General features: G+C 42.7%; 3 protein-coding genes and 2 pseudogenes across 6 annotated transcripts; 4 read left to right on the top strand and 1 right to left on the bottom strand.

The window, feature by feature from the left end:
• The first annotated feature begins 1,458 nt into the window (after positions 1 to 1,458).
• LOC125923457 (cytochrome P450 4V2) lies at positions 1,459 to 28,722 on the top strand. Its single transcript, XM_049631780.1, has 12 exons — positions 1,459 to 1,754; positions 6,023 to 6,135; positions 8,079 to 8,164; positions 8,951 to 9,141; positions 9,536 to 9,605; positions 11,410 to 11,536; positions 12,939 to 13,124; positions 15,280 to 15,382; positions 19,775 to 19,909; positions 20,005 to 20,184; positions 21,613 to 24,055; positions 28,635 to 28,722. Exons 1-11 carry the CDS (start codon positions 1,541 to 1,543, stop codon positions 21,783 to 21,785), a joined length of 1,578 nt encoding a protein of 525 aa, XP_049487737.1. The 5' UTR covers positions 1,459 to 1,540; the 3' UTR covers positions 21,786 to 24,055; positions 28,635 to 28,722.
• On the bottom strand, positions 16,968 to 19,367 carry LOC125923543 (protein SET-like; annotated as a pseudogene).
• On the top strand, positions 17,423 to 17,596 carry LOC125924194 (uncharacterized; annotated as a pseudogene).
• Positions 28,723 to 30,160: 1,438 nt separating the features above from the next.
• Positions 30,161 to 56,653, top strand: KLKB1 (kallikrein B1). 3 transcript variants are annotated; one of them, XM_049631778.1, is made up of 15 exons: positions 30,161 to 30,952; positions 35,272 to 35,434; positions 36,797 to 36,903; positions 40,026 to 40,185; positions 40,602 to 40,711; positions 45,594 to 45,753; positions 46,990 to 47,099; positions 47,238 to 47,400; positions 47,500 to 47,612; positions 47,776 to 47,944; positions 51,909 to 52,084; positions 53,032 to 53,127; positions 55,198 to 55,337; positions 55,936 to 56,088; positions 56,191 to 56,653. In XM_049631778.1, the coding sequence occupies exons 1-15, from the start codon at positions 30,838 to 30,840 to the stop codon at positions 56,206 to 56,208; spliced, it is 1,953 nt and encodes a 650-aa protein (XP_049487735.1). In that variant the 5' UTR covers positions 30,161 to 30,837; the 3' UTR covers positions 56,209 to 56,653. The 3 variants fall into 3 exon arrangements, with proteins under 3 accessions (XP_049487735.1, XP_049487736.1, XP_049487734.1); XM_049631779.1 differs by lacking the exon at positions 55,936 to 56,088; XM_049631777.1 differs by having other exon boundaries at positions 55,936 to 56,653.
• Positions 56,654 to 61,422: 4,769 nt separating this feature from the next.
• Positions 61,423 to 82,841, top strand: F11 (coagulation factor XI). Of its 2 annotated transcripts, none has more exons than XM_049631775.1 (15): positions 61,423 to 61,908; positions 62,735 to 62,790; positions 65,004 to 65,166; positions 66,844 to 66,950; positions 67,828 to 67,987; positions 69,172 to 69,281; positions 69,990 to 70,149; positions 72,250 to 72,359; positions 72,460 to 72,622; positions 72,712 to 72,818; positions 76,431 to 76,599; positions 77,806 to 77,981; positions 78,555 to 78,650; positions 79,178 to 79,317; positions 79,809 to 82,841. In XM_049631775.1, exons 2-15 carry the CDS (start codon positions 62,736 to 62,738, stop codon positions 79,968 to 79,970), a joined length of 1,878 nt encoding a protein of 625 aa, XP_049487732.1. In that variant the 5' UTR covers positions 61,423 to 61,908; position 62,735; the 3' UTR covers positions 79,971 to 82,841. The 2 variants fall into 2 exon arrangements, with proteins under 2 accessions (XP_049487732.1, XP_049487733.1); XM_049631776.1 differs by having other exon boundaries at positions 61,511 to 61,908; positions 65,018 to 65,166.
• The last annotated feature ends 39,055 nt before the right edge of the window (positions 82,842 to 121,896 follow it).

The raw sequence follows: 121,896 nt of genomic DNA, 5'->3' as shown, positions 1-121,896 counted from the left end.
GCCACTCCCAATCCCCTCTCTCCTGTATAAAACAACGTTCTGGGGATCCCTGGGTGGCTCAGGCCCTTGGGTATCCCACTTCGGCTCAGGCCACAGTCTCAAGGTTTGTGAGTTGGAGCCCCACAGTGGGCTCCCTTCTGTCCACACAGAACCCACTTCGGATCCTCTGCCCTGTCCTCTCTCTCTGCCCCTGCAGCACTCACACTCTCTCAAAAATAAATAGACTTTTTTTTTTAAGTGTTTTTTCTTCTTTGTTCTCCACACCTGTCTATGGTTTTGCTGTCTGCTGTGTCTCAAAATTGCAACTCTCTGCTGTTTCCAAATATACCCATTTTGCTGCTAAGATAAGTGAGTTTTATTTTTAAGGTTAAGGCAGGACCGAGGCTGCCTGAAGAAAAGAGGGGAACTGGTAGTTAGGGAGCTTAGTCCTTGGGCAGAATTCCAGCCTCCCACTTTGCTTTTCCTTCTGCAGGCTCAGTGCTTTGCCTTCATTCCCTCTTGAAGAGCTCACTACAACTACCATCCCCTTACAACCGCCCCACTCCCCCCTACCTTTCCCAGCTTCTCTTACTCCGCCTCTTTCCAAGGCCTTGACCTTCCCCTCTCACTTGTTTTTCTGGCTGCTGACTTTTCACGGTCCCGAGGATATTGTGGAAAATATTTGCATCACAGCAACCTTACTCAGCTTTCCCTCGTCTCAGTGGGCCACCGGATGCAAACTGGAAACCGCTGCTCCCAAGAATGTTGCCCCTAAAGCTGCCACCAAGATCAAAGCGGAAGGCCGCTCTGCGTGATGGAGAAGCCGGGGTGCAGCCCCGCAGGCAGGCAGGCAGGCAGCCAGGCCCCAAAGGGTAGAACCCTGCCCGTTGCGCGAGGAAGCATGAGGTCAGGGACCCAGCCAGGAAAAAAATAAGCCCCAAAGGCTGAGTTTCAAACCAAATGCCTCTTTATTTCAATGTTCAAATAGCCGGTTCTCTGTAGCTGCGGTTCTCCCGTGCGTGACCAGCAGCGGGGACCTAAAGCCCAAAGCCCTGCCCCGCCCTGGCCACACGCAGCTGCCTCAAATTCCACCCCCATTCTTCTCCTCCCCACTCCAGTGCCTTCACTTACATTCAGCAACACCCCATAGAAGCCAGGAGCTGTGTTCCCGTCTGTCAGTTTCCCCTGGACCAAACACAGGCCCGAGTGCATGGCTGTAGGTTTGTGCCCAGCGCAGTAACAACCCGGCTGCTGCTGTTTGGGGAGCCTGGGAGGCTCCAGCCTAGTCCCGAGGCCCAGGGCGGCCGCCGCAGGGAGAAGCCCCGGTCTCCGGGTCCCCGCCGTAGGGAGGCCTGCCGGAGGAGGAAGAAGTGAGCGGCCCGGGCGCCACCTCTGTCCTCTTGGGGGAGGGCGCTGGCATCCTCGCGGCCGCGGCTCGGGGGCTCCCGGAGTCCCGGAACTCCTCCCAGGACCGGCGCACTTGAACTCCGGGAGTTGGCCCAGCACCTCGCCCTGCCGTCCTGCCAGGCTCCGTCCCAGTGCGGAGCGGCCCGCCGGCGCGATGCTGGCGCTGTGGCTGGTGGGCCTGGGGCAGAAGCTGCTGATCTGGGGCGCGCTGGGCGCCGTCTCCGTGGCGGGAGCCACTCTTCTCCTGAGCCTCCTGCAGATGGTGGCGAGGTGCGCGGGGCAATGGCAGCAGTTGAGGGGCCTCCCCACGTTGCCCGGCTGCTACCCCTTGGTGGGACACGCGCTGATGATGAAGCCAGAAGGGAAAGGTAAGAGACGCGGGGGCCGGTGGGCTTCCTAGCCTGCGCGGACCCGCCAGCAGGAAGGCCCAGGGTGCAGGAGCTTCCCCCCCCCCCCCAACCTCCCCCCTACCCGCCCCGGGCTCAGCCGGTCCGCACCTGCTCCCCGCCAGCCCCCCTTCTCATCAGCCTAGAGCACCACGACTTGAGGGCCGCTTTGGAGAAACAAGAATCTGTCCCCTGCTGGAGAGTGGGTTCCCAGTTCTATCCGGTTTGCCCTTACGACCCCTGATAAAATTGCTCCTGCCTCTGTTTCACAACAATTTTTTTTTTATGCATAGGCTGGAACGCAGTATGTATAAGCTGTCCTTCTTCCTCTTCTCTTCTTTTCCCACTTGGTAGCTGTTCCTATCTCTAAACACCGCCTGTGTTCTCTCTTGGCTGTTAAAGCCTAAGAGCAGAAACTTCCCTGGAGCAGGGAATGCACCTGAAAACAGTCCCATCATCCTCCACCCACCCACTGCCCTCCGAAAATCAGGGACTAGAGATTTCATCTGAGGCTTCCCTCCCTCCCTGCATCACAAGATTTGACCACAACTTTCTATCCTTCTTGACCTTCTTATTTTAGTTCTTTTAAGGAGGTTAGGTAATAACAGTAAACTACGATACGAGGGCAAGGCCATCTGGCAAACTTAACACACCGGGTTTTAAAAGCCTTATTTATGAAACAGTGCATTGTTTTTGTTTTTTTGTTTTTGTTTCTTGTTTTTGTTAGGTTTCACGGATGAGGGGAAAAAAATCACCGTGAGTGAGAAAGTTCTCAGAAGCACCTGGTTTTACAGTCTCCCATCAGAGACAGTGAATTCGATCTTAGCACTCCGTTTTCATGGGTGTGCAAATGGGGATACCCAGGGTTCAAAAGATTTGCCCCAAATGACAGGTTCTAAAATGAGCCGAGGACCACAGTCCAGTTTCGCCTCAGATTAATTTGTAAATAGCAGTTTTACAAGTTGAACATTAACTCCAAAACTTGAAGTATTATTTCTTTTCTAGCTCTCCCCTCCCCCCACCCCTGACCCTCATGCTGTCATTGCATCCCCACAGAAATAGATAAGGCCTCATGGGGCGGGAGTGACCTGGGGGAGGGGGGGGTGTTTATCAAAATATCGAAAATGTTCCCTGGCAGAAGAAATCCAAGTTAACCTTTCACCAATTAAACATCAGTGTGACTAATGGTACAAGTTATCCAATACCGCATCTAGAGGTCTGAGAACCGTGTTGGTAGAACTCCTCTGGGTTGATACTAAAAGCAGAGCTAACCTCTCCTTCTACCCTGAGACTTTATAGCATTACAGAGTAACTGTGGCGATATATAGGGCTCCCATTTCCCCGCAAGAAATAACATGCTTGAGAAATCTCATCGGATTCTTTTGGGAATTTATTCTGAAAATTGAAATCTCTAGTGAATGAGACCTGTTTCAAAATAAACTTGTGAGTTGATTGGAATAGTTAAAGCAATTCTCCCTGGAGTTACTTTCTAAGTGAAAAGGGTGACAATATCCTCGCTTCGACGAAGGGACTTTTTAATCCATCCACAAGTAACTGGATTTTGGCATCAGGCAAAGCTTTGCTCTGTGTCCGGCTTTGCGACCAAGCTGTTTTCATTTGAGGAGTCGTTTAAAACTCTCTAAAGGGAAAAGAGCAGGAGGAGAACTACAGCAACAGCCAGAAGACACTGAACAAAATGGCAGTATTGATAATTTCTTGAAATGTAAATAGACCGCATCCTCCAATAAGAACACACAGTGTGGCTGCATGGATAGGAAAACAAGACCCATTTTTATGCTGCTTACAAGAGACTCGCTTCAGACATAAGGACACACACAGACTGAAAGCGAAGGGATGGAAAATGATGTTTCATGCAAATGGAAACCGAAAGAAAACTGGGAAGCTACCCTTACACCAGACAAAATAGAGTTTAAAACGATGACTGAAATAAAAGACCAACAGGGTATTCATGATAATAGAGGGGTCAATCCAATAAGAAGATATGGCATTTATAAATGTAAATGTACCCGGGGCGCCTGGGTGGCGCAGTCGGTTAAGCGTCCGACTTCAGCCAGGCCACGATCTCGCGGTCCGTGAGTTCGAGCCCCGCGTCAGGCTCTGGGCTGATGGCTCGGAGCCTGGAGCCTGTTTCCGATTCTGTGTCTCCCTCTCTCTCTGCCCCTCCCCCGTTCATGCTCTGTCTCTCTCTGTCCCAAAAATAAATTAAAAACGTTGAAAAAAAAAATTTTTTTTTAAATAAATGTAAATGTACCCAACACAGAAGTACCAAGATGTGTAAAGCCAATATTAAAATTTTCTAAGTTAGAGTTTTTACCCTTAACTTGTAAGTTAATTGTATGACAGTTATTTTAAGGATTGAAGACCAGGCGACACTTGAAGGCAATATGGTGTAATGGTCAAGACAGAGCACTGTAGTGTCTTACCGCCTTAAGTACAAAGCCAGGTTCCATCATTTACTCCCTGTGATAGTGGGCAAGTTTCGTCAATTGCGACAGTAATCGTACCTTTCATGTAACGATGGTGAGGCATAAAAGGCAGTGCATCAAAAACGCTAACTCTAGCTCAGACATAGAATAACTTGCTGCTGTAAATGAATAGGACATAATGGATGTTAGCTCTTTGAGGATAATTATTACTAGGTTTCGATGTGCTGAAACCTGCAAACACTTAACAAAGTCATTACTATGTATTTAGTATTATATGGAGTGGACATCCGTGAGCTCCTGTCCTGCTGCACTGTGCACAACCTGACCTGGGATTGGGTGAAGCCTGGGATTGGGTGAAGCTTAATGATGGATGAAGAGCAGGGATGGGCCGAGCCTGCGCACATTATTGACACTGAAAAAGTGCTGAAAAGTTGAATAGTTTTTTATGCCATATCAATTTGTCCCTGGTGCCCAAATTCCCATGTCGAAACAACTCTGTCAAAGTACCTTAAGTACCGTATTAGTAGCCTCACAGTGAGGTTGAAATTAGCCTTGCTGTTGTCAATCAGGCATTCCCTCTGCCCAGGAGAAGCCCTGCATCCACATCTGCCTACCCGCTAGCCCGCCTCTCCTCACCCCTCCCTAGCTGGATTTTCCCAGCAGTGGAAGGAGGCTTCTGGTCCATTTCCTAACATGTAATCACTTGGCCAGCTGGGACTCAAATCCTCCCTTAACCTCATCTTGTTTGACTTGTGTTCTGAAAACATGCCTCACCTTTGCCAGGTTTTTCTCTGAGGCCTGGACCCTGTGTCTCAATTCTTCGGTCACTGGCTGCTGTCGTTTGTTTCTACCCAGATGGCACTCATCGACACGGCATTTCTTCACTGAGAATTTTGTAATGGCTTGATCTCTCCTGAGGCCACGCTGCATTCCCCAGACAGGGCTTCGTGGATTTCAACATGGAAAGTGTTGACTCCCGAGTTTTCCACACTACTTTGATGCTGGAGTTGGGATTGATGGTCACCATTTCCCCAAACCTGATGCAAACGCCAGCCAGAAAGCGCAGCCAATGCCCCTAACCCTGGCTGCACTGAACTCCAGCCTTTTCCCCACGCCCAGCGGCTTCCTGTGGCCCCAATATACCCAGGTGATTCACAGATCTCACACACACTGGTGTTACTGTCCTAAAATACGATTCCAGTCTTGCCAATCCTCATCAGAAACCGCCAATGAGTGTGTAAAAGCAAATCAAACCCTCCAGTACTCCAATCTCCCCTCCCAATGCTATCACCCCATCTAATGTTGTGGCTGCACCTACAGGGAATTTTCAGAGTTTCATGCTTCTGCTCTGCTGTTTCTGCTGCTTGGTTTACATTCTCTCTCGACTCCTACTTCCCCTTTTCTGCCTATAAAAATACAACTCATGTTTTAATGCTCGAATACCATCTCCTTGATGAATTTTTTTTTTTTCAGACCTGTCCATGAGGACCAGTAACTCCTCAGACCTAAACTTCTATCTTAGCAACCATTTTGTTTTGTCTGGTATTACAGAAGTGACCATCTCCCATAGTTAGCAGCTCCGTGAGAGTAGGGATTGGGTCCTTTGGAGGTACACGTTTCTTGTACATTATCTTACTCATAATTAAATTACCCTCACAATTCAGTCATTATAGCCTTTAACAGGAACAGTGTGGTGGACCTCGAAGATGTGAGAGACTTGGCAAATATTAAATGACTTGCCCAAAGTAAACAACCCAAAAGGCACAATAAGAAACTCACTTAAAATTAAATCTCTCCTCCCAGAATTTTTTCAGCAGCTGATTTGTTACACAGAAGAATATCGGCATTTTCCACTGCTGAAACTCTGGCTTGGACCAGTACCACTCTTGGCCATTTATAATGCAGAAAACGTGGAGGTGAGTGTGTGGGAAATAGGATCACTTTTCCACTGTATATTCGATGGTGTGCGGGTCTCATCCAAATAAAGATAGCAAAAATGTTATTACATTAAAAAAACTTTTTTTGAACATTTATTTATTTTTGAGAGACAGAGCACAAGTGGGGGAGGAGCAGAGAAAGAAGGAGACACAGAATCCGAAGCAGGCTCCAGGCTCTGAGCCATCAGCACAGAGCCCGACGCGGGGCTTGAACTCACGAACCATGTGCTCATGACCTGAACCGAAGTCGGATGCTCAGCCTACTGAGCGCAACCTACTGAGTGAGCTCAACCTACTGAGCCACTGAATTTAGTATATTGAGCATTTCACTAAATATTTTTGGCTATGTGGGTGCCATTTAATGCTTTCCAGATATAGTGTAAATATGGGGGGTGGGCAGTAGCCTCTAGATGTCTGTGCCCATCTGATATCAGGTCTAACACATTCTCCTTTTTTGAAAAGTCTACACAAGGATGCAGTTTTATAGAGCCACAAATAGGTTATTCCACAAGGTGAGCACATGTTACCTGCCAGACATTGTTTTCTCAGTCTCAAAATATAAGACTAATAAAGTATGAGTGTTTCTCTCAAGATGCTCTGAGTCTCCTATCCATTACAAATGTATTACTCCAAGTTAATTTTCTTAAAAAAGAATGCTCATCTGATATTGATAGGGCAGATACCATTAATCCATGCTATTGAAATTGGGAGTGTACTCCCAAAGAATACGTTTTACTTATCATTATGACTCTGGGGAGACTATCTTGTGGTTTGATGAGCAAAGGATTTGGGTCAGGGAGTAAAAATGGGGTAAGCAGGGTTTCTTTGCATGGAACAAAATTAAAAACAGAATTTCCTAGGCGATGGCACTGGGATATGTCTTTCTTAGATATTGCCGTGAAAATGTGTGCTTCCTCTTGTACCGCACTGTAGCAGCCTGGTTCCGAGTAGATAATGAGGAGACAGGCATAGGATTTCGGCCATGGCTGACTTGGTGTGAGCAGGCTTGGTATGTGTGGGTGGAGATCTATCCAGAATGCAGGACTGGAACAAGGAGCCCGGGCAGCACTTTGTGCTCAGACCTAAATGCTCATCCTTTCTACCTCACTTGGATTCCGGGGGGTCTAATCATACTCAAGGCCTTCAGTGTTGCCTACATGCTGGGGACACTCAAATATGCACTTCTAGTTCAAGTCCTATCCTGAGCATCTCACCTACCTGCTTTCAGACCATAGCAACTTGAATGTCTCCAAGTCAACGTGCCCACAAATGAACTTGTGACTTTTATCTTCCTAGACATGGTCGTCCTTGGATTCACCTAGCTCCTCTCCCCCGTCCCCCTACCCACAGTCAATGACTCCTCTTGGTTCCTAGTTCATGGTAGGAGCCAGGGTATCCTCTTGGACATTTTCCTTTCTCTCAACTCCATTTGGTCCCCAAGACCAAATGACACTTGTATGTTCAACACTCTATTTGACTTTTTTAGAGGCACAGGAATAAAAATGAATCGCAGAGAAATAGTTACGAGACGTTACTTTAAAAAGTAGTGTTCTGGGCACCTGGATGGCTCGGTGAAGGATTTGGCTTCGGCTCGGTTCATGATCTCATGCTTCATGGGTTCGAGTCCCGAATCAGGCTCTCTGCTGTCAGCACAGAGCCCACTTCAGGTCCTCTGTCTCCCTCTCTTTCTGCCTCTCCCCTGCTTTTCTCTGTGTGTGTGTGTGTGTGTGTGTGTGTGTGTGTGTGTGTGTGTGAGAGAGAGAGAGAAAGTATTCACGCTTTCTCTCTTTCTCAAAAATAAATACACATCAAGAAAAAAAAAGATAAGATGCTAAATTTTTTTAAAAGGTGGTCCTGTACTCTTATCATTGAAACTATTTTGATATCTATATATCTCTCATTTTTTTTCCCCTCTTTCCAAGGTAATTTTAAGTAGTTCGAGTCAAATTGACAAATCCTGTGTGTACAAGTTCCTAGAACCATGGCTTGGCCTGGGACTCCTTACCAGGTATGTCGTTGTCACTTTGTAAAGCCGTCTCATAGAATCAGTTACTTCTATTGGTAACTTGTGATGTCGGGAATTGGCACAAAGTAATCTTCCCATCCCGAGACCGTGCTACCAGGAAGCTGGGGAGAAGCCGGAAGGAAAGGACTGGAGGACACTGGGCTCTGACGGACAGGAGTCCAGCGTGTATGGTAACCTGTAGCCATGGTACTCAGCAATGGTGATGACCAGTGTCCTGAGAAGAATCAGGTCCTGGTGTGTGAATGGAGTAAAGGAAAGGAGCATTTGGAACAGGCAAATCTTGAAAATCCAGTGAAAAGGGCAGTCAACCCCAGCCAAGTATAGGGAGCACAAAAACCTCAGTCCTGGAGCTGGTGTCCAAAAATAGGACTCCATCCTCTGGGAGAGGACCCACCAAGAGAGAGGCGGGACCCTTGTGGGTCTGTGAAGAATCTAAAGAGAATAGAGATCAAAGGAGAAGCACAGACCATCAGGATCATCTGAGGACTAAGGTAGTAATCGAGGGGAGACAAAATATTCTAACTTGGAAACTCAGAAATTGAGACAAATTCTTCCATTTGTCAAGTTTTATGAGGGCTCCTTTAAATACGACCCAATTTAGAAAAAGATCTAAAATGCCCACATTCTGTGACTATATATGAGTCTTTGTCATTCTGACCAAAGCACGTGAGAACCTATAGATTAAGCTGTTTCGGGAGAATTTTGTTGAACTGGCTAAATTTACACTCTGTTTCTCTTTTATTTGTAACCATGTATTGTTATTTCTAGTACTGGAAACAAGTGGCGATCTAGGAGAAAATTGTTAACACCCACTTTCCATTTTACAATTCTGGAAGATTTCTTAGATGTCATGAATGAACAAGCAAATGTATTGGTTAATAAGCTTGAAAAACATGTTAACCAAGAAGCCTTTAACTGCTTTTTTTACATCACTCTTTGTGCCTTAGATATAATTTGTGGTAAGTCTCAGTGATTTGTTTCTAAAGGTACGGTGTAGTGTAGACTGGCCCACACAGAAACTAACATTCCATTGGGAAGGCCAAGGAGGGGATTGGAAAGGCTCCTGGATTGTTCAGGATGGTCCCGTTGCTCAGCCGCCTGAGAAGCAGCAGCCCCTGCTAAGGCTTTGGGCAGGATTGTCACAAAGCCAACATGCCAGGAAGGTCAGAGGGAAGGAAGCAGCAGCAGCAGGAACAGGGAATAGAAGGTACAAGAGAAAAGGGGGAGAGAACAATTTCAAAACCTATAAGAGCTGAGCAGGACCTACGTCTTCTTTTTAAGGGGTGGTCCCTGGAAAATGAACGCAGGATAGGTGATGGAATTGAATGGTTGCTTCGTGCCTCTATTTTACAGAAACAGCCATGGGGAAGAACGTTGGTGCTCAAAGTAATGATGATTCCGAGTACGTCCGTGCAATTTATAGGTAAATGAAGTCCTTTGGATTGTCTTTAAAATGGTTCTTGATTAGGGCTTTGAAAAGGATTGCTGATAATTTGTGAGTGTCTTTTTCATTGTTTCAAAATGAAACTTTATACTGAAATTAACCCAGTCGTTTAAGCATGTATTTGAGCAGTAGAGGAACGGTTTTGTAAATGATAACACACCCAGATGATGCCATAAGTTAAAACGATTATTTTATAATATGTTGAGGGATTACATTATGACACTAAGTGATATAGGCAAAACCAGATTTTTGGTATAATAACCACCAGGTATAAAGAATTATTTATAGGGGCGCCTGGGTGGCTTGGTCAGTTAAGTGTCCGACTTCGGCTCAGGTCATGATCTCGCGGTCCGTGAGTTCGAGCCCCGCGTCGGGCTCTGTGCTGACAGCTCGGAGCCTGGAGCCTGCTTCCGATTCTGTGTCTCCCTCTCTCTCTGACCCTCCCCCATTCATGCTCTGTCTCTCTCTGTCTCAAAAATAAATAAACGTTAAAAAAAAATTAAAAAAAAAAGAATTATTTATAGAAGGAGGGGCACCTGGGTGGCTCAGTCAGTTAAGCGTCTGACTCTTGATTTCCGCTCAGGTCATGATCTCACGGTTTGTGAGTTCGAGCCCTGCATCAGGCTCTGCACTGACAGAGCAGAGCCTGCTCGGGATTCTCTCTCTCTCCCTCTCTCTCTGCCCCTCCCCCATTTGCTCTCTCCCTCTCTCAAAATAAATGAGTAAACATTTGAAAAACATGATTTATAGGAAGAAAACACTGGAAGGCACTATACCAAAATATCAGTTACGGTTATTACTGTTTGCGTGCGTGCGTCTCTTTTTCTGTGTTTTGTTTTTGTGGCTGTTCATTCTCCTTTCCCGTGTTTTCTGCTGAGTATGTATTATTTTTTCATGGAAATCATCAATTTTTACCTTGAAACTGGCTGGCAGTTATTCAGCTATTAAGAGTCAGGGCCAGGATTTGATCTGACACATCCTATCTTGAAGTTCACTGCTCATTTCACCTTATTTTAATGAATGCGTACTGAGCGTCTATAACCTGCCATCCACAGCACTAGTCCTGACTAGTTGTATCGCCTCACACAAATAGGAAGAAAGCAGGGACACACACAGTGAAACAGATGAATGTAAACATAAACTCTAATAATTGCTTAGAAAGAAACGATCAAGTTGACATTAGAGAGGGAAAGAGGGCTACGTCCTACGGGTGAGTGGTCGGCAAGAGCCTCTCTAAAGAATCGGTGTCTAAGCCCGTCTCGAAGGAGGAGATCACGCAGAGGTCTGGCTGCTATCTTGCTGGACATGACAAGGGAGGCACTCGGGACAGCTGTGTGACACATGGGTATTCGGCGAGCACTTCTCTGCAGAAGGGGACGACCAGTTGCTTTTCTGTCACTCCGGAGGCGTGATTAAGCGAATAAGTGCATATTAAAAACTGGCAGATTTCATCCCAGTGGGTGATCCCAGAGCCACAGCGGCCTTGGGAGGTCAGGAACTCTTTCTGGAGAAGGAGAAGCAGGCCTCAGGTGCCCATCTAGTCCAGATGTGTTATAACAAATTCTTCCTTCTGCTAATGAAACCATTAAAATGTTAAGCTTCACTGGACGTGTAAAAGCCCGTGCATCCATTGTTGAGCATGAAGCACAGGGCTGTTAGTAGCCTTTCGGATAAGTCCTCCTCATTCCCGTATATTTCCCTCGTTAAGAGCAGGCATTGAATAGGTGCCGAGGAAAGAGACACTTCCGGTGTATCGGCTACTGTATTTTTATCCCATTTACAGGATGAGTGATTTGATATCTCGAAGAATGAGGATGCCGTGGCTCTGGCTTGACTTTTTGTTTCTTATGTATAAAGAAGGATGGGAACACAAAAGGAACCTGAAGATCCTACATAATTTTACCAATAAGGTAAGTCCTCAGTTCATTTTTTTTAGTGTGATATAATATAAAAATTTGCCCTTATAGCCGTTTTCAATGTCCAATTTGGGGGGCTTTAAGTACATTGAAATTGCTATGCAACCATTGCTACTATCCATTTCTAGGACTTAAAAAAATTTTGTTTTAATGTTTATTTAGTTTTGAGAGAGATACAAACAGAGCACGAGAGAGAGGGAGTCACAGAATCTGAAGCAGGCTCCAGGCTCTGAGCACTCAGCACAGAGCCTGATGCGGGGCTCGAACCCATGAGCCGTGAGACCATGACCTGAGGCAAAGTCAGATCCGTAACCGAATGAGCCACCCAGGCGCCCCATAGGACTTTTTTAAGTCCAAGATTTTTGTGCTTTTGTTAATATCCTCAGTGTAGGACCATGAAGCCTGAGTCTCATAAAATTTGAATTGAATAATGGAAAAAAGTAGGCAACCTGATTACATTTCAATGTATTTAGTAATTTTTTAATGTTTTTATTTATTTTTGAGACAGAGAGAGACAGAACATGAACAGGGGAGGGGCAGAGAGAGAGAGGGAGACACAGAATCCGAAGCCGGCTCCAGGTTCCGAGCTGTCAGCACGGAGCCCGACGCGGGGCTCGAACTCACAGAGTGTGAGATCGTGACCTGAGCTGAAGTCGGATGCTTAACTGACTGAGCTACCCAGGCACGCTTTAGTAAATATTAATTAAGCAGTTGCTAAGTGCTAAAACTTTGCCAAGTGTTAGAGATATAATAATAAGACACGTATGTTCCCTACTCTAAAGTAGGTTAGTTTAGTAAGGGAGTTTATTAAAATGGCAAAATGAGGTATGAGCTATGAATATTTATTAACAAACAAGGTGCTATGTTAAAAGAACATAGAGACAAGTATTATGAGGGTCTTCTGGAAGATGTTCGTATTAGACAGTAGTTTTCAAAGGCAAAGGGCCTTTCTAGTATCATTTTAACTTAGAAAAGATTAAAATTAACTGGATGTTCCTATTTCCAATTCAAAAATTACAAAGCGATCATGATGTTGTTTTGGATATAGGTTGCCAGTCTGTGTTAACGATGCATATAGGGCAATCAACCAGGCTGTAGGAGAACTCTAGGGTACCATCTAGTAGACCGTTACACCCCACTGGAAAGTCTGTAAAAACGGCACTTGAAAGTTCTGAAGCTGTCCGACAATGAAATTCATGTTTACAAGTCTTATCAAAGAATGCCATAAAATGTTAACAGGCAGCTTGACTATATTTTTACAAGAGCCTAAGTGGTGATTGAGGATAGGAAAGGTTTAGAAAAAATAAGTTAAAGAAGCTAGGATATTTGCACAGGAGAGTGTATTGTTAGATTATAACGAATTCCAAATCAAAGCATATGATGGTTTAAATCACAGGTCATCTCTGAACGGGCCAAGGAACTGAAGAGAGACGAAGAACATAGAAGTGGTGACAAGGACTCTTCCCCCTCCAAGAATAAACGCAGGGCTTTTCTTGACTTGCTTTTAAATGTGACTGATGATGAAGGGAACAAGCTAAGTCACGAAGAGGTTCGAGAAGAAGTGGACACTTTCATGTTTGAGGTATTGTATATCATCATGTTATTTTCAGGTATCATTAAATAAATTCCAGCTATTTTTTTAGAATCTACAACATTATTTTTTTAAAGTGTAGTGAAATTTTTAAATAGCTTCATAGAGCTAAGGAAGGGTCATCAGATTAGCATTAAAATTTACACAATTTAAGAACCTGATTAAGTATCAGGTCAACTTCTGTGTTCAGAAAAATCTTTGAGTCATGGTGGGTACGGCATAGACACATTTCTTTTTCCCCTCAAGAAAATCTAAGGTCTGTCAGACTTTTCCAAGAAGAAGAGCGGCCAACAATTGCTATGTTCTTTTTAGTCTGTGAAACCCACTAGTCTGTTTCTTCACTACATCCTTTGAAAGAAGCCCGTTTGCTTCCTGCCTCTACCAATGAGTCCTTAGCTACTGCCCTGAGCTGCCCTACCTTAGAAAGAGAACAAGAGCCGCCCCATGGACAATTTAACCAGTTTGAGATTCTAAAAAAAAAAAAGATCTCCGGTCTTCCAGTAATAATAGTAATAATAAAAGATGCAGTTTTTGACAAAGAGAATTGTAACTGTATTAAATATCACAAGGGGTGAGTCTCTCAACATATGTGGATTGCCAGATAGAGATAAAGAAATGGTTTTTTTTAAGCACCGCGTGGTAATATGTTGGAAGCCGAGGTGAGCAAAAGGCATCCACCATTTCCGATGGCTCAGCACATGCTCACGGGTGTGTTAGCTGCACCCCCCGGGCCCGTCTAGATGCAATGCTAGAGCACATCTGTCCTTTCGTCCCGAGGGAGGTCGGTCTGTGTCCTGTAGCTGAAAGCGGGTCGCGTTAAGCATCTGTAGGCTTGAGCTCTCCGCCCGGCTCTGTGCTCACTGGCCCTGTGAGATGCTTCCAATCTTCCCCGATCTCTGCCATCGCTTTCCTATGTGTACAACAGAGAGATGGGCTAGGACAGTGATATTTAAACTTCTTTTTTTAAGCAGAGCGCTTTACCGGAAAGAAATTTTATGTGGAAAATGGACACCCACGGAGCTAAAAAGTGGAGAGGTGTTAAGCACGTAGGTTCTGGGGCCAGATCCCCCGCCATAAGCTGTCCTAGAGGTGTAACCTTGGGCACCTCATCGAGACTTTCTGGGCCTCAGTGTCCTCATTGTTCAAGCACGAGCCTCACGGATTAGATGAATGATGTTTTCAAGTGTACCAACAATTGTGCCCAGGAAGCATACCGTAGATCTTGGCTATTATTATTTGATGTTGAGGTGGAGAGACCTTCTCACATCTCCACCCTGTATGCACACACGTGCGCACACACACGTACATGCATACAAGTGCACACACATGCATACAAGTGCACACACATGCATTGTCATGCATGCACCTACACGTACACATACATACGTGTGTAGGGCATGCAAACATCCCTCTCACCTTCGTGAAGACAACCAGCCTGATGATCTCTTTCTTCCAGTTTTAACAGTCTGAAATTCTACATTTTTTTTTCTCCTTTGCATCAAATAGTTTCGCTCTGGGTAGCAGATAAAACAAAATGGGAAGCTCTGTCTCGGTATTTGATCTCTAAAATGTGAATTATAGTAGCAAGTATTTCATGAAGCTCTGGGGAAGAACAATCACATTAGTTTCTGCACCTAGTTAGTGCTTAGTGTTTTGCCTAGAACTTGGCAAAATTAAATGAAGCTGTTAATCAACTTCTTGCCCTGGAGAATTACTCAGAACTGCATATGTACTCCCTGGGTACATACCCATACTCAATGGGTAGAGCCTACCTTGCAAATAGGGGAAATGGAGAAGTACAGTTCTGGCAAGTTGGCTCAGAAAAACCAGACTTCCTCCCCCCCACCCCCCACTTCAAAACTGTCTGGCCTACCCCGTTCCTTGGAACGCCCGCCCCCTTATCAGCACAGCTGAGCCACTTCTTACCAAGTAGACAGCTCCATGTCATGGTCAAGCGTCCGTCTACGCAGGAAGGGATTGTTTTATATGTTTGTTTGTCACCAAGGTGAGATGCTGTATGGGATTAATTTGTTATGTTCTGGAGTCAGATTGCAACTGTCAGATCCAATTCAAAATGGAGTCATCCTGTCCGATCTTCTCGATATAGCTCTGCTCTTTAAGCCATTGTTTCTTCTCACCTTTGTAGGGCCATGACACGACTGCAGCAGCAATAAACTGGTCCTTATATCTATTGGGTTCTTACCCAGAAGTCCAGAAACACGTGGACAGTGAACTGGAGGAAGTGTTTGGTATGTTTGGCCCCAACATTAGCTGCTCTGTGGGTCCCACGTCCGCCGAAACAGACGCCATTCATGCTCATTCAGGATGTGCTGTAGGACCTGTTGTAAAGACAGTGTAATAAGCAGGAAGCCTCCCTTATGGGATCCCTTCCAGTACTGTCTCCTTTGCAAGGCCTCCCCTGTTCACTTACAGGCATTGGCCAACCACCTGGCGTGTGACTGCCCTAGGCTAGACACTGGGGGTGCATAGATACATGCTACTGTCTCCAAGGACCTCACTGCTTACTAGATGAACCAGCTATTGTCCATAAAGTATGGAGTCCTGGCTGTGCACTTGAGTGATAAGAAGAAGGTGATATTTGGGAGCAGTGGGGAGCAGGTGATGTTAGTGAGAGGGAATCCGGGAGAGCTGTTTCCCATAGGATTGCGTCTGGCCACAAATGAGAGGGAAGTTGGGTGAAGCGGAGAGGCCATCCTTTTTTTTTTTTTTTTAATTTATTATTATTATTTTTTTAAATATGAAATTTATTGTCAAATTGGTTTCCATACAACACCCAGTGCTCGTCCCAAAAGGAGCCCTCCTCAATACCCATCCCCCTCCCCCCCACCCCCCATCAACCCTCAGTTTGTTCTCAGTTTATAAGAGTCTCTTATGCTTTGCTCCCTCCCTCTCTAACCTTTTTTTTTTTCTTCCCCTCCCCATGGACTTCTGTTAAGTTTCTCAGGATCCACATAAGAGTGAAAACATACGGTATCTGTCTTTCTCTGTAGGACTTATTTCACTTAGCATCACACTCTCCAGTTCTGAGGCCATTATTTCTATTACACAACCAGCAATCAACAGGTGAGGAGTCCTAGGCTGAGGTCAATAGGGATGTCACAGAGTCTCAGTCTTGCTCTTTTTTTCTCTCTGTTCTTCACCATCTTGGCTTTTGTGCCCTTGATTGTTGTTCGAGGTCTCGTGTGTATCTTCAAGATGAAGAGGAAGGGGAGGAGGGGATGAAGGATGTATTAGTTTCCTGTGCCTTCTGTAATACACTCTACAAGCTGGGTGGCTTAAAACAACAGAAATTTATTTTTTTCACATTTCTGAACACCAGAAATCCAAGATCAGTATTGCTGAGCCGAAGTCAATGTGTCGGTGGGGTTGTACTCCTCCTGGAAGCTCTAGGAGAGAATCTGTTCCTTCCCACTTCTGGTGGCCACCAGCCTCTCCCTTGGTTTATGGCCACATCACTCAAATCTCAGCTTCTATTTTCACACCCCCTTCTCTTCACTCTGTGTGTGTGTGTGTGTGTGTGTGTGTGTGTGTGTCTGTGTGTGTCTGTCTGTGTCTGTGTGTCTTTGTATCTCTCTCATCCTCTCCTATAAAGACATTTGTGATGGCATTCGGAGCCCAGGTGAATAATCCAGAATAATCTCCCCGTTTTTATATCATTAACTGAATCAAATCTGTAAAGGTACCTTTTCCCCAAATAAGGTAATATTTACAGGTTCCAGGGATTAGCACCTGACATATATAGGAGCCATTACCAGCCGACCACACAGAGGCTATGCATTGTGCCATCAACTTTATCCTTTGTTGAATCACACATCACGTGGCTCCCATAGCTGGAAGGAGAAAATGAAAGATTGGGTCAACCGGCCAACAAAATGGTGTCTCTTCAGAGAGAAGAGAAGTGGGGAAGGAAAAAGCAGGAGAGGGAAGACATTCTAGAAAGAGGAGAACCAGATGGACAATGGCACAGAAATGGAAAAGTTTGGAGGACAGTAGTGAATCCTGAGGGGCAGCTAGAATTTAACACATGTGGTACAATGTATTGAGAGATGAGGTTGGACAAGTAGTTTTGAGTTCGGATTGTGTGAGGCCTAGACATCTCAAGAAGGAAGACTTTATTTTGTAGAATGGAGGCAATCTTAACTTTTTGGCTCTGTTTCTATCGTCATTTTATTTATTTTTTTCTGGATTGATTTCGATTCTCTCATATTGCCTGTGGTGAGTAAACTTGGCCTTTCAGAAGCTCACAAGTGTTTTTAGAACATGTTCACATCGCTTCTCGGCCTTTTGGCTAAGATCAAGTGTAGAACATGTTCACATTTCGTAACCTCTACGATGTCCAGCTCGTTGCTGTTGTACTTTTTGCTGTTGATCTCATGTGATTAAAGCATCATTATTAGTAGATGCCTTATTTTGCCGCTTCTCATGTTTTCTACTGATTGTCCCTCACTTTTTCTTTTATCCCCAGTATTAGTTCTAAAATTTCATGAGCAACTCATCTTTGGGTATTGAGTTGCAGGTATAAATTCCTCTTGTTACACATAAAATTAACCATTTATCTGTGTGTATTTAGTTTTATTGTAACAAAGCCACTTGTGCCCTGTTCATGTTTAAAGTCAAGCATCATCTTTTCCCTCCAGTGAAACAAAAAGAAAATTTAAAAATAAACAGGAACAAAATTACAATAGAGAATGTCAATCCCAAATACGGTCTTACAGGCTCGCCGAGTCTCCCATGGAGCGGTAGGGCTCAAGGCACTAGGAGAGAATTTTATTTCTAAAGTGTCATGTTAAACTATAAAGATTTCCATTAAACATCACAATTAAACATGGCTGAAGGAGAAGCCATGTTGTCAAGATGCCCACTTCCCCGACCCAAACATCTGAAACCCACCCTTCCCTGATCTAGAAATGCATTTTTTTTTTAAATAAAAACCAAGAGAAAGTAACCAGATACATTTTGGTAAATGCTAACTGTGTCCATAATCACGTAGAGACACAAAGTAATCTCTGAGCCCAGTACTGAGGAAAAGGAGGAAAAGAGCTAGAATTCTAGGCACTCCCACGTGGGGACCGGGCACCCACCAGCTTCCAGCAGAGCTAAGATAGCTGAAGGTTTTTCTTTTTTCCCCATGTGTTGTTTATATGAAGTTTTGGTTGAGACAGAAAAGGTAAGAATGAATTAAGAACAGAAAATGGTAGAGTTTCTCTTCCCACTGTATTATGCTCAAGGTATTGCCCCCCGCCCCCCATCCCAATAAGTTGAGAATCGTTGTGTAAAGGAGGAGAAAGAGACTTCAAGAACAGCATGGCTGAGGACAAGGGGGCTGGAGAAAATTAAGACAGGAGATTGAAATCCATCATCCTCATTCTATTCTTCATTAGTGTGTTCTCCTCGTCCTCCACCACCACCACCCCCACCCCCACCCCCACCACCCCCACCCCCTTCTCCATCATCCATGGCAGGAACCAAGTAGTATCATGATGGGTTTTACCAAACATCATCTTAGATGTCCCTTCCTAACTCATCTGTACCTCCATCAAGATGGCCAGTAAGCCAGAGAAAGAAGCTCCCTGGTTCCTCATGCTCCCTCTTCCTATGGCTTTATTTTGCATTTGACTTGAATGTTTTATCAAATCCTTTCTGATTCCCATTTGATTTCAGTAGATTTTGAAGATGGATCACGCTGTCATCTAGATGAAATTCTTTGGAAAGAACTTTGTTTTTGAAAGAAGGGTTTTTATCAAAGTGAACATCTGTTCCATAACCTGATTTAATATCTTCCAAATCTGTCACTTCAACTCTGGTCAGATAATGCAATGCCTCTTTGTCTTCCTCTCCAAGGAATACAGATCTGTGGATGGCTGTTACCCCAACTGTTGTTACCCCAGAATTTGGGATCTTGGCAATCATTTCCAACTTCCTTTGAAAACATGCTCAGTGGCGTTTGTTATATTTCTGTTCTACTTTCAAAATCTCTCCACTGGCTTGTTCCTTAAGTCCATCTGTACTGATTTCATTACAGCTGCTCCTTGCTATTCTCATTCTTCCTTTGGTAAGTCCAGGGGGGTTGATGTCTCTTCTGGCCGGAAGGCAAGACCATCTTAGTTTCTTTGTTTGACACAGGAACAAAAGGCGATTAGGGGCCATGTTGTGGGGAAAGTCCAAGAATCTGGCTCAAGAGAAGATGCACATCTGGAAGCTCTGAGAACTCAAAATTAACCATTTTAAAGTATATGAGTTCGTACATTCACAGTGTTGCACCACTTTTACTCTAATTCCAAAGCATGTTCAGCACCCCAAAAGGAAACCCTGTACCATTAATCGGCCACATCCCATTCCCTCTTCCTCCAGCCCCTGTCTCTGTCAGCCTCTCTGTCTCTGTAGATATACCTGTTCTGAGCCCTTCCTATAAATTCAATCATGCGGTACGTGGCCTTTTGTGTCTTGTTTCTTTCACTTAACACATTGTCTAATTTTATTTTGATTATGTATAATATGAGAAATCCTACTTTGGCTGTAGGTATTTAACATCCGGTGCTTGGATTAATTCCTTGTTGATGTCCCGTTCCCCAAGCCCATATGGTTCTTTCATGGTCATCTCGTGTATTTACTTTGATCAGGGAAGTCTGATCGTCCTGCTACCGTAGAAGACCTGAAGAAACTTAGATACCTGGAATGTGTCATTAAGGAGAGCCTCCGCCTTTTTCCTTCTGTCCCCTTATTTGCCCGCAATCTTACTGAAGATTGTGAAGTTGGTAAGAACTCTATGATTAGAATAATAGGGAAGATGGATTTTTTTTTAACATCTGTCTTGCTCCATTCTTATGGCATATTGCCTACTTCTTGACAGCGGGTTACAAAATTGTGAAAGGCGCTCAAGCAATCATAGTTCCCTATGCACTGCATAGAGATCCAAGATACTTCCCAAATCCTGAGGAATTCCAGCCGGAACGGTTCTTTCCCGAGAATTTGCAAGGACGCCACCCATTCGCATATGTGCCTTTCTCTGCTGGACCCAGAAACTGTATAGGTTTGTATCCATCAGAATTGGTTTGATCTTTCCAGCCCACGTGGTAGTGGGTTTCTCACAATACTTTCTTTTTCTTTTTTAAAATTTTTAACGTTTATTTATTTTTGAGAGAGAGAACACACACGCAAGTGGGGGAGGGGCAGAGAGGGAGACCCAGAACCCGAAGCAGGCTCCAGGCTCTGAGGTGTCAGCACAGAGTCCAACATGGGGCTCGAACCCACAAACTGCGAGATCGTGACCCGAGCTGAAGTCGGACGCTCAACCGACTGAGCCACCCAGGCGCCCCCTCACAATAATTTCTTTGAGATGTCATGTCTCCTAGGCTACGGTCTCTTAAAAATTGGTTTCTTTTTTCTTCCACTTCACTCTACATTATTGTCTCGAAAAAGATTGTCGTAAAGTAGAGTAGTTTGCTAGGGCCACCATAACAAAGTACTCCCATCTGGGTGGCTTCAACAACAGATACTCATTTTCTCATATTCTGGAGGCTGCAAGTCTGAAATTGAGATATCAACAAGGTTGGTTTCTTCAGAGATCATTCTAAACCTTGGCTTATAGATGGTCGTCTTCTCCCGTATCTTCCCGGTCTTTCCTGTGTGTGTTGTATCCTGATCTCTTCTTTGTATGAAAACAGTCAGATTGGAGTAGGGTCCATCCATATGACCTCATTTTAAGTTAATTAGGCTCTGTAAATACTCTATCTGCAAACACAGTCACATTCTGAGGTACAGGGTGGGGTAGGGCTTCAACATATAAATTTACCGGGACAGAATTCAGTTCATAACATACAGCACAATCAGTTTCATGGTAGAGTTTTAAAATACTATAGATTTGGGGTCCATGTTGAATGTATTTTATATGGTAGAAAATGTACTTGTAGCAGTTTTATTTAACCTAATATCTATGTCTGTTGCTTTTGAGAATCGCATTTGGCAAAACAGAAGCAAAGAATGTTTACCATATGGCCAGCTGAAGTACTTAAACAGGATGGATGCACATCACCATGCATCATACACACTTTGGCTTTAGGATCTCTAGCATTTTATGAGGATGTAAATGCAGGTGTTAGTAAAATGAGGTCAGATTTAAATGGATGAATCTGAAGCCTATTTGGTGACTCTGTAGTAAATTAAATTAAAGGCCCAATAAGCCATCTACAGTAGTGGTTCTCATGCTTCAATGACCCTAGAATTCATCTGGGATTGCTGCTAAAATACAGATACCTGCCCCACCCCAGCTATTGGGCTGCACTGGGTAGGGGCGGGGAAGGGGGCTTAAGAATCTTCATTTTTAACCAGCACCTCAAGTAACTCTGCTTCTCCTTATTGTGAAAATATAAAATTGCTTGCTTCCTCTAATAGGACCGGTGATTTCTCACCTTTGAGATCTATGCATATTTAAAGTAATGCCATTTTCATTAACTTGAAGGTCAAAAATTTGCCACAATGGAAGAAAAGGTCGTTCTCTCCTGCATCCTGAGACACTTTTGGGTAGAATCCAACCAGAAAAGAGAAGAACTTGGTCTGGCGGGAGAGCTGATTCTTCGTCCAACGAATGGCATCTGGATCAAGCTGACGAGGAGAAACGGAGATGCGTCCTAACCATAGTCCTGGGCTGTGCCCTTGTCACGTGAACGGTCTTTCTTGAAAGGAACTGGATTTACGATTTCTAGATCTGGGTTCAATACTCTGAGTCCCTAGACCTATTTTTTTTTTTTCTTGTCCCCACTTCTGTTGGGATCAAGCTCCCCAAAGAGTTTTTATATTTGTATCACGACCATAGGTCTTAGCCCTGGTCTCGATCCCCAAAGTAGAGTTAACCAGTGACGACACCCAAGTAAACATATGATAGGTTTCTCAGCAGAGGGATCCACAGGCCAATTCAATTCAATTGGCACACCGAAAGAATATAATTTAATTGAGATTCCAGAATTTTTTAAAGGTATTCTTACTGACTGGGGAACACGTATATGCATGTACACATATGTATTTAATTTGAAAAGCGTGGGTAATTAAGTACTTAGACCTAAGAAGCTCAAGTTTTAAAATTATATGAGTGACATCAAATATGAGAAGAAGAATTATTATGGCACTTTTCAGATATATTGCCTGGACTTGATAATTTTTTAAGTTGACTCATAAGTTCTGTTCCTGTTTCCCTTTCGACCAGGTGCCGATAGCCGTGACTTCATTATCCATAGCATCACAACTAGCCTTATATATCATACACAGTTGGGAAAGATGCCTCTCGGTAATTTCCAATCCCCCACAGTGCCTCAGAGGTTTGAGTAATGGCTTTTGGGGCTGGGAGCACCTTAGAACTTAACTAGTTATACTCCCTTTTATTCGAAGCGTCTGAAATCAATGAGAAGGTAAGTTTCTGCCCAGAGTCACGCCGCTGGTGGGTGACAGGGCTGGAAATGGAGGTCTGTGCATCTCTCCATTCCCACCGTGATAGACTGCACTGTGTTATGCCCTTATTTGATGGAACTCAGGTCTGTCGCTAGATGTGTCCCTAGAACACAGCTTTTTCTGCCTCCGATTTTGGGATATTTCTTCTAGAGCTCTTCCATCATTAAAGGAAAAGAGAAGCCACCCATCTGTATTTAGTAACTCAGGAATATCTCACTTAGTTTAGGGTTAGACTTCCAGTAAATTCAGTCCTCCGGAACATACCTACCAAGCTGATAACTGACATTCTCTGAGTTCTAATTCCATAGGCAATACCTGTATCCCCTCAGTCAGTGCCTTTACAAAGTGACTTTTAATGAACATAGTATCATTGTTGCTTCAGTTTTCCCAAGGCAATAGCAGATAGAAGCAACAGAGTAAGAGGATGGAATTTCTCTTCTTCGATGGCTGTCCCAGGGAGAGATTACAAACCAAAGCCATTTGCAAGCGCTTCAGGCTGAGTCATTTAGGCCAGGGTCAGCAGCTCTACCCACTTTACTATCCCAGGGCACCCCAGTGCGGACAACCCAGTGGCTTAGTTGATGAGAAAAAGTCAAGGAAGTATATGATACAGTTGAAAAAGGTTCATAGCATATGCTTAACTTTGTTAGCTAGAAAGTGGATATATGTAGAAAATCTTATTTCCAGATGACTATGGATAATCAAAGTTTTATTCATGGAAATTAGTATTATTTCTCAATTTTATGCATTTAGATTGAAAACTTGCTTCTTTCTCTTTTTCTCTTCCTTTCCTTACTCTTCTCTTCTCTTCTCTTCTCTCTCTCTCTCTCTCTCTCTCTTTCAGTGGCCCTGCCCTGGATGTGAAATTAAAGTAAAACATTGCTTAATGTTACCTTTTGGCCTGAGATCTTCATGTAGCTCCAGAATAATTTGTTATTTGTGTTTTAGTTGGAAACTCTCGTAACCGTGTTAGAGGGAGAATGGTCTATGGTATCAAAATGCAGATGCTGATTTTTTTTTTTAATAAGAGAATAATCAAGTATCTATGACCCTATTACTTGTCTAACTGCTGCTTGAAAGAGGTATCTCAAGAAAAATAAATTACATTTTAATCATGGGTGCTATATTTTATTCTGAGAATTGATGTCATCTTGGAATATAGATAGCTTTAAAGGACACATTAGCGGGTGACTGATTCGTAATGAGTAATAAAGGAAATAGCACTTTTGAACTGGTATCATCACTGCTACGCAGACGTTCCAACAAAATGTTCCTTGTGCCCCGTCAGAGACTGATGCTGAGTCTTCCTGAGTCTGAAGAATTAACTGGACACGAAGTAGAGATCCCAGCACAGTTTGCTCGGCTGATAGCAGCAAGTGAAATCTCCTAGAGGGGCCTGGGAATCAGCAAAACCACAAGCATCATTGGAACCCAGCATTGCAGGCTGGAAACCTCTCCAGGTGACGGGCTAGTGAACTGATTGATGCTGTGTTCATTGTCACAGACAACAAAAGAATGTCAGTTTCTGGACCAAACGACCTATCTTACAACGAAAGAGGTGCTGCCTGTGCGGCACGCGCGCGCACACACACACACGCACACGCACACACACACACACGCACACACACACTGTATCTAGAAGATCAAAACGTTTTGCTTTCCAGCATCTAAAGAGGTGCTGGTAGGAACATGACAAATTTTTGAGTCTGCCTAGAAACCTCCCTCCTTTTTTTAGGAACAGTACCCCCTTATCTTTGAAACTGTCCCATGATCAATACCTCCCCCAATTTTCTTCTGTTTCTCGCCTTTTTGCTTCCCCAACATATATACACGCTGTAAATACACAGTTCTCGTTGATGACGCCATGTTCTCAGGCAATCTCACCGTCTTAAGTGGACTGACCCAAGCAGGGTCCGCTCAGATTCTCCCCTTGGGAATCGATGGAAGTTTCAGGTTGTGAGCCTGGGGATCAGTTGGCAGTTGAAGCTCTGGGAAGAAGGTGCAGGGGAGAGAAGATGCACAGAAAAGAAACGGAGAGAATCCTGGAGGCTCTGAGTCCAACATTCCCGGGGATGGGCAAGTTCAGCTACACGCCCGCCCTGTGCACTGTTCAATTGTACACCTGCACGCTGGAGCCCAGGCGCCAGGGTATTGCCATTTTGTTTAGGTTGATCCTCTTTCATTTCTAACCCAAAGCCAGTTAGTGTTTGTGAGCTCAGCTGCAGGAAGGAGAAAGGTGCTCTATTCTTCGGACGTGATCTTCTGTCCTCATCCTCTTTCCTTTGTGCTGTTCACTACTTCTCCTCCAGGCTGGATAACCTCAGCCGATAACATATGTCTGCTAGTCATTGAAATGTGATAGGATTTTTAAAAATTAAGATTTAATCGACATTATATTAGTTGCAGGTGCATAACAGTGATTTGATATTTGTATGTGTACGAAGTGAAAAATGCAATAGCGTTTGAGGAAATGCAGAGTTCCCATCGTTTCTAGATGGTAGGAAAATTAAAAGGCCCCTGCTTTATCTTAGAACAAATTGGGATTAGCCTAACACAAGGGTCTAGTTTCTTAGCCCCATCCTGATGTATTGCCCAGGCTAATTTGTCTTTTTTTTTTCTTGCTTTCATTAAACCAGATTCACTCCCATTTTCCTTCTGGCTAGCTGTATTCCAAATTCCAGGGATAAATCTCTCACCCGTGATTACTACGAAAGGACTGTGTATTCTCTCCTGTGCTTCTTGTCCAGAAATTCGCCAAATGGGTTATTTCTTTGGGCCTTTTGCACTGAATTCAGTCTCTCAATTAACTCCCAGCCTGTAGCTGTCCCTACTCCTGCTCTCGTGCTCCTAGGAGATAACTCCTTGGCACTTTCTTTTTCCTTCCCGTCACTTACTGTCTCCTCTTACCCAGCATTTTCTTGTTGTTGTAGTGGACAGTGGGCGTGAACTCCTTCCTATCTTTCCTGGTATTAGTCAATGTAGGTCTCTTGGAAATCGAGGAGATGCTCAAACTCCTATACAAAAAACATAGGACAGCCTTTTCCTCAAAAGAAAAATCATTACTGTATTTAGACATTATTTATCTTATTTCTAGAATGTTTTATTTTTAAATACTGTATATCATTTAAATCTCTATGTTTGAGTTGAATAGTAAAGGGTGTGCTGGCACAGGAATCTTCTCCCAGCATGCAGGCCTAACTCTTTGATCCTATTTGTACTCTCGGTCTCTTTTTTTGCTCAGGTCTGAAGTTTTATTCTTATGGACATGGAGTGAATTAAAACTTTTCGGGGCGCCTGGGTGGCTCAGTCGGTTGGGCGTCTGACTTCGGCTCAGGTCATGATCTCACAGCTCGTGAGTTCGAGCCCCGTGTCGGGCTCTGTGCTGACAGCTCGGAGTCTGGAGCCCACTCAGATTCTGTGTCTCCCTCTCTCTCTCTCTATCCTCCTCCGCTCATGCTCTGTCTCTCTCTGTCTCAAAACTAAATAAACATAAAAAAAAATTAAAACTTTGAATCCGCTCAGGCACAACTAATTGTTTTCATGTGGCCACAGCTCCGCAAGCCTGTGACCGTGCTTCTGGGTTCACGGCCTCCTGTGCCTTCATAATTAATTGTTACTCCGTTGGTGACGCTCGACGTTGTATCTACTGTTGATCCGTTACCACCAGAAACAAAGTTGTTGATGAAAGCCGAGGGTGGCAGTGTCTCCTCCTGAGCAATTGGATGGAGCCTCAAGAGGACACCTGGTCCCCACAGGGGCCGTTCACAGAGTTAGAGCCAGTCTGCCTCTTAGTCCAATAATTGTCAGTGTTATCAGTGACCAGCAGCTCAACTTTGCTTACAAGAGTGACAGTGACTCTCGTACGTGACTTAGATGGTCCACAACTGTGGGTAAAAAGGACCACCCTGTCCTCAATTGTTTTTTTCTTTCTCTCTTTTCTTTCTTTTTTCTTTTTCTTTCTTTTTTCTTTCCTTCTCTTCCCTTCCTGCCCCCTCTCTTTCTTTTCCCTCCTTCCTTCCTCTCTCTCTTTCTCTTTCTCCCTTCCTCCCTTCCTTCCTCCCTCCCCTCCCCTCCCGTCGCCTCCCCTCCCCACCTTTCGCCTCCTTTCCCCTTCCTTACCCTTCCTCCCTCCCCCCTTCTTTCTTTCCCTCCCTTCTTTCCTCTCTCTCCCACCTTCCCTCCCTCCCTTCCTTCTTTCCTTCCTTCTTTTAAAAACATTTAATTTCTTATTTATTCACCACTTCACTCTCTGAATTGAGACAATTCAATAATTGTCTGCCAAGAACTCCTCAGGGCTCCGGAGCTAGAGACCCAAGCCTAACAGCAAGGTGGGAGCTGGTGTGCCGCAGAAACACAACATAAAAATGAGCAAATGGGTAGCATGATGTCACCTAGTGGTAGGTGCTATGGAGAAAAAGAAGCATAGTAAAGACCCAGGACGGATAGAAGATCTCTTTTTAAATGAGATGCTGAAGGATGGCCTCTCCTGTTTGCTACTGCCCCCTTTCCTCTTCCGGATCCCTTACAAAGAGCAGATTACTCTCCCCTTCCAGCTGAAGCCTCACCACAAGGGCAGTCACGGCAGTTCTGTTAAATTATTTATTTTGTAATTTATTCTGTTCCTATATCTTTTACTTACGTATGTGTTTATAATAATGGTATTACATGTGTAAAACACTATCTCACAGAAGTGCACCGGGAAGGACAGAGCCTAAAGTCAGGCCCTTCTCAGGGACACTTAATGCCACAGCGATGCGGACCGCAGAAATCTCTCAGGCGTCCAAGGTGCACCTCCCAAGACCTTTCTCAGCTCTCAGTGAACTGAGATTCTTACTGAGCTGCACAATGTAGCTTTTGTTCATCTGCCTCTTTCCTGGTCGGCCCTTCTCCTGGCCCCACAACAGCTTCATGAGAAATTCAAGGCTTTTCTCTTAAAAAAAAAAAAAAAAAAGTGTGGAGGGGGGTACTTCTGGGTGGCTCAGTTAAGCATCTGACTTTGGCTGGGTTTATGATCTCGGGTTCCGCGAATTCCAGCCCTGCGTCGGGGCTCTGTGCTGACAGCTCAGAGCCTGGAGCCTGCTTCAGATTCTGTCTCTGTCTCTCTTGCTCTCCCCCTGCTTGTCCTCTGTCTCTCTCTCTCTCTCTCTCTCTTAAAAATAAGCAAACACTAAAAAAAATTAAAAAAACAAAACAAAACCCAGGTTCTCTGAAAGCTCCCAGGGCAGATCACCACCCTGTCTCCAGCCCAGCCTCCCATCCAGCACCCTGTGCTCCACTAGGGACTCTCCTCCATTCCCCTCTCCCCAGAGTGTCCCGCTGCAAACCCCCCTCTCTCCAAGCCACTTTCACTTCAGATAAATAGACCTATATTAGCGTCCTTTTGCCATGTGACAAATGACTGCGATCTTAGCAGTTTAAAACAACCCTAATTTATCCTTCTGTGTTCTGTGGGTCAGTAGGTGGGCTTAGCTGGGTTCCCTTTTTCGTGTCTCACAAGACCCAAACCAAGGTGTGGGCTCCATCAAGGTCATTACACATTTGTTGGAAGTAGTAGAGGCCACTCTGGGGTCCTTGCCGCAGGCCCCATCGGTGTCAAAGCCAACGAAGTCCCTCTCGCCCTTGGTGTCTGCCTTCTCCTTAGGCTAACCACAGAAGCAAGCTCTGCTTTTAAAGAGCCTACGTGATGGGATTAGGCCCCCGCATCATCTCTGTTTTGATTAGCCCCAAATCAACTTTTTAGCGATCCTAATTACACCTGCAAAATCGTTTCTGTCACGTAAGGCAACGTCATCGAGGACAGACAGGGCGTCTCCTCCTACATTCGGTCCCCGGGATTAGACTGGGAAATCTTGGGGGACATTTTAGAATTCGGCCTACCCCTACCCCTCTTCGAATTATTTCTCATTTGGTTCTTCCAAGAAGAAATTTTTGAGTTTTATTGCCTTGCTAGAGCATGACTTGCGTTTTGCTGTAAGAGATATTAAAATGGAACACTGAAGTCGACGCGAGTAGGTTAAAACCTATAATCGCACCTTTTAGGGAGACAACCTCTGAGGGTTTCTGCTGTGCTTTGGAGGCAAAGGTGGATGTGTTCCACTCGTCATTTTTCTGCTGAGGCTGGTAACAGGTGAGATCCCCTATTTAAATTCTTTTATACTGCACGGGGTAGAACATTCCTTTCTGTTGACGGCTGGTGTGCTAGTTAATGCCCCGAATCTACAAGGCAGCACAGCATGCATATTTGAAATATGCCACTTCGTTACAGCCAGAAAATATTTTACCGGCAACATTATGCTACATTTTTAATAAACACGGCTCTGCACTGCAGTAATATGCATAAAATATTTACATAAGGCTCAACTCCCTAAAAATCTAATTTACTAGCCAGAATGATGTACTGTAACTTGGAGGGTTAGAAGACAAAGGAGATTTAGTGGGCAAGTGATTATGGTCTTTAGGCAGTTTAAAAAGCACACAAAAAAGAATAAATTATTTTATGTAGATCGAGTAGGTAAATCTAGGACTGAAGGATAGAGGTTGCAAAGAAGGTATATCTCCATATACAAGGAGAATTTTTATTAAATACAAGAATAAAATAGAACTCCCTGAGCAGGAGCAGACGTCTGGGAAAAGCAGTATGGTTTTTTTTATTTTTTTTTTTTCCCAGATGAGGCATCCTGACAGGGAAGTCTAAACTCTGCCACGAGTGCTTTATAGCAGGTTTCAGATTACTTTATCTGAAAAGGACCAGATAGTAAATCTTTTTCTGCCTGCAGACCATGCTGTTTAACTCTGTAGTTGTAGGGTAAAAGCAAGCATAGACAATACATGAATGAATGGGTGTGGCTGTGTTCCAATAAAACTTTATTTATAAAAACAGGCACTGGGGGGCGCCTGGGGGACGCCTGGAGGGCTCAGTCAGTTAAACGTCGGTCTCATGATTCGTGAGTTGGAGCCCCACGTGGGGCTCTGTGCTGACAGCTCAGAGCCTGGAGCCTGCTTGGGATTTTGTGTCTTCCTCTCCTTCTGCCCCTCCCCCGCTCACGCTCTGTCTCTCTCCCAAAAATAAATAAACATTAAAAAAAACACACAAAATGCAAAACACAGGCACTGGGCCAGATTTGGTCTGTGAACCGTGGTTTGTCAGCTCCCGCTATATCTCGTTTCCTGAATCGGGTAGGAGAAGGACCTGATCATCTACCAATTCCCTTCCATACTCAAAACTTCCTTGTTACTACTTTGCACGCTTCTTTGACTAGAGTTTGGAAAAGCATAGATAGCATTGGTCAAAAGATCCTTCCAGAAGGAGCTATGCATCCCTTAGTCAGCTGTCATCCAGGTAACTGTGATGGAAAAAGTTCAGTTAGATGAGATTTAGGCTGCATGACTCCATATACCTGGCGTTGTTATGAACATTTCTGAAAATGGAAATCTGTGCGTGCATAGGGTGGCCCTAACATGAAATAGTTAACATATTAGATAGCTGAACACAGGAAATGGACGTTCATAGAATATGTTGACAGGACAAAAAGTTGGAACTGTTGGCCAAAAACCAAAGTCAATATTGGAGCCAAGCAAATACTGCCTGCAGTGCTCTGTTAGGAGGCCTTGAACCATCCATTTTTAAGTGGCGAGAGACATCCTCACCTCCAGAACCACGGAAGCAATTTCGCTTTCAGGTAGAGAATTTCTATTATTCTGATTGCTTCCAAATAATTTGTGTGTGTGTGTGTGTGTGTGTGTGTGTGTATTTTTTTAATTAAACGTATAAGCATATTTCTTCTTTGAGAAGAAGCTCTCAGTATACGTTGTAATTTCCAGCCTATTTAGTGAGTGTAGAAGAAACTCGATGTTCTTATACATGAAACCTTTTAGTCTCAGGACATTTTAAAAGCAAAGAGAATATTGACAGCTTTAAAATTTAAATGAGTTTGATCATGTTGAGTGCTTTTCTTTACGTAGGGACTCTGGGCCGACATTATTGCCATTATTTACAATAATTTTCCTCTTGCTCCAATCAAGAGGTTTCCGTCTACCAACTCCCTTTCGGTAATTATCAGCCACATAGGTGGCAAGTGAGGGACAAACACAGCGGTAGTCTAGAGGTCTCAGTGGGAATCTTGTGCGAAGTCCCCGGCATTAAATATACAGAAAGCTCCTGTTCCCTGTACTGGTCATTATGTGCTTAGATTTGCGAGGCAGACATTGATAAGAAAATCTCTATCACCGTAAATTAGGCTTCATGTCAACTATGATCTGTAACCAGCAGGATTGTGCCTGTGTTGCTTTCTTTTTTAGGATGATTTCATTCAGGCAAGCTGCTTACTTCACTTGCTTGTTTGCTACAGTTTCCTGTGGTGAGTGGATTATCTCTAAGACCTAAGGTTGTGTGTGGGAAAGGAGTAGTTAACAAGAATGCCAGCCCCAGAGAAACCACTGAACATACAGCTTCGGGAAGGAGGCAGACCCCAAAAGTCAGGACACAAATCCTTTTCATATTCAGAGGCAACTGCTACTTTTCAGATGCAATGCCTTAGACACATGAGCGCCGGGGAGCCCAGAAGTGAGAATGTCTTTGGGCCTGTGTTAACAGAAACTTCTATTTGTAAATGGCTCTCTACAAAGCAGGTCTTAAACACTCAGCCCTCAATTTTTATTATTACCATATTCTACAAATCAGCTTTATCTAAATATTCAGGGTAGGCATTTTGTAGGGTCTGGGTCCGACCCAAGTCGTGTCATAAGTACCTGGTGCATATTTGTACTCTCAGGCCACTGGGGAACTACTTCAGAAATGAAAGTATTTGGTTTAAATTTAAATTAGTAAATCATCCATTTGAGTAGTTCTGGTTTCAGTATCGGGTTTTGAACTTATTTCCCTTTCTATCCATTCCATTAAATGTTCAGGGAATACAGATGGTTCTGGACACTGTTTATCATTCATGGTTATAGAATGTCGTTTTCTCTGAGCCACCATTATGGGTAGATTTTGAGTCTATGTTCACTTAAAAAGACCACACCTCACTGATTATTTACTTACCCCCCAGATGTATGGCTAAGATATAAATACCTCTTGGGTAAGGGTTACATTTGTAAAGGAATATAATTTCTTCAGGAAGAAGCTGACCCCCCCTTCTAAATGGAAATCTGCCCCCATGTCTAACTGCTTTTACCATGATCATTACCATATACAAATCCACTGAATACTGAGGAGTAAGAAGCCAGAGATGCTATGGACTGAGGCCACTTCAATTTTATCTTTTTGGCAAAAAAATTATTCTAGTAAAATTAGAGGTGCAGGTAAGCAGCAAACGAGAAAGTGCACATTGTCTGAAGTCCTACGTTACAGAAATGGCCACTGTTAAAAATCTTTTTTAGTCCTTGAGATATTTTTCTACACACGTCTATTTACACCTTTAACGAAGATGTTATTAATTATAGATACTTTCTTATAGCTCACCTTTCCATTTATAGCTATTTTTTTATATACATGACATTTTTTGCAGCCTAGTAATCTTCCTTACTCGTGGTATTTTTGTATGCACATGCTTATACACATTTAGTTATTTCTGTAGAATAACATTTTGGAAATAAGCAATGTTAGGTACGAGGGTGTGTGAATATTTTAGAAGGTTTTGTGATATACGTAATGGAATTATCTTTCACAAGGGTGACTCTCCACCAACAGATAAGAGTAATCACATACCCCAATTAGGTCAACTCCAGTAGTGAACCATTGTTTTGTGACTGGACATGTAGTCACCTTTCTGGAAACAGTATCCTAATTTGTTTCTGGGAAACTTCTGCCTCCAAGTTTGGGTCTATGAACTTGTGACCCAGGCAGGCCTGGACCAGTAAGTAGGTCTACACATCCTGCTAGCTACAGTGACCTGACGAGAGCCAAAGCCCTAGAGCAAGACCTTTGCTTACACTTCTAGAAATAAGAGTTTTCTTCTTACCATTATTTCCAATTGGACTTGAACCACTGGGGACTACAAAGGCCTGGGATTCTGGCACCACCTTGTCACTATGTGGAGCTTGAGAGCGACAGCAAAGCCATGGAACAGAGCACATGTATGAAGGGGAATTGCACCTTGATGGGATCAGCCAAGTACGCTGTTCAGTTACTCCGGAAGCCAAATCCACCATGGACTCGGCTTCTGAACCCATACATTTAATTTATACTGAGTCCCATTGAACTAGGTTTTCCATCATTTGGAGCCAAAATCAGCACATCAACACTGGGAACTTAGACAATTAAATTTTTTGGCTAAGCTGGTGAGTAAAATGGCATCTGTTGTTTTAACTTGCCTAATCTTTATGATCCTTACCATTTTTCATATGCTATTTATGTTTATTTTGTAAATTACCTTCTCATTTCCTTTGCCCAATTTTTAAAAAATAGGGTATTTTTCTTCTCATTGATGATGCGTTTTTTTTTTTTTTTTTTTTTTAACAAGACCAAATAACCCGCCGGAAATCCACGGACACAGAGGACAGCGTGACATAGTTTATGTTACGGGATAACTTGCGTAACTGCCTTAAAACTCTAAAACACGATACAAACAAGCCTATCACTGTTATCATCATCATCATTACCAATTTTTGAGGATAAGCAAGAACACCTATTAGAACTTTCCTCCCAGTCTGCTCCAATGTTGGTCTGTTTCCAGTTGCACCTTCCCATCAGCCGAGTCACGTGGCCGAATGGGAACTCCCAGGCTGGCACAGGCCCTTGTTCGCATGCACGTTTGTGCGCTGCGAAGGGGGAGGATGGCCGCTTGATAACTGTGCATCAGCCACATGCACCAGTTTTCTGAAACACAGGTCACTTTGCAGGTAACACTGTCACCGGACTGGCCGCTCAGTGTTTTGGGTGTCTCTGAAATCTGGGCCTGTACACTTGGCAACTTGCATTCCCATAAGCTTCCACCTGAAGAGATGTCTGCTTTTTCTAAATATAAAACTTGCCCAAGGGATAGTCATCTTAGCCATACCACCGAGAGGAAGAGAAGCGAGACGGGATCTTGCCGGGTTAGGTTATCGTAATAGAGCTCAGGGCCACAATCCCCAGAGGGGTGGGATAGTGTAAGAGGGCATTTTAATCTTCAGTGCGTAATGAAACACATGTGTCTAAGCTGCCCATTCCCTGGAGGGCAGTACGAAAATAGATGTCCTGGAGGATGAACAAAGTTATCATTGGCATATCTTGTGGTTAACGGACGATTGACTGGCAAGCAAGTGTGCTATCTAGCTGGAAAAGTTTATTAAGCTGACTTTAAAGTGAGCCTTTCATCAAAAATAAATAAACATTAAAAAAAGGCAGGGGGGGTGCGGGTGCGCCTGGGTGGCTCAGTCAGTTAAGCTTCCAACTTCAGCTCAGGTCACGGTCTCCCCGTCCATGGGTTCGAGCCCCGCGTCGGGCTCTGTGTGGCAGCTCAGAGCCTGGAGCCTGCTTCGGATTCTGTGTCTCCCTCTCTCTCTCTACCCCTCCCCCCACTCTTGCTCTGCCTCTGTTCTCTCTCTCTTTCTCAAAAATAAACATTAAAAAAAAGAAAGTGGGTCTTTCAAGGTAAACCCAGATTCATGCATTAAAGGTTTACTTTTAATATATGAAACAGTAGAGCAGTAAAGGTATCCCTTGATATTCTCATAACACGTGAGATGCGGGGTCCTTTAGAACGGCGACCAATTGCAGACAGCAAATAGTTCAGAATGGATTTTCAGGGTAGCATAGGCCTGCCTTTGCATTTGCTCATAGAAACCAAGCGAATAAGTGTCTCCTCTGTACGAGCCGACTAAATACCCAATAACTCGTAGTTTGCTGACATTAAACTGAGATGGGGAACAACACTGAACATTGCAAGCTGGGAAAAGGAACAGGGCTTGTGGTGAGAAGAATTCGGTTTCTCTTCCTGGACGTTCGTTAGCTACGTGGATCTTGGGCAAATGTGTACTGCTCTGAGACTCAGTTAAAGTCAGAGGCATATAATGAGGTCTGTCCCTAACTTCCCTTACAGAGCTGTTGTGAGAATCTAGCAGGAACGGTTGTTATGAAAGGGTTTTGAAAAAGAGATCATACGTTGATGTGGGGTTTTTTTTCCCCTTAAGTTTCATATTTGATTGTAGTTGACACATAATGTTACCTTAGTTTCAGGCGTCCCACATAGTGCTTCAGCCTCTCTCTAGTTAGGCTGGGCTCAACCACAAGTCTACCTACCGTCTGTCACCATATGTACAACACTATTACAATACCATTGACTGTATTAACTATACTGTGTCTTTTACGCCCGTGAATTATTCATTCCGTAACTGGAAGCCTGTCATTTTCAAGGCATGGTATTTCCATAGCATGTTAGGCAACAGGGAGAAACCAAGCTAGAATTGTATTTTCTTGGGAGCAATTTATGGGAAAATTATTGTTTGATTTGATAAAAATCAACCAAGCTTTTTTATATGGAAGTACCCATCGAGTGACTCTTCAATAACACGACACCTTGTTCAAATAGTCACCTCAATATGTGTGATTCCACCTCTCTAATGAAAGTCCTGTTGTGAAGCTCTTTGGATAGTTAGTGGAGGAAGTAAGAAGGTTCACAGCACAGATGTATTTCTATCAAGATAGTTATTTGCATTCCTCCCAAGTTAATGTCTCTTTTTGATGATTATACCACAGGCTGCCTGACTCAACTATATAAAAATACCTTCTTCAAAGGTGGGGACCTAACTGCCATGTATACCCCGAATGCCGAGCACTGTCAGATGATGTGCACATTTCATCCGAGGTGCTTGCTCTTCAGCTTTCTTCCCGAAAGTTCCACTAATGACACAGACAAAAGGTAAAAGCTGATATTTCATTATTGGAGAAGCCATCCATTTTTCAAACTAGAGCCAGTGACGTGCAAAAAAGGTGTAGCTATGTCAGGGTTATGTTTCCCAAATGGGGTCCGAGGGCCAGCTTCCTTGGAGTCACCTAGAGTGGTTGGTTCTTATATTAGCAGAGTCTTAGGCCACAGCCTTAGACCCCAAACCGTCTGGCCTACTGAACCAGAGTGGCTTGGGCCTGGAAATACACATGCTAGAACAACTGCTGCCTTCAACTAAAGTAGTAGAAATGAGGCATTGCCTACCCAAGGCCTTGAGGAAAATGCTTGAAAACCATTGGGTTAAGCGATTGTCTCAAGGAAGGGTCTAAAAACAGGTGAATATTTCACCTGAACAAGGAAACATACTTATGGCCTGACTCGTGATCGTGTTGGTGGAAAACACGGTCTTAAGAAAATATAACAGAAGGCAAACATGTTGTTGACAATAAAGTTGAGGCAGTTCCAGAGCTTGTGACCTCAGGAAAGTTCTGGACTGAAGGGGCCTGTAGGGAATGACTTTGGGCACCTGTGGTACATACATTATGTGTGTGTGGAGGGGGGCATGCACATACATGAAAATACATATTACTGGCATTTTGGAAAAGTAAGAACACTGGAAAAAATAGTCACTAAAAATCTTCTTAGGTCATGCAGCCATGGTTTCATAATCATTTGTTTTCATTTTGTTCAAAATACAGAATGAACATTTCTGTGTTGCTCCATTTCCATAAGCCTTTTATCTTAACACCATTTGAATTTAGAAACTAGAAACTAGATAAACATCCCCTGATTCAACATGTTAAGCGTGTACAGAAAACCCAGACTGTATGTGACAGGCATCAACTTGTCAAATAAAAAGTTGAGTTAGGTTCCAGAATCCTTGTGAAAGATTACCAAGAAGATTGACATCAAAGACAGAAGTGTTCCATTCCTGTGAACTAGAAGGAGTTAATGAGCAGGATGAACACCTTATAGAGATCCAACTCTCATGACCGATTTAATTTCTTACATGAAAACAGTCACCAGGTGAGAACATAATCCTCCAAAAGTTCAGAAACATGGGAAAAAAATCATTACCTCTTTAATATGATTGACTTTCCGTACTTAAAAATGTTGTTTTTTTTTTTAAAGAGAAATAATGCTGAGGTTAGGTATTACAAAGCCTGTTAGATTTTATGCAATTGCCTCTAAGAATGTTCTTTCTAGCAAGCGTCGGGGAAGCTCTATTATTTTCCTTATTCCTGGCCCCATTTATTAGTGTATAGAAAATGTTAGACATCTCACCAGTGTGTGTTTATTATTCTACTCTCTAACTGACAGTACTTTTAAAAACAGATTTGGTTGCTTCTTGAAAGACAGTGTTACGGGAACCCTGCCAAAAATGTCATGGGCAAGTACGATTTCTGGACATTCCTTAAAGCAATGCGGCCATCAAATAAGTGGTAAGCTGTTGATTTCTTGATTTCTTATTTGAATGAGTAAGGGGTTCACCTTAAAATAGCTTCTGTTCAATCTCTGTACTGCCTTGGACTTTTGGAAGGGAGTACTCAGAAGGATAACAGAGATGGGGCACTGTTCTGGATGTGTCCTCCCTCTTGCCTTTACCAGTTACGTGCTTAAGGAGCCTCTATTCTTCATGAGGTTAGCCCTACAGTATAAGATTTGCAGAAAGTGAACCACATTCAAATAATTGCCTCCTTTCCCCCACCTCCAATCGCAGATAAGGCTCTTTAAGAGAACACGAAGAGTGTCTCTATTCCCGTTTTACTTGAGATAATTTGTGCCCCGGTGGTTCTCAATAGTTGTCAACCAGGGGTGACTTTGTCCTTCCTCCAAGGGACGTTTGTCACAACGTGGGGGGATGCTACTGGCATCTAGTGGATGGAGGTCAGAGATGCTGCTAAAGATTCCACATAGGGAAACCCCCTATGACAAAGATTTTCTGGTCCCAAACGTCAATAATGCAGAGGTTACAAAACCCCATTACACCCCCAACCTGAAGGCCTGGGCTCTGTAAACCTTGCTAATAAGAATAATACCTCCAGGGTACCTGGGTGGCTCAGTCGGTTAAGCGTCTGATTCTTGATTTCTGCTCAGGTCACGATTTCTGCTCAGGTCGTGATCTTGTGGTTTGTGGGTTCAAGCCCCACATCAGGCTCTATACTGATGGTGTGGCTGCTTGGGATTCTCTCTCTCTCTCTCTCTCTCTCTCTCTCTCTCTCTCCCCCTCCCTCCCTCCCTCCCTCTCTACCTCTCTCTCTCCTCCCACTTGCTCATGTATGTGTGCTCTCTCTCTCTTTCTCAAAATAAATAAAGAAACTTAAAAAAAAAAAAGAATAAGACTTCTTAAAAAAAAAATGTGAGGACTAAGAGACCAGGAAATTTAAATTCTAACACTTATTCCTACTAATGTCTTGTGAAACATTTCCAACCCTATCCTAATTTAAGGCACATGAACCATTTGCCTGACATCACTGATCTGAAAGTGAAAGGTACAGAAAAGAATCTCTCAGTTGATGGGCTGGCAGAACCTTCAGATAACCATGTTGTGACTATGTATCACTGCTGTTTTGCCTTTACTGCTTACAGTTAATTTTGTACTTTCATATTTCAGGTGCTTTAAAGTTTTAAAAAATTTTTTTAAATGTTTATTTACTTTTGAGAGAGACAGAGAGACAGAGCATGAGCAGGGGAGGGGCAGAGAGAGAGGGAGACACGGACTCCCAAGCAGGCTCCAGGGTCTGAGCTATTAGTACAGAGCCCGAAGCGGGGCTGGAACGCATGAACGGTGAGATCATGACCTGAGCCGAAGTTGGAGGCTTAACTGACTGAGCCACCCAGGGGCCCCTAAAATTTTTTTTTTTTTTTTATCCTTCCTTCCCCAGTTATCACCAACCACTCCCTCAATACTCATGCATATGCATCTGCAGTTTGTATAGTATCCAGTCCTTCGTTATAAACATGGGGATCTGACTTAGCCAATATGTGGCTTACCTGAGGACGAGTACTTGTCCCATTTTATAAGATCAAATTTATGTCCTCCTACAACTTAATGTAAATTGTTCAATGAAGCATTATTTTTCATTATGTTATCATAATCAAATTTAAAGAACAATATTTTGCTTTTCTCAATAACTAGTAGTCATTGTTAATTTTTTCCCAAACTTAGTCTTATAGAACTTGATTTAATGTTCCCTTCTAACTCTCCCCGAGTATCTCAAATTAAAGTGAATAATTGCTCCCAAGGACATAAAGTCCCTAAGCTCAGGACCAATTTTCATGTAAAACGGTTATTGGTAGATTTATAGCTTTCAATTGATCATAAAGAAAAGTTTTAGTTTGCAATTATCCCATTCCAACTCAGTGAGTTTCTTTTCTCATGCGCACCAGAACTGGAAAGGGACTTCATTTCTAGAATCTACAGACTCTTGTGTGCGTGAATCACTGTGAATTATCCACTGCTCCACCCCCCTCAATATATTGTTTTCCTACTAGTTTGTACATTTTCTGTCTTTCCCACCATTAAATGTAGTTTTATGCCTTTTTTAACCACACCCCTGAGGAGTGGAACATTACATCCAATACATTATGGTTTATACTGCTGGTTTCTTTATCCAAGGTTCTAAAGTATTTGAGCGCTTTAAAAAAAAAAAAAAAAAAGGCCTAGGGGTGCCTGGGTGGCTCAGTCAATTGAGTGGCCGACTTCAGCTCGGGTCATGATCTCACAGGTTTGTGGGTTTGAGCCCTGTGTCAGGCTCTGTGCTGACAGCTCAGAGCCTAGCGCCTGCTTCGGATTGTGTATCTCCCTCCCTCTCTGCCCCTCTCCTGCTTGCACTCTGTCTCTCTCTCTCCCTCTCAAAAATAAGTAATCATTAAAAAAAGTTTTATAAAAAAATAAAAAAAAAGCCTAAATCATAAATTTGGTTCATTGTCTGTTAAAATAATTATCTATATTTTTTGTATATAAGATACAGTCCAACTGAAAGGATGCTTAAGTGGAATTTAACAAAATTTTAAAGCAAGAATAAAATTGGATTCCTCATGAATATACAAGAACTGTTCACCTTTTATGATAACGATTTGACACATGGATGTCAGTGGCAGGGCTTATGGGTGAAATTCGCCATCAGGCAGGAGTGGTTGAAAGCCAAGAAGTAAGCAAAGTGAGAAGCTTCTTCATTCAGTGCAGGAAGTCAAAGACACATCAGTTAGTATAACAATGCAAATTCCTAGAACAATCACCAGGGCCCCCATTATTTGCCTGGTTTGTCTTCCTCTGCTTATTGTTAATTTCAGGGTGGACTATTACCCGTATTGTCTTGCACGTACTTTACAATTTGGGAAGCAAAGTTACCCCTTCTTCATGGTAGTGCTCTAAAACATATTGGAATGTGTTTATCTCAAGCAGAGTTTGATCATCTAGTGATGTAACAAAAACTCCAAATCCCCTAACGAATGGGGCAGTTGTGAAAAACAGAGTATCATCCTTCAAAACTACCCTAACTGATGATCTACTTCTAGAAGGAAACGGACTGAATTTGCTCTGTGCATCTTGTGTGTACAGCTTGCCATCGAGACATTCATAAAGGAATTGATATGAGAGGAGTCAATTTTAACGTCTCTAAGGTTGAAAGTGTTGAAGAATGCCAAAAAAAGTGCACCAACAGCATTCACTGCCAATTTTTCACATACGCCACTCACACGTTTTACAATGCAGAGTACCGGTGAGTAAAATTCATAGCGTCTGTCCTTTCTGATGGTGCTTTGGAGATTTAATTGTACGCTTCATAACTTTTTTCCCCCCAGTGGAAAACCAAACAGGGCTTTTAGACCTAACCACTCCACTTATTTATTTGCTCAGTTTTGTTGCCAGTTTTTCTAAGAAGAATAACTTCCATCTCTTGGGGAATGAGGGTTGGTTGAATAATGTCTCCCACCCCATTCTCACCCGAAGCTTCCTTGGGTAGAGCGGAAAGATGTCTCTCTGATTAGTAATACAAACCCCGAACCCACTCATTTTCCAAGTCATTGTTCTGATTGCTTCATTTCCCACCGACCATAGATCCTTTCAACGCAAAATGGGCTTCTGCGTGCATCTTGCAGTTTGGGGAGAGAAGTAACCTCTTTTCTTCACATTCAGGAACACCTGCCTTTTAAAGCACAGTGCAGGAGGAACACCCACCAGTATAAAGCTCCTGGCTAATGTGGCATCTGGATTCTCCCTGAAGCCCTGTGCAGTCTCAGAAATTGGTAATTGTATGCCTACTATTTCTTTTTCTTTTCTAAAAAATTTTTTAACGTTTATTTATTTTTAAGAGACAGAGAGACAGAGTGTGAGTGGAAGAGGGGCAGAGAGAGAGGGAGACACAGAATCCGAAGCAGGTTCCAGGCTCTGAGCCATCAGCACAGAGCCCGATGCGGGGCTCGAACTCACGAGTGTGTGGCTACTAGTTCACTGTGTGATTGTAGTAGGCAGACTTAGAGTCTCCCAAAGATGTCCACACTTATTTCCTGCAACACGTGAATATGTCCCCTTACGTGTCAAAAGAGGTTTGTAGATGTGATTTTGAGATGGGAGATTGTTCTACATTATGTGCGTGGGCTCAATGTAGTCACAGGAGTCCCTATAAGAGAAAAAGGAAGACAGAAGCATCGGAGAGAGGGAGAGAGATTTGAAGATGTTGTACCACTGGCTTTCAAGATAGAGAAAGGATCCACAAGCCAAGGAATGATGGTAACCTTTAGAAGCTGGAAAAGGCAAGGAAACAACTCCTCCTAGAGAGCTTCCCGAAGGAACAAAATCCTGCCGACATCTTGATTTTATCCCAGTGAGGCCCATTTTGGCCTTCTGATTTCCAGAACTGTGAGCTAATATATTTGGGTTGTTTGAAGCCACTGGGCTTGTGATAAGTGGTCACAGCAGCAATAGAAAACTAGTACAGTTACATTGCGGGGAAAACAAGAAGGTCATTTCCGGGCAGTGTCCACTGTCTAGTGAACCCACTCTACCATAATGAATCAGCAAAGTGCTATAGTTTCAGACATTCAGGTAATTTCGATGGAATTATCCAGAAAATCGTCATGACCTTCCACCAGATTTAGTGTATCAGAGTGTTAACGATAAGATGTTGCTGAAACCAAATCACCAATGGCCGGTGCCACACGGCATCTAGTGCCAACTCTGTGACAGGATCGGCGTCAGGTGCTGGGCTAGGTCCCCTCTGCAGGAGGTTAAGAACTTGTCAACAGCGCATCTCTTTTCCTGTTTCCTTTTCCTGTTTCCCCTTTTCCTTTTCCTGTTTCCTTCTCTGTTTCCTTTTCCCTCGGGCACACCCCCCTCCATGGTGTGTACCAGATTTCCAGTTCAAATTTACTGAATATTTCATTTTTAACATTCATATTCGGTCCTTTTTTTTAAAAAAAGTATAATTTCTATCTCTTTATTGATATCCTTTCTTTGGCAAGACAATGTTTTCATACTTTCTTCAGTTTTTTAAACACGGCTTCCTTTAGTTTTTCGAACATATTTAAAATAGCTGGCTTGAAGTCTTTATACAGTACAAGAGGAAGTTTGTACTTCCTCAGCAAGGGTTTATATTAACTGCCTTTTTTTTTTTTCCTGCATATGGGCCATTCTTTCTTGTTTCTTTGCATGGCTTGTAATTTTTTGAAAAAAATTGAGACCTTTTTTTTGCAACTTTTTTTAAATGTTTATTTATTTTTAAGAGAGAGAGACCCAGAGTGCAAGTGGGGAAGGGGAGAGAGAGAGAGGGAGACACAGAATCCGAAGCAGGCTCCAGGCCCTGAGTTGTCAGCACAGAGCCCGACCTGGGGCTCGAGATCATGACCTGAGCTGAAGTCGGAAGCTTGACCGACTGAGCCACCCAGGTGCCCCGAGACCTTTTAAGTAATAGCATATGGTCACCCTGGAAATCAGGTTCCCTCCTTCCCCAGAGTCTGCTGTTGTTACTGCTTTTTGTTGTTACTATTTGTTTGGTGACTTTTCTGAACTAACTCTGTAAAGTATTTATTCTTTGGAGTCTATGACCACTGACTGATGTTTCCACTTAGTTTTCTTAATAGTTATCTAATGATTGGACGAGGATTTCCTTAGATGCCTGCAATCAATAAGTTTCTCAGTCTTTGAGGAGGGGCTTTTTGCGAATTTTGGAGCATGCTTTCAACGTTCAGACAGGCGTTTCACAACTTTACCAGGGCCTTTTCTTTCTGCTGACGCAGGGCGAAACATCAGCCAGCCTGAGAGCCTAGGACTTTCTCAAATCTTTGGGGGGCACAAGTACAGCCCTGGTTATGCCGCACAGCCTTGTACTTGCACATGGCCTTCCAGATTCCCGGGAATATGTCCAAGATTTTCACCACCACCTTCTTTCCCCTGGTTTCCCTTTTAAGATCTTTTATGAGCCTGTTGTTTGTTCCAGCTGTGATTGCTGCCCTAGGAAGCTGCAATGTTACATAATCGCCCCTGTTTGTTTGTTCTAGACAAACACTTGCAAGGAAAAGGCTGTTAGTTAACACTGAAGAAGCTCTGAGCCATGGAAAATAAACTCAGTCCTTGCGAGTGGGATTTTCCCAAGAATTTCCAGACAAGTCAAATAATGGCATTTGACTGGGGATGCAGATGGGACATTGGAGCAGCCCCAGCCCCATTCTGCCCGCTCCAGGGCTGCGGGACTGCTGGTCTCTTTTCCGCATGATTGTGAGGCTGTTTTCAAGGCTTTCATGGAGCTGGGGAGGGGAGAACTGGAACAGGGCAAACTAAAACCCCACAAAACCCATCCTTCTTTCTTTAAAATTCTTTTTAACCTTCATTTATTTTTGAGAGAGAGAGAGAGAGAGGAAGAGGAACCAAGAGAGAGGGAAACACAGAATCTGAAGCAGGCCCCAAGCTCTGAGCTGTCAGCATAAGACCCCCACTGCGGGTCTTGAACTCATGAACTGCAAGATCAAGACCTGAGCCGAAGCTGGACGCTTCACTGACTTGAACCACCCAGGCGCCCCATTTAAAAATTTATTTTTTATTTTTTATTTATTTTTGAGAGGGAGAGAGACAGAATGCTAGTGGGGGAGGGGAGGAACACAGAGAGAGGGAGACACAGAATCCGAAGCAGGCTCCAGGCTCTGAGCTGTCAGCCCAAAGCCTTATGCAACTATTCTTTTTTCTTAATGTTTATTTAATTTATTTTAGGGGAGGGGCAGAGAGAGAGAGAGGGAAAGAGAATCCCAAGCAGTCTCTGGACTGTCAGCACAGAGCCTGACTTGAGGCTCGATCTCTCGGAACTGTGAGATCGTGACGTGAGCCGAAATCAAGGGTCAGATGCTGAACCGACTGAGCCCCCCCCCCCCCCCCGGGGGCCCCCAAACTTACTGTTCTTATAGAGAGTCAGCTGTTCTTGAACAAACGCTCCCTGGACGGTTATAATTTGATCAATTTCTAGAGTTCTGAAAACACTGATTTTGACAAATAGGCCGGTGTGCCCATCACTTTTATGGAAGAGAGGATCTTCAGAGGCCCTTCGTCTGCCATTTCCACTACCATCCTGTAGGGCTTTTGATAAAACAAATGAAACACACAGGAAAAGTAGCTCTGAAAAAGAAACCGGTCTTTCAAACAAGATAGCCCCTGGCTTGTTAGCATCTGGATGGGTCAGATAGGGACTGAAATTGTATTCAGTTCTGTGTTGCCTACGTCCTCTGCAGCCACGGATGCCCGGGGCACTTCAAAAGGGGGTACCAGGACCATAAGAAATCTAGAAGCAATGGAAAACAAAAAGTGGCTAAAGGGACAGGTTAAAGGTATTTAACCTGAAAAAGCGTCAGGATGACTATCTGAATTCTTCGTTTATAAAGGGCTGTCTTTGGAGAAAGGATTAGACTAATGTGTGTGGCTCCATTAGGCAGATGTAGGTAGATGCTACCATGAAGGAAATAAGGAAAGAAAAAACAATCGTAACACCTAGAATGGTCCAGAAAAGAATTAGGCCTTGTCAGGGGTGCCTGGGTGGCTCAGTCAGTTAAGCGCCCCAGCTTCGACTCAGGTCATGATCTCACGGTTGATGAATTCGAGCCCTTTGTCGGGTTCTGTGCCGACAGCTCAGAGCCTGGAACCTGATTTCAATTCTGTCTCTCTCTCTCTCTCTGCCTATCCCCCACTCACGCTCTGTCTCTCTCTCTCTCTCTCTCTCTCTCTCAAAAATAAATAAATATTAAAAAAATTTTTAAAGAAAAAGAATTGGACCTTGTCATGAGGAAGTGAGCTCTTATCACTATAAATATCTAAGAAAAGTTGAACAACTTGTCACGTACATCCTTCAGGGGATATACTTGTAGGTTGGCACAAGTTTTCTTTCAGCTTCCAGAATCTGTGTTTTGGGTTTTTTTTTTTTTTGTTTTTTTTTTTTGTTTTTTTTTTTTAAAGATTTAATTAGTTGAAGCCTCATTTCCTAGACTGCCCACATGTAGGTATTATGTCACGGGAGGTACTTTCTCTTAATACAACTATGTTCATTTAAATTGGGACTCCTTTTGTCCTTCCTGCAAATGCTATATTCTTCAGGCTCCCATCATTTTAATAAAATTTATGTTATCAAATTGAGTAAACTTAGTAAATAATATGAACACAAATAAAAACGTAATTTAGAATTAAGATTATATTGGGGCACTTGGGTGGCTCAGTCGGTTAATCGCCGGACTTCAGCTCAGGTCATGATCTCGCAGCTTGTGGGTTCAAGCCCCACATCGGGCTCTGTGCTGACAGTTCAGAACCGGGAGCCTGCTTCAGATTCTGCGTCTCCCTCTCTCTCTGCCCTCCCCTGCTTGCGCTCTGTCTCTCTCTCAAAAATAAATAAACATTAAAAAAAAACAAAGATTACATAAGGATAATGAAGGCGGGTTTTTATTTTTTTGGTCACCTGATATTTTTGTTAAACGCTTTTTATTAAGCTCTTTTTCATAATATTCGGGAAAATACCACACAAAACCTGCTGCTCCTAAGGGCTGGAATTCAGGGTCGAGGTACCACAAGGAGTCATCATGTCCTTTCGTTACGATGACAAAGTACAGTCACCTGAGCATCGTGCGGTTTGAGGACTGTCTTCCCTCTGTGCGTTCCCAGGTTGCCACAGGAACCTTTTCCAGCATCTCGCGTTCTCGGATGTGGACGTTGCCCGAGTCGTTACCCCGGATGCTTTTGTATGCCAAACCATTTGCACCTACCATTCTAACTGCCTCTTCTTTACGTTCCACACAAAGGCATGGCATCTGGAACCGCAAAGGTAAGAATGTGCGACGTTTGCTACCGTCCGGTCATCGCCGTCATTTTCTAGTTTGAGTGGTTGAAAACTTCTGGGAATTTCGCGCAGAGCGCTCGAAGCCGCAGCAAGCCCTTTTCCGCCAGGTGCAGGTTAGTTAGGAACTTCATTGACTTTTCCGCCTATGTTCTTTTCTTTCTTTTTCTTTTTTTTTTTTTAATGTTTGTTTATTTTTGAGAGAGACGGAGAGAGAGAGAGCGTGTGCAAGTGGGGGAGGGGCAGAGAGGAGATTGGGAGATAGAGAATCCCAAGCAGGCTCCCCAGAGCCCGATGTGGGGCTCAAATTCACGAACAGTAGAGCATGATGTGAGCTGAAACCAACTCAAAACCAAAAGTCAGACACTTGGGGGCGCCTGGGTCACTCAGTTGGTTAAGTGTCCAGCTTCGGCTCAGGTTATGATCTCGCGGTTCAGGGGTTTGAGTCCCATGTCGGGCTGTTGACAATTAAGGCCTTTGTGTTCCCTCATTTTAAAAATCATAGAAAAAGGGCACCTGGGTGGCTCAGTCGGTTAAGCATCCGACTTCAGCTCAGGTGATGATCTCACACTCCGTGAGTTCCAGCCCCGCGTCGGGCTCCGGGCTGATGGCTCAGAGCCTGGAGCTTGCTTTGAGTTCTGTGTCTCCCTCTCTCTCTGTCCCTCCCCCGTTCATGCTCTGTCTCTCTCTGTCTCAAAAATAAATAAAAACATTAAAAAAATTACTAAATACATTGAAATATAATCATGTTGCCTACTTTTTTCCATTATTCAATTCAAATTTTATGAGACTCAGGCTTCATGGTTCTACACTGAGGATATTAACAAAAGCACAAAAATCTTGGACTTAAAAAAGTCCTATGGGGCGCCTGCGTGGCTCATTCGGTTAAGCATCTGACTTCGCCTCAGATCATGGTCTCACGGCTCATGGGTTCGAGCCCTGAGTCCGGCTCTGTGCTGACAGCTCAGAACCTGGACCCCGCTTTGGATTCTGTGTCTCCCTCTCTCTCTGTCCCTCCCCCACTTGATCTCGCTCTCTCCCTCACTCTCTCTCTCAAAAATAAATAAAACATAAAGTTGTTGTCTTGTTTTTTTTTAAACAGAAGAGTTTCTCAGAAGAATAAATTTTGCAGAGGTGCTTTTCAAAACGCGAAGTGCTTTGTTTGGTGTTTGCCTCTGACGCAGTTTTGTTTCTCTGTCTTTTGCTTTTTGTTTTTGTTAATAGAAATGTTTGCTTTCTTAAGACTTCCAAAAGTGGGACACCAAGTTCCCCTACTCCTCAGGAAAACACCATATCTGGATACAGCCTGTTAACCTGCAAGCAAACTTTGCCTGGTAATGTGATTCAATAATGATAGTGATCTTTTAACAAGTAATAGCAACGAAACAATCCTCAGTGTACCAACGACTTGTGTAAATGTGGCTTAACTGCTGCTTTCATTTAATGTCTTTTTATGTCTCTAATTCACACAGAGCCCTGTCATTCCAAAATTTACTCAGGAGTTGCTTTTGAAGGGGAAGAGTTGAATGTCACCTTTGTTGAAGGAGTGAATGTTTGCCAAGAGACTTGTACTAAGACGATCCGCTGTCAGTTTTTTACTTATTCTTTACTCCCAGAAGACTGTAGAAGAAAGAAGTTAGTGAACATTCATTTTTCACAGACAGTCGGCAAGCCAGTTTCATGAATGATCCTCCTCTGTGAAGGTTTAATCTTTATACCGATCCTTTTATCTAGGTGTCAGTGTTCCTTACGATTATCTTTGGATGGGTCCCCAACTAGGATTACGTACGGGACGCGAGCGAGCTCTGGTTATTCTTTGAGGCTGTGTAAAAGTGGGCACGGTTCTGGTGAGTAAGCCTCACTTTTTCATGGAACTGTAAAGGCTTGTCTGTGTTATTTTGATAGCTTGCTTCGTCTTAAGCAATAGAACTGTGTACTTTGTTTCCCTTGGCTCAGAGAACTCTGATTCACCTCTAATTCTAACCATTAACTTTAACACTCTCTTTTCAGTCTGCTCAACAAAAACAGACACACGCATTGTTGGAGGAACCAACTCTTCCTGGGGAGAGTGGCCTTGGCAAGTTAGCCTGCAAGTGAAGCTGACAGCCCGGAGCCACCTGTGTGGCGGGTCAATCATTGGACACCAGTGGGTCCTAACTGCCGCCCATTGCTTTGATGGGTAAGTTTTGGGTGCGTCCTATCCAGGGTCTTATCTTGCCTTTTTGTTTCGAAAACTCTAAGTTCAGGGTCTAGATCATCATGTCCGTTTATCGATCGAAGTTTATTCTTCTTGAATAAAAGACATTTTCAGCGAGGGCTTGTATCCAAAATGGTGAACAACGAGGTAGGGCCTGTCTGAGCACTGAAAGATCTGAGCCATCGGCACACAGTGTGGCCTCTTTGCAGGAATGCCTGACATTCCTGGGGGGTGTCACTCCTGCTTTAAAACAAAACGAAAAATGCCCTGTCTGCTGCTACCTCCATCTACCGCTCCCTAAATGTATTCTTCAAAGACTTTGTTTTCAGGCCTGTAGAGAGTTTACTTTCCGCTCTCTGATTCACAAATACACTAAATAACATTAATAGTGAAAACAAAAATGCGATAGTTTGTAACCTCTCTATTTCAGAGAATAAAACCTGATGCAACATTTCTACTTTATTGGGCAAATTGTACATGTGGCAGGGTTTTAAAGTTTTAAAACACTTAGACTTTGCAGTTAGAACAGGGCAGCTCTCACAATTACCAGAAGTAGGAATGACCCTGGACGATTTGTAAATCTCTCTTAGCTTTATTTTCCTATCTGTGAAATATGAATAATAATAGTATCTAATTCACAAGGTTGTTAGATGAAGTGACATACTTAAAATGCTAAGTACTATACTTGGAACATAAATATTTTTTTAAAAATAAGCTATAATTAAATAAGAAATGTAAAAATGGACAAAGCATAGGAATAAGCAAGAAATACTAACAGCTCTAAAATAAAAGATAGTTGATCTCTCTCAAAAAGTGTTTTGTTTTTGTAAAATTCTCCCTCTTCCCCTGTGGGGGAAGGGTTGCATGTATCAGAATTGAAGATACAGTTGCTGAAATAAGGGTCAGTGGCAGGGATGGGCAGAGCAAGGCTCCTTCATGGTTGCCAATTAGCAGCATGGGCCCCCGGTTAGCAGAGCATGGGCGTTGCTAAGGGGAAAGCTACTGACCTGAAAGGAAAGACCCTGAGAAGGGAAATGGTAGGTCCCCTTTTTACTAAATGCATGCAATTGGGGGTTAGGAATTTTCGTCTTTTTTTTTCCCAACTTTGTTGAGATATAATTGATACATAACCTTGTATAAATGTAAGGTGTACAATGTAATGATTTCACATATGCGTGTATTGCAAAAGGATTAGCATATTAAGGTTAGGTAACACATCCATCCATCCATCACCACGCAGAAATACTTGTGTGTGTGTGTGTGTGTGTGTGTGGTGAGAACTTTTACGATTCACACTCTCAGCAGGTTTCAAATATTTCAAGTATTGTTGACTCTAATCACCATGCTGTACATTAGGTCCCTAGACTTCATTCGTGTTATAACTGGAAGATTGCACCCTTTGGCCACTTTCACTCATTCCTGCCATGACACTGTCCTGAAAACCACCAATCTGTTCTCTGCATCTGTGAGTTCAGTTTTTTAGGTTCCACATACAAGTGAAAACATGTAACATTTGTCTTTCTCGGACTTATTTCATTTAACATAATACCCTCAAGTCTCATCTATGTTGTTACAAATTGCAAGATTTCCTTCTTTTTATGGCTGAATAATATTCCATCATATATCTATATATAAGTATATGTATACATACAGACACAAACACATGCCTAAATATGTATATGCACTTATATGCATATGTATAATACATTTATGTATATGTATGTGTATACGGAGACATAATACATATATTATGCCACATTTTCTTTATGCATTCACCCATTGAGGGACACTTAGGTTGTTTCCATGTTTTGGCTACTGTAAATAATGCTGTTATGAAGGGAGTGCAGATATCTCTCAAAGTACTATTTTCATTTTCTTTGAATATATAACCAGAAGCAGAATTGTTGGATCTTAAGGTAGTTCTAGTTTTTCATCTTTGAGGAACCCCCATACTGTCTTCCACAGTGACTGTAGCACTTTACATTAAGAACTTTCATTCTTGGGACACCTGGGTAGCTCAGCTGGTTAAGTGTCCAACTTCCTCTCAGGTCATGATTTCGTGGTTCGTGAGTTCAAGCCCCGCATGGGGCTCTGTGCTGACAGCTTGGAGCCTGGAGCCTGCTTTGAATTCTGTGTCTCCCTCTTTCTTTGGGCGCTAGCCTCTCACATTCTGTCTCTCTCTCTCAAAAATAAATAAACATTAAAAACAATAATAAAAAAAAAAGAACCTTCCTTCTTGAAGACTCAGTGTTGTTAAGTTTATAAGAGATAATATCCACGGAAACACAGATTTAATTGAAAGAAAACCACTTTGCCCCTATCTGCATGGTTTCCTCTAGAGTTTTATGCAAATATATCTTGTATCTCTCACTTAATGGTGATAAGAATGTCCCAATCTTTACACAAGTAAGACTTAGCTTTTGATCACAGTTTTAGACTTCCTTTGTATATACTCATATTTTATTTATTATTATTTTCTTAGGTTTATTTTATGTTTGAGAGAGAGAGAGCGCAAGTGGGAGAGGGCAGAGAGAGAGGGAGACACAGAATCTGAAGCAGGCTGTAGGCTCTGGGCTGTCAGCACAGAGCCCATCGCGGGGCTTGAACTCACGGACCGCGAGATCATGACCTGAGCCGACGTCAGTGCTCAACCAACTGAGCCGCCCAGGCGCCCCTGTAGATACTTATATTTTAAAGAGTTAATTTAAATGTTCATACTTCTCAAAATCTATTTTAATTTACTATTTTATATTTTATATTTATTTTTATGTTTTGTTATATTTTTGTGGGGTTTTTCTTTGGCCCTGCCCCCAAGGTGTGCTTTGTTTTCATTAATCTTACAAATAATTTTCTCTGACAGCCCAGGGCAAGCTGGAGGATTGGCTGTAGGAGCGGGGGTCCCCTGAGAGCCCCGCAGGCTGGTTGCCTCAGCTCCGGGTGTGGGTTCACAACGCAGCTTGTCGCTCATGTTCCCCTGGTAGGAGGCTCTCCTCCAAGTCAGGACTGAGGTGTCTCCAAGATGACAGGGGTGGGGAATCCTCCAGGTTCTTAGGAAATTTCACTGTGCTTCTCCTGCTCTGTGGTCTTGGGTGAGCAGGTGTTCTCCTGAGTCCCTCTGTTCTCCAGCTTGGCCTTGGGGAAGCCCACCGGCTTGTCTGCCGTTTTCTTAAGCCACCTTGGAGGTCCACTCTGAGCCCCATGCCTGGGGCTCCCACTCGCCTTACTGCAGCCAGAGACATAGACAGATAATTATTTTTCAAGTGCATTTATTTTGAGAGAGAGACAGAGAGAGGGCACAAGCAGGGGAGGGGCAGAGAGAGAGGGAGAGCGAATCCCAAGCAGGCTCTGCACTGGCAGCACGGAGCCGGATGCAGGGCTCCATCCCACGAATCATGAGATCATGACCTGAACCAACATCCAGAGTCATTCACTTAGCGGACAGAGCCACCCAGGCGCCCCTAGATAGATACATTTTAAATAACACTGAAGCCTCCCTAATTGCCCAAAGGCGGGGGCGGCCGGGGTAGGGGGGCTTGTGTAACACGGGTCCGACCTCTTGAGGATTCTGGATTTCATGGAAGCAACTGCTTTCAGGTTTGGTGAACTGAGCAGGATTTTCCCACAATCACCTGTGAGTCTCTCCCAACCAGTTTCTCTCAGAACTGGGACAGCAACATTCTTCTATCTTGACTTACAGTAAGCATGGAATAACTACAGAAATGTCCATTCTCAGTGTTTTTAACTAAAATCTTCAGAGTTTCCGTACCGCTGCTGGTGGGGATGACAAATTGCTGGGAAGCGAAATTAGGTGAGTAAAGATAACCCGTAGGTAGTATTTTCTTCCCAGTTTTTTTTTTTTTTTTGAAAGGTGAAGCGACAGGAAAAAGGACCAGTATCAAAGGCCAGTCTTTCTGGGGTCAAATAGGTATTTCCTTTTTTCTCCCAGGCTTCCCCTGCAGGACGTTTGGCGTGTTTATAGTGGCATTTTTAATCTGTCCGAGATAACAACAGAAACACCTTTCTCACGAATAAAGGAGATGATTATTCACCCAAATTACAAAATGTCAGACAGTGGTGATGATCTTGCCTTGATAAGACTTGAGCCTCCTTTGAATTACACAGGTACGCGGCGTATTCGATTGAGGAGAAGCTAGACATCTGAGTTCAGCGGTTTCAATTTTCACACCCGTTTGAATGAGAGGGCAGAATGTGGACAGATTGTCTTTATTTCCTGGTGGGTGGGGCTGGAGGAAAGGTGAGAATTGCCAAGGAAGGGAACATCTGTGATCTGGATAAATAGCTTCTACTTAAGGGTCAAGAAATATCAATTGGCTTCTTCAGGGAGGAATACAACCACTGATCCGTTATTGAAATAATGCAACATCGGAAATGGCCATTTGGGAAGCCTGGCTCACTTTGACAAAAGTAGCGGGATTACCACTGCCTGGGGCATATTAGGAATACAGGAAGGCAGACGGGGCCAGATCCTAATTCCCAGGTTGAATGTGCGCAGAAGGAGGTTCTGGGAAGCCGGTAGTGTGACGGTTGGAGGTGTGGCCTTTGGAGGAATAGTGTCCACGGTTGGTGAATGCCCACTGCACCCAGTAACGATCCCGTGACCTCGGGCAAGTTGCTCTCGCCTCTTTGCACCTCAAATCTGCTCATCTGTAAAATGAGCGTGATAATGACCCATTGGTTTGTCATAAAAATTGTCAGTTAATACCTTAAGGCGCTTAAAATCGTGCCTGGAGATTCTCCATTATCACTCTGCAAAGTATCACACACAGGATAAAACGCGAGAACTTCTAATGCTTCTGGCAGAAACTTGTGTTCTGAGGTTTAGGATTGAATCCAGAAGATGTGATACCAAACACGTCATGGGAAAATGACTCGGGAGATGAGAAAGTTTCTTGAATCGTTGCCCTTAGCAACTGAGCAGAAAGCAAAAGGGTCATTTTCCTTGGTGCTGCCCTACAGAAAGAGCATCCAGGAAAAGGAAGGTGTGTATTTTTAAAGTCAATATCCATACCTTTATTTAACCAAACTCTAATTTAAAAATTACCTTTCAGAATTCCAAAAACCAATATGCCTGCCTTCCAAAGATGATACAAACACAATGTATACTAATTGTTGGGTAACTGGATGGGGCTTCACAAAAGAAAAAGGTACGGCAAGACATTTTAAATGTTGTTCTTACGAGAAGTCTTCTCTCGCCTCAAATATTTACTCAGTGATTTTTTGAAAATTTTGTTTAATGTTTTTATTTATTTTTGAAGGAGAGAGAGAGAGACAGAGCATGAGCAGGGGAGGGGCAGAGAGAGAGGGAGACACAGAATCCAAAGCAGGCTCCAGGCTCCGAGCTGTCAGCAGAGAGCCCTGTGTGGGGCTTGAATCCATGAACCATTAGTTCATGACCTGAGCCGAAGTCGGATGCTTAACCGACTGAGCCACCCAGGTGCCCCACTCGGTGATTTTTGAGCTGTATTTTTGTTTGGGTCTGGGGAAATGTATCAGGCAACCTTTTAAGCGTCTTACTTTATAATAAAGATCACTTGTGGGACTTCATAAAAGGACTGGTCCCATACAGGGCTAACAAGACCACTCAAGCCCATCCTGTCCTCATTATTAATAGTGTTCCCATCTCTCTTTGCCTTGATGTTAAGGACCTGGAGCACAGGCAGGCAAACCATCTCTCTTTCTGACAGGCGGTCAATCTTGTTGGGTTTTTTTTTGTTTGTTTTGTTTTTTTAAAAATACATCCTTCTTGCAATCTGATGTAGCCCATGAACCACTTTTAAATACTTAAAACAGGGGCGCCTGGGTGGCGCAGTCGGTTAAGCGTCCGACTTCAGCCAGGTCACGATCTCGCGGTCCGTGAGTTCGAGCCCCGCGTCAGGCTCTGGGCTGATGGCTCGGAGCCTGGAGCCTGTTTCCGATTCTGTGTCTCCCTCTCTCTCTGCCCCTCCCCCGTTCATGCTCTGTCTCTCTCTGTCCCAAAAATAAATAAAAAACGTTGAAAAAATTAAATACTTAAAACACACAGAAACACGAAGGACAGCAGTGAAATTGCAAATGAGCTCTCAAAATACTTCTCAAAGGATGTGCTATAGTAATGCATGAGTTTCTTTGTTAATATATGAAATAGCAAGTTGTTCAGGTAACTGCCGTAATTTAGAAATTGTAATGAGCACAAGTGATATTTACCGTTATCTGCCACAACGGTAATGTGCAAATATTGCAACCATGACATGCAAATATCTGGGCTCTCTATTGATGGCAAGGTCGTAGATTCTGCTAACACTCCCTTGCTTGGGGCTTGCCTTCATAATTGAAAGGAGTTAGACTGCAGTTGGATATCGGTGAAAGTAAAGATGTATTTTCCAATGCAAGTTAATAGAACAAGTGACTCCTTTCGGTGCAGCCCCGTTTAAGAGCCCCTGTTCATGGGTTGTTGGTGTATTTCAACTGGCCTTGAATTTTCCAGGAAACAGACTATTCTCCCTTTCCAAAACTATGTTCCTGATAGACACTATAGGGAGTAATATTTGCAGCATTCTTTACCTATTTAAGCTTGTCATGCTCTTTCCTTCTTTCCTGACTTACTCCTTTACTCGATGAATTCAAATTTTTCCAATTTTTGATAAGTGCTTTAAGACAGGAAGAAATTGTAAAAGTAACCTTAACTAAACAAGGAAGGCTCCCACTGTACACTCAAGGGGAACCTGGAGAGTGGTGGAAATTTAATTATTTTTCAATAAATTGTTCTTCGTGGAAAATACTTGGACTACTCAAAGAGCAAAATACTCCTCTGCTGTCAGAGGTCTGGTGGTCCCCTCCCCCCGAAACGATATATTTTAGAATGATCATGTTGAATATATAAAACAAAAACCGAGAGGTAAGAACTTCCAGCTTTTGGGTTGGAGGAGATAAGAGGGAATTTCTGAGAGACATCGACTGAGATGAGATGACAGAGGATACGGAAGGGTTGTCCTAATATTGCATGTCAGAGGCCAAAACATGGCGTGCGCTCGCTCTCTCTCTCTCTCTGTTTCTCAATTTTCCTTCGCTGTTACTCGCTGTTTGTGTGATTAACGCTACTTTCTCACCCTACTGTTTTTAATCTAAAGAAATGACCTGAATGAAAAGCTCATTATTCTGATCTGCTTTAAGACGTTAGTATGTTTCCTATTTATCTTATTTCTTCCTTCTGAAGTTACATATTGGTGACTTTCTAGGGAAAATCCAAAATACCCTACAAAAGGCAAATATTCCTTTGGTATCAAGTGAAGAATGCCAGAAAAAATACAGAGATTATGAAGTAACCAAACAGATGATCTGTGCTGGCTATAAAGAAGGAGGCAAAGATGCCTGTAAGGTAATACATTTGATTGTGCAAAGAACACACAGTAACTTGCTTGAGAAAATTAGCTCCAAAATACATTTTTCACAGTATGTTTCATTATATTTTTCTTAAAAAATTCTGAGCCACATAATCTGGCAATTTCATAAATAACCTTTAATGAACGTATATCATTTTTATTATGTTTATTTATATTTATATTTATTTATATATATATATTTTTATTTATATATATTTATATTTTTATTATATAAATATATAATATATATAATATATAATATATATAATATAAATATAATATAGTGTGTATATATATATATATACTATGTTTAAGGAGCACAATTGTACATATAACAACTGTACTAACATATAGAGCATTAGATGTATTTGACATTGAGATTATGATGTCAACATTTCCTTGTTGGAAAAAACGGAAAATGCACCCATACGCTACTGAATTAAATTATTTTCATCCCATCAGCAGCCAATGAGGAACATACGACAAAAGTATAAGAAACTGTATGTGTGGGGTGCGTGCAGTGTGACCAGAGAATTTTAAAGGCACGTCTGTCATACTTTCTGTGATTTTATTTTTCCACCCGCTGTGCCACAGGGCGATTCAGGCGGTCCCTTAGTTTGTAAACACAATGGAATATGGCATTTGGTCGGTATCACCAGTTGGGGTGAAGGCTGTGGCCGCAGAGAACAACCGGGTGTCTACACGAAAGTCGCTGAGTATGTGGACTGGATTTTAGAGAAAACACAGGTCGGTGATGGGCTCACCAGTCTCTGAGGAAGTCACCGGCGTGATGAAGCTTTCTGGAGGTGGGAGAGAGCCCAGTTTGTAGCCTACGCTTTTACATCCTAGGTTCACTTCAAGTCCTGAGCCGTGGGGTCCTCATGTGCAAAATCATGGAGACTGGTATCTACCTTGTGTCCTTGTCCTGAGGGTAAAAAGGGACAATGTATACGCAGCTGCTGAGGACAAGGTCTTGCACCAGTAGGCGTTCGGCATTCAGTCATAATGCGAGTACCAGGAGATAACAAATGAACATTTCCGTGATTATTTGTTGTGCCATAAAATGGCAAAAGAATGTGATTTTCAAGTGCTTTCTTCTGGGGCGCCTGGGTGGCTCAGTCGGTTGAGCGTCCGACTTCGGCTCAGGTCATGATCTCACAGCTCGTGGGTTCGAGCCCCGCGTCGGGCTCTGTGCTGACGGCTCAGAGCCTGGAGCCCGCTTCGGATTCTGGGTCTCCCTCTCTCTCTGCCCCTAACCCACTCGCATTCTGTCTCTGTCTCTCTCAAAAATAAATAAACATTAAAATAAATAAATAAATGCAGTGTTTTCTTCTGACTGTGAAACAGAAGGGAAGGGACTCCAGATTCTAGCACAGTGCTTATGCTGGCATCACTCTTGTCTTACTGCCTCCTCTAGATCACAGTATATCTTAGAGACAGAAATTTCTGCTCTCTTCCCCATCTGCATGGTCATTGAAACCTACCACTGGTCGCCTCGCTTGGGGTGAAGTTCCAGCAAGCTTGCATTTTGTTCTGCCAAGTGGAAGGGAAGGAACCTGTATAAGACTCACTTTTCTAAGAAAGAGTGTTCTGAACCTGGGAGAATAACAGTGTGTCTCTTCTTTTTCTTTTTCTTTTTTTTAATGTTTACTTATTTTGAGAGAGACCTGGAGAGAGTGAGCAGGGGAGGGGCAGAGAGCGAGAGAATCGCAAGCAGACTCGGCACATCAGCGTGGAGCCTGACGCGGGGCTCGAACTCGCGAACCATGAGATCACGAATAGTGCACCTTTTCATCTGGGCCTCCTACCTTGTTACCTGGCACTGGCACACGGCCCCGGGCTGGGTGTGCAGGAGAGGCTCGCAGGCCTGCAGCTCCTATAACAAGCGTATCACACAGCCTTCCAGCAGGGCAAGGAATCTGCTGTTCGGGGCTGGGTGGGGGGGTGTCCGTGGCTATGGGGCTCTGCAGTGGTAATTCAAGACGCATGAGGTGTGCAGCGTTTCGTAAATCCAGTCTCGTAAATTCACGGTAGCAGGGAGTCACCCTGGGAAAAATGTGACCTAAGTCCGTATGAGACCCAAATTCCAGCCGTGCCGGCGATGACCACAGCCGGCACCAGGTAGCTGGGATCCAAGTCAGTTACACTGACTTCACACTTACAGAGAGCTGCCCATTTACAAACTATTGTGCAAAACAAGTAGAAAGACGGAAAAGTGACGTTTCTAAAAATATTTTTCCCTCCCCACCGAAAGACACGTAAAGTAGTAGAAAGGGCTAAAGGCGAAGGGCTGGAGGAAAACCATGAGGTGCGCCTTCCTCACAACCGCCTCCGATAGGGAAGTGTTTACTCCGGAAGTAAATGTTCTAGATGTTGTCAAGGCTGGCTGGGTTCCACGAAACAATTAAAAATAAAGACAGCTTCAACGTTTACTTTGGCGTGCAATAAACACAGTGGTCCTCGCTCTGTGTGGGTGTCATTTTATCTTTAAAAGGAAAAATAAGCGGCTCGCTACCAGAATCTTTCATCTCTGGCTTTTAGGATTAATTCTAACGGGTGTTTGAATAGGACTTTGGAATGCTTGCTGGGCAACCGCTGGTCAGGGAATGACCTCATTTCGGCAAAACCGGGAAGAGGGTTTTGAAATGTGGACTGCCCTGGGGTGTGATGATTGTGTTAAAAGTTGCTGATCGGAGCCAGAGGTGCTGGAATGGTCCCTGTTACTCGAGCATTTGCACGCGTGGAACACACAGCACAGGCACACGCCTCATCCGGGGTCAGCCCACGCCTCCGGCATCTGTCTCGTTCTCCCCAAGGTGTGCAAAACCTCTAACTTAAGTTTGCAACTTTTAGTTATTGTTGACTACTATTTCCTCACCAAATTATGAACGAATTTGAAGGAGGCTGTCTTTCATTCATATAGCATATAAATGGGCTTTCAGTAAATGTCTAATGAATATATGCATCTTTATTCTAAAGAGGAGGCAGCGGAGGCTTGAGGAGGTGAACAGATGAACTCAAGGCCACTGGCGAGGACAGGGCCAGACTGCACGTGGCATTCATAGATCCAAGATTGGGTCTCCAGCCCCTATCAGGATGCCTCATAAAGGGTCACGGGAGCAATTATAACCACCATTCATTATTTTCATTATCCTCTAAAGCAGTGTCTCACCTGGAGACAACCCCCGCTCAGGGGACATGTGGCAACGTTTAGAGACATTTTTGGTTGTCACACCTGGGCAAGGGGGTGCTACAGACATCCAGTGGATAGAAGCCAGGGCACAGGACAGCCCCTCGCGACAAAGAATTATCTGGCCCAGATATCGATAATGGCAGGGTCGAGAAACTCCCATCGAAGGTCAGCATTGATACGTTATAATGAAAAGGGGATATTTCAGGGACAGCAAGAATGGGGCTGTTGGACGTGGGAAACTATGCCCTCTTTCAAAGCAAATCTTGATGAGAGAGGAGCTCCGAGAGAAAGCTGACTGTGGCCGTGACTGAGAAGAGGGGTCTCCACTGCAGTGCGCCTGTGTGGTTTTCTTTCTCCCAGACAGGGGATTGTAGGTCATCAATGCTGCTAAGTTCTGACTTGCACTTGGGTCTCTGCAGACTAAGTTCTGGATTCCTCCTAAGATTTTGTCTAGTAATTCCCCATTTCCATTAGCCTTCAAAAGCATTTTATTTGACTGGGTTATGGGGGGGGGGACCTTTGCCTTTAAGACAAAAGTAGTTGACATTAAAATTCTAGACGGCAACGGCATTAGTTGAAAGAAGTCTTTAGAATACTTTCTGTTAGTTTGAAAGGAAGGTCTGTTTAATCTCAAAGAATTTCTATGCAAGTAAGACCCTTATTCCACTTTTACCTGGATGGACAGAGATAGTTTGGAATTTTTATATCATTTCAAAAGCTTTAGAGATTTCACTAACTAGCTAAACCCAACTTGGGATGCTGTTATTTGGTTTCCCAATGAAGTATTGCTCTCATTAGAGTCTTTCTGTTTCTCTGAATAGGGTTGGAAGGTTATCATTATGGTCTTTTCATTGAAGCTTTAGGATAGAGATGGGGTTTCATGGAGTAAACAATACAGGGATGTAAGGACCTTATATAACTCCACATATCTGTTTTCCATGAAAACCTGCCTTGGCATAAAATTGCCTTTCTGTGTTGGAGCTTCAGAGAAAGCAGTGTGTCATAAATATGCACTTTCTGTGTAACTGGAATGTAATTCATTTTAAGTGGGAAACTCAAGAAAGCAGCTAAGGACTCGTTCTGCCAAGACAGGTCACCCAATCTTGGCAACAGATGAAATAAAAATGGCTGAAGAACCGCCTTCCTGATAGAATGCCACAGTAGTCCTTAGCACTCTGCGTAAACACCTCTTCTGAGTCCAAATCCCCCTTAATTTTCTGCCCCACGGGACACAACGCTGTCTTCTCTCTTCTTTTCAAAAAGTGTCCAATTAGTTTATATGGAGCTAAACTTCAAAGCTACATTACTTCACTAATTATTCTCTCACTGTCTCCTTCAGTAAGTTCTCTTTTTCCATAGTTCCATTTCCATAAGAATTTGGAAAACGGTGTCCAGCGTTCCTAATCCTGGGTCACCTCTCCTCACAGGCACTTGGCCACTGGGGATTAGGTCTTCCACACTTTCAGAAACGGTTCAGATAATGGCAACCTACGTGTAACAGACATGAAATGAGAGGGTCTCTGTCTCCAAATATTAAAAGGCTCAAAGGAAGCTGGTGGCGTTTTCTAAGCTCAGAAGATCCCACTCCTATCACCGCATTGTCACTGAACGAAGTCTAGTATCCCCTCTGATACCAATAACTTCAGAAGGATCTCGAATGGAGGCAAACCTGTCTCCAGGTTTATTTCTCCTTTCATCTTCACAATGTTCCTTTTTCATTTCTTGTTAATGTTTATTTAGTTTTGAAGGAGAAAGAGAGCACAAGGGATGGAGAGGCAGAGAGAGGGAGACACAGAATCCAAAGCAGGCTTAGGCTCTGAGCTGTCAGCACAGAGACTGACATGGGGCTCACACTCACTAGCTGTGAAATCACGACCTGAGGGGCGCCTGGGTGGCTCAGTCGGTTGAGCGTCCGACTTCGGCTCAGGTCATGATCTCGCGGTCCGTGAGTTCGAGCCCCGCGTCGGGCTCTGTGCTGACAGTTCAGAGCCTGGAGCCTGTTTCGGATTCTGTGTCTCCCTCTCTCTCTGACCCTCCCCCCGTTCATGCTGTCTCTCCCTGTCTCAAAAATAAATAAACGTTAAAAAAAAAAAAATTAAAAAAAAATCACGACCTGAGCCAAAGTTGGACACCCAACCGACTGAGCCACCCAGGTACCCCAAGAATGTTTTTTTTAATTTATGACTGCATTTGTAAACCTAAAATCGTACTTTGCTTTCCTATGAAGAATTAGAAGTCTTCTCTGAACCATAAAATTATCTCTCTAAAATTGATGTATTTTTTTGGTTTTAGTTTTGCAAGGGAACTAAAATTTATGTAAATCGGACTTTTAAAACAGATGATTGGGGGGGGGGCTGGGTGGCTCGGTAGGTTAAGCATCCCCCTTCACCTCAGGTCATGAGCTCACGGATTGTGAGTTCGAGCCCCGCGTCAGGCTCTGGGCTGACAGCTCAGAGCCTGGAGCCTGCGTCAGATTCCGTGTCTCCCTCTCTCTCTCTGTTCCTCCTCTGCTCATGCTCTCTCTCTCCCTCTCAAAAATAAAGATTAAGACATTAAAAAAAAAAAAGGCAAAGAGAATTGACGGGTTAATTTTTGATTGCTTGCAAAAGCTAGACACGTGACTTCCTAGCTCCCCTTTTGTCTCCGATTGCGGACTCTAAGGAAAGACAGGAAAGCCCCATGTTTCTCCGTTTTTTTTTTTTTTTAATTAAGTTAGACTTTCAGTGTTTGCAAGATGAATAAAAAAGGGGTTGGCGTCTTGGAACTGACCATATCAACATAACCCCGGAGGAGGCGACTTGATACAAAGGGAAACTGAGTATAGGAGCGCTGGGCACCTACAGTCCGCGCCTTCCTTTGTCCCCACCCCCAACAGGTGACGTTCCCCGGGGCCACACCGCGCATCAAGAAGCCACCAGACCTTCCCCGTTTTCTTTGTAGACTGTGAGCCTCGAGTTAGGCGAGAATTAATGATTAACAGCCGATGTTTGTCAGTGTGGTTAAGAGCAGCTGTGGTTACCAGGCATCCCAGTGTGAGGGGCCAGTTGCTAAGCCACACAAATTCAAGTTCTCTCTCAGTCTCTCTGGGGGGGGAAGTTTTGAAAAATACACGGTGAAATAAGACAAAAAGATGTATTGTCTTGAAAGAGCGAGCAACTGGACCACTTTAGATACACCGAGCTTTTGAGAGCTCTCGCAGACACTGCTGTAAGAAAAGACGCCGTTACACAACATCGGGAATCGGGAAAAGTAAACATTAAAGTTGAGTGAACGTGTCCTGCCCAAGCTCATTTAGAGGAGGATGAAGACCATTTTGGAAGAAGAGAAACCGTCTTGTTGAGAAGGTGGCAAACAGGCCAACAAAATATTTTCAGGTACGATTTCAAAAATTCTTTGATTTCTCTCCAGCAAATTTTCCTTGAAGTGCCTTTCCCTACCATGGGCGGGGAGGGGGGGGGGGTCTTAAAAATCTTTTACAATAATGATTGATTTATTAAAATTTATCTGACTCGACATTTTGGAAGCTTTTATCCCCAACCAATTTGAGAGGAGATACAGAATGAAAGAATAATTTGTCATCACTAACAAGTATTTGACAAATTAGAAGGATTTTCAAGATCGAGGTTAAAACAATAGCAAGTCTTGATGCGTCTCACTGATAGTGAGTTTTTCACAGAGCAGTTAGTTCGATGCTTTGTGAGAATAAGTACATTTATAGGTAATGAAGACGGTCTATGAATATACTTGCAGCAGACTTTTCTAAATGGTAACGTCGTAAGTAGAAAGTCATTTAGAGCTTCCGAGAGGTACGGAGAGAGACTTCAAAGATGGAAAGAAAGGAAACAAATTGGAAAAGAACACAAAAATGGAAAAACGAGTTGGGGAGGGCTCGGATGACAACAATGAAAAATATCTGGTTAACGGTGAGCTGGAGGCACTGGGGAAGCAGAGATGGGGGGACTCCCCCCGTCCGCTCTGGGTTCTTCAGAACTAGGAAAGTCTTGAACTCTACGTGCTATCATCCTGGGGAGTGTCCTAGGATTTGGGGAAGGTAAAATTCAGCATTAACGTAACAACCTGCAAATACCGTAGAATTCACCACTCCTCTCCCTCCCTGTTTCTTGTGAACCCTGATGTCAGTGAACTGCTTATAAATTCACTTTGCATGCTCTAAATACATACACATTTTTCTTTTTGTAGGATGATTTTATTATATCGAGTGGTACATTTCATTTTATTTGCCTCAGTTTCCAGTGGTAAGTAGAGCTTAAGCTCAGATAAGAATTGGAAACAGCTTAATTTCCTGCTTTGAAGACTGGAAAACAGAAGGGCTTATCTACAGGCCCACACCATCTACTCCACGGAAGGACATTAAATCATTTTATTTTTCACTTAAGGGCTCCAGGGGTTTTCAAAACAGGGAGGGCAATTAAAGAACAGGAATTGGTCATAATAGTAGTAATCTGGGTCCATATGTATAAGTCATATCCAAATCTGTACCTCTGTTTATATCCAAATCTGCATCAGTCATGACAATTTGGTGGTAATTATTACTTTCTTTGCATCGCATGGTGGGATTTCCGTGGACCATGAGAACACTTCTAGGTGCAAACAGACTCTTAACTAATGAGGGGCCGCCTTGCAACTCCAAGGAAGCCGCCCGGAGCTTGGGGAGAGGGGGCAGGTTTCTGTTCACCTCCGGGTCACTCTTGGGTAGCTGCAAATCTTGGAGAAAATTATCCTATATGCAGAGGTTATAGTTGGGTAAGTTAGAAGGCGTATGTGGTGGGTTTTGAGCACAGGCTGTGGCAGGGATCCTTGACTCTCTTTTTCCCCAGAGATCTCTTTGGATTGCGTTCTCAGAGTCATGTTTTCGAAGGCGTAAAATAAAAATACAAAGGATTGCCAAGAAAATCAATTGTATTGCAATATCGTTAGTGAAAATGTAAAAACAAAACGAAACAAAACAAAACCTGTTACAAAAATAGATGTGCTTCTTATTGACACATGATGTAACAAGATTTAGCGGTGGGTCTAAAACTGCAAAGTAATTATCACCACCGAGCTGGTGATATTATTTGAGGATATTGGCAGCTGTCATGTTTTCTTTTTAAATCTGTAATCTTAGTATGACAAAGCAGATACTATGAACATTGTGGTTTGTTACATTAATGATGGAAGGCTGTATCACGTTTTGGGTAGAGGTTAGTGAAAATAAAGTTGGAATTTTCCCCATCCAAGACCCTGGCTAAATCTAGTGATAGTTTTAGTGATAGTTTTCACTGCTCTGTACCTACGTACTTTCCCACATACTCATTGGTATGTTTGTTACTACGATAAATATTTGAGTTATATTTTATCCTTCCCAAAGTATTTCATTTTTACTATAAGTGTATGTATACATTTATATACATATAGCATGCATATGCTACGTATATGAAAGATATTAAGAAGCCTTCTTAATGGCAGTGTACTAAGATTAAAAACTACAACCTTTTATTCAGTGACTGAGTAATAATGACCCAAAGAGCCATAAGCTGGAATATTAAATATCTCTTTCTAGAAACGGAAAAAAAAATCGTTTCTTGTCCTTTTGGCTAAGATCAAGTGTAGAAACAGAAAAAAAAAAAAGGGGCTTTATCCAACTTAGCTTTTAAAAAAATACCTGTGTGTGGTTTCAGCTGGAATGGGAATTCAGATATTTTTCTGAGAATCTAGAGTTCCTGTTCCTAAACTGGCCCATTTTATTTTATTTTATTTTATTTTATTTTTATTTTTTTTTCAACATTTTTTATTTATTTTTGGGACAGAGAGAGACAGAGCATGAACGGGGGAGGGGCAGAGAGAGAGGGAGACACAGAATCGGAAACAGGCTCCAGGCTCCGAGCCATCAGCCCAGAGCCTGACGCGGGGCTCGAACTCACGGACCGCGAGATCGTGACCTGGCTGAAGTCGGACGCTTAACCGACTGCGCCACCCAGGCGCCCCTAAACTGGCCCATTTTAAATAGTGAGGTGATACAGTGTATCACAGCCAGGGCCATCAAACACTATTGAAAAACCATCACTCTGGATCTTTTGTTTCATATAAACAAGGAGTTTTGACAAACAAGCAACAGGGAAAGGGAAAAGCAGGCGGCCCCTTCCAGACTTGGATGTGACCCTAAGGAACATCTTTGGCCAGGAAACCTCTGAGAAACTATTCAGTTACCCTCAAAGCACCCTCATCTCCAAGATAATCCCTCAGAAGCACAGTTCCATCGAGGCAAATGTGCCATTTTGCGATTTCTTTTTCTGTCTGAGGCTGCTCATCCAATCAACCAACTTCAAAGTGTTGATTGCTCTGATTTCCAAGTTCAGGCGCATTTCCTGGGAAGTAGACCTACTTCGCTTGCCTTTGTGAGATTATTATCTAATTCGATACGTGCAACTAAAGCCCCCAATAATTCATGCCACGTATTACATCACAGAATGTGTGACTAAGCTGTTCACAGATACCGGCTTTCAAGGAGGAGACGTGACTACCATTTTCACACCAAGCGCCAAGCACTGTCAGCTTATTTGCACCCACCATCCGAGATGTCTGCTTTTCACCTTCATGGCTGAATCGTCGTCGGAAGATCCTACCAGATGGTAAATGTTCGCGTTTCTGCACAGAGGAAGTAGCTTTCCGGGATGATTACTTACCAATAAGTATTCATCTACCATTTTAGAAAATGGAAGGTTAATGATGGGAAAACACGTGGTCCTTCAATTGAAATATTAAGTATTGCAGGAAAAAAAAATCGTGCCCAGGCAGATCAGGGAGGAGCAGACATGCCTCTCAGTGTGGACTTTCTGCTCCTCTGTGGTCTAGATTTTAGCGGTACTGTTATTTCTCTCCGCTGTTATTACGCCTCTTAATCGTTTTGTTCCTTGCTTTTTGATTCATTATTGATATTTGATATTATTCAAACCGGTGCTTTTCCTTCAATTATTTTATTAGGAAATAAATATTTATGGGGCGCCTGGGTGGCTCAGTCGGTTAAGCAGCCGACTTCGGCTCAGGTCAGGATCTCGCGGTCCGTGAGTTCGAGCCCCACGTCGGGCTCTGTGCCGACAGCTCAGAGCCTGGAGCCTGTTTCAGATTCTGTGTCTCCCTCTCTCTGACCCTCTCCTGTTCATGCTCTGTCTCTCTCTGTCTCAAAAATAAATAAATGTTAAAAAAAAATTTTTTTTTTAATATTTATAAATGTAGTTTGAAAGAACAGCACAGTGATCCCCTGTCACCACCAAGTTTTTTGTTCGCCATTTGTGCCTTATCTATATCTATCTATCATCTGTCTGTCTATCTTTCTATTTAACCATTTGAAATAATTTGAAAACATTATAACATTTTACTCCTAAATATTTCAACATACCTTTTCCTACATAAAGGAAACGATTGTAACAAGAACCCTTTTATAACATCTCAGGTGTCCCCCAAATATAATTTATAGCTATTAACCAGTGTTAATAGCTATATCTGTATAGGACACTTGGGGACACCTGGCTGGCTCGGTCGGTTAAGTGTCCGACTCTTGATTTTGGCTCACGTCATGATCTCATGCTTTCATGAGACTGAGCCCCACATTGGGCTCTATGCTGACAGTATGGAGCCTGCTTGGGTTTCTCTCCCTCTCTCTCTCTCTCTCTCTCTCTCTGTGCCTCCTCTGCTTCCGCTTTCTCTCTCTCTCTCTCAAAACAAATAGATAAAAACATTAAAAAGACTTTTAGGACATTCCATCCACCACTTTTGTTTCCATGTTGAACTTGAACATTCAATGATGAAGCTTTACTACAGAGGTAAGTAATCAACATGTTTGTGTATTATTGCTGCATTCATAGATATTTACATAGTATCCTGAACTTAAAAAATTACTACTCTGGAGTCTACAACAAGGGTTGGCAAACTTTTTCTTGACAAAGCCGGGGTTGAATATTTTAGCAATGATGGATCCAGAAAGTCAAAGATATTATAGAAGTGCTTCTATAACTATTTAAAATGTAACCATTTAGCAATAAGACTCCATTCTCAGCTGATGGGCTGCAAAAAACAGGCAGAGGGCTGCTTGACCAACGGGCCATAGTTCACTCCTGTTTCCAGTTAGTAGGGAAAACTGTAGGTGAGCTCTTAAGTGAAGGGATGTTAGAATGGAAAAAAACAAACAAACAGCTTTGCTAAGAAAATATTTGTTTTGGCATCAGATAGAGCAGTTTGTTTCTTTGTCTCTGATTTTCTGTGTGCTGACTTTTAAGATCCACTATTTTAAAACGTAAGTTCTCACGCAGGTTTACTTGTATCCTGAAAGACAGTGTAACAGAAACACTGCCAAGGGTGAATATGACAGGAGCAATTTCTGGATATTCTTTCAAGCAATGCCCACATCAAATAAGTGGTAAGATGTCCTATTAGAATTCGTAAACACTTAGTTACTATGATATATATATATATATATATATAGTTATATCACATATACTTTTATGGCTATAAAACAAAACCCTGCGGTGTGGACTTAGAGTCTCCTAATGAAGTTCTTTCAGGGAAGAGTCAAAGCTAGCACGCGCACTCTGTCCCCCCTTCATTAAAATTTACCCAACTAGAAGGACACGTCTTACTGTATCAGTTCTCATCATTCATCTTTCTCTTCCCAGCTTAAAGTTTTATATAGAAGTCCATATTCTTGTAATGTTTATTTATTTGTGAGACAGAGAGAGAGAGCCTGGAGCCTGAGCAGGGGAAGGGCAGGGAGAGAGGGAGACACAGACTCCGAAGCTGGCTGCAGGCTCTGAGCCGTCAGCACAGAGCCCGACGCGGGGCTCGAGCTCACGTGCTGTGAGATCATGACCTGAGCCAAAGTCAGACGCTTAACCAGCTGAGCCACCCAGGTGCCCCTGTAAGTCCATACTAAACGTATTATTTCGAATCAAAGGAGCAACTAGGAAGGTTGAGACGACACTTAACCGTCAAAAGATCCTCCAATAGGTTAGCGGATCAATCAGTCAGTGGAGTTAAGGAGACAAGGGGGCCAGGGCAGAAAGTTAACACAGCAATTTACAAGTCTAATACTATTGCGCCATAAGAAGGGCATTTTCATTCTTTTTCTGCTTCCATGTGAGCGTAGAAGTTAAGCAGATGAAGATGAAAACAAAGGACTTCTGAGAGTGACTGGAAGAGTTGAAAGAGTAAGTCAGGAAGGGCAGTTGCTAACGTAGCACCGTTCAGGTTGGCTCTGGAGTCTGGAAGACCGCCACGTTGTCTGCTTTTGTCTCCAGCTTGCCACAGGAATATGTACGTGGACCTGGACATGAAGGGCATGAACTATAATAGCTTGATGACCAGGGATGCCCAGGAATGCCAAGAGAGATGCACAAATGATGTGCACTGTCACTTTTTCACATATGCAACGAAGCAGTTTCCAAGCACGGAGCATCGGTGAGTGAGCCGTAGGCTGAGCCCGCGGACAGTGAGTAGATCATCGCATTGTCTGATGGAAAACAAAATTTCTCCTCGACTTGATGCCAGAATTTTTGTTTTCAGCCCCCAAACGACATTTCTAGAATAAGTACAGTGCTAATAGTTTTCTTCACAGAAAGCAGCAGAAATGCATTTCCTTTATGTTAAGGACTCTGTCTTTTTACTGACATTGTTGTATCTGCTTCACCCATCGCCTGGCTAATTTAAAAAGTGATACGTTTCTTAATTGGAAGTTTTGAGACAGTTACAGTTGATCTGACTGCGTCATTCCCAGCCTAAGGATTATAGAACCGAAGGGAAAACCTACTCAGACCTCTCTAAGTAAGAGTTCCTTATCTAAGACAGAATAACTGAAGCCCATGTGAAGTGTTTTAAAATCCACCCCAAACTGGATTTTGAAATATGCTGGAGATAAATGTGTGAGAATGTAGAAATGACCTGATCTCTAATGATGAATCAGTGTTCTCGTTAAAAAAAAATTTTTTTAGGGAAAAAAAAATATCACTAACTTTTATATTTAGAAATTTCTGAGATGTTCTAGGGTTGTATAGGAAACCACACTGATCTAGAACCCAACAAAAAAAAGGAGAACTAAGTTTAAATGACCATTATTTGGATTCCCCTTTGGGTTTTTCCATTCCACTCTCCACATTCACAAGGAGGTGAATAATATAAATAATAATAAAGCATCCGTCACTCCTTTCAAAAACGACGACGATAAAACCGAATGCTCAGATTTAGAAGTAAGTTTTCACGTTTTGTGTTTGGCTCAGCTCAAGCTACATCTTCTTAACATATTTCATGTCTGAGACTTGACACGACAGGGACAGCACGCCAGGAAATGGGGAGTAGAGAAGGGCTTGAGAATTCATTACTTCCTACCTCCGATTCTTCAGGCCGTCATCTCTCCAAAGCTGTCATTTAAGTGATGAAAACTAGAATTGACAAAATTCAGGGGCCCTCCAGGTCCTGGCAGAGGAAGGACTCAAGTCCTGCTGTCCAGCATCAGCTTGATGCTTTTCAGAGCAGATCCTCAGCTGTCAGCCCAGGAACTCTCTAGACTGGAATTTCGTATCGTCTCATGTTGTTTCCTACATGTATTTCGACGAGTAAAACATTTTCCCATTTTTGTTTTCATTCAGAAACATTTGTCTGCTGAAGTACACCCACATGGGGACACCAACCAGAATAATGAAGCTCACTAAAGTGGTCTCTGGATTTTCACTAAAATCCTGTGCGCTTTCTAAGCTGGGTAACTGTTACTTTCTCGGCGAGGTGGTTTAACCATTACATAGTAGGTGCGGGTGGTAGGAATGAGGGGCCTGACTTAGGACACCCATGTGCGCCCCCTGGTGAAATGGACCAAATGATCTTTTACCTTCTTCGTGTGAAAAATGTCATCATGTCCCATGTAATTAGAGCGATATTTGAATTTAAAGTGTAAAATAATCACTCCAGTTTTCCGAATGAAAAAAATTTAAAGAGCTTGGGATAAACAAACTGTGAAAAGAATTGTTGTTAAGATTTTAGGTTCAACTTTAGGCTCACTGCAAAATGGAGGGGAAAGTATGGGTGTCCCATAGACCCCTGCCCCGGGGCACATGCACAGGTTCCCTTATTATCAACACCCCCCGCCCCCACCAGAGTGGTACATTTGTTACAATCGATTGACATACATTGACACATCATAATCGCCCCAGAGCCTGCAGCTTACATTCCAGTTCACTCTTGGTGTTGTATATTCCATGGGTTTGGATAAGTGTATAATGATATCTATCTATCATCACGGTATCGTACAGAGAATTTCTACTGCCCTAAAAACCTCCTCCGTGCTTGGCCCACTCATCCCTCTTCACCCCGCAACAAACTTTTTATATGGAATTTACAAATACTCTAGCTGGGATTTTACTGATTGTATTGGGGAGTTGATTTCTTAAACATGGTTTCTTCTGTCGTACAGCTTGTATCAGGGACATTTTCCCTAGTACGGCATTTGCAGACAGTAACATCGGCAGTGTCATGGCTCCGGATGTCTTTGTCTGTCGCCGCATTTGTACTCACCACCCCAGTTGTTTGTTTTTTACCTTCCTTTCTCAAGAATGGCCAAAAGAATCTGAAAGGTAAGGAATTAAGATGAAGATTCATGCCTTAAGATGGCCGATTAAGGTCCATCCTTTAAAAACTTCTGAGCAGCTACACATTTAATCTAAATGTCTGCAGAGGACAGGCCAAAGTTGCCGGGAAGAATGCCTAGCCCCTCTCTCTTTGCATTCGCCACCTGATGACCGCAAACCTGAGGTTACCGAGGACTCTTGTTTTCTTGAGCTGAGGGAGGTCTCTGCCTGCAGCAAAGGGAGGGTTGCCTCGTTCTGAACGGAGTAAAGAACATAAGGATGACCCTCAAGGGGCAACTTAGTCCAGTGCCCAGTTGGAGATCAGTGAACCTAGAGTAGAAAGGGCTGGGAGTATCGGGGAAATGTCAAATCTGAAGTGAAGAGAGGTGGAAAGGAAGGCCTGTATTAATGGAATTGGGGGTAATTGTGGAGGGGTACTTGAGAATTGAGATGCTGTTTTCCTACCGATGGGTATCAATCCAGGAAACCATGCTGAAACGTGGGAAAGGTCTTTGATCATTACAAGGATGTCTGCTGGGGTTGTCGTTCCTCATTAATAAGATTCACTAAAACAAACAAACAAACAAAAACAAGAAACCAAAAACCCCACTTAAGAGTGCTTCAGAATCTCGATGCTCTATATTATCTGAATGGGAATTCTCAGAGCCCCCGGTATTTGCCTGACTTGGCTGTTTGCGTGAGGAATGGGTCCCCCAGAATCCAGCTGGGTTAGGCCCTTGAGGTCCTTGTCCGTCAAGCAAGCCTGGTTTTCCATTGAGTGACTTTTGGAAGCACTAGTTTGGTCCCATGAAAATATATCTGTTACTTTCATTTACTCAACGATATAATTTATTTGGTGCCTACTGCATACGAGGCACTGTTCTAAACACCAGGGATACCACTAGTGAACGAAAGAGACGAAAACCCTGCCCTACTTGGACAAGAGTGGAAGTGATAGAGAAGTCATCAGGTTGGGATGTATTGTCCAATGGGGAGGCAATAACATCTGTTGACTGGTTGTCTGCTCTGAAGGAAAGAGTCAGTGAGAGCTCTTAGACTTTTGGCCCAAGGAATCGAAAGGATAAAAATACCCATGACTGGGATGCAGATTTCATGAGGCGCAGATTTCAAGAGGGAAGAGATGCCCAGGGGACCTCCAGAGAGAAATGTTGATCTGGAAGTTGTAAAGGGAAATCTTGAACTAAGAGGAGAGGTTTGTGTTCTGGATCTGTGTCTGGGTGTCACTAGCATAACCGCTGGTAATTGAAGGGACTGAATGCAGTCAGAGAAGAAAGGGGGTTCAAAGACTGCATTATAAATGGCATAAATTAGAAAGATGCCTAATCACTGCTCATTTTCTTTTTTTACTCCTTTTATAACATTCCCGGTCAATACCTGTAAGAGGGGTAAAACACTGGATCCTCAATACAGGGTGAGAGGGGAACATGAGTGCTAGAAGCCAAGACTTGGCTTTTTAAATTGAAATTAATTAAAATTAAATAGAACTAAATGTTCATCTCCTCAGCTGTATCAGCCACATTTCAAGTGCTCAGTAGCCACATGTGATTAGGGGCTATCGAATTGGGTGGCACGGCATGGACCGTGTCCATCATTGCAGAAAACTCTATTGGACAGCACTGCTCTAGACTGTGATTTGGGGCTAATCAGGAAAAGTTGTTTTGTTCCAAGAAGAGGCTGCTTGTACGGAGCCTGTGATGAATGTCATTTATCCGTGTCTGAGCCTGAAGCAACTCTGGATAACAGATTTCTCCAGAGCATGAAAGTTACGGAATCTTTGAAATGGGCGAGGAGTGTTGAAAAAGAGGAGAGAAAGAAGGAAAATGGTAGGAACACTGGCGATAGAAACAGCTCAGAAAACTTTTGTGGAGGCAAGTGGTATCCTGTTGAAGACCTGTCTACAACCTATGGATCATGGGGTCTGACTCAGTGATGTATGAAGAGTACTTACAAAATGAGAAATTGTTCACTCTTAAACACACCAACATGAATTGACTTTTGTACGTGTTATAAAAATGGTTCTTTTCTTTGATATGTGTTACATGATCCATTTATATTCCCTCCCCCCCCCCTTTTTTTTTCTGTTAGAAATCTTTGTCTCCTAAAAACATCTGAAAGTGGATTGCCAAGTACACGCATTAAGAAGGACAAAGCTCTTTCTGGTTTCAGTCTGCAAACCTGCAGGCACAGTGTCCCAGGTAAACAATGGAGCCACTCTCTCCTGATCAAGATCAACAAACCTAGGTCGACTCGTGGTAAGTTTGGTGTCTTGTACCTGATGTGTGATTTCCTGCCTAGTGTTCTGTCATTCCTCATTTTACCACGACACTGATTTCTTGGGAGAAGAACTGGACATTGTTGACGTGAAAGGGCACGAAGCCTGCCAGAAAATGTGTACCGACTCCATCCGCTGCCAGTTTTTTACCTATTCGCCATCTCCAGAATCTTGCAACGGAGGGAAGTAAGACGTACAAAGAGTTGCACAGATACTCCCGTCCCATCTCCTCGAGGGGGGTGTTATGTTTATACTCTTCTGTTTCCCACCTGCAGGGGTAAATGTTACTTAAAACTCTCTTCAAATGGATCTCCAACGAAAATACTTCATGGGAGAGGAGGCATCTCTGGATATACGTTAAGGTTATGTAAAATGGATAATGGTGAGTTTAATGGCACGCGAGAAAATACATCTGAAGAAGTTATTTTATAACAAATGTATCATGACTGTCAGCGTCAATAGTAACCGCAAAGGGGAGAAAATTAGTACAATAACCAACTTAGATACAATTTTCTGTTAGTTTTACTCCTGTCATCCAGGCTGACCATGTTTTAGTGGTAAATATTGGGCCTCAACTAAACTCTGCATTACCTAATATTAAGTGAGTATGGGTTTTAATTGGACACATGTATACAGTTTATGGTGAGACTCAGGCTCAGTCAACACTTTTATGTTCAATTCCTACTATGAAGGCTAACTATCTTTCTTATTATCCTTGAAGATTGAGTATCGGTCAGGAATTTGGTTAATCAGATTATTTATTTTCTGTCCATTGGCCATTACTTGGTATTTAGTTGAAACATAAATAACTACCATATGTTTGAAAAAATTTGTATGTATTCTAGAAATAAAGTAGCTCCCCTTCAGGGGTCTTCATTGTTTCAGATCCCCTGCAAGTATTCTGCATACTTATGAATACTGGCAAAAATTTACAGTAAAACTCTATTTATTTCGAACAATGATTGTCACAGGGTGGAAAGAAAATAAAAAGATTCTCTAGATTAAACAAGACCTACAATATGTGTAAAATGTGATACAAATTACACTGAAAATAAGATCAGCTGTGGCCAATTCTAGGGGCTAATTTCTGAGCATAGTACTGAGGGATGGTTTGTGGGCAAACAGAATGATCTCCAGACAGAATCTCCAACAGAAAACAACATTATCGCACTTTTCTCTAAATTACCATAATAACCTATGATGGCTTTAGTGCTTACTAATTCACATAAAACTACATATTTTAGACTTTTTTCTTGCTTAATGTCCGATATTATAATGTACTATCAATTTAAGATTCAACTGAGATTTAATGAGTAAAATAGAAGTGATGATTATAATTTGTAACAGTTTTCAGAGTATAAAAATCTTCTGTGTCAGAATTATTTCTCTACTGAGAGGAGAGTAAATCCTTAACTTCTGAGAACTTGTTTTGTAACATGTACAATATTGTGTTCAATCTAACATCCTAACAAGGAAACCATGTCTTCCTGGAGTACAGAGGGATCTGATGGCCCAAACTCCTTTAAAATGCCAGAATTATTTCTCTACTGAGAGGAGAGTAAATCCTTAACTTCTGAGAACTTGTTTTGTAACATGTACAATATTGTGTCCAATCTAACGTCCTAACGAGGAAACCATGCCTTCCTGGAGTACAGAGGGATCTGATGGCCCAAACTCCTTTAAAAAGCCAGTCAATTAAGGTGTATCTCCTATATTCTGTTTTCCTTACAATATATTTATCTAAGAAGGTGCATTTATGATAATTCTGTTGTCTTCGTTCTGCTAAGCACGAGAAGGGACACTTGGCAGATGTTGTTGTCAGTGATGTTGACGTAGTTTCTAAAATGGGAACCAACACTCAACACTTGAACCCATCCCCCACTTTCCTTTCATTATGTTCTTCTCTGATGAATGTATGGATTCTGGCGTATGAAGGCTACAGAATATATCAGGTGGAGATTGATAGCTGAGGCAGAGAATACAAGATAAAGGAAAAGAAAATCTTAAGACTTTTTAGTGCACCTTCTGAAACTAGATAATTAGGTTTTCCTGCACTACATCCGATGAAATAATACCCTAATGGGAGGGGATATATAACTGAGGTGACTCTCATATCTTACACTATCATTGGCCTTCAACGTAACTTTCTGAAGATACAGAGGAATTGCTATCAAAAGAAATGTTTCCTAACACAAAATCTAATGCTAAACACAGATATTTGCAGCATTTTGTTTGAACTGAGAGACAAAATAGAATGAACATCAAGACCTATCATTTGTCCCTAAGAAAGGCACTATTGAATTGTTTATAACATATTTTAGTTACTGTATACCCATTCATTTTCCTAAACTTTGCCTTTCCTCGTAAATCACAAGGGCTTCCCTGTAATTCCAGAATCTAGTCAAAATCTTCAAAATGTTTCTCTGAAACGAATCTCACCCTATCCACCCTCAGGTGAGAACACTTTTCTCAGTGTGCCAGCCTGTTTAAGCTTTCACAAACACACCCAGCTTGTTTCTGCCTCTTCTTGCTACCAACTGGAGTTTTCTTCAAGACTCCTCTCTTCCTATCTGAAGTTTGCCCCAGGATTATATGTCTATTTATATTGTTCAGAAAAGAAAGTCCTAGAGAGATTGTTCTACACCCACACAAAACCAGGGAACAGACCATCAAGGACTTGGCTTTTTTTTTAAATTTTTTTTTAAGTTTATTTATTTTTGAGACAGAGAGAGACAGAGCATGAGCAGGGGAGAGGCAGAGAGAGAGGGAGGCACAGAAGCTGAAGCAGGCTCCAGGCTCTGAGCTGTCAGCACAGAGCCCGACACGGGGCTCAAACTCACGAACTGTGAGATCATGACCTGAGCCGAAGTCGGACGCTTAACCGACTGAGCCACCCAGGCGCCCCAAGGACTTGGCTTTTGACTGCTGACCCTTTTGCTAACTTCACACTCCTCCTCCTCTAGCTAAGGACATGAAGCCTCCCTGGTCCTCTGAGCCATGCTAGTCTAAGTGTGGTCTGGGTGTAGCATGTTGACATCAGCAGTGAGCCTGCTAGAAAGAATTGCAGCAACCTCCCGCCCCCACGCTGGATCAGAATCAGCATTTTAAAAGATAATCAGGTGATCCATATGCATATTAAAGTATGAGAAGCATTGCTCTAGAATACTATCGTCCCAGAACACCTCATTCCAATTCCATCTAGGTTACTGGGGCAGATCTGGCCAGGGCTCCCATTGGCAGGGTGGGTTCTCATTTGGCGTGCCAGGAAGTAGGAGCAAAAAGGACCATCCTGCCCAGGGCAGCTAAGACAGGAGGAAACAGAGGGGGTAAAGGTGAATCAAAGTGCTTGGAAAGTATCAAGGGTTGAACCGGGAGAACCCCAAACTGTCAACAAAGCCAAAAGGAGAAGCAGTTCACAGACAGAAGAGCAGCCCATGCTTGGATGGTGCCCAGCTGGAGCAGGAGACTCTGGGACCAAAGGTCAGCCTGAGCAGAAGATAAGAATTGGACAAAAGCTGTAAACTGAGAGGAGGGTGCTCACTTTTCTTTATGACAGTATTTCTTCAACTTCAGCAAGGCGGGTTGACATTCAGATTTCTAGGCTCCATTGTCCAAGTTTCTGATCTACTGGGTCTGAGGGGAGCTCAAGAAGTTGCATCTCTAAGAAATTCCCGAGTGCTGCGATGGGTCCAAGGGCCACACTTGACAACTGCTTTAAGAGAACCATCAGGGTTAGCAGATGAGGGAGGAGAAGACTGCCACGCAGGACCGGATGAGACATTCTTTGGGAGCATGTCATTAGGAGGTGACTTAGTCATGCAATTTTCCTGTGCAAGCTTTGCTTGCTGAGTTGATTATAAAATTTCTTCAAGTCAAGGTCGTGATAAGATACTGAATCGAGGGCAGGTTTTCTTCTCTTTCTGCCTGAAGGGACATAACTGCTGATGGAAAAGGAAGACTTAGGAAGCCACTCATTGCAACCCTTCTGTTGTAGTGTGTACGACCAAAATCAAGCCCAGAATTGTTGGAGGAGAGGCATCTGTTCATGGTGAGTGGCCATGGCAGATAACTCTGCATATCACATCACCTGCCCAGAGACACCTGTGTGGAGGCTCCATCATTGGAAACCAGTGGATACTAACAGCTGCCCACTGTTTGATTGGGTCAGTACCATTACCGATTTTATTAGTTCCCCAGGGATCGCCCGTATACTGAAATCTGTCATTAGCATTTTAGTAAATATTTTAAAAATGTAAATTACCCTATTTGCTACATTAAATCCCTGTAGTTAAAAAAAAAGGCAAAAAGAAAGAACAGTTATGGTCTACCAGCATCAGATTAGGTGTAGGAATATGATGGCATATTATTCTGCTTTCCCATTTAAATGCATCCACATGCCCAGGGGTGTTCTTGTTATTTCCCATCAGAACATATCATCTGTGCTTGTCTTGGCATCAGGTCCAGAGCCAAACACAATGAAAATTTCCCCTTCTCTAAATTTGTCGTTCTCTCTCTCCATCTTTCCACTCCTCTCCTCTCCCCTCTCCCTCTGCTCCCTTCCCCTCCCCTCCTTCTCCTTCTTGCCCTCCCCCTCCTCCTCTCTCCTCTCTCCTCTCTCCTCTCTCCTCTCTCCTCTCTCTCTCTCCACCCCCCAACCCCACTGCCACGTTTCCAAATACAGAAGGAAGAGTTCATTACGTATCCTCAGATTGGATTCCCTACTTAGGTCAATTTTAATATTGGCCAAACCTAAAAGCTCCATCAGGAGAGTATATGTATTCCAGGGAATTTTAGTTGGCCAAACTTCCTCTTTGCACTTTGGTATTCTCTGAGTTTCCAGACATGGTTTTGTGTGTTTGTTTTTGTTTATACTTATGTTATAACTCAAAGATATGTTTGAAGTCAATAGCCTCCTTTACCTTTTACCTTTTCCATATGGGAAAATGGAGTACAAGAAAATCCAAGTGAATTTCTCAGGTTGATAGGTAATCAATGGTAGGGTTGAAACTAACACCCGGAACTCTTCATGGTGGGGGACGGGGGGAGTCAGGGGGCGGAAGGGAGGAGGAGAGAGAAAGAGAGCGTGAGTGTGTTTGTGTGTGTGTGTGTGTGTGTGTGTGTGTGTGTGTTGGAGGGTGAAAAGAGCATTCATTCATTTTTATGTGTTTAATATAGTAAATGCTCACCCAGGACCTTCTACAGGAGGAATATGTGAGTGAAAAATTTTAGCATGAAATCACTTCTTTCCGACAAAAAGTCTGCCGCCGGAAGAAAATATTAGTAATAGCTAGGTAAATAACAGTATAGCTCAAATGTTTGGGAATCATTTGGTAATGAAAATTTCTTTTCCTCTATTGTTTATTCCTTAGGTTAGAGTCACCTAAAATCTTGCGTGTCTATAGTGGCATTTTAAATCAATCAGAAGTTAAAAAGGACACAGCTTTCTTTGGGGTTCAAGAAATAATAATTCATGATCAATATGAAATGGCAGAAAGTGGGTATGATATTGCCTTGTTGAAACTGGAAACGGCAATGAATTATACAGGTGTGTCGAATTTTAAATGGAAAGTTCTCTACAATGATGGCCTAGATGTATTGTTTAACACTGCCAGGTTCATGGCCTGAGCCCCACAATCTCCAGGTGGTATGATCATGAGAGAGGGGCTACTAAGCTACTCTTTTAGTCTGCTAAGACCGGTGCTGTTCCCTGATCGTTAAATCTTACTATGGGGTGTGGGTGAAGCGCTGAGTTTTCTCCAGGATTCTTCAGGTTCACAGAATGACCCAACTCTATAATATATTGGAATATTAAAATGACCTATATCTCCCTTTTAGGGGCAAGGGTCAGAATGAGTAGGCAATTTCTACAGGGTCAACAGACCTGGTTAAAGAGATGAGGTTAGGAGGGAGGGCTGTGCCTTTTCTCTTCCTTGTTCCCTCCTCCCAGGATACGTGATGTAGAACGCTGAATACAAGGAGAGAAAGTGAATGACGATGAGGCACAGCCCGAATACAATAGAGAACACACTGAATAGTAGAAAGTGAAAGAAGGGAGTCTCTCCTGGGAGAGAAGATGTATTTTGTTTCTGATGACTAAACCATGACTTTTAAAATTTAGATGCTCAGAGACCCATATGTCTACCTTCCAAAGGAGATCGAAGTATAATATACGCTGAGTGCTGGGTGACTGGATGGGGGTACAGAAAACTAGGAGGTAAGAAACCATGTTTCTGTGTGTGCTCCACCCTAAAGATAAAGAACATGGTCTCATCTTAACCTTTTCTGCTCTGTCAAGTCCCACAGCTAAAATGTGAGTAAAATAATCACATTCTTCAGCCACAGAAAGCATGCTAATGAAGAATGAAGAGACAAAATTACCCAAGTGAGGAGGATCCCCTGTCTGTTTGATTGGAAATTTTAAATATGACAATCTCTTTAATGACTAATTTTTTTTGTAATGAAGTTTAGTGTGAAACCTAGCACTTTTTATTAAATGTCATAGCCTGTTATCCAATTATTTTCTCTGGGAGGTAATTCCAGTCAGAGCCATGCTTAGTTTTAAACTGAATGTTAAGAAACAATATATTCTCTATAACTCTGTAGTTATAAAAGGTCTAGGAGGTAAACCTAGTATTTTTTTTTTCTTTCTAGATTTTTGTATCGGTACGCTTTTGATTTTAAACATACGTGTTTATATTATATATGTGATTATTCCAGTCACAAACCAAAAATTTTTTTCAGACAAAATACAAAATACTCTCCAGAAAGCTAACGTACCCTTGGTGACAACCGAAGAGTGCCAGACAAGATACAGAGGGCACAAAATAACCAATAAGATGCTCTGTGCAGGCTACCGAGAAGGAGGGAAGGATGCTTGTAAGGTAAGAGTGTTTTCGGCCATTTAATATATTCACATGAGAATGTTTTTTTGTTTTTTTTTTTTTTTTAATTTTTTTTTCAACGTTTTTTATTTATTTTTGGGACAGAGAGAGACAGAGCATGAACGGGGGAGGGGCAGAGAGAGAGGGAGACACAGAATCGGAAACAGGCTCCAGGCTCCGAGCCATCAGCCCAGAGCCTGACGCGGGGCTCGAACTCACGGACCGCGAGATCGTGACCTGGCTGAAGTCGGACGCTTAACCGACTGCGCCACCCAGGCGCCCCTCACATGAGAATGTTTAATGCATTTAAGAAGGAGTCTTCTGCCCCGGAGCAGGGAACCACGGTCAATTTGTTTTGCTTACAGTGAAGTTTATCAAAGGGCCAAGAACAGAATTTTAAATGAAATCACTCTGAGACCCATGCATTTAAGACGAGAAGCATCTGAACCGATCCGTGCACCTTTTTTTTTTCTGCCCCCCCCCCATCACAGGGAGACTCGGGGGGCCCCCTGTCCTGTAAACACAACGACGTCTGGCACTTGGTGGGCATCACCAGCTGGGGAGAAGGCTGCGGTCAGAGGGAACGGCCCGGGGTTTACACCAATGTGGTTGAGTACGTGGACTGGATTTTGGAGAAAACTCAAGAGGTGTGAAAGAGTCCCCAGATGTCATTTGACCCCTGAAAGGCAAACCAGAGTCTTCCCGGGAGGAGGGTTTTGATTTGACTGAAGAAGACAGACACCGAGCCACCATGTTCCTCCGCGGGATCCAGGGTCAAGACAGTAAGGCGTTGAGGGGCCTTGGTATTTGTGAGCCACACGTCAAAAGACACAAGCTGTCATTTCCACAATTCCCATTGTATGCTAATCATAGTTTGTTTTCAGCATCCAGTCTCTTGCCTTTTGATCACACCTTACTGAGCCAAAGAAATCCGAGACGGTGGTATTTTTTAAGATTAAAGGATTGCCAGATATACCAGGAAAGAAGCGAGTTGTGTCACCGGAGGCTCGGGTAGAGCGGCCAAAGCAACCACCATAAAGAGATTTGTTAGGTGAGAAATGGGGGCTGGAGAGAATGGGGACAAGGACCGTCACCATCAACTTGCAAGAATCCGTACTCTGCCTACGTGAGTATCCTCCTTCTGTAAAGGAGGAACTTGATGAGATTCAATGGCATGTTTTCAGAATGATCAGGAATCTTTGTCATTTCAACTTTTAATATGTTTCTGAATTAGTTTGGGTAGACATAAGCCATCAGCGAGCATGAATGTGGACTCCAGAATTTCTGTATGGGAAAGGATTAAAGATAGTAGTTTACCTGGAAGGGGTAGCTTAGGGGAAGGATCTTTTTTTAAATTTCTTAAAACATTTATTCATTTTTGAGAGACAGAGCATGAGTGGGGGAGGGGTAGAGAGAGAGGGAGACACAGAATCCGAAGCAGGCTCCAGGATCTGAACTGTCAGCCCAGAGCCCGACGAGGGGCTCAGACTCACGAACCGTGAGGTCATGACCCCAGCCGAAGTTGGTCATTCAACCAACTGAGTAACCCAGCCACCCCGTCTTAGGGGGCGGATCTTAAAAGTTGTACTTGCCTAGAAAATTATAGGTGTGTAGATTGTATACTTAGTCAGTGTGATTCTGGGTCAGGGAGGCTGATAGAGATGAAGGGAGTAAGCTAGAACCTTCCTAAGAGAAGCTGCCACTGTGGGTGTAAGTTTACGAATTGACCTTTACAGATAACAAAGGGATTGGACAGAATTCAATACAAAATACATCCATACTACAGGGAAAAACCACTTTGGGAACAAGTGGATGGTTATCACAGAGCCCTCATTACCTTCAAAACAGCTCCCTGTATACTAAGTACTGGGGTTTTCCCTTTAGTGTGAGTATTTGCCCGGTTATGGTTTCTGATGAGGTGCATTGACTAGAATCTGCACTGTCTCCACTGCAACTTTCACCCTGTGTCAACAACTATACGTCTCGTCCAAGATGAAAAATATCTATTGAGCACACTGAACGATGAGGACGCCGTGGTTAGCATATGTAACTATGTCCCTACTTTCACGGAGCCCCAGTCTAGTTAGCATGAACAATGCGAATAAGCCAATTACACAAGTATAAAATGATTTTACACTTGAACGAGAGGGATGCACAGGGCTCTATGACGAGAGAGAAAGAGCATTTGGGGGTAGGTTCAAAGATTGGGACAAGAAGGAGTTTGTGCTGAGGAAGACAAAACACAACCAAGGGCAAACAAAACCCCACATCAAAAAGGCTGGGGTGGTATAAGGGGGCCAGATCTGAAACACTTGCAGATTCAAACAGGACTGGAACGGAAACTCGAATGCCATTGAGATTACCAAACAGCACTAATAATCGTCTCAGTATCTGTTTATTTACCTTAGTAGTCTTGATGTAACACTTCACAGTAAAGAAAAAAAAAAAAAACGTTAGGATATAATTCCTCGGAAGAAGACATCTTTCCTTTATATTCCCCATTTGTGTCTTTTTGTTGTTCCAAAGGAGAGGAAGAAGCCTTCAAGTTGGAGGGGAACACGTGTCACTGATCCATTTCTGAATAAACGTTTGGTGTTCTTTAAAAGAGAGACAGAGAGGAAAGAGCTTTCTGCAAAGTCTTTCCTGAAAAGTATTTGAGAAAAGCACACACATTAGTTTTGTCAGACTTAACGTTGCAAAAGACCTCAGTTTTTGAACAGTGAGTATATGCCCACGGTTCACAAATGAAATCATGGAAAGAAGGTATAAAAAATACAGTGAGAAGGTCCCCTGGTCCGCACCAAAAGATGACACGCTCTGTATACTGTTCAGCACTGCTCTTTTTTCCATGTAATGTTTTGCCTTGGAAATAGTTCTGATCGGGAGGGACAGGGCTTCCTCAGTCTGTGATTTTACAAAAATATGGTATCCCAGGGCGGGGATTCCACACATCAGCCCCTCCAGATGGACACTTGGGTGGTTTCCAGTTTTTTTTCACTCATCCACATGCATGCAGGTAAATTTACAGCATGTATCCCAGAAGTAGAATTTCTGAAAACAAAACAAAAAGCATGACTGCATTTGTAATTTTGATACCTATTATCCAATTTTTCTCCAAAAACTTGCGGCAATTGTCTCCGCCATTAGCAATGTAAGAGAGGGTCACGCTTTGGCTAACGTTATGACATTACACTTGGGAATTTGCTTTTTAATTTTTTGATTTTGTTATTCTTGAGAGAGAGAGAGAGAGAGAGAGAGAATTCCACAAGGAGCAGAGAAAGAGGGAGAGAGAGAAAATCCCGAGTGGGGCTTGAGCTCACCCAATGTGGGGCTCAAACTCACGAACTGTGAGGCCATTACCTGACTCAAAGTTGGATGCTCAAACTTGGGAGCCCAACAGGTGGAAAAAGGTGTCTCATTGTAGTTTTATTTTTGCAATTTTCTTGATATGAAAGTCACTAAACATCACATGTATAAGGCTGTCAACTTACTAACAGCTTAATTTCTTATTTAACTGTTAAAATTAGTCGTTACCATGTTGACAAAAATAGAGCATGATCCTTGCGGTTTTATAAACATGTTAAGAATTCTTGCAAGAAAATAAAAGTTCCAGAGCTTCTCTGGTTCAAACCGGACAGTGACTTCGTGCTGTGAAAACATTGGTTGCCTATCCTCCCTGCATTTTACAGACATTAATTTGGGGGTAGAATTAACTCAGTTCCAGGTATGGATCCTGATTTCGGTGCCTCTGGTGAGGTATCCTTGCCTTGGGAATTAGTCTACTAGTGAGCAGGTTCCAGACAGCTGGCATGTGACATCCCCCCCGCTACTGTGATTGGCTCAGAGATGTCACTCTGAGCAACATTTAAGACTTTGACTGTCCAGGGGCACCTGGGAGGCTCAGTTGGTGAAGCGTCCGACTCTTGATTTCGGCTTAGGTCACGATCTCGTGGTTTCGTGGGTTCGAGCCCCACGTCGGGCTCCGAGCTGACTCTGCAGAGCCTGCCTGAGATTCTCTCTTTCTCTCTGCCTCTTACCAGCTCACACTCTTTCTCTCTCAAAGTAAATAAACTTAAAAAAATTAAAAAAAAAAAAAAAAAAGACTTTGTCCAGAGGATGCCTTTTTCCTCCCCCTCCACGTGAATGAGGAGGCACTGATCTCGGTTGTGGTCAAGCACTCTTGAAAAGCCAGCCTGGGGCCCACGGAGACGCGGAGAAAGAAGGCCTGAGGCCTGACCGAGCTCTGGGCTTTCCTGTTTTATAGCAATAAATCCCCTTGCATGTTTAAGCCGGTTCAAATTGGGTTTTCTATTACTTGCAGTGGAAACGCTGGAATGCACTGGCCCTTAATGACCTAAAGTAGCAGTGTTACCCTGACTCAGTTCGGTTTAGCCCACAGATATTAAGCATGTGGAGCTGTACTCTTCTGTGGAAAACAGTTCGGTGTATTCCTTCTAATTTTAAAAGTTCTGTTTTCTTGAATAATTTTGATTGTCAACATTCAAAGAAAGGTTGGTTGCGACTCTTGTTAGAGCTGTCTGGCTTTCTCAGATGAGTGGCTCTCCTGCACAGCCAATAATGAGGCCACACCCGGCCAGGCCTACTGTGGCTCTCACAGGCGGCCATAGGCTGCCATTGTCACAGACTCTGGGACGTGAACCCCTACTTTGGAATGAGGATCATGTATAATATTAAGGTCTTGATTTACGAAAGATTTTACAAAAACTACATTATTATATATGACCCACTTATGGCCTATACCTGTTGTTCAGCCGCATTAAAGCATCGGGGAAATTGATCCATTTTGATAAGGAGGCATTTCTCCCTCTGGTCCTGTTCAGTCCCTTTTCTCTGTTCATTCTCTGGGCTCTCTGTTGTGCTGACATCCCTTGCCTGTGTGCTTTTCCACACCCTCTACCAGCCTGGGTTAGAACGGGCCTTCCCCTTTCCTTCTGTGAGAGGATTTTCCACAATTTTTTAAACATTTAATAAATTAATTTATATCTGCAAGTTTATTCACTTATTTTGAGAGAGAGACAGCGTGAGTGAGGGAGGGGCCGAGAGGGAGGGAGAGAGAGAATCCCAGGCAGGCTCCCCACCGGCGGCACCGAGCCTGATGCGGGGCTCGACCCCACGAACCATGAGATCGTGACCTGAGCCGAAACCAAGAGTCAGACCCCTGACGGATGGAGCCACCCAGCCGCCCCGAGGATTTTCCACATCCTGGTTAACAGTGACTCGAAGGTCACCTTCAGAGAGTTCACCAGCCACACTGACGTTCCAGCCGCGCTTAATGGTGACCGTGTGTCATCACAGTAGGTTCCTCTGTCAGTGGGCCTTCCTACGTGACGTCTGTGGGCCTGCCTGTTGCCCTCGGGAGGGCTTCTCTCTGTGTCAGGAACAGGCGGTCCGCGGGCTCTTCCCGACTCTGACTCGGGTGTGCGTGCAATGCCCGTTAACCAGAGCAGTCCCAGCTTCTTTCTCTTCCCTCCTGGGAGAACATTTCTGCCATTTCCAAAGCCATCCCATAGGGATGTACCTCTGTGTGTGTGTGTGTGTGTGTGTGTGTGTGTGTCTGAGAGAGAGAGAGAGAGAGAGAGAGAGAGAGAATGTAATGAATATTTAACACTCCCTTCAGCTTCACTGCCTCTCTGCGTCTCCAAGCTTCCCCTTCTTCACATGTGGCTTTTGTTTCCCAGGGCTTCTGTAACAAATTGCCACAAACTGTTGTAAAACAGCAGAAATGTCTTCCCTCATGGTTCTGAAGACTGGAAGCCTACAATGAAGGTGTCGGCAGGGCCTCACTCCCTCTGAGGCCATCAGGGGCGGCTCCTTCCTTGCCTCTTCCAGCTGCTGGTGGCCCCAGGTGGCCCCCGGCCTCTGGCTGCACCCCTCCAATCTCTGCCTCCGTCCTCACGTGGCCTCCTCCCCCCGTGTCTCTTCCCCTCTTCTCATAAGGACATCAGTCCTGTCGCATTAGGAGCCCGCCTCCCGGGTTGAGTATATACCGCGAATAGTGTATAGTTTACTGTCAGTATCCATTTCATCCAAACGTTCAGAGGAGAGACTGTATTCAAATGAGTCCTACAGTAACTGGCACCAAACAGATACTCAGTGAACAGATACTCACCCCAATCATTACTCAGTAGTTCCCTCCCCTTTTCCCTTGTACCGGGCAATTTTGTCACGAATGTATTACTATATGGTGGGCTTTCCAGATGGAGATGATAATTGTCCAAGTGTGTGTGTGTGTGTTTTACCTAACACGGTGTTGTCTTTTATTCCCCGAGGCCGATTTCCCACCTCTCCCGACACGCCCTTCCCCAGCGACCGTGCACACGCTTTGTAACCACACTGAAACTCTCAAAGCACGCTGTGCTCTGCCCAGGCAGGAATTTGTAACGTTTGTGAGGATTTGTAGGTAAGGTCAATGCTTGGAGGTTGTCCGAACAGCCAGGGTGGCGCTCACGATCACGATCTTGCTTAGCAAGATACCTTAACAAAGTATACAAAATACGAAACCTTCGTCATTACGTGGAAAACAGCATCAACCACCATGTAGGAGGGGTTTCCTGACAGGTCTCTGCTGCCACTACTTAAAATAATTTTCCCCATGATAAGAAGGGTCAAACAGTGAAGAGAAATCAAGACAAAGAATTCCTTCCTCAGTAATATCTGTATGACCAAACTATTGATTTGCACTTGGCTTAGTGGACTTGGATGTATTTTTCAAGTCATTACTTCACTTAGTTGAAGGAAGGATTAATGAAGCTATTTTATTTTTTTTTTTAATGTTTATTTATTTTTGAGAGAGAGAGAGAGAGAGAGACAGCATGAGTGGGGAAGGGGCAGAAAGAGAGAGGGAGACACAGAATCCGAAGCAGGCTCCAGGCTCCGACCGGTCAGCACGGAGTCCGACGCGGGGCTTGAACTCACAAACTGTGAGATCATGACCCGAGCCGAAGTCGGACGCTTAACCGACTGAGCCACCCAGGCGCCCCTAATGAAGCTATTTTAAAATGATATTTCTGGGGGCGCCTGAGTGGTTCCGTCGGTTAAGCGTCCGACTTCGGCTCAGGTCACGATCTTGTGGTCTGTGAGTTCGAGCCCAGTGTCGGGCTCTGTGCTGGCCGCTCGGAGCCTGGAGCCTGCTTCGGATTCTGTGTTTCCCTCCCTGTCTCTGACCCTCCCCCACTTGTGCACTCTCTCTCTCTCAAAAAAAAAAAAAAATTAAAGAACGATATTACTGCGTTATATATATTTCAATGTGTCTATAAAGTGGCAGTAATCTGGGTAGGTCTATTTTTCAGACTTGAAAGTTAATTTTTATTTATTCTGATTCTACCTCATAGATGAGAAACGAAATGAAAAATCAGAGGTATGACCGGCCGCTTTCACCTCCTGCCACCAGCACGTGAGTTGAGCAGCATATTGACGGCCGTGCTGGAGGTTATAAAAACGGTGTCCAGCTCCATTCCAGGCTCAGGCGCTCAGTTTGCTCATTCTTCCAATTTATCCGAATTCCGAGCATTTTTACACTGATATCTATGTTTCCAGTCCCGCCTCACCCCCTCCCCAAGCTGCTCAGCCTACTAAACCTCATGTGAAGAGCACGATCTCTGCTGCCTTGCGGGATCAGAAGATCAAGTTCAAAGTCGCTCTAGGGTCTGTATGCTTGAGCCCAGTGGAAGGTCACATCTGGCACACGAACTCTTGGGGGCCCACAATAGTGAGGGCGGAGGGTTGGTGATCATACGCACAGAAGTGAAGCCCAGAGTGTCAAGAGATCTCCCTTGGCTGACACCGCGAGTTACAGCAAGAGCGGAGCCTGGAAAACCCAGATCTTCTAACTTCAAGGCCTGGTTCTCCCGGTGCCATTTCAGACGCGAAAGGAAGTCAGATAACAGATGGGAAGGCGGTCCCTTGGTCACAGCATGTCCTTCTGCTGCTACATACATATTAGAAACACTTCTGAGGTGTTACACGTTACCCACAGGCATTTTACACCCAGGCGCTAATGAGCCCGTACCCACACCATCGGCCTCGAGGGTAGGCTGCCTTTCTCAGGAGGTGTATGTTCTTCTCCCTCTTTCCTCCAAAGTCCACCTCCTAGTTCAGTGTTGGGGAAAAGTGTGTGTTGAAATAAATTCGGAGCTTCTTGAGCAGACTTTTAAACAATCCCATGGAAGGCTATCACATCATTATCATTTCAGCCTATCCCCAGAGTAAAAACTGACGTTCTAGAGTTAAGCGAACGGCTTATTGTCAATGGATATCATGAACACGAAATTCAGTAGGCCAACATTCAGTGATCTGTCATATTAGTCATAGTAATATCATTTTGATCAACAAAAACAAGAATACAAATAAGAAATTACAAGATCTACCTGTTGTAGGGGGTCCTGTCTGCTCTACCCCTGGTATCACCTCATTGGCCTTATCACCACCATGTATGATAAGGTATTATTATCTCCATTACAACAGAATATCGTGTTATTTGTGTATTCACGCGGGGGGGCAGGGGGAGAGAAACATCAACTTGTAAATTTTTTCAAGTTAATTCTCCATTGCCCCACTAGATGGCCCTTTTTACCTCTTTTTGTTCACATTTTAAACCATAGCATCCAGACCGAATGCACTTAATTTATCTAAACAAATTCTATGTATATACAATATCTGGAAACATTAGATCAATTCAACTGCTTCCATTCAAATATTCTTGAATCGCTGGTCTATAGACAGTAGTTGTCCCTAAAGCAATATGTCCCAGGCTCCTCAGCTATGGGGACCTCGCTTCCTTTTAGTGGCTATTGTGAGTCCCCAACAGTGGGGTCCAAGCGTACCAGGTGTCCTCCTCGGGCACCTCTACGACTGCAGGGTGGGGTCCTCTCTGGGTCCCACCAACCCATCCTTGCTGTCGTTTAGCAGGGTCACTCCCTGCTGAGTCACATGGCTCAGCACCGCTTGTTGCCATTTCTTTGTGGATTCCTCCAAGCCCCTCCTGCCTCCCCACCTTTCCACCACTCACCAACCCTCCGGTCACCCCCTGCCTCTCCCTCACCCCTGCGCTGCCGAACACCTGAACGGAATCTCCTCCCTTGATTGCTCGGGCTGTTACCATCAAGTGGCAATATTTAAAACAAAGTCTTTGAATACTAGAGGCTTGATGATAACAGGAGAAAACAGAATGCCACCTCCACAAACACACACAAGCACACATACAGGCACCCCCCCCCCCCCCCCATTCCCAAGTAGACAAGGACGCTATCATTTTCTCCACTGGTCAAGTTCCTTCATGGAGGCTTCCCTACTGGCTGTGTGTTGCAAGGCCCGGCTTAAGGACACCCCAACCACAGAGCCCCCGGGGGCAGAACCAGCTTTTGTGGGGCAGAAGCGTATACTGCTCCGGGACCGCAGTAGTCCCATTACCCGCGGTTACCCTTGGCCTGGAAGCAGGTGCCCCTCGTTTGACTCTGCGTCACGACGCTGCGTTCGGCCAGGAAGCCTCAGGTATTTATTCACCTCACGTCCTCCGCTCTGGTCTGCATTTTAGCCTCTCGCAGCATCCCAGGCAGAAGGGTGAGTACCCGCGGGCGATATGTCTAGAGAGAGGGAGGCCACTGTCACGTAACGTTTATTTCAGTATGTTGTTATCGTCGTCGTAGCTTATTGGTTACTGTTGGTCTCTTCCTGTGCCTCGTCTGTAAAGCAAACTTGATCGCAGGTAGGCACGTACAGGAAAAAACATAGTATACAGAGGGTTTGGTACCAGCTGCGGTTTCAGGCGTCCCCTGGAGGTGTGGCAATGACCCCCGCGGTTGGGGATACGACTGTGTGCCCCAGAAAGCCTCCTGGGGCCAGAACGTTCATCTGTATTGGGTTGGTCCCCTTCGTGGGAACGGAGCAAAGGCCCGAGGTGTGGCTCTTCCCTGCCTCGGGCACAATGTCTAAGGTACTGGCTAGCCGGCTTGGGAGCTTGAAAAAAATAAAAGTAAAAAAGAAAAAGTGAAAAACCAGTGGAAAGAGTGCGGGCAAGGGGGATTAAGGATGCAGCTCTTGAGGGGCGCCTGGGGGGTTCGGTTGGTTGGGCCACAGTCTCTGGATACCTGCTCGGGTCGTGTCCCACCTTGGAGCCCGCTTGGGAGTCTCCCTCTCTCTTTGTCCCCTCCCCACCCCAACTCGTGCATGCAAACTCGCAGAATAAACAAGAACCGCAAAAAAGGATGCAGTTCTTGAAGGGGCTCAGTGTGAAATCTTCATAGCTTCCAAAGGGGCCCAGCAGAGGGTGCAGTTACCCCGTGAACTGCAGACCAACGCTGGGCTCTAGAGCTTCCAGAGCGTGAGAAATTGCTGGTAGCCTCAAAATCACATCCCCCCTCAGTCCCACCTGACCAGGTCTTCAGTCTGTGGCCCTCATGCTTTCACCAAAAGGGCTCGCCTTGGACTCCCAACAACAAGATGATAATTCAGCGCTACCCCCAGAGATATCTAGGTGTTGCGGGAGGTCACGTGCAGAGCCCCTGAAAATTTGCAGATCCCATGCGTTTTCATCTGGCCCCCGTGAAGCCTGGTGAGAGAATCCTGCCACGCCTGGCCATTGCTGGAATGTGCTTGAAACGCCTCCCCAGTTCAACCATTAAGCCATTAAGTTAAAATCACCTGTGGAACCTTTTTTTTTTTTTTTAAGGCCCCTTCGGAAAGTGAGTTCAGGTGATGCCCCTCTGGTAAAAGGTGCCTGATGGGCAGAGAGTTGTTGGAGAGCCACATAATTTGTGTGTGGGGTTGGGGGGGGGGCGGGGGGGAAAGGGACGGGAAATAAAGCTTTAGAAGTCCTACTTTAGGGGCGCCTGGGTGGCTCAGTCGGTTGGGCGGCCGACTTCGGCTCAGGTCATGATCTCACGGTCGGTGGGTTCTAGCCCCGCGTCGGGCTCTGTGCTGACAGCTCAGAGCCTGTGGCCTGTTTCGGATTCTGTGTCTCCCTCTTTCTGACCCTCCCCCCTTCATGCTCTGTCTCTCTCTGTCCCAAAAATAAATAAATGTTAAAAAAAAAAAAAAAAAGAAGTCCTACTTTATTCAAACGTAACCTTTAAATTGTGTACCTAAAGAAGAGATCATAGTCTCTATCAGCATAAAGAGCCCACTTCTACACATAAGTTTTATCTTGGAGTAAATTTCACCTCAACCATTTCTTTCTAAACTTAAGGGATGAGGACTCAAAGATGCAAACATCAAAAGTATTCAAATTCTCAGAGAAAAACTAACAAAACTGTCTCACCCATTATCCAATTCCTCCAACAAGAGTCATTAAAATTGATTTAAATGGTTATTAAAATTAAAAATTTTAATTAAAAATTAAAAATGATTTAATAGCAAGTGACCTATTATGGAGGGTGGGAGGTGGGAAAGAAACTTGTAAGACCCAATTGGTAATTTTATGAGAAATGTTAAATGGTGTTTTATCAGGAGAACTAATTGAAAATGCTTTCATATATTTATATTTTTTCTCAAAAAATCAATGGATGGATTTAAAATGTAACTAATATTAAAATATCATAATTCTTTAAAGATGTTGATGTTCTATATCTAAAAAAGTAGTTAAGTAAAATCATCTAAACTTTCTGTTAAATACTATTGTTATCTGAAAAGCTCTGTCGTCTTCTAATAGAAGCTTTTGGCCTAAGTTCACTTTCAAGTGACCAAAAATGAATTATTTTTTATTTTTAAAAAATACTCATTTTTGAGAGAGAAAGAAAGTGTGAGCGGGGGAGGGGCACAGAGAGGTGGGGGAACAGAGGATCCCAAGCAGGCTCTGGGCGGACAGCAGCAGGCTGCTGTGGGGCTCGAACTCATGAACCACGTGATCATGACCTGAGCTGAAGTGTGATGCTGAACCGACTGAGCTACCCAGGCACCTCCACAAACAATGACTTACTGCTCTTTAAAATGTTTAAGAATTGGCAGTGGTATTTTATGACCATAAACTTAAGATCTGTTTATTGAAGGAAATTTGTAAAATCAAAATACAGAGACACGAATAAAACTCACCCATCATCCCAATGCACTGTTCACACTCGGACTGAACTCTATCAGTCATTTTTATATTTCTAGAACCTAGTAAAGATGGCTTGAAAGGGAAACTTCAGAGCATTGTTGTATTTGAGTATAGATAGAAATTTCCAATGTGGAACACAAGCCCTCAGAATCCAGATTTGGCTTTAAAAAAAAAAAACAAGGTGAATCATTAGATGGAAATGGATCTAAACTGACTTGACCGCTCCAAAAATGCCACATGCTTTTAGTAAATAGTTTCTCCTTGCTTAGTGGAAGGTTGGCTGTGTTACTTTCTCTTCTCTGAATAACTGCCCATTAAGATGGTCTATTAGAAAGCAAGTCTTAGACCAAATTCTACCAAACATATGAATGTTTATTAGCAAACAGGAACAAAAAGTTACACAACCTATCCTTGTAGTCTTGGGGTGTCTTTAGGTTTACTGCAAGGGGAACATAGAATTCTGGTAGAAGGACTAGTCAACCTTGAATTGGGGTTCAGTGGGGCTCCAGCTCCGGACCTTGAAGGCAACACAAGACACAGGTGTGGGACCTGCAGCCTTCTGCTCTACGAGGGTAAGGGGGCCTGTGCAGATGTTTCTAACTAGCCTTCCCTCATCCTAAACAAACACAATCCTGCTTTGTTAATTTTGCTAAGGAACCAAACTCTCTGGTATAGATTCTGACGGCATCCTTTGAAATGCTATTTAACTACCTCTGGGTTACTGATTTTTTTTTTAAGTTTTTACATATTTTGAGAAAGAGAAAATGGGGAGCAGGCAGAAAGAGGGAGAGAATCCCAAGCAGGCTCTGTGCTGTCAACCGGGAGCCCGAGGTGGGACTTGACCTCACAAACCATGAGATCATGTGGGTCACTGATTTCTGATGAGAGTACATCATATGCTAAGTAAGCACTCCTGTTATTGTTGAGGGTAACCTGTCACACATACATCACACCGTTGACACGAGTCTCTTCCATTTAATCTTTCCCGCCCTTTATCCGGTCTCAACCCAAGAGGCAAAGTGACCCAATTAACACCTACATCTAATCATGTTACTTTTTTGCTCCAAAGCCTCCAGTGGCTCTCCCCATCAAACTCCGAGCACAGGGCGCCATCATGTAATGGCCTATCGGACCCTAAACATCACACACCCGGCATACACGGGGGAACGACTCAAATATTTTTGTATGAATAACCGAACAAAAGAGCTGATGGATATGGAAAGATTTTTAATATAAACTACCATCTAGGCAACATAGTAGAGTTTTTGTTACATTTCCCGATGAGTTTGTTTTTTAACCCCTTTCTCTAATACTCTTAATTCCCTAGCTTTGATAAATTGGCAGAAGAAAAACTTCTCGACTGCCCTAAAGCGGCTCCTGAATTAATCTGGAGATAATTTAAACACAGGAGGAGCACATTTTAAAATTTCTTGTCTGTTGACTTAGTTTTACTTCTGATAAGTTGGGGTTTTTTTAAGTTGGAAACTTCCAGTTGTATTTGCCTGACCTCTCGGAGTTCTGGGACATTGCAGAGACCAGGATGTGAAATTTGTAGGGGGTACGGAGGGCTGGGTAATGTCTCCCCCTCCTAAAGATGTCAGAACGTGTTACTGTGTTAACTTAGATAGCAAAGGGATGTCGCTGAGGTGGTTAAGCATCTTGTGATGTGGAGGTTGTCCTGTATTATCCCAGTGGGCCCAATGCAATCACGAGGTCCTCATAAGAACGACCACAGGAGAACCAGAGCCTGTAATAGATGTGACCTTGAAAGCAACAGGTTGGAGAGATTGAAGAAGGGCCACCAGCCAAGAAGTGCAGGTGCCTCTAGAAGCTGGAAAAGGCAGGGAAAGGGATATTCCCCTCGGAGCCTCCAGAAACACTGCAGCCTTCCTGATGCCTTGACTTTAATCCGGTGAGACTGAATGGAGTCTTCTGACCTCGAGAAAAGTTAGATGATAAATTCGTGTTGTCTTAAGCTACTAAGTTTGCGGTAATTTGTTAGAGCAGCAATAGGAAATTAATGCAAATGGTTTGAAGAACCTCCCTGTAGGTGGAGATGGCTGCCTTATTGTAGAAGATAATTAAAAGTGCAAATGCATATATTAAAAAAAAATTTGCTTAATGGGGGCAAATTTCTATTGCTGCTAAGAGTCTGCCCTGAATCCAAACCCCTATCATGCAAGGACACCCTCTGTATTGGCAAATTTTTCTTAAATGTCCCAAGAATAATGATGTTGTCAAAGTTGTGTGAGGCTCCCCTGTGTGCAGGGTAAGCAAAGGGAGGCAGTGGAGAGGGCTCAGCCTCCACTCTGAACTATCCTGTGGGCAGCTGATGGAGCGAAGGTCAGCCATGTTGTTGCTTCATTGCTTTTGTCCCCCAAGCACTTGTTAGCATTATTTATGCACCCGGGTGAGTGCACAGCTGATTTTGCTCAACTGTGGGAAGACAATGCTGGCCTGGACAGATTTGGCTTTGCTCTGTTTCCCACATTCATGAATGTACAGCTTCTGAGGAAAAATAACTTCTTTCAAATAGAGCCTCTTCCCTTCCTGCAAGAAAAATATGGTGGACATTTAGTAAAACTGTAAATTTCTCTCTTAGGGAGTGAGGAAATCTGGGCAAAGTGGTCCTACCTCGCCTGCAGTCCGTGTGGCCACCCACTTCTGATATTTTCTCTACTCTGGGTCGAATATATGGTAATCTTAGAAGGTGCAAGTCCATTCCCCGGAATCAGGAGCTCTGAGCTTCTTTTCACATCTGATTGATCAGCAAGGTCTCTGCTTTCAATTTCAGTACATCTTTTCTGTCAGACAACACCGAGTCGCAATCACCTCTTTCCTGCCTGAACGAATGCAAGTCTGTGAAGGGGTGTCCTTGCCATCTCTTCTTGATTTCCTACAGTTTGTTCTCTGCAAGTAAGCAGAGCTTTTCAATATAGAAAGCAGATTATTGGACTTCTAGATCAAATCCCTCTAGGTCTTTGATTTTTACCTAAATCCCGACTCATTACCTGAGACTTCTAAAGCCTGATGTGTCGGGCTCTTCCCTCTCGAACATTACCTATCACTCCCCATCCTGGTCACCGCTCCGCACCAGTGCACTTTGCTTAGGCCTTGGGTACTGGCTTCTCTTTCTGGAAGGTACCATTCTCAGTTTTCACTTGAGTGGATCTTAAGATTTTAAGTCTCCGCTCCAAACCCACGGCTATAGAGAAGTCTTGCTCATCCACACAAACTGAACCATGACAGGAATCCTCAGTGATACATGACCTTATCACGGTAAAATATATCTTCTGTTGGGGTACCTGGGTGGCTCAGTCAGTTAAGCATCTGACTCTTGATTTTGGCTCAGGTAATGACCTCATGACTCATGAGTCTGAACCTCGCATCAGGCCCTGGGCTGACAGGGCAGAGCCTGCTTGGGATTCTCTCCTTCTCCCTCTGTCCCTCCCCTCCCTTTCTCTTGCTCTCTAAATAAACCTAAAAATATATATTTTACATGGGTTTATTTTCTATCATAGACTAGAATTCCTACTTGCATCTAAAATATAGTTCATTTTCAATAACTGCTGAATCCATGAATGAGTTAACATGCAGAAAGCCAATTGCTTCTTGCTGGTTTATCATAAACATACATTTATAAAACCAGAGAAACATAACATTTTAATTCACAATGCTCTTCTGTTTTCCCATGCTGGGTACCAGAAATTCAAGTTTCTGTGTAATTTTCCCTAATAGAACATAATCACCCTGAAAGATCTGTCCCCTGGAACAGGCATCTGTCGAAAATGAAAGCATTACTGTTAACGTGGTAAACAAACAACTGAATAGGTTCTTCTGTTCTCCAAGAGGGACTTTATCAAAGGTCAACCAGATGTTGAGATTTACTTAGATTCTTTAATAAATTGCTGTTTAAAGCTTGGGGCGGGTCTGAAATGTGCTTAGAAACAAAGCAGAGTAGAATAATAACTCTCTCCGGAGCCCAGGCTGTGCTCTTCACCCAAGATAATATCTGTAGTTCTAGAAAGAGGTTGCGTTAATGCAAAAGTCTCGTTAGTTTGTCTGGATTGTTGAAGATCTGAGTCCTTTGCTGTCCAGTGGAGGGGAGAAAAGGAGGTGTGGTGTGAAAGCCTAGGATACTTTGCCTGGGTAGTAACCAATCATGTCAGGGGAGAATTGGACAATTGCATTTGGGGGCATTAGTACTTTTTCTCTGCATGGTAGACCTTGTTTTATGAGTAACATTTGAGGGGAAGCTCTTTTTTAAAAATTATTTTTTAATTTACATCCAAGTTACTTAGCCTGTAGTGCAATAATGATTTCAGGAGTAGAATCCAGTGATCCATCCCCTATTTCTAACACCCCGTGCTCATCCCGACAAGTGTATTCCTACATGCCCCTTGCCCTTTTAACCCATCCCCACCACAACCCCTCCAGCAGCCCTCAGTTCTATATATTTAAGAATTTGTTTTGTCCCCGCCCCCCGTTTTTAGATTATTTTGCTTGCCTTCCCTTATGTTCATCTGTTTTGTATCTTAAATTCCACATGCGAGTGAAGTCATGGGACATTTGTCTTTGTCTGATTAATTTAGCTTCGCATAATACAGTCTGGTTTATCCACAGTGTCGCAAATGGCAAGATTTCATTCTTTTTGATCACTGAATAATACTCCATTGTAAATATACACCATGTCTTCTTTATCCATTCATCTGTCAGTGGACACTTGGGTTCTTTACATACTTTGGCTATTGTCAATAGTGCTGCTATAAACATTGGGGTGCATGGGTCCCTTTGAAACAGCACACCTGTATCCCATGGATAAATGCCTAGTAATGCAATTGTTGGATCGTAGGGTAGTTCTATTTTTAATTTTTTGAGGAACCTCCATACTGTTTTCCAGAGTGGCTGCACTAGATGGCATTCCCATCGGCGGAGCAAAAGTGTTCCTCTCTCTGCACATCCTCACCAACATCTGTTGTTGCCTGAGTTGTTAATGTGAGCCATTCTCACAGGTGTGAGGTGGTATCTCGTTGTGGTTTTGACTGTATTTCCCTGATGATGAGTGATGTGACCGTCTTTTCATGTGTCTATTGGAAAAGTGTCTATTCGTGTCTTTTGCCCATTTCTTCACTGCATTATTTGTTTTTTGGGTGTTGAGTTTGATACGTTCTTTATAGATTTGGGGTATTAACACTTTATCTGATATGTCGTTTGCAAATATCTTCTCCCATTGCGTCGGTTGCCTTTTAGTTTTGCTGATTGTTTCCTTCACTGTGCAGAAGCTCTTTATTTTGATGAAGTCCCCATAGTTTGTTTTTGCTTTGTTTCCCTTGCCTCCAGAGATGTGTTGAGTAAGAAGTTGGTGCGGCCAAGATTAAAGAGGTTTTTGCCTGCTTTCTCCTCGAGGATTTTGATGGTTTCCTGTCTTAAATTTAGATCTTTCATCCGTTTTGAGTTTATTTTGTGTATGGTGTAAGAAAGTGGTCCAGGTTCATTCTTCTGCATGTTCTCTAGATTTCCCAGCACCACTTGCTGAAGAGACCATCTTTATTCCATTGGATATTCTTTCCTGCTTGGTCAAAGATGAGTTGGCCGTATGTTTGTGGGTCCATTTCTGGGTTCTCGACTCTGTTCCATTGATCTAAGTGTCTGTTTTTGTGCCAGTACCATATACTGTCTTGATGATTACAGCTTTGTAATACAGCTTGAGTCTGGAATTGTGATGCCTGCAGCTTTGGTTTTCTGTTTTCGGGATTGCTTTGGCTATTTGGGGTCTTTTGTGGTTCCATACAAATTTTAAGATGGTTGGTTCCAGTGGGGTGAAGAATGATGGTGGCATTTTGATAGGGATTGTGTTGAATATGTAGATTGCTTTGGATAGTACAGATATTTTAACAATATTTGTTCTTCCTATCAGGAGCATGGAATGCTTTTCCATTTTTTTGTGTCTCCAATTTCTTTCATGAGCTTTCTATGGTCTTTAACATACAGGTTTTTTACTTCTTTGGTTAGGTTTATTCCTAGGTATTTTATGGTTTTTGGTGCAACTATAAATGGGACCGATTCCTTGATTTCTGCTGCTTCATTATTGGTATATTGGAATACAACCAATTTCTGTGCATTAATTTTATATCCTGCTCTTTTACTGAATTCATGGATTGGTTCTAACAGTTTTCATGTGGAATCTTTTGGGTTTTCCATGTAGAGTATCATGTCATCTGTGAAGAGAGAAAGTTTGACCTCCTCCTGGCCAATTTGGATGCCTTTTATTTCTTTGTGTTGTCTGGTTGCTGAGGCTAGGACTTCCAATACTATGTTGAATAACAGTGGTGAGAGTGGACATCCCTGTCCTCTTCCTGACCTTAGGGGGAAAGGTCTGTTTTTCCCCATTGAGGATGATATTAGTGGTGGATCTTTTGTATATGGCTTTTATGATCTTGAGGTATGATCCTTCTATCCCTACTTTCTTGAGGGTATTTATCAAGAAAGGATGCTGTATTTTGTCTAAAGCTTTTTCTGCCTCTGTTGAGAGGATCATGTGGTTCTTATCTGTTCTTCTCTTAATGTAATGTACCCCATCGATTGATTTGTGGATATTGAACCAGCCCTGCATCCCAGGTATAAATCCCACTTGATTGTGGGGAATAATTCGTTTAATGTATTGTTGGATCTGGTTGGTTAGTATTTTGTTGAGAATTTTTGCATCCATGTTCATCAAGGAAATTGGTCCATAGTTCTCTTTTTTAGTGGGGTCTTGGTCTGGTTTTGGAATCAAGGTAATGCTGGTTTCATAGAATGAGTTTGGCTTTCCTTCCATTTCTATTTTTTTGGAACAGCTTCAAAAGAAGAGGAGTTAACTCATGTTGAAGTGTCTGGTAGAATTCCCCTGGAAAACCATCCAGCCCTGGAATCTTGTTTTTTGGGAGGTTTTTGATTACTAATTGAATTTCTTCACTGGTTATGGGTCTGTTCAAATTTTCTATTTCTCCCTGTTTTAGTTTTGGTAGTTAATCCCTCTCTTTCAGATTTCCCAATTTATTGGCATATAATTGCTCATAATATCCTCTTAATATTGTTTGTATTTCTCCTCTTTCATTCTTGATTTTATTTATTTGGGTCCTTTCCTTTTTCTTTTTGATCAAACTGACTAGGGGTTTATCAATTTTGTTAATTCTGTCTAAGAACCAGCTCCTGGTTTCATTGATCTCTTCTGTTTTTGTTTTGCTTTGTTAGCATTGATATCTGCTGTAATCTTACTCTTTCCTGTCTTCTGCTGGTTTTGAGTTTTATTTGCCATTTTTTTTTCCTGCTTTTTAAAGTATAAGGTTACTTTGTGTATGTGAGATCTTTCTTCCTTCTTTAGGAAGGCCTGGATTGCTATATACTTTCCTCTTATGACCACCTTTGCTGCATCCCTGAGGTTTTGGGCTGTGGTGTTATCATTTTTGTTGGCTTCCATGTACTTTTTAATCTCCTCTTTAACTTCTTGGTTAACCTATTCATTCTTTAATAGGATGTTATTCAATCTCCAAGTATTTGTTGTCTTTCTAAATTTTTTCTTGTGGTTGATTTCAAGTTTCATAGCATTGTGGTCTGAAAATATGCATGGTATAATCTCGATCTTACTGTACTTGTTGAGGGCTGATTTATGTCCCAATATGTGATCCGATCTGGAGAATGTTCCATGTGAACTCGAGAAGACTGTGTGTTCTTCTTTAGGATGAAATGTTCTGAATATATGTTAAGTCCATCCAGTCCAGTGTCATTCAAAGCCATTGTTTCCTTGTTGATTTTCTGTTAGATGATCTGTCCATTGTTGTAAGTGGGGTGTTGAAGTCCTTTACTACTATGGTATTGTTGAGTTTCTGTATGTTTTTGATTAATCAATTTATATATTCGGGTTCTTTCACGTTGGGGGCATAAATGTTTATAATTGTTAGGTACTCTTGGTGGATAGACCCCTTAATTATGATATAATGCCCTTCTTCATTTCTTGTTACAGTCTTTAAAGTCTAGATTGTCCAATATAAGTATGGCTACTCCAGCTTTCTTTCGTTGACCATTAGCATCATAGATGGTTCTCCATCCCCTTACTTGCAATCTGAAGGTGTCTTTAGGTCTAAAGTGGGTCTCTTGTAGACAGCATATAGATGGATCTTATTTTCTTATCCATTCTGATACCCTATGCCTTCTGATTGGGGAATTTGGTCCATTGATGTTTAGAATAAGTACTGAAAGATAGAGTTTATTGCCATTATGTTGCTTGTAGAATTGGAGTTTCTGGTGGTGTTCTCTGGTCTTTTTTTTCCCCCTTTTTCCCTGTCCTTTCTCCCCTCAGAGAGTCCCCCTTAAAATTTCTTGCAGCACTGGTTTAGTGGTCTGAACTCCTTTACTTTTTGTTTGTCTAGGAAACTTGTAATCTCTCCTTTTATTTTGATTGACAGCTTTGCTGGATAAAGAATTCTTGACGGCATAATTTTCTGATGCAGCATGTTGAATATATCCTGCCAAGTTTCTGTGGATAGGTCTGCTATGAACCTGCTCTGTCTTCCCTTATAGGTTAAGGACATTTTTCCCTTGCTGCTTTCATAATTCTTTCTTGTCTATTTTGTGAATTTGATGAAGATATGCCTTGTTGATGGTTGGTTTTTGTTGAATTTAACAGGAGTTTTCTGTGCTTCTTGGATTTTGACATATATGTCTTTTCACAGGTTAGGGAAGTTTTCCCTGCTATGATTTACTCACATAAACCTTCTACCCCTTTTTATTCCTCTTCATCTTCTGGGACTCCTATGATTCAGATGTTATTCCTTTTTTAATGAATCACTGAGTTCTCTAATTCTTATATTGTGCTCTTTTGCCTTAGTTTCCCTCTCTTTTTCCTGCTTTATTATTCTCCATGATTTTGTCTTCTATACCGCTGATTGACTGCTTCATCCATCCTTGCTGCTGTGGCATCCTTTCGAGATTGTATCTCAGTTATAGCATTTTTAATTTTGTCCTGACTAGGTTTTACTTCTTTTATCGCTGTAGAAAGGGATTGTATGCTTCTTTCAATCCCAGCTAGTATTCTCATTGTGATTCTAAATTCTACTTCAGACATCTTGCTAATATCTGTGCTGATTAAGTCCCTGGTTGTCATTTCTTCTTGTTTTTGCTTTTGGGGTAAATTCCAGCATTTCCTCATTTTGGAGGAAAATGAATTAATAAAATAAAAAATTAAAAACAACACACGCAAGATAAAATAAAGGAAGCTAGATCCTAGATGAGTTTTGGTCTGGTTGTTGAAAGAAGGTTGATAGAATAGAGAAGAAAGGGAAAGAAAGAAAAGAAAAAAGTAAGAAAACATGTAAAAATTAAAATGTATACAATAAAATAAAATGCAAAGAAGAAAGTAAAATAGAAAAAAAATTACAGAAAAGAGAAAGATAAAATATAGTAAAAATTAAAAACATTTTTATAAAAAATGGAAAATAAAAATAAATTTTTTTCTTTTCCTGTATCTAAGAATAAGAAAAAAACAACTAGTAGATGGACAAGTGAACAGAATGAAGTCTGAATGAAATTTGATGTCTAGAGGAAGCTGAATATAACTATGAAGCACTTTATAGTCTGTATACTTTGCAGATGGAGAGACTTGTGGTCCTCTAGGACTTGGTTGGTGCAGTTGGACATGGCTTGGTGTAAGGGCTTCATTCTCCACCAGGTTATTGCTTAGGTACTGCTTAGGTTACTAGGGTGGACCATTGCGATGTGCATTCATACGTATGTGCATGTTTGGGAAAGGTCCAAATGGCATCAGCCAGCTTCCCAGTCTCTAGTGCCAGAACCCTGTGCTCTCACCAACCAGCAGTCAAGCACCTCTCCTTTGTCTCAGGTTTCTGTCCACCTCCTGCTTCTACACTGTCCGTGTCCAAGCCATCAGCCTGCCAGGCGGTACCTCCCTCCCAAATTTTATCTCAGATGGGGCTGTTTCCAGATCTCTCACTTCTGAGGGCCCTGTGGCTTGGACCCACTCTGACCCTCTGGGGGAGGGTCTTCCCAAGCATTGGCCAGGTGCCAGCTTGCCCCCCGGGAATATTCTTGCAATCGTACTGCCACAGAGGCTCAGAGATTGTGGTTGGGGGCCAGTTTGCCCCAGAAAAAGTTCATGAGACTGCATAGCAGCAGCAGTTCTGGGATTAAGGTGAATCACAACACAGAGCTGGTGCCGGGTTTCACTGCACCCTGGTGTCTTTGTTCCAATACCAGAAAACATGGCTGTTATCTGGGGTGTGCTGGGAATTTTGCGTTTGGGGAGGCCATAGGTCCTCTACAAAATGCCCTCCTAACAGGGACACTGCTTCTCCCTGTATGGCTTGCAGACCTCTCAGACCTTGCTACCTTCTCCTGGGAATTCACCCTTCCCACCAGAACGCTGCCAGGTATTGGGCTGTGGAATTTCCAATGCTTCTCTGCCCTGTTTATAGAGGCCTAGTGGTATTAAAACCCTCTCCTTTCTCCTTCTTCTCTTTCTTGTTCAGTCACTTGTGGGTGTTTCCACTCTTTCTCTCCAGCGACTTTTGGGAGGAGCGCTTTTCCTGCACTCTGCCCCCTTTCTTGTCCTCTTTGCCCAAAAACAGTGCCCCGCCCTCCACAACTTCTCTCTCCTCCAGTTCCCTTCTCCACGCCCATACCTGCCGAGTTCTGTGGGTCAAGTTATGCAGATGGTTGTGTTAATCCTCAGATCCATATTCTAGGTGTGCAGAACGGTTTGGTGTCGATCTAGCTGCATTTCAGGGATGAGAGAAGCAGAAAACTTCCATGTTGCTCTGCCATCTTGGCCCCTCCCTGAGTTGAAGTTCTTAAATGACTTTCAGACTCACATCAAGCACTCCCCACACCTACTGTAAAACATCCCTCACTGATTCTGCCACGCATGAAATGCTCATGGCTTCCAGGCTACTTTCTAGTGCACACATGAGATTCTATTCCATTCAGTTGAATGGCAGCTTCTGAATCGGCTGTTTGTTTTCATGTCCAGATCATTTTAACTAGTAATTGTAAAGAAGTCATCTACTTACAATTCCATACGCCCCAACCAAAAGAGTTCCCATGACCGAAGCTGGAACAATTTGAGTAATGAAATGAATCATATAGTATTGGATTATATCCCAAAGCAAAAAAAAATTCATGAGTTCAGAATGATTAAAAAAATTGTTGAATAAATATAAAAATGAGAAGAGGCAAATCTCCTACACAAAAGAATTCCAGATAACTTATGGAGCTACTCCTCCTGTCATAGAAATTTCTTCTGGTGGGTAGAGTATGGAGAGGAATGAGAGGGTAGTTTCACAGTTCCAAACCAGCCAGGTGAATGAGTTTATCATCATCGGTGATGGGTCCTCTTAATAAGTCATCAGTGACAGTATGGATTCTTTAAGAAAAAAAATTTGAGAGATAATGCACAGAATACACCCATTTAAAGTGTACGTTTCAGTGATGATTAGTATATCCACAGGCTAGTCCAGCCATCAATATAATTTCTGAACATTTTCATTACTCTAAAAAAGAAACCTCATACCTATTAGCAGCCATTTACCATCCCACCTCTGGTCTCCCCATCTACCCTAGCCCGAGGCAACCACTAATGTACTTTCAATCCCTATATGTTTGCCTGTTCTGAGCATTTCACATAAATGGAATCCTACGATATGTAAATTTTTTGTGCCTGGCTTCATTCACTTGCCACAGTGTTTTCAAGTTTCATCCATGTTGCAGCATGTATCAGTACTTGGTTACTTTTTATGACTGAATAATATTCCACTGTATAGATGTGCATTTTGTTTATACATCAGTAGATGAAATTTGGATTGCTTCCACATTTTAGCTACCATGAATAATGCTGCTATTAATATTTGTGTAGAAGATTTTGTGCTGACGTACGTGTCTCTTTCTCTTAGATGTATACCTAGAAGTGGAATAGCTGGGTTATACAGTAAAAGTATGTTGAATGTTTTGAAGAACTGACAAATTTTTTAAATTAAAATATAATTGACCTATAACATTGTGTTATTTTCAAGTGTACAGTGTAGCAATTTAAAATTTATATATATTGTGAAATGATCACCACGATAGATCTAGTTCACATCCATCACCACACATAACTGCAAATTGTGTGTGTGTGTGTGTGTGTGTGTGTGTGTGTGTGTGTGTGTTAAGAACTTTTAAGATCTCCGTTAGCAACTTACAAATAAACAATATGGTGTTACTTAGCTATAGTCACCATGCTGTATGTTACATCCCCATGACTTGTCTGTATTGCAGTGAAAAGTTGGTACCTTTTGACCACCTTCCCCCATTTTGCCAACTTCCCACCCCCTAAACCACCATTTTTTTCCTCTGGCAACCACCAATCTGTTCTCTGAATCCATGAGTTTAGTTTTTTTGTTTTATGGGTTTCTTTTTATTTTAGACTCCATATAGGAGTCAGCTCATACAGTATTTGTCTTCATCTGATTTCATTTAGTATAATGACTTCATGATCCACCCATGTTTTAAATGGCAGGAATTCTTCTTTATGGCTGAATAATACTCCACTGTGTATATATACCACATTATTACCCATTCGTCTTTCAATGGACACCTAGGTTGCTTCCATACTTGACTTTCATAAATAATGCAATAAATGTGGGAGTACAGATATCTTCTTGAATTAATGCCTTTTTTTCCTTTGAATATCCAGAAATGGAATTGCTGGATCATACGGTTTTTCTATTTTTATTTTTTTAGAAACTTCCATTCCATACTGTTTACCACAGTGGCTGCACCAATTTACATTGCTATCAGCATAAAGGTTCCCTTTTCTCCATATTTCCATCAACACTTGTTATTTCTTGTCTTTCTCATAATATTCTAGTAAGTGTGAGGTGATATCTCATTGTGGTTTTGATTTGCATTTCCCTGATGATTAGTGATATTGAGTATTTCATGTACCTGTTGGCCATCCGTGTGTCTTCTCTAAAAAAAGATCCATTCAGATTATCTGCCCATTCTAAAAATCAGATTTCTCTCTATTCAAATTTAGGAGTTCTTTTTTTTTTAATTTCCTAATCTTTTTAATTTATTACATACTGGAGGTATCTAATAAAAAGTTAAACTAGAAATTACAATCTGCCTCTCTTACCAATATTTATTCAATATATACAAAATAAATTTAAAAATACCGTGAAAGTCAACAATGGGGAAGTCTACTGAATTACTTACAGAATAACACTAAGAAAAAGGAGAGGGATCAAACTAAATAACTGTCATTGGGCATAGAGTTGTTATAATTTGGGGGCAACATAATTATGCATTTTTTATTTTTAATTTTTTTAATTTTTTAATTTTTATTTTTTTCAATATATGAAGTTTATTGTCAAATTGGTTTTCATACAACATCCAGTGCTCATCCCAAAAGGTGCCCTCCTCAGTACCCATCACCCACCCTCCCCTCCTTCCCACCCCCATCAACCCTCAGTTCTCAGTTTTTAAGAGTCTCTTAGGCTTTGGCTGTCTCCCACTCTAGCCTCTTTTTTTTTTTTTCCTTCCCCTTCCCCATGGGTTTCTGTTAAGTTTCTCAGGATCCACATAAGAGTGAAAACATATGGTATCTCTCTTTCTCTGTATGGCTTATTTCACTTAGCATCACACTCTGCAGTTCCATCCACGTTGCTACAAAGGGCCATATTTCATTCTTTCTCATTGCCACGTAGTACTCCATTGTGTATATAAACCACAATTTCTTTATCCATTCATCAGTTGATGGACATTTAGGCTCTTTCCATAATTTGGCTATTGTTGAGAGTGCCGCTATAAACATTGGGGTACAAGTGCCCCTATGCATCAGTACTCCTGTATCCCTTGGGTAAATTCCTAACAGTGCTATTGCTGGGTCAATAGGGTAGGTCTATTTTTAATTTTTTGAGGAACCTCTGCACTGTTTTCCAGAGTGGCTGCACCAATTTGCATTCCCACCAACAGTGCAAGAGGGTTCCCGTTTCTCCACATCCTCTCCGGCATCTATAGTCTCCTGATTTGTTCATTTTGGCCACTCTGACTGGCGTGAGGTGGTATCTGAGTGTGGTTTTGATTTGTATTTCCCTGATGAGGAGCGACGTTGAGCATCTTTTCATGTGCCTGTTGGCCATCCGGATGTCTTCTTTAGAGAAGTGTCTATTCATGTTTTCTGCCCATTTCTTCACTGGGTTATTTGTTTTTGGGGGGTGGAGTTTGGTGAGCTCTTTATAGATTTTGGATACTAGCCCTTTGTCCGATAGGTCATTTGCAAATATCTTCTCCCATTCCGTTGGTTGCCTTTTAGTTTTGTCGTTGTTTCCTTTGCTGTGCAGAAGCTTTTTATCTTCATAAGGTCCCAGTAATTCATTTTTGCTTTTAATTCCCTTGCCTTTGGGGATGTGTCAAGTAAGAAATTGCTATGGCTGAGGTCAGAGAGGTTTTTTCCTGCTTTCTCCTCTAAGGTTTTGATGGTTTCCTGTCTCACATTCAGGTCCTTTATCCATTTTGAGTTTATTCTTGTGAATGGTGTGAGAAAGTGGTCTAGTTTCATTCTTCTGCATGTTGCTGTCCAGTTCTCCCAGCACCATTTGTTAAAGAGACTGTCTTTTTTCCATTGGATGTTCTTTCCTGCTTTGTCAAAGTTTATTTGGCCATAGGTTTGTGGGTCTAGTTCTGGGGCTTCTATTCTATTCCATTGGTCTATGTGTCTGTTTTTATGCCAATACCATGCTGTCTTGATGATGACAGCTTTGTAGTAGAGGCTAAAGTCTGGGATTGTGATGCCTCCTGCTTTGGTCTTCTTCTTCAAAATTACTTTGGCTATTCGGGGTCTTATGTGGTTCCATATGAATTTTAGGATTGCTTGTTCTAGTTTCGAGAAGAAGGCTGGTACAATTTTGATTAGGATTGCATTGAATGTGTAGATAGCTTTGGGTAGTATTGACATTTTGACAATATTTATTCTTCCAATCTATGAGCAGGGAATGTTTTTCCATTTCTTTATATCTTCTTCAATTTCCTTCATAAGCTTTCTATAGTTTGCAGCATACAGATCTTTTACATCTTTGGTTAGATTTATTCCTAGGTATTTTATGCTTCTTGGTGCAATTGTGAATGGGATCAGTTCCTTTATTTGTCTTTCTGTTGCTTCATTGTTAGTGTATAAGAATGCAACTGATTTCTGTACATTGATTTTGTATCCTGCAACTTTGCTGAATTCATGTATCAGTCCCTCCCGTTGTCCTCCACTTCTAGCAGACTTTTGGTAGAGTCTATCGGATTTTCCATGTATAATATCATGTCATCTGAAAAAAGTGAAAGCTTGACTTCATCTTTGCCAATTTTGATGCCTTTGATTTCCTCTTGTTGTCTGATTGCTGATGCTAGAACTTCCAACACTATGTTAAACAACAGCGGTGAGAGTGGGCATCCCTGTCGTGTTCCTGATCTCAGGGAAAAAGCTCTCAGTTTTTCCCCATTGAGGATGATGTTAGCTGTGGGCTTTTCATAAATGACTTTTATGATCTTTAAGTATGTTCCTTCTATCCCGACTTTCTCAAGGGTTTTTATTAAGAAACATTGCTGAATTTTGTCAAAGGCCTTTTCTGCATTGATTGACAGGATCATATGGTTCTTATCTTTTCTTTTATTAATGTGATATATCACATTGATTTGCGAATGTTGAACCAGCCCTGCATCCCAGGAATGAATCCCACTTGATCATGGTGAATAATTCTTTTTATATGCTATTGAATTCGATTTGCTAGTATCTTATTGAGAATTTTTGCATCCATATTCATCAGGGATATTGGCCTGTAGTTCTCTTTTTTTACTGGGTCTCTGGTTTAGGAATCAAAGTAATACTGGCTTCATAGAATGAGTCTGGAAGTTTTCCTTCCCTTTCTATTTCTTGGAATAGCTTGAGAAAGATAGGTATTATCTCTGCTTTAAACATCTGGTAGAACTCCCCTGGGAAGCCATCTGGTCCTGGACTCTTATTTGTTGGGAGATTTTTCATGACTGACTCAATTTCTTCGCTGGTTATGGGTCTGTTCAAGCTTTCTATTTCCTCCTCATTGAGTTTTGGAAGCATGTGGATGTTTAGGAATTTGTCCATTTCTTCCAGGTTGTCCAGTTTGTTGGCATATAATTTTTCATCGTATTCCCTGATAATTGCTTGTATCTCTGAGTGATTGGTTGTAATCATTCCATTTTCATTCATGATTTTATCTATTTGGGTCCTCTCCCTTTTCTTTTTGAGAAGCCTGGCTAGAGGTTTATCAATTTTGTTTATTTTTTCAAAAAACCAACTCTTGGTTTCGTTGATCTGCTCTACAGTTTTTTTAGATTCTATATTGTTTATTTCTGCTCTGATCTTTATTATTTCTCTTCTTCTGCTGGGTTTAGGCTGCCTTTGCTGTTCTGCTTCTATTTCCTTTAGGTGTGCTGTTAGATTTTGTATTTGGGATTTTTCTTGTTTCTTGAGATAGGCCTGGATTGCAATGTATTTTCCTCTCAGGACTGCCTTCGCTGCGTCCCAAAACGTTTGGATTGTTGTATTTTCATTTTCATTTGTTTCCATATATTTTTTGATTTCTTCTCTAATTGTCTGGTTGACCCACTCATTCGTTAGTAGGGTGTTTTTTAACCTCCATGCTTTTGGAGGTTTTCCAGACTTTTTCCTGTGGTTGATTTCAAGCTTCATAGCATTGTGGTCTGAAAGTATGCATGGTATGATTTCAATTCTTGTATACTTATGAAGGGCTGTTTTGTGACCCAGTATGTGATCTATCTTGGAGAATGTTCCATGTGCACTCGAGAAGAAAGTATATTCTGTTGCTTTGGGATGCAGAGTTCTAAATATATCTGTCAAGTCCATCTGATCCAATGTATCATTCAGGGCCCTTGTTTCTTTATTGACCATGTGTTAGATGATCTATCCATTTCTGTAAGTGGGGTGTTAAAGTCCCCTGCAATGACCACATTCTTATCAATAAGGTTGCTTATGTTGGTGATTAATTGTTTTATATATTTGGGGGCTCCCGTATTCGGCATGTAGACATTTATAATTGTTAGCTCTTCTTGATGGATAGACCCTGTGATTATTATATAATGCCCTTCTTCATCTCTTGTTACAGCCTTTAATTTAAAGTCTAGTTTGTCTGATACACGTATGGCTACTCCAGCTTTCTTTTAACTTCCAGTGGCATGATAAATAGTTCTCCATCCCCTCACTCTCACTCTGAAGGTGTCCTCAGGTCTAAAATGAGTCTCTTGTAGACAGCAAATAGATGGGTCTTGTTTTTTTTTATCCATTCTGATACCCTATGTCTTTTGGTTGGAGCATTTAGTCCATTTACATTCAGTGTTATTATAGAAAGATATGGATTTAGAGTCATTGTGATGTCCATGGGTTTCATGCTTGTAGCGATGTCTCTGGTACTTTGTCTCACAGGATCCCCCTTAGGATCTCTTGTAGGGCTGGTTTAGTGGTGACGAATTCCTTCAGTTTTTGTTTGTTTGGGAAGACCTTTATCTCTCCTTCTATTCTAAATGACAGACTTGCTGGATAAAGGATTCTCGGCTGCATATTTTTTTCTGTTCAGCACATTGAAGATCTCCTGCCATTCCTTTCTGGCCTGCCAAGTTTCAGTAGAGAGATGGTTCACAAGTCTTATCGGTCTCCCTTTATATGTTAGAGCGTGTTTATCCCTAGCTGCTTTCAGAATTTTCTCTTTATCCTTGTATTTTGCCAGTTTCACTATGATATGTCATGCAGAAGATCGATTCAAGTTACATCTGAAGGGAGTTCTCTGTGCCTCTTGGATTTCAGTGCCTTTTTCCTTCCCCAGTTCAGGGAAGTTCTCAGCTATTATTTCTTCAAGTATACCTTCATCCCCTTTTACTCTCTCTTACTCCTCTGGAATGCCAATTATGTGTATATTATTTCTCTTTAGTGCATCACTTAGTTCTCTAATTTTCCCCTCATACTCCTGGATTTTTTTATCTCTCTTTTTCTCAGCTTCTTCTTTTTCCATAATTTTATCTTCTAGTTCACCTATTCTCTCCTCTGCCTCTTCAATCGGAGCTGTAGTTGTCTCCATTTTATTTTGCAACTCATTGATAGCATTTTTTAGCTCCTCCTGGCTGTTCCTTAGTCCCTTGATCTCTGTAGCAAGAGATTCTCTGCTGTCCTCTATACTGTTTTCAAGCCCAGCAATTAATTTTATGACTATTATTCTAAATTCACTTTCTGTTACATTGTTTAAATCATTTTTGATCAGTTCGTTCGCTGTTGTTATTTCCTGGACGTTTTTCTGAGGGGAATTCTTCGGTTTCGTCATTTTGGATAGTCCCTGGAGTGGTGAGAACCTGCAGGGCACTTCCCCTGTGCTGTGGTGTATAACTGGAGTTGGTGGGCGGGGCCACAGTCAGACCTGATGTCTGCCCCCAACCCACCGCTGGGGCCACAGTCAGACTGGTGTGTGCCTTCTCTTCCCCTCTCCTAGGGGCGGGATTCACTGTGGGGTGGCGTGGCCCGTCTGGGCTACTCGCACACTGCCAGGCTTGTGGTGCTGGGGATCTGGCATATTAGCTGGGGTGGATCGGCAAGGTGCACGGGGGCAGGAGGGGCAGGCTCAGCTCGCTTTTTCTTCAGAGATCCGCTTCGGGAGGGGCCCTGTGGCACCGGGAGGGAATCAGACCCGCTGGAGGGATGGATCCGCAGAGGCACAGCTTTGGGTATTTGTGCAGTGCAGGCAAGTTCCTTGGCAGGAACTGGTTCCCTTTGGGATTTTGGCTGGGGGATGGGCGAGGGAGATGGTGCTTCCTAGCGCCTTTGTTCCCCGCCCAGCTGAGCTCTGTTATCCTGGGCTCAACAACTCTCCCTCCCGTTGTCCTCCAGCCCTCCCTTCTCCAAGCAGAGCTGTTAGCTTATAACCTTCCAGATGTTAAGTCCTGCTTGCTGTCCGAACACACTCCATCTGGCCCCTCCGCTTTTGCCAGCCAGACTCGGGGGCTCTGCTTGGCCTGCGGGCCGCCCCTCTGCCCCGGCTCCCTCCCGCCAGTCCGTGGAGTGCGCACTGCCTCGCCGCCCTTCCTACCCTCTTCCATGGGCCTCTCGTCTGCGCTTGGCTCTGGAGACTCCGTTCTGCTAGTCTTCTGGCGGTTTCCTGTGTTATTTAGGCAGGTGTAGGTGGAATCTAAGTGATCAGCAGGACGCGCGGTGAGACCGGCGTCCTCCTACGCTGGCCATCTTCTAGGAGTTCTTTATATATTTTGGCTGTTAATGCCCGTGATCAGATATGTGATTTGCAAATATTTTCTCCCACTCTACAGGTTGCCTTTTCACTTTGTTGATGGTTTCTTTTGCTATGCAAACGCTTTAGTTTGATGTAGTCCCATTTACTTATTTTAGCTTTTGTTGCCTTTTCTTTTGGTGTCAAATCCAAAAAAGCATCACCAAGACTGATAACAAGGAGCTTACTGCCTATGTTTTCTAGAAAAAAGTTTTATGGTTTCAGGTCTTATATTTAAGTCTTTATTTTGAGTTAATTTTTGTGTATGGTGTAGGATACAGGTCCAGTTTTATTCTTTTGCATGTGACTGTCCACTTCTCCCAACACCATTTATTTAAGAGGCTATTGTTTCCCCATTGTATGTTCTTGGCTCCTTTGTTATAAATTGACTGTGTATGTGGGTTTATTTTGGGTTTCTATTCTGTTCCCTTGATTTGTGTGTCTGTTTTTGTGCCAACATGACACTATTTTGATGACTGTAGGTTTGTACGCCTTTAGCTTTGTTCTCTCTCAAGATGGCTTTGGCTATTTGGGATCCTCTGTGGTTCTGTACAAAATTTTAGGATTATTCTATTTCTGTGGAAAAAATGTCATTGGAATTTTGATAGAGATTGTATTGAATCTGTAGCTTGCTTTGGGTTTTGTCAAAGTTTAAGAATTGCTGATGCCTTGGGGCACCTGGGTGGCCCAATCGGTTGAGCGTCTGACTTTGGCTCAGGTCATGATCTCTTGGTCCATGAGTTCAAGCCCCACATCAGGCTCTGTGCTGATGGCTTGGAGCCTGGAACCTGCTTGGGATTCTGTGTCTCCCTCTTTCTGTGCCCTTCCCCCACTCAAGCTCTGTCTCTCTCAAAAATAACAAACATTAAGAACATTAAAAAAATAAAAATAAAAATAAACTGCTGATGCCTTGATTTAGAGGTCTGTTAAGATTATCCATTTCTTCTTGAGTCAATTTCAGTACTTTATATCTTTCTGGGAATTTGTCCATATCTTCTATTATTTAGTTTGTTGCCTATAGTTCATAGTATTCCATTATAATCTTTTTTTTTTTTTTTTGGTCTGTAAGATTGGTAGTGATGTTTCCTCTCTCAGTCCTGATTTTAGTAACTTGAGTTTTTCACTTTTTTTTCTTGTTGCCCTAATGGCTTGTTGGTTTGATTGATATTTTCAAATAAATACTTTTGTTGATCCTTTTATTTTTCTCTTTATTTATTTCTGCTCTAGGTCTGTTCTTTTCCTCGTTGTTGCTTGCTTTTGTTTAGCTTTCTCTCCAACAAATGCAGTGGTCGTGCAAGCAACCTTTTGTTTGGTTTCCCTTTAATAAACTTCTTGACTATCCAACTACCCGTTCTGATGGCCTATGAAAGCAGACGCCTGATTCGTCATCTTCTGTGTTAAAAATGGCTTGTTTACTTTTCCTCTGAATATAGTTGAATATATTTCAGGGAGATTTTTGTCCTCGACAAGAATTACGATGGTGGAGCAACACTTGGAAAGAGATTTCACTAGATCTGTGTTAACGTGTCTGAATCCCAATCCCATCTCTGTATTCCCATTTTTAGTTGAAAAACAGAATTTACTTGAAAATAGAAAAATTTAGCCTAATTGGGAATCGGGTATCAAATGTTGATGGAGTACCACCAATGTACGAGGCACTTACTTTGCGAGTTAAGTTCTGTTTTTACCGATGAGAAAATGGAGGCAAAGAGAGAGGAAATACTAGAGTTAGTAAGAGGTAGACTAGCATATCAAATCCATAGTGTCTGGCTCATGGATCTAAGCTTTTCTCTACTACACGAGGGATTCTCAAAGGACTGATCTGGGCCAAATCTGGCCCATGTCCTGTTTTTGTAAAGTTGTATCGGAACACAACCCGAACCACTCATGGACATACCGCCTATGTCAATTTCTTGACTAAGAGAGCTTTTGCGCTCTAAGGTCACAGTTGAGTAGCTGCAACAGGGGCCCTGTAGCTCACAAAACCTAAAATACTTCAGTATCCGGCCCTTTCCGCTTTTGCTCACCCCTGCACTATGCTGTGCTGACCCTGACAATACCTACATTGTGGTTATTATGAAAATTAATGTAAGTGTCCAAAAGTCACCAGAAGAGCATGTAGCATACACACACCCAGTCAGGAGTTCCAATAATTGTCTTGCAGGGTTACGTTGTAAACTAAAAATAAGCTCCTTTTCTCAGCAGCAGGCCTATCGGTAATTAATCGTATCCTAAATTATTTATTTTGATCTTAGGGAACAGGTCATGCCCATTCATCTGCTTTCCTTTCTCATTCTGGGCCTCACTGAGCCCCGTTCCCCTCTTTGCATGACCCTAACGCACGAGAAAGGTCGGTAGAAGCAGTGGGTGTTGATCGCGGAAAAGAGCCTGTGTGCCTTTGCCTGCAGAGGATGATGTAGTGATCCACACAGAAGAAGAAAGGAGAGGCTGACTTCCAGGGAGCAAGACTCTGGCTTCTGGCGGTGCCAGTGACCTGACGAGACGACACTATGAATTCCTGTCTCAACGCAACAGACGGAAAATCCAATTTTAAACCAGCTCTGGCTAGATTTTGCTGCAAAACGGGAGATGATACTGAACTAACTAATTCCAACTTGTGTTGACACCTAGAGAGAATGTGTGGGACATTGACTGTCGGCTGGCGAGAGCCTGATGATAGGATTTCAGGTGCTCTGCTGCCAGCCTCCCACTTGGCTACCCTAGAAAACTGCCCCGAGCTGCAGATCCCCTCCACACCTCACCCGCTGGAGCTGACAGGCTGATTTGCGGAGGCAGAGACCCTCTTCCCACTCCCTCGCTTGGGGTCCATCACAACAGAACATTATCAAGACGGTTTAGGACGGAACAGAGCCAGTTTCTCTCCTCTTGGAAAAGAAAAAAAGATTGCCCGACTCCAGTGAGGTGAATCGAGGAGCACAGCACAGGAGGAACTTCCTTTGCAGGGTAATAACTTTTCCATTTGTTTTCCCACGTGGACGTTTCTCTAGTCTCTCCATGCAGCCCGTCCTGCCCCTGCCCTGCCCTGTACGAGGTAGCACCTCTCCTCCCAAAGCGTTGCCAGCGGGCTCTGCCCGGGGTGCAGTCACACAGACGTCTTTCCAGCTATGGCCTTGGCCGCATCCTGCTCCCAAGAGTTGGTCTAATGCCGAAGTAAAAATAAAGTATCTCCGCATTTATTTCATTACTTTATTAGCCCGCCCTTCCACTTTGCAGTGGATTTTTACTCGCATTTGATACCTGTCACATGCAGGGGACATAGCTAAGTTCCCTTAGCAATAATGGAGGAAAGCATCACTTCCCCTTAAGCTATAAGCAATCGAATAATTTCCTTGACTCGCTTCCGCGTCTCCTCTGTAAAAACCTTTCCGGTGGTTTCTGTTGGTGGAGGGCTCGCAGCCACTCCCAGTGAGACGCTGCCCAGTTTGAACCCATGGCTGCACAGATAAACTGGTAAATTTTAGTGTGCCTCATTTTCTCTAACAGTCCATTAAAGGTTACTCTTTGCGAGGTTAATTGCTATAGCATTGGACAAACTTAGTGTCACGCATTTGACTTTGCAAGATCATACAGAAGAGTGTTGCTGGCAAAATACCTCTCTGCTTCTCTTGTTGAATACTACCCCCTTCCCTCAAACTTCCCACAACCCCCTGGCAACCACCCATCTGTTGACTGGCTCCACAATTTTGTCTCTTCGAGAAAGTCAAATGGTTGGAATCTGGTAGTATGTGGCCTTCACAGACTGATGTCTTTTGCAATATTTACTTAAGATTTATCTGTCTTGGTGCTCCTTCATGGTTCATTCTTGATTACAGGTTGATATCCCATCATACAGATGTATCGCAGTTTATTCTATGGAAGGACATTTCTGTTACTTCCAGTTTCTTGGTGATTTCGAGTAAAGCCGCTATGAACGTATTTGCCTGCAGGTTTTTCTAGCAGGCTGTCTTCAAATCCACTGGGTAAATACCCAGGAGCAAGATGGCCGGGTCATACAGTAGGACTATGTTCTGCTTTGTGAGAAACTGCCAGAGAGTCTTCCTAAGGGGCCATGCCATTTGCTTTCTCATCAGTAATGTCGCTTGACATCCTCGCCAGCAATTGCTATTATCAGTTTAATTTTTAGCTATGCTAGTGGTGGTGGAGTTACTTCTTAATTTGTTTCCCTCAAAACTTAGGATATTGGAGATCATTTCATATGCTTATTTGCTGATGGGGTGTCTGTTCAGTGCTTTCCCCTTCATAAAAATCGGGTTGTCTTCTTCCTGTTGAGTTTTGAAAGTTCTTGGTCTATTTTGGATTCAAGTTCTTCATCAGATCTATGCACTGCAGCAAAGATCTTCTCCCCATCTGTGGCTTGTCTCTTCATTCTCTTAACAGTGTCTTTTGCAGAACAGAAGTTTTTACGTTGAATTAAGTCTACTTTATCAATTGGCTGTTTCATGGATTGCGCTTTTGGTGTTTAAAACCTCATCAACACACCCAAACTCCTATAGATCTCTTTTATGTTTTCTCCTGGAAATTGTATTGTTTTGTGATCTGATCTATGACCCACCTTGAGTTAATGTTTGTGAAAGATCTAAGGTCTATGTGTAGGTCCTTTTTTTTTTTTTTTCCCTATGAGTGTCCAATTGTTCCAGCCCCATTTGTCGAAAAACCTTCTTTTTCCATCAAATTGTCTTTGTGCCTTTTTCAAAAACTCTGTGGGCTATATCTGTATGGATCTATTTCTGGGCTCTCTATTCTGTTTCATTGATCTCTGTGTCTGTTCTGTTGCCAGCGTCGCATGCCTTGATGAGTGTATGCTTACTGAAATCAGATAAGGTATCCGCCAACTTTGTTGGTCTTGAGCAGGCTTGCGTTGGCAATTATTGTGTGTGACTGTAGCCTTGTGATGAGCCTGCTGCTATATTACAAATCTTTTACTTTTCCATATAAGGCAAAAGATGAGTTGATGTATGAGGTATGTATGTATGAGGTATGAAGTAGCTGGGAGAAGAAATTTTTATGAAGTAATACCTAATGAAAAATTGTAAAGGATATGGAGAAAATAGGAATGAGGATTCTAAGAATCATGGATATTAATAGAAAAGTGAAAGTGTTGACAAATCCTCAAATCTCTAATTTCCTTGATTCTTAAGGCTTGAAGCACAGCAGTTGTCCTTGACAGTGAGAGCAAAGGGTTCAATCCAAGCTCCTACATAGTTTCTGAAGCCACCACCACCACCATCCCGCCCCTGTGGTCAATACCCTTAGCAGGAGAGCTACCCTCTCAAGCAGTTTTTAAGCACACAGCACAGTATTGTTGACTATAGACACGAGGCTGTACAGCAGATCTCTGGAATTTGCTAATCCTTTGTAAAAGAAAACAACTGATACAGGGATGGAAACAGAGGCTTAACCACTACCGCATTACTATCCAGAAGAAAAAGAGGTTTTGTGTGTCTGGGAGCACAAGACCAGCCATGATACATGGGCATATTTGAGGCAGGCTAGCAATGTCCTGTCTCCTAAAATGTTCTTCTCAAAGCTCTTGCCCTTGACTACTTCTCCATTGGGACAAGTTTGGGTGGCGTGGTAGCGTACAACCAGAGGACGCCCTGAGGGCTTGGGTACCTGTGGGAAGAGGTAGGAAGGAAAAGGACACTGAAAAGTGCATTTCAGGGCGACTGGGTGGCTCAGTTGGTTAAGCCTCCAACTCTTCACTTTGGCCCAGGTCATGATCTCCCAGTTCGAAAGATCCAGCCCCACTGTCAGCACGGAGCCTGCTTGGAATTCTCTCTCCCCCCACCCCTCCCCCTGCCCTCTCAAAAGAAATAAACTAAAAGCACATTTGAAAAGGAGACCAAAGCAAACAGTAACTCGTCCAGGCTAGTTTTGGAAGAGTGGAAGCACAAGCACCCCCATTGTTAATAATCTAAACCTTAAACCATTGATACGTGAGACTAATGGTTTTAGGATGCCCGAGAATGAGGATTCTGACATTTTTGTTAGTAACACGTTATCTAGATTGTTGCATGAAAGCACATAGGTAAAGGGCTGTGACAACTGCAGCTCCCGCTGATGACAGCCCCCTGGTCACCCAGTCCCTCCCACCCTGTGCCATGATCTGAGAGGTGGCCCTATGCTGTGAAGTGGTCCTATGTGGAGAGCCCAGCACCTTTCTAGGCCTGCCTTTTGTATGCTTGTAACCTCATAAGTGGAAGAATAAAGTAAAACTGGAATCTTCAGACGGCTCAAACAAACAAACAGACCCCGCTTAGGTAATTGGCTTGTGAGAACTCAGTCACTGAAAAGCAGAGCTGGGTAGTAGCCATATTGTCCACTCGTGGGGTCATGGTCCCTGCTTCTGCTGGCTTTGGAGGGATCTACAATCCATCTGCTAAATTTTTATTTTCTGCATGAAGAGTCAAGTTTGAAAGTGAGCTAAACTGAATTATTTCACTTAGGTTTGTTACTGTGAGTTGCAAATATAGAGACTGAATTTATAACAGGGGAGGTTCACTTGCAAAAATCAGGAGTGGGAACATGCGGCCTGTTCTGGGGCTCACCTTATGAGGGGGAAGACTGGCAGTGTTAACCCTGTATCTGCCGCCTCTCCATCGGGGGACCCCCATCCCCCACCCTGTTGCAATGGGGGAACAACGTGTAGCACCAGAAATAATGTGTATCACTTACAGGGAGGAGCATGTACTTGCAGGTATAAAACTGTCTAGAATCTTTGTCTCCTGTTGAGGAATTGTGGAAGCTTGAATTGATAGGGAGGACACGCCCTGGAGATGACCCGGGAGCCAATGGGCTGGAGCGTTGCCCAGACTCACAAGGGATTTCGCCCAAATAGGAAACTAGCTCTTTTGTTTTAAGCCACAGAGATTTAAGGGTTGCTTGTTAATGTGGCATAAGCTAGCCTGGCTAATGGACTCTCATTTCCTTATTATCTTGTTTCAGTGACAAGTCCTACGACTACTACGTGTTCTCTCTTAAAGCCCATGCTGACAACTTAGATTATTTTTTAAATCATTCAGATTTCTTTGAAAAGGCTGTTAGCATTTCTTGCAGCCTAGAAGTTGAAAATTCCCAATAAAAGTAAGCACCAGCCATAATTTTTCATGGGGTTCTCCTTATTTCATTTAATGTGAAGGAGTTAGGTTTTCACACTGTGCCTACTACAGCGAACAGTTTGGAAATGGATTCTGTCACCTCTGGTTATTGAGGACTTGGACGGGAGCTCAAGTGTTTCTGGGCGCTTCGGAGGTAATTCTTACTTACTTTTCTTCAATACCAAAGATGAGAAGGAGGAAAGTGTTACTTGAGCTCATTCACTGTAACAAAATTAGCGAGACTTAGCTTTTCTTCTTCCCTCATTTTCAGGCAGCAGGGATTCATGCCAGCATACCAGTTAGGCCTTCTTAGGGGGTTTATTGGGAGGGATAGAAGTTTAATGCTATTTATTCATTGATTTCCTGTGCTGAGGTTCGGTGGGATGTCGCTCCACAACTGTAATAGTGACAAGGGTCAAATTTTAGGAAGTCCTAAATATTCTGGTAAAATAAATGCATATATACATAGATACCTTGGCCATTTTAATGAAATGACATTGTAGCTTGACTCTTAATGAAATTCACATTATTAAATACAAAAAAATCTGCTTGATGGATTTTCTGAACAACTTCAGTTTTACATTTACTACTTTTTATTTTTTAACAATTATGTGTTAAAAAAAAAAAAACCCTTAACATATTTACATGATTTAAACTTAGATTCCATAAAAGGGACATTCTTTTACACAGATAAATTTGCAAACTATGTGTGATCATAAAGGAGACTATTGGAAAACATTTTTGATGAAATAGAAGAAGAAAATCTCAAAATAATGAAGGCAATAATAGAAAATTTGAAAGGGTTAGTTACTTCTCTGGAGAAAGGACAGTCCACAGGTTCATGCTATTTGAAAGAGTAGCCATTGCACGAATGTGTTAGCTTCTTTTTCTCCCTTTCGGGATTGAAGGGAAGAAAAGCTAGGAGGAGAGACACCAGAGAGAATAGGCATGTGATCGTCTCAGAAGAGTGGTCTCTGGCTTAAGTTAAGGTGAATACAGTTTGAACAGTTGGAAACTTCAAAGCAAACTCCCAGGGAAGTGTGGATGCCATCCAATCAGGGATTAAGTTAAAATTACAGATATTGATAAAAATAGAAGGAATTAGGTCCATTTGGTAATGTATATAATTATATATTAAACTTGTTTTTAATCTATGTATATATTAGATTAAAATTAAATATATTTTTATGTATACATATTTAAATATACACACATATACACATAGGTATGTGAAACAGTGAGTATTTTAAATGTATAGGGGAGGGAAAGCAGAATGAATCAGGGAGAGAAGGAGGGAGAGAGGAGGGGACGGGGAAGAGAAAGGAGAAAATTAGATATATACTGAAACAAAATGCAATAAAATATTAACAGACTATTGATGGTGAAATTACAGACATAATTTCTTTCAAAAATAAAATGTTTAAAAATTGTTTTGAGAGAGCGAGAGTATGAGTGAGGGAAAGGGGGAGAGAGAGCCTTAAGCAGGCTCCACACCTGATAAAGGGCTCGTATCCCACAAGCCTGGGATCATGACCTGAGCCAAAATCAAGAGTTGGATGCTCAACTAACTGAGCCACCCAAGTGCCTAAAGAAAATATTCAATGACTATATATTTTGCTTCATTAATAAAAAGAAATAGCAATGAATACAACTTAAAAGACATAATATGAAAGGTGTACCAAGTTTAGTGAAGCAGACTTTAAAGAAACTTTAATTTAATTTAAAAATATGCCTGTTTGTTTCACTGAGAAATTACTTATGTTTTTAAAACTGTACACCAGACTTCTGGCGTCCAATCCAGCATGTAAGAAGATCAAAGTGTTGGGAAAACTAGATAATTCATGAAGAAAAGAAGGAAATCGGGTCCCCATATTACAGCAGTCACAAAAATTAGCTTGAAATGGATTAAAGACTTAAACATAAGACTTTTGAAACGATAAAACTAATAACACCTAGGAAAAAGGCTTTCTGACGTTGGTCTTGAAAATTGTATCTTGGATAAGACCAGAGCCAAAGCAAAAAAAAATAACAAATAGGACCGTATCAAATTGAAATTTTTCTGTGCAGCGAAAGAAACAGTGAACAAAATGAAAATGCCACCTATGGATTAGAGAAAACCTTTTCAAACTATGTATCTGATAAGGGAGTTAATCTTCAAAATATACAAGGAAGTCACACAGCTCAATAGCAAAACCCCAAATAATCCTAGTTAAAAATGGCAAAGGACCTGAACAAATATTTTTTCCAAAGACGAGACCCAAATGGCCAACAAACACATGAAAAGGTCCTCAACATCACTTACCAGGGAAATGGAAATCAAAACCACAGTAAGATAGCCCTTCACACCTGTCGGAATGGCTACAGGAAAAAAAAAAAAAAAAAAAGGTGTGGGTGAGGATGTGGAGAAAAGGGAACCCTTGTTCATTGTTGATGAGAATGTAAATTGGTGCAGCCACTATGGAAAACATTATTGAGCTTCCTCAAAAAGTTAAAAACAGAATTACTCTGTGATCCCGCAATCCCACTTCTGGCTGTGTATCTCGAGGAAATGAAATCACTGTCTCGAAGAGATACCTGTATCCCCTTGTGTATGGAAGCATTGTTTACAATACTCAGACATGAAATAACCCATGTCCATCAACAGGTGAATGGAAAAGGAAAACACGTATACAATAGAGTATTATTTAGCCATATAAAGAAGGAAATCCTATCATTTGCATCAACACGGATGAAGCTTGAAGGCCTTATGCTAAGTTAAATAAGACCGAGAAAGACAATTGCTGAATTATCTCACTTCTATGTGGAATCTAAAAAAAAGCCAAACTGATAGAAACAGAGTAGAATGGTACTTGCTAAGCGGTGGGGAGAAATGAGATGTCGGTCAAAGGGCACAAACTTCCAGATATAAGACAAACAAGTTCTGGGACCTAACGTTCAGCACGGTGACTGTAGTTAACAATTTTGTATAGTACAAGTGCAAGTTGCTGATGATACATCTTCAATGTTATTACCACAGTCACACCAAAGGTAACTATGTGAAGGTAACGGATGTGTTAACTACTCTTATTGTAATCATTTTGCAACATACGTGTATATGAAATAACCAGGTTGTACACCTCAAACTTACCCAATGTTCTATGTCAAACATATTTCAATAAAGCTGGAAAAAAAAATCTATCAGAAAACCCTATGTCCACACAAAAACCTGTGCATGAAGGTTTATGGAAGCTTTATTCATCACTGCCAAAACTTAGAAGCAACCAAAATGTCCTTCAGTGGGTGAATGGATAAAAACACAAATTGTAGTACATGCGGAAAGTGGAATATTCTCTGTCAATAAAAGCAAACAAGCTGTCAAGTCATGAAAAGATCGGGAGGAGACTTAAACGTTTATAATTAAGTGAAAAGCCGGTCTGAAAAGGCAACCACGTGACTCTCTACAACGTTCTGGAAAAAGCAAAACTATGGAGACAGGAAAACGATCAGTGATTTCCAAGAGTTCAGGGCGAGGGAGGGAGAGGACAAACGGGGGGAGGACAGGAGATTTGTAGAGCAATGAAGCTATTCTGTAAAGTGCTTCATGGGGGGGGGGGCACCTAGCATTATAGCTTTGTCAAAACGCATACAATGTATACCCCCAAGAGTGAGCCCTGATGTAAACTATAAACTGTAGTTAATAATAATGTGTCAATATGGTTCATCAGCTGTAACAAATGTTCTCCACTAATGCAAGATATTAATAGTAGGGGAATCTGTGGAGGGGACAGATGGAGGGCATATGGGAACTCTCTTGTATTCTCTGCTCGGTTTTTCTGTAACCTGATATCTGGTGAACAAAAGAAAGTTTATTTTTTAACATGGTGCCTTGATCACAGGGCTGATTTGAGGATCAGGTGAGATAATCTACAGGGAACATATACATGGCTGAGTTTTAACAGCATTACTAGATACAATTCTTTTGAGGAAATTTCACTAATCAGAAATTCTCAAAATGAGACTGGGCTGTTTTGTGAAATAGTTCCACGTCCCCGGAATATTCAAGTATAGACTGATTGATTGTACATTTAGTATT

Source organism: Panthera uncia, chromosome B1, assembly GCF_023721935.1.
Source record: "Panthera uncia isolate 11264 chromosome B1, Puncia_PCG_1.0, whole genome shotgun sequence".
Classification (NCBI taxonomy): domain Eukaryota; kingdom Metazoa; phylum Chordata; class Mammalia; order Carnivora; family Felidae; genus Panthera; species Panthera uncia.
This window is presented reverse-complemented; position numbering and strand designations above follow the sequence as displayed.

Excerpts from the sequence above, each read along its gene's own strand:
- KLKB1 (XM_049631777.1), top strand. The coding sequence starts at position 30,838 with ATGTCAACTATGATCTGTAACCAGCAGGATTGTGCCTGTGTTGCTTTC. Across the intron at positions 47,100-47,237 it reads CTGCAAGCAAACTTTGCCTG|AGCCCTGTCATTCCAAAATT; the intron begins GTAATGTGATTC and ends TAATTCACACAG. Across the intron at positions 55,338-55,935 it reads GAGGCAAAGATGCCTGTAAG|GGCGATTCAGGCGGTCCCTT; the intron begins GTAATACATTTG and ends GCTGTGCCACAG.
- LOC125923457 (XM_049631780.1), top strand. The coding sequence starts at position 1,541 with ATGCTGGCGCTGTGGCTGGTGGGCCTGGGGCAGAAGCTGCTGATCTGG. Across the intron at positions 19,910-20,004 it reads TACTGAAGATTGTGAAGTTG|CGGGTTACAAAATTGTGAAA; the intron begins GTAAGAACTCTA and ends ACTTCTTGACAG. Across the intron at positions 20,185-21,612 it reads TGGACCCAGAAACTGTATAG|GTCAAAAATTTGCCACAATG; the intron begins GTTTGTATCCAT and ends ATTAACTTGAAG.
- F11 (XM_049631775.1), top strand. The coding sequence starts at position 62,736 with ATGATTTTATTATATCGAGTGGTACATTTCATTTTATTTGCCTCAGTT. Across the intron at positions 76,600-77,805 it reads GCTGCCCACTGTTTGATTGG|GTTAGAGTCACCTAAAATCT; the intron begins GTCAGTACCATT and ends TTTATTCCTTAG. Across the intron at positions 78,651-79,177 it reads GGGGTACAGAAAACTAGGAG|ACAAAATACAAAATACTCTC; the intron begins GTAAGAAACCAT and ends AATTTTTTTCAG.